Below are 144,179 nucleotides of genomic sequence, written 5' to 3'. Positions count from 1 at the left end.
CATAACATAAGGTGACTTTATTAACACGAAAGCAAAGCGTAAGGCTTTCTAGATTCTAGCCATGCCTTGACACTTCCATATCAAGATGGGTGACCTAATGAGAGGGCATGAGTGCAAAAGAGAAAGGAAGAAGGCGACAGAGAAGATGATTTTACGGCATCCAATTGTCAAATGGGCTCCTGGGGTAATGGTTAAAATCATTTTTTTAACTTTTTATTTTACATTGGAGTATAGTTGATTAACAATGTTGTGTTAGTTTCAGGTGTCCAGGAAAGTGATTCAGTTATACATATACATATATCTATTCTTTTTTAAATTATTTTCTCATTTAGGTTGTTACATAATATTGAGCGGAGTTCCCTGTACTATACAGTAGGTCCTTGCTGGTTATTCATTTTAAGTATAGCAGTGTGAAAGAGAAAAAGAAATACCGTATGCTAACACATATATATGGAATTTTAAGAAGCAGTACTGATGAACCTAGTGGCAGGGCTGAAATAAAGACACAGACGTAGAGAACAGGCTTGAGGGCACAGTGGGGGAAGGGGAAGCTGGGACAAAGTGAGAGAGTAGCATGGACATATATACACTACCAAATGTAAAATGGATAGCTAGTGGGAAGCAGCCGCATAGCACAGGGAGATCAGCTCTGTGCTTTGTGACACCTAGAGGGGTGGGATACGGAGGGTGGGAGGGAGGCTCAAGAGGGAGGGAAGATGGGGATATATGTATACATATGGCTGATTCACTTTGTTGTGCAGCAGAAACTAACACAACATTGTAAACCATTTATACTCCAATAAAGATGTGAAAATAAATAAATAAATAAGTATAGCAGTGTGTACATGTCAATCCCAAACTCCCTAACTATCCCTTTTCCCCGGTAACCATAAGTTCGTTCTCTAAGTCCGTGACCCTGAGTCTGTTTCGGTTTTGTAAATATGTTCATTTGTATCATTTCTTTTTCTCTTTCTCTGTCTGACTTTCTTCACTCAGTATGACAATCTCTAGGTACATCCATGTTGCTGCAAATGGCATTATTTCATTCTTTTTTATGGCTGAGTAATATTCCATTGTATATATGTACCACATCTTCTTTATCCATTCCTCTGTTGATGGACATTTAGATTGCTTCCATGTCCTGGCTATTGTAAACAGTGCTGCAATGAACACTGGGGTGCATGTATCCTTTCGGACCATGTTTTTCTCTAGATATATGCCCAGGAGTGGAATTGCAGGATCATATGGTAGCTCTATTTTTAGTTTTTTAAGGAACTTCCATGCTATCCTCCATAGTGGCTGCACCAATTTACATTTTGAAGAGATTATCCAGCATTTGTTTTGCTGAATTACAAGGAAGGGAGATGGAGAAAGGGCCATGTGGTCAGTTATTACTGGGGAGCTTCCCTTCTGGTTCAGTGAAAGTGGCCTGTTTTAAATGCCATGCTTTTTTCCTCGGCAGGTACCCTTTTGTGTAGAGTAGATAGGGAGTCCCTCACCTACCCACCCCCCCCCCTCCACTGCATGTGTAAAATGAAGGGAAAAGCTGTAAACAAAAATGGTCATTTGAGGTGTTAACTTGTTTGCATTTATAGTGAAAATACAAAAAGTCAGTTGCCACTTAGGGAAAGGTCCAACTGCATGGAGAAAAATGTATCGTGGATATACTTCACAGAGCGGTCACACACGAGTAGATGGCGCCCTCTAGACCAGACTTTTGTCCTAAGTAAAACTGTGAAGTAATTTGCATTCATCCTCTTTGTAGGAGAAGAGCACACAAACTCAGAGGGGGAAGAGTTCCTTTGTAAATGATTAAAATCCCCATTCCAAGAGAGACACGCATTTTAAAAATTTAGCCAATGTGGTGGGCTTCTGGGCATCTCCCCTGCCTTACATTGTCTTGTGTCCCCTTCCTTCTACGTTCCATTTGCCGCCAAACAGGGTAAATCCATAAAGAATGCAGATCTGCTGGGAAGAATACACTCCAGTTCTCTCTCATGTAGCTTTATTGGATCTGTGGACTCCAATGAGAGATGAAATGTATTGTTTTCCATTAGTAAAAGTCATCAAAAATGACTTGAAGATGCACTGGGAATAAATATCTGTGGTAAGAAAAGAGCATGTTGATTAGGTCACTTTCTGACCACAGCTAAGTTTTTTAGGAGAAGGGAAAGCCTGGGAAACTCAGGAAAACAACTAGAGGTGACAGAATCCACTCATTAGAATACACAGCATGTCACTTCAGCACTTTTTGCTGCACTCCACAGTGGTAATGCTTTTCCTTCCACTGAACAGATCCATCTCCGGAGCCCTCTTGGATCTGTCAATATAGTCATTATCAATTATGTAATGCGGGGGGGAGCGAAGATTAATAATTCAGGGCCAAGACATCACCATGATTTATAATCTTGCATGTAACTGTCTACAGCTAGCATTGGGAGCCTGTCATTAACAGGCATTAACTTGAGAAAGTTAGAGTTCTGTATCGATCACCAAACACATATAGTTTATTGTGAAGTGATGCTTTAATTTATATTCCAATCAAGCCTCTAGGTGAATATCATTTGCATACGGAAGGCTGCATCCTGAAGCCATCTGGTCCCACAACATGACAGCAGCTGCGGGTAAGCATCCTCTCTAAATAAGCGTATTAGTTGCAGTAGGAAAAGGTTGAACCCAACCCACTTATGCATATGGCATATTGTTAAGGCACAATTACTAACCAAAGAGATAAAATGTCGATTTGTCTTGAATATGAAGAACTTGGGCTAGTCAATGACCTGATGGATGAACTAAAGGGAATATTACTTCTCCACATTTTCTATCTCTGGATAGGTGAACTGTCTCTCTGCTCGTTTGCTGCCCCTACCTCTCTAGAAATTTGCCTCCCTTAATTCTTCTAATACAAGTAGAAGAATGTTATTAACTTGGTCCAATTCCTGAGTTTCTGCAAGTGAATATGAGAGGATTACGACTCTCTCCCTGGGAGAACTAGATGTGAGTGTGCATTAACTCAGTTAATCAGACTGCCTGCACCAACTTTTGGAGAAAGCATCTGAGAGACCCGAGCTGAATTTCAGAGAAAGCAAAAGACCTTTTTGTTACAAACACTGCCTAATAGTAAGTTAGGCAGAAATCTCACAGCATGGCGGTACCAATGGGTTAACAGTGGTTTTCAAAACTTAGCTGCATATTATAATTATCTGGGGAGATTTTATATAAAATACTGATGTCTGAGCCTCATCTGGAGATTCTAATTTAATTGGTCTGGGATGGAGAATCAGGCAGTGGAAATGTTAGCTTTTGAAGTCCCCTAAGTGACTCCAGTGTGCAACCAATTTTAAGAAGCCCTGGTTGTAGAGTGTTCAAGTATAAATGTGTAAATTGAAGATAGAAAGAATGTAGCACAATGAAATGGCTAAGATCTGGTATAAACATAAATGTATGGGAAAAATTGAGCAGCAGTTAGAAAATTAGTACATAACACAGAAATATGGGTGCAAAATGTTGGATCGCCTGGTTGACAATGTTGTCTTGGCTGGTTGACAGAAGAGTCTTAGAGGGGAAGTAGTGGTATGAGAAAACACCAGCGTGCTTCTTCTATGTATACCATACTTTGACACCCAGCAGCTAAGGTGAGTGGTGGACAGGGGCTGGATTTAGTGGATATTAGACATGCCCTTCCTGGCTATGAAACATAGGGAGCAGTATAGGATAAATTGGATGTTGCCACTTTGAGGTTAGAACTGGAAAATCACTCCTCTAGAAGTTGGTGGATGTCTAATGCATGTTTCACAGGGGCAGTTGAGGAAATGTTCACTGCGTCCTATTCAGCTTTTATCTGTGCACTCAGACCTGGATGTAAACAAAAAGGGGAGGATGATATTAGGAGAGCCTGTAGCCAGGGACAGTGCAATTCGATAAAGGGAGATTCAAAGAGTGTTTTTAAAGGTTTAAAACCTCAAAGATAAGCATCTGACAAAGAGCGTTCAAGGCAAAGAACAATAGATTAGAGAGGTAGCTTTGATAAGTTTTCATGCTGAGAAAACAAGGAGAATAAAGAAATAAAGCATCTAGAAGGAGCCCCAAAACCTCTCTGCTTATGCATTATTAATAACTAAAGAGGAATAAAAAATAACGAATCTTGACAAATAGAATGATGACAGCTTTAATGTTTCTGTGCTAGTCAAGGATGAATGAAGAATATGTATCTTCTATATACAAAGACGCGTAAGTTTAGATAAAATTGTATTATGCAAGGATCTACTCTAGATTTAAATGGAGTCTAGTTTAAATGTTAGTAAACAATTCTAGGTGGATTTCAGGATGCATCTGAGCACTATTTGTGGTTTAGGGGTTAGCATCATACAGAATGTTTCCCAAATATGATTCTTGAGATGGCCAGTCTGATGGAACCTACCAGAACGTTGAATTTTTCACCTTCCAACCCCATGTTCAGTCACAGAGAACTTTCAGCACTTGCTGAGCCATTGGAAGCAAACAGCAAACTTTCCTTCACCTCCTCCTTTTGTCATAGTAGTCGTGTGTTTTTTTAATCCAGAGTCTGTGGAGCCTTCTTATCTGGGGGAAAATGTAATGGAAGAAGAGAAAAGACATGACACCATGACCCCATCAAACAAGCATTGGTCATCATTTCTTGCAATTCAATTAAAGAAATCTCCGGGCACCTCAAAGCAATTTATAGAAAAACACATTCCTATTTACCTGGGGAAAAGTGACTCAGGTTACAACTCCCAGATTCTAGTTTTACTGCCTTAAATTTGATTAATGGGGCATATTGCTTGGTATTAAGCTGCATCAAGCTAGGTGTAATGAGATGTGGTATTGACAAGGGCTTTGCGATGTTGGCTGGACCGTTCAGAGGAGAGCACTTGTCTGAAAGGAAATGTACTTGGTTTAAATTCCCTTCTAATCCCTTCCCCTTGAATCGGCTGTGTATAGTCTTAAGATCCAGTTCCCTTTTGTGAGTACCTTCTTTTGTCTTCATTCTCAAACAACATTCTAAGTGGTCACCAATCCATCAGTCCAAGAAGAGAAGATCTCCATCTGGATTCTGTTACCATTTTGAAAAGCTTCCTTTGAGATCTTAGACTTTGTTTTACACAACACCATCCAAACCTTAGCATTCCCACACCCAACAAAAGTATAGCTAATAGTTATTGGACATATTATGTTATCAGACAAAAATTAAGTTCTTATGTTCATCCTCTTCTTTTATGCTCATGAGACCCCTCAGATAGGGTATGGTAAGTATTTCTATTACACAAATGATAAAATGGAGTCCTGAGAAGTTAAATTATCTTGCCCATGGTCACACAGCTATTGAACAATAGAGAGTGGCTTTCAAGTTTTTTCATTCAACACATATTGCTCAAGACCTACTATGTTCCAAGAAGTACTGTATTAGGAGTAGGAAGTACAGAGGTGAGAAGAAATATGGAGGTATCCTCATGGACATTCTGTTACAGTGGGAGAGAAGGATATAGGGAAAAAGGTAAACACAGAAAAAATATTGACAAAATGTGATGTCATGAGATACAGAATAAGAGGAAAGCTTTCTCCAGAGAAGGTGGTCAGGAAAGGCTTTTCTACAGAGATAACATGTAACCTGAGCCCGGAAGGATAGCCAGCCAGATATGGAATGACGGGGAAGGGGTAGAAGTAGAACTGGAACTGAGGGAGACTGTGCCCTGAGCCTTGTTCTTGTTCACTGTAGTACACCATGTACTCTTTGACCTCCTTCAGAATAACCTGTGGCATTCATTTTTCTCAACTCATTCTAACCAATCTCCCACCCCATCCTACATTTAAATGTTGCTCTGCCTTCTTCTGACCACACTTTATTTCTCCTCAGTCGAAGGGAAAGCGGTGTCACTTGTTACTTTTCAGTTTGTCTTTCCAGGGGGTCCACTTAAGCTCACATCCTGTGACTCCCCCGAGACCTTGCTCCTTTGCCTGCTTTTATCATCTATATCGTCATCCTCTCCTTTTCTCTTGATTCCTTTCTTGCAATGTACAAACATGCACAACTTTCTCATGCCTCAAAGTAGCTCTCAAACATGCATCTTCCGTCTAGCTACTATCCTTGGAATGATCTATAATCCCTTTCTCCCCTTTCCCAGTTCTCATTTATTCCATGGAGTCCTATGAACTAGGTTAGCCTCCTTTACTCCACGGAGCAAAAGAAGCAGTTGAATGACGAGAACAGACTTTGGATTCAAACAGAAATGGATTAGAGACCCATGTCCCAATCTTTAGCTGTGTGACCTTGGGAAAGACACTTAACATCTCTCAACTTGAGTGTATACATCTATAAAATAGGGACAGTGATAAAAATACCTGCTTCTCGGGTTATAGGAAGTATTAAAAGAGACAGTACATACAGAGCACAGCACAGAGCTTCATAAAAGATGGGGGTATTACGACATTACTTTAATCATTACTTAAACTATACTAGCAAAAGGCAATAGTGACCTGCTGATTTTCAAATCCAATGGGATGTTTTCAGACCTGGTCTTATTATAACTTCCTTTTGATGTTTCACATTATTGAACACTCCTCTCATCTTAAAATCCTCCTTAAAATGCCTTGACCTCCATAACACCACTTTATCCTGGTTGTCATTCTCTTTATCTCAGTGTCATTCTCATCCCATCACTATTCCTCCTTGGTACGCTGTGCTGAATCTTCTTCCTCTACTTCCTCTTGTTCCCTTGGGACACTTCTTTATTATTCTAGGCTTCCCGCTGGTCATTCACACGGCCTCAGTTGCCATCTATATGTGAGAGACTCTCAAAACTAACTTCTACTGATGGTTGTTCCATGAGCTCTAGATGCATTGAATACATATTCAACTGTTGACAGGGGTTCTTCGCCTCCATGTGTTATCGAAGCTTCTGTGTCAACGCTGAGACAACTGTTTCTCATCCTTTGGTTCCCTACCTCATCTTACCTTACCAAAATCTGCCTGATTTTTCAAGGAAAAATGTTGGCACTATCTTAGGCTGCTTGCCTGACGAATCAAGGACACATACCGAATCTCTCGCCTTCAAACCCAGTACACTTTGACGCAGTGTGCTGAGATTAGCAGCACACAGCATGTTCTTTAGTCAAGTAAATAATAGGTTAATATTATTCCCCTGTGATAGTTAATCTTATGTGTCAACTTGGCTAGATCACGGTAACCAGTTTTTGGTCAAACGCCAATCTAGATGTTGCTGTGAAGGTATTTTTTAGATGTGATTAACATTTAAATCAGTAGTTTTGAGTCAAATCAATGACCCACCATAGAGTGAGTAGACTCCCTCCAATCAGTTGAAGGCCTTAAGAGAAAACCACTGTGGTTCCCCAAGGGAAAAAGAATTCTGCCTTCAGACTCAAGTTGCAAAAGCCACTCTTCCCTGGATCTCCTGCCTGCCCCGAAGATCTCAAATGCATGAGCTCCCACAACGGCATAAGCCAACCCCTTAAAATAAATCAGCTCCTCTCTTTCCCTCTTTCTCTCATTGGTAATGTTTCTCTGGGGAACCCTGACCAATGCATATACCCTATATGTTTTTCCTCTATCATTAGAAACACATCAGTAGCACTCTGCCACTTTAACTTTCCTTTTGCACATTTGTATTATTTATTTTTGCATAAACAGATGTCTCATATGCAATGGGTAACCTACTCTCTTTAGATAAATGGTGTCAGTAGGCTCTTCAGTCTCGAGAAGAGAAAGCATCTTTCCTCTTTCCTCTCTTCCACTCACGTCTTTTCTTCATCAGCTTCCAACTGCACTAGCCCCGCCCCAATCTCATCCCGCTCATAAACAAATGTCAACCATCTCACCCACCCAAGTGGGTGGCAAGGATTTGCGATCCAAGTATTTTGGGCTTCTTAGGTCAGAAAACAAATTCAATTGCTATCTTGAGATCCAGGTGGTAGGAAAACTTAAAAACTAATAAATCACAGTTCTGTGTCTTTTTTTCCTTCTCGTACTTCGACTTGATTATTGATTAATTGATTAATAAATTGATTAATTTGCCCTCTATCATTGTTCTCAAGTTATAAACTGATGACTGCAAAAGCTTTGCACGTCGCCAGCAATTCAGCTTCTCAGAAACAAAGGACAAAAATCTGATTTGGAGAGAAATCTCTAAGGGATTAATTAACTCAGCAAAGATATTACAGCACTGGGTAAACGGATATTAGACAGAAGGTTGGATTCATTCCTTATGTGCCACTGGCTTAAAAAACGCAGTTAATCTAGTATATTAAGCAAATATTTAGGACGTAAAAAGAAGACAAAAGTGTTTTGTTTGTTCACTTGTTTTGCCAACCAGAAGTTCAGCTTCTGTTTCTTCTTCCCTCTGAAAAAAGGTAATATCTAAGAAGAGCTCTAAAAAGAGTGGGTTCGTGTTCCTGTTAAGTTTCGTGCCTTAACATGATATTCATTGATTCTACTCACACTTACTGCATTGCCAGAACTTTTAACACATACGCTTTTGTCTTTTAGTTTCTGGTTTCTGAGGATTATGGTATAGGTTAGGCTAGGTTAGCCAGCCTTCTGTCTTGGACAAAGCTCTATGGCTATTTACTCAAGTAACCTATCTCTGGAGTGAGATAATGCTTCCCCATATTTCCTGCCATGCTCCTCTGAACGTCTGGATTGTGGAAATTAATATTCAGAAGGGAGTAGAAGAAATTTTCATATAAAAAGGTAAATAATATGATATCACCCATATGTCTAGGGAGAGGAATGAAAATTTGGTCTCAGAGAGGCCATCTCTTCTTTCCATTTTCTCTATTGATGTGTTATTTTTTTTTTTGATGTGTTATTTTTAAAAGAAGGTACCTTTAGTTATCTATCACTTGATAATGGTAAATATTTTCTTTTACCTCCCTATTTCCTTCTTTTAATAATATTTTTTACAGTCTACAAGGTATCAATGTAAAAATATAAAAATAAAATGAAACGTTAACATTTCTGAAAAACCCAATGATTGAGTGGAATGTCCATTTCTGTCGTGCATATATGGGCATGAAGGCTTGTTTTAGACAGAAGGTTCATTTGTTTTTACTTGAGAAGTATTACTGTAACTTGAAAATGTATAATATGCATTATATCTGTGTGAATAATATGCATCATTTAAAGGAAACAGAACAAGTGAACGTGTAGATCTCCTTTAAAAATCTACCTGAGATGATCTAGAAGTGGTTTAGTCTAAAGCCAGAAGAATGGATGAAATAGCCTTTTAATCCACCCTCCTTGTTCTAGAATTGTAAGACAGAAGAAGATATATTCTGATCACAGAAATGGCATTTTCTTGAGTAGAATACTTGCCAAAGGGGAGAAAGACATGTCTTGATGTTGTTGCAATAAAATTACCATGTTTTGCTCTAACTTTAAAATCCTAAAGTATATTTCATTAAAATTATGCTTTAATTATTCATTAGATATAATAAACTTAACATTTCAATAATTAACTGCTCTAGCAGAGGAGAGAAAAATCCAATGTGTTTGTTTATCTCCACCCTTTCAAATATCTAATTGTTACTGTCATCTTCCACCTCTACTTCAGAATGTCCCAGTGAGTAGAAAATATCAGAAATCACTTAAGAACTAATTTCAAGATGAAGATTTCTCCTTTCCTTTAACTTGCCCCTTGAAGGCCAGCAAAAAATTGTATTTCTATTCATTCTCTCTGCCTCTGTGTCTCTCTGTCTCCCTCTCTCCTTCCCTCCCTCTTCCCCTCCATCTCTATCCCTCCCTCTTGCTCTCTCCCCACAGAGTATAAAGGGCTTTGGAAGATTCAAGAAAGATTAAATAGTATGATGGGGAAGGGATAAATTGGGAGATTGGGATTGACATATACACACTACTATATATAAAATAGATAACTAATAAGGGCCTACTGTATAGCACAGGGAACTCTACTCAATACTCTGTAATGACCTATATGGGAAAAGAATCTAAAAAAAGAGTGGATATATGTATATATATAACTGATTCACTTTGCTGTACACCTGAAACTAACACAACATTGTAAATCAACTATACTCCAATAAAAATGAATTTTATAAATAAATAAATAATATAAAACATGGGTATGTTTTCTTAATAGTTTTTTTTTACAGTAGATCCTTGTCGGTTATCTATTTTAAATATAACAGTGTGTACATGTCAATCCCAAACTTCCAGTCCTAACAGTTTGATATACATAAAAACTTGGAAAATTCCTACACATACACACACACGCACACGCACATACACAGTTTATGTTATCAAGTCATGGTAACTCAACACCTAAAAAAAGTTCCCAGAGCCAATAAAAAGCTGTTTTTAATAATATAAGAAGTTTCCTGTGTATTTCTGTAGCTCACCGGCCTTCAAGTGGAGCTCTCCACAGTAAATACGATTCAAAAGCTCAATCATTAATTCTATTTAGGTTTAATGTGTCATAAAGCTAAGGAAAGTAGGGCCATTTTCCTCTCTGCTGAGGCACGAAAAGTGTATTAACTATTCTAGCCAGTACTGTGAATGATTTATTAATTCAATTTTGGAAAGTGAGACTGTCAGATCATATAAGCACATATTATAAACAAACAATCTCTCTGAAGATTCTTATTCCTTCTGTTAGCTAAATGATTGACAATGCACTTCACCGATAAGCTCTCTCTCTCTCTCTCTCTCACTCTAAACTCCCAAACACACACACACACACACACACACACACACGCGTGCGCACACACACACACAACTCAAATAATCTAGGTATGGCCTATAATATCCTTTCATACTTGAGACAGTACAACCAGCTCTAAATATAAATTTAAAGCACCTGGAATGAAATGAAGAAAATTTTCCAAACTCAGACGTGAAAATTCCTGAGCCAACTGTGATGCAGTGAAATGAACAATAGTGGGGACTCCAGTGAGCTGGATTCTACACTAGGATCTTCCAGGAAGCACGAATGACCTTGAGCAAATCACTTCATCTGTGTCCTTATCTACAAAGGGGAGGACTAAGTGAGCCCTACCGTCTCTAACTCTGTATGAATCTCTGTGGTGACATGAGTGGAACACGATGACCTAATGAGAGTCTAGAATCAACCCAGCAGGACGATTCTCTGTGTGATTCTCCTCCATAGGCATTGACATAGTAACTGACAGATCTCAATGCTCAATCCATTCCTTCCGAGTAAATACACCATGGGGAAAATGCATATCATCTAACCTTAGAATCCCAGTACGGGGGCAACATCAGAAAGAGAGAGAGAGAGAGAGAGAGAGAGAGAGAGAGAGAGAGAGAGAGAGAGAGAGTGTGTGTGTGTGTGTGTGTGTGTGTGTGTGTGTGTGTCCTTTAGGTTAAATCCACTAACCTTTGCGGTACGCGGGCCTCACTGCCGCGGCATCCCCCGCTGCGGAGCACAGGCTCCGGACGCGCAGGCCCAGCCTCTCCGCGGCACGTGGGATCCTCCCGGACCGGGGCACGAACCCACATCCCCTGCATCGGCAGGCGGACTCCCAACCACTGCGCCACCAGGGAAGCTCCCAGCATCCATTTTTAACCAAGGCTCTTCAATCATAGAATACCACTAGTGTTGTAGGATTCTGAAACCATTTTTATTACCACTTCCTGTAGTAGGACTTTCAATCCCTTCAATTCCTTTTTTACATACAGAGAAGCTTAGTTTTATTCCCATGGGAACTCTGAGAATTAAAATACAGAGATTATTTTAATCATGTGATAGTGATTCATTTCCTAAGATATTCAATATGTGATAAATATGGGTGAAATCAAGGGATCATTTTCAAGATCAGAGAGCTGTTGGTAACTTTGCCTCACGCAAAGTACACTCACCTGTTTCCTAACCAAATTATGTTCAATAGGAAATGTTTATTCCTTGTTCCTGACCAAAATTTTTTATAGGGAATATGCCCATTTCTGGCTCAGACAAAAACCTCAGGTGTAAAGCATTTAAAGATAAGATCAGGAAGGAGTGGTGAAGGAAGAGGCAGAACCAAACTTGATTTTATAAAAGTAGAAAAAGAACACAAGTCGTTTAATATTAAAAAGTGGCATGGACATATATACACTACCAAACGTAAAATACATAGCTAGTGGGAAGCAGCCACATAGCACAGGGAGATCAGCTCGGTGCTTTGTGACCACCTAGAGGGGTGGGATAGGGAGGGTGGGAGGGAGGGAGACGCAAGAGGGAAGAGATACGGGAACACATGTATATGTATAACTGATTCACTTTGTTATAAAGCAGAAACTAACACACCATTGTAAAGCAATTATACTCCAATAAGATGTAAAAAAAAAAAAAAGTCATCATTTATCCTAACAAAAGCTGTTGCCATGATTCTTTATGTGCAAGAGATATTTCAGTTGTAAAATCATGTTCCACAATATCTATTAACACTTTTCTGCCGGGGGCTCTCTTTATAGACATTGTCCTCAAAAGTACTCACATATTATGTCCCAAAAATTGCAAATGCAAATAAGACAGTTTCGATATGACTATGACGTCCTTTAATTATACCACAAGAGCCACATTAGAATTTAGTTTCTTAAATTTAAATGCAAGATTTTTTACTTTATATTGTCATATACCCAATCTCCCAATTTATCCCTTCCCCATCATACTATTTAATCTTTCTTGAATCTTTGCCCTTTTCAAATTAAGGCTGTATTTAAATTAATTATTATAACCATGCCCTTTATGGGTAAAAGTGCATCTCCCCAAAAATTCATGTGTTGATATTCTGCCAGTACCAATAAATGTGACCTTACTTGGAAATAGAGTCTTTGCAGATGATAAAGTTAAGATGAGGTCATTAGGGTGGGCCCTCATCCTATAGGACTGTGTCCTTGTGAACGGGGAAATGTGGACATAAAGAGAGAAATGCACACAGGGAGGAGGTCGCGGGAAGGCAAAGGCAGAGCTGGGGTGATGTGTCTACAAGCCAAGGAATGCCAAAAATTTCCAGTAAACTACAGCAGCGAGGACAGAAACCTGGGGCAGATTCTCCATCACAACCTTCAGAAGGAAGCGACCCTGCTGACACCTTGATCTTGGACATCTGGCCTCTGGAACGGTGAGATCACAAATTCCTGTTGTTTAAGCCACCCAGTTTGCAGTACTTTGTTTATGGCAGTCCTAGGAAACTAATTCAGTGCCTGTATTTATTATTTGCATGTGTGTTTGTTTTTGATCCCAACGTGAGAAAGCTTCAGATGCTCAAAATGAGGAACATAGCTTGCAGAGACTGGCTCTGCTGATTGGCTGAACTTCAGCTGAAATGGAGGGATGTTCCCTTTGTGGTCCACGTCTTTTGTTGTTGTCTCTGTTGCTTTAAGTTCAGCCCATTGTGCCCATGGACGCTAACCAAAAAATTTGAATTAACTCCCAATTAGAGAATCAATAGATCCCTCCCAACCCATTTTTCCTTCCCTCTTTTTCCCCTCTTCCACGCTCTTTCCCTTTTGCAGTTTATCCCTCAAATTCCTTTCTGCACTAACAAGATTTTGACAATTTGCTTCAGGAAAAATTAGCCCCCATGTCTCCCAGGCAGCTGGTCAGTGTCTCAGACTCGCTGTGACTTTCTTCCAAGCCTACTATGTAGATACAGAATGGGGTGAGCAGACGGGCAGAAGAAGGCTGTGAATCTGAGTCCAACTCTTTATTTAAGCCTTTTAAAATATGGAAGATGGGCTTCCTGAATCCCTTGAATCCCGCTCCAGACTTCCGGTTTCAGAGAGGATAAGATAACAGGCCCCCAGATCACCTACGTTCTGTTCTCTGTCATTTGCTCAGAGACCTGATGGGTGACTCTGTAATAATACCATTGCAGACACTTCTCTATTCCTCAGACAAAAAACAGATAATTAAATGCATGTTTCTATCGTTATTCTCTATTTATGCAGGGCCGTGCATAGTGAATTAATATCTCCAAATATCCCACTTATATTAAAGAAAAACTGGATAAGAATTGATTTGTATCTACTGCTATTGTGCTTACATCGCTATGTTTTTTTTGTTTTGTTTTGTTTTTTGCTGTACGCGGGCCTCTCGCTGCTGTGGCCTCTCCCGCTGCGGAGCACAGGCTCCGGACGCGCAGGCTCAGCGGCCATGGCTCACGGGCCCAGCCGCTCCGCGGCATGTGGGATCTTCGCGGACCGGGGCACGAACCCGTGTCCCCTGCATCGGCAGGCGGACTCTCAACCACTGCGCCACCAGGGAAGCCCCATCGCTATGTTTTTCTATTTGCTTTTTAGCCTCCGTCAGGAGTAGTCTAGGAAAAGCAAATAAAAAGTTGGAAAACCAGAAGGTTGTTTTTCCCCCAAAGTCTTTGCTTCCACAACGTTGATATACCAATGTGAACAGATTTGGATGGGTTTTCAGAGCCTCTTTCGTAATCTGTCTATTCCCCACAGAGAAAGAAAAATCCCACAAACAAATAGTACATTTTGATTCTCATCTAAACCTACAGGGTCAGCAAAACTGAGCTATAAATTTCCCTACCACTGCTCCTCGGGAGATTTCTAGTATTTCTGAATGGGCCAGAAATCAGTGAAAATGGCCTCTCTGTTGCCATAGTTTGGCATTTGGGCTACAAGAAAGAGAAAGAAAGCATAGCTTTATACGGAGATTTTACCACCGTTTTTTCATCAAGCTGCACTGGCCTCAGCAGCTGATTGCATGGGGCTTCTGCGCTTGGCCTTAGTGCCTGTGAACCATCAGTGAGCTTCGGGGGCTGGGCTCCATCTCTCAAGGTTCTCATAGCCATTGTAGGCGCAGAGGATGGCGTTAACCCTCCTCCCAGGAAAGTGAGGCCCATTTAACTCCTCTGGAAATCACTGTAAACTTGACTTCCTAAGGAGAAGATGGGAATGCAAAGGTTATTGTGTCTTCTCTAAGATTTTTGCACCCTTAGGAAACTTGCTGGATTCACTTTCCTGTAAAGAATAAGTGACAAGGCTGAAGTGATCCCCTGGGATTTACTCTCAAAGAAACAGACCACGATGATGGGATAGGAGAGGGGATGTTTTCATAACACATCTTTGGGGTGGAGCCCCCTTTAGGCTACGTGAACAAATGTTTTTTGAGTCACCCCAAATCACTGGGTGAGCATCTTTTTTTTTTTGTCCCAGCCCTATGGCATACAGGATCTTAGTTCCCAGACCAGGGATCGAACCCATACCCCCTGCAATGCAAGAAGCACCGAATCCTAACCGCTGGACCACCAGGGAAGTCCCCGTGTCTACGTTTCTGATGGCCCAATTTCCCAAGAATGAAATCAGGTGACTACAACGAGAATGACGGCTGCCCAAACCATCTTCCAGGAAGTGACGTGTGAGTGGTTGCATGACTTGCAGGGTTTCTCTGGGCATCTGGTTGATGCCCACAGATGGACGGAGGATTGAATAACCCACCTAGAAGGCGTCTGGGCTCATGGTACCTCACCCAGAAGGTACTGCCACCCTGACAGTTGAAGGCATGGCAGGGGCACTTAGAAAATATCAAGGCAAGAGCTGCAAAGAGCTGGAGGGAGTAAGGGGTCCCTGAGCACTGAACAGAATCAGGTCCACTTGCCCACATCAAATAGTGGTACGGCTTCGGGCTAACCTATTAAAGTGATGTGATTTAAATGTGTGATGCCCAAAAGAGAATTTTGCAAATAGTATTTGAATATACGAATCAACATCAGATAATAGTGAAAAAGGGAAAATCACTTTTGTTTGATTAAAATACGTTATCTGAGTGTTATTCAAATATTTAAACAGCCATACTTTTGTACACATCCACATACTGTTTTACCATTTGAGAAAATAACTACTTGCACAAATGACTATATATGATTAGGCTATTTGCAATATGTGCTCCACAAAGTAAAAATGAAATGGCTGAATCGTATCAAATATTTGAACAACATATGTTGATGTGTAAACTGTTGTTGGAAAATAGGCCATTTCTACAGAAGTTCAAAAACGCTGCAACAGTTATTTCTGTTGCTATGGTTTCAAAATTGTTTTGTAATGTTACATGGTAATTTTGGTCTTCACATGAACTTTTTTGCTGGTCCATTTTTAAGGAGAAAGAGCAAATGTAAAGAACTTCCATTTTTAGCACTAAGCAGTGATAAAGGCTGGAAAGTATATGATAAACATCCTTTAAAATACATATTTGAGGAATAAGGGCATAAAGGACATCTCAGGGGCCAAATAAAGAAGATACTGGAAAGTAGGCTGTAAGCAGCAGCCTGATTATTCTGCTAGGCTGTGGGAGGGACAAGAGCAGATTTGGGAACAAAGGAACTTAAGTTTTAGTGCCCAGTAGAGTCAAGAGGCAATTTCTTGAGACTGGGGAAGGCAAAGTGAGAACTGTCACTCTCCTCCCCCAAAGCCAGGACTGAAGGGCTACATTCTCAATTACAAGGTAAACTATAAATAGATGGATAGATAGATAGATACATACATACAGGTACCCACCAGCACAGGCAACTATAAGCAAGATTTCCTGCCTTAACCTGTCATTCCGTGTAAAAACAAAACAAAACAAAAATTCTTCCCAAGGTCTATAACCACAGACCATATAAGGTCTGCCCTTACATGGCTGCACAGTATGAATGATCTTCATTGCTCCTTCCAAACCGTTGCCCCTCTCTCCTCTCTTGAAGCCTCCTGACTTTGACTTTCATGTCATTAGACTCCACCACGTTCACTCATTCCTTCTTCAAGTCATATACACACCCTTGGATGTTCCCATGATTCCTTAAATATTTTAGCTGCTGACTCATTCACTCTCTCCAACATCTTTAATACTGCTCCAGTCACAATCCTTTGTATTTGCGAATAAAACAAAAATAATCTTTCTAACATAATGTCAGTGTAGCAATATAACTCCTTAGTTTCCTCTCCTTTATTAATCTTTTCCCTAGCTTACCTCAACCATGAACTCTTATATTCTTGCTATATACCGTCTCATTGTTGAATGAATAAATGATGAATGCTGTAGAGTGAACACAAAGAATTTTAAATATAAAATGCTGTAGACTGAATGTTCGTGTCCTCCCAAAATTCATATATTGTAACCTAATCCCCAATGTGGTGGTATTTGGATGCAGGACCTTTGGGAGGTGATTAAGTCATGAGGGTAGAGACCTCATGAGTGGGATTAATGCCTTTATAAGAGACCCCAGGGGGTTCTCTCACCCCTTCCACCACGTGAGGATGCAGCAAGAAGATGGCTATCTCTGCAGACCAGGAAGGGGCTCTCACCAGATACCAAATCTGCTAGTTCCTTGATCTTGGACTTCAAAGCCTCCAAAAGTGTGAGAAAAAAAGTATTTGTTTATATGCCACACAGTCTATAGTCTTTTCATTATAGCAGCCCAAATGGACTAAGACAGAAATTGGTGCTGGGAGTGGGATACTATTGTGACAGATACCTAAAAATGGGGAAGCAGCTTTGGAACTGGGTAATGCATAGAGGCTGGAAGAGTTTTCAGGTTCATGCCAAAAAAAAAGTCAGCATTGCCTTGAACAGACTGTTAAGAGTGATTCTGACGACAGCTCAGAAAGAAAAAGGAAAAGGAAAGCTTTAGAGAAACTCTCAATCTTCCTGGAGAATACCTAAGGAATCTTGAAATGAATGTTGATTGGTTGGTAAAACCAATCAACCAAAAACTATGGTTGGTAAAGACCGTTCTGATGAGATCTCAGATGGAAATGAGGCACATGTTTTGGACAATGGAAGAAAACCATCCTTGTTATAACGTGGCAAAGAACTTGGCTGAATTGTGTTTATGTTCTAGTGTTCCTGGAAGGTAGAACTTGCTAGTAATGAAATTATACATTAAACTGAAGCTATTTCTAAGCAAAGTGTTGAAGGTATGGCTTGACTTCCGGCTGCTTATAGTAAGATGTGAGAAAAGAGAAGTGATTTAAAGACAGAATTGTTAATCGAAAAGGAAAGCAGCACTTAAAGATTTGGAGAATTCTCAGCCTATGTATATGAGAAAGCTTCTCAGGAAAGAATGTTAAGGGTGTGACCAGGAGACCAAATGGTCAGGAGATTAGAAGGCAGGAACTATTCTCCAAGACAATGAACGAAGGACCCTAAAGGCAATTTGGAGATCATCAAGCCTGCCTCTTCCATCGCAGGTCCAGAGTGCAAGGCCTGGGAGCAGAGCAGTTTCACAGGAGGGGCCCCTGGTACCTGCAGGACTTTGGACCCTTGCACTCCTTGCACTCCATTGCCATGCTTCTCAGCTGTCCCAGGTGCAGCTCTGGCTACCTCAGTGATGCACAGGCCAGTGGCCACCTCTCCAGAGGACACAAGCAGCAAACTTTAGTGGCTTCCAGGCAGCACTGCCTCTACAGGTTGCCCAAGCCCTGGCTGCCTCCACTTAGATTTCAAAGAACAAGACCAACATCGATGGTGGGACCCAAGCAGAGAGCTGTCACAAGGACTGGCCACCCAGAACAGTGGGGACAGGGCTGCACGAAGCTGTGGGCAGAGATCCTTGGGGGTCCAAGCAGTGCCCGCAAAGCTGCAAAGGCAGGACGGCAGCCCCACTGGGTCCAGGAGGCAAGACCCTTGCCCCAATGTACTGGAAAGCAGGACCTCTGCTCAAGCGCATCCGGAAGGTGAGAAGCCTGCCCCAGTGGGCCTGGAGGACAGAACATTAAGCCAAAGATTATTCTGGAGCCCTAGGCTTTAATGTTGTATGTGCCCTATTGGGCTTTGGACTTGCTCAGGACCTGTCACTCCTTCCTTCTTTCCTATTTCTCCCTCTTGGGTGGAAACGTATATCTTATGCCTGTCCCAGCATTGCATTTTAGAAGCACATAATTTGTTTGATTTCACAGGTTCACAGCTAGAGAGCAATTTGTCTCAGGATGAATTGTATCTTGATTCTCATTCATATCTGATTTAGATGTTATTTAGATGAGACTTTGGATTTAGAATTTAAGTTAATATTGGAATGGGTGAATGCTTTTGAGACTGTTGGGCTGGAATACATGTACTTGCATGCAAAAAGGACATAAATATAGGGGCATCAAGAGCAGAATGCTATCACCTGAATATCTGTGTTCCCCTCCCCACAAATTCATGTGTTGAAACATAACCCCCCCATGTGATGGTATTAGGAGATGAGGCTGTGGGGAGGTGATCAGGTCATGAGGGTGGAGCTCTTGTGAATGAGATTAGCACCCTCATAAAAAAGAGCCCAGAGGGTTCCCTCACCCTTGTGAGGATACAGCAAGAAGACGGCTGTTTATGAAAATCAAGAAGGGTCTCTCACCAGATACCAAATCTGCTGGTTCCTTGATCTTGAACTTCCCAGCTGCCAGAACTGTGAGAAAAAAATTTTTGTTGTTTGTAAGCCCAGCCAGTCTATAGTATTTTTATTGTAGCAACCCAAATGGATGAACTTAGTTCATGGATGCACTGACTCAATGTTATTTAGGTTGGTCTATACATTCAATGCCATTCACAATCGCAATAGGGTTTTTCATGGAAGTTGACCAACTATGAGGCAAGAATAATCATGCATAATAATCCTGGCAATTTGGGAAAAAACAAGCCAGAACAATTTATCTAACAAGATATTAAATTATCATATTAATTTATATATATAAAAATATATATTATATATATTTAATATATAATCCTATTATTATGACAATGTCATATTATTAAGACAATGTAGAATTAGCAGAAGGATATAGAAATAGACCAATGGAAGAGAGAATTCAGAATCCAGACCCATACAGATAAAGAAGTGCATGAAAGAGGTAGCAACACACGTCAGTAGGGAAAGGACAGACTATTCGACAAAATGTACTGAGATAGCTGGTTAACCACATGAAAAAGATGGATTATTTTATAATACCATAAATATATGCAAAATGAAGCCTTAATCATGAAATGCAAAATGTTTAGAAGAAAATATTGGAGCACATCTTTATATGCTCAGGCTAAGGAAGGAAACTGCTTCATTTCCCTTTCCTCTAAAATCCTCCATCTATTGCCAGTAAATGGGTTATCTTCTAACTGCACTGTTCTTACCAACTAAACTTCCTATATTCTTGGTTCTAGACTCCTCTGCCTTCGCCCCTCATTCCTTTCATTTAAAGAAGAGTTTATTTATACACTTTCTCATGTCTGTTTCGCATCCAAAAAATACTCATAGTTTATTTTCCATCCACACATCCATTAAACAGATTGGATGACCAAGAGCCCTCCATAATTTCCTTGCTATCTAAGCAGCATAAAGCTGTAAATAAAATTCCCCATCTGAGATTTGAAAAAAAAAAAAAGCTCTGACCAAAAATAACCAAAAACAGAATAGCAGATTGCTGTAAAGAAACAACTTTATAGTAATAAGACAAAAAACAATTGTACGTTGTCATCATACTCCCGTTTATAAAGCTGTTTCCCATGGGGACATGGGTTAAGGATTCTGTAATCACTATGTGTGTGTACCAAAACTGAACAACTAAGTCAATGGATGGTGGATGGAGGGATCCAGGTTTCTAACTGTTGGAGTTGCGGTTTTCAGATAAGCAAGGGGATGAAGCTTGAATGAACAACATGATAATGGATTAGAGTTTGATACATCAGTATGAACTCATGTTTAGCTTAATATACATAGAGATAGTTACATATAGAAATATTTATAGATTCGTATATATTTATATATGTGTTAGTACATACACGTACATTTCCTCACACTGTCAGCTAGGGAACTAGAAGCATTAACACCCCAGCAGCAGTAAGCACACCTAGCACACAGATCTTGGTTTCTAATTCAGGTCTCCCATAAAAAGAACCAGGTCTCCTTAGAGAAATGGCTAATTTTAAGACTGCAGCAGAAAATTTACAAGATGACCCTGGAGCATCTTATAGTGACAGAAAGTAAGGAAGTGCTCAAAAAAAAAAAAAAAAGAATCCACAATGATGGCAGTATGTCCAAGAGCCAACTGAAAGATCTCCCAATAGCCAAAGCTGAATAAATTTAAGTACCAAAATAAATAAAGTAATAATGTATTATAACTCACATATAAAATAAGTACCCTTGAGTTCATGCCAATATAAACGACTGAGTAAATAAATAAGTGAGGGAAAATAGACAAATTTCCCAAGCAGAATTCTAAATAATTTATGTACATACTCCACCCTCAAGGAGACGAAGCATAAACCCCCTTTCTTTAAGTGCAGGCTGAACATAGTGACTTTCTTCCAAATAATACACTAAAAACAGGGATTGGGGGGGAAAGCAAGTATCCAGTGAGTAAACCTGACAATTACTAACTCAGTCAGGTGATCAGTGTTACATCAACAGTGATAATTCATTGATAACTCATGTTGCTTGTATGTACCCTTGATATGATATAATGAGAATGACACTTTACCTCTGTAGTCCGCTCTTAGAAACACCTAACTCCAGTCCAATCGTGGGAAAAATCATCAGACAAATATTAATTTGAGGGCCAAATACATGACCAGGACTCCACAAAATTGTCAGGGTTACCAAAAACAAGGAAATCTGAGAAACTGTCAAGCCTAGAGACCTCTAAGGAGACAGGACAACAAAATGTAATGTGGTTTCCTGGATGAGATCCTGGAACAGAAGAAAAGGACGTTAGGTAAAAACTAAGAAATAAATTATGACCTTTAGTTAATAATAATGTGTCAAAATTGGCTCATTAATTATGACAAATACACGATTCTAATGCAAGATGTTACCCATAGGAGAAACTGGTGTGATACATATGGAAACTCTGTACTACTTTCTCAATTTTTCTATAAATCTGAAACTATTCTAGAATACAAAATTTATTAAAAAACAAACAAAAGAACCCCACCGCCTTTGTTGAATGCCTTTGACAAAGGATCTGGAGAGAGGTCTCTGAGATCAGATACAGCCCAAATGGCATCATCTCAGTAAGAATTCCCCAACAATTTAACAGTCTCCACAGTTACTTGTTGCCATGGTTCATTTTACTCTATTCTCAGGACTTAGCACCACCTAAATAGTCTTGTTTCTTTATTTGTGTCATATATCCTCTGTCTCCTGAAATAGAATGTAAGCTCATGAGACCAGGCGCCTTGTGTGTTTTGTTTAATCCTGTGCATAGCACAGTGTCTGGGCTTTAGTGGGTCCTCATTAGATATTAACTGGATAAATTATCTTTAAAATCACTTGGAATCATGAACTCATATGGCCACACAAGATGAAAACAAACCACTTAACCATTGCACCTCAGGAGTGCAATACACCAGCAAGCGCTTACCCACCCAGGAATGCTGAATCCACACATTTGTAGTTGTGGAATTTCAAACCTGGACGTGTCCTGAAAGATGATGCAGTGTAAGGTCTACATTTTCTAAATGGGATGAAAACTAAGAAATCATGGGCTTTAATGTCTTTGAGTAACTTTAGGTAAAGAAATGTAATTGTATCAATAATAAGAACTATGTCATTCAAAGTGGCTTCCTAACCATGAAGTCAAAGGAAGAGTAAGTAGTTATTTGCTGTTTATATTTCAGTGTCCATGGCAATGTCCAGTACCATGTAAACAAAAAACAAGGAGGTTCAAGTCTTACAGAATTAAACCATATCAACTTTCTAAGCTCAGTTATAAAATTCTTTCCCTCTATGTCCTAAGAGTGAGAAGTAAGATTTATAACTAAAATAATTTGATCACTTAAATTTGTAAACTATTTTTGTTATTGGAAATTGCGTTTGTTATTGGAAATTGTGTTTTTTCACTTAGGACATAAAACATGTTTTATAAGAATTAAATTTTCTCACTTAAGCTGTGAAATGAATTCCCTAGCTTTGTATTAATTTACCACCTTCTCTATATATTGTGTGGCATCTCTTGCTATCCAAAACCAACAGGCAGACAAATAAATAAACTACCGGGTCTGGTTTTCTCCTTGCAGAATTGCAAACTACCACCAGTTCAAATCCAGACACAATATAACATCTTGGGTTTTTGGTTTTTTCACAAAGGAGGTAAAAACAGTATCTTGAACATTCATTAAAGGCTTACTATGAGACAATCACTCTCATTTTATTCCTACTTTTAATTTAATCATCACAGCAATGCTTTAGAGCAGGTTCAGTAATTATTTCTATGTAAAAGTAAGTAAATTGAGAAACAGAAAATATGAGTAACTTTTCCAAGTCACACATCTAGTAAGTGATAGGCTTCAGAACCAAACATTCTGTCTCTAGAAAATAAGTGCTCAGCCTGTATATGAATAACTTCTCTGGGCCTAATCCAACTGGAGTGATAAGAAAACTACATGGGACAAAAATAAAGAGTGCTGTTGAAATTTAAGTTCATGGTCTTCTTTGCTTTCTCGTCCTCAAGCAAGCACATGTCTCTTATCAGTGCAACTCTGAGTGTGTACTACCTTGATGAAAAAAAGATAGTGGTGCGCATTATAAACATGGAAAAGAATGAGTAATTTTCTATTGACAAACTTCTGATGATTAATTGAGACATTTAAAAATAAATGTCTTCTTCCTCCAGTCGTCGTATGAGGTATTGCCAGATCGATTTTCTTATAGCACAGATTAATCATATCAGCTCACTATTCAAATGCCGTGGCCTCCTCAACTTATTGGACTTTTGAACACAGCATAGCCTTCTGTGTTTAGGTTTCAAAATCTCCATCTTCTGACCCAAATCTACCTCTCCACTAATTACTTACTTATAAGTCATTCTACTGGTAATCCAAACTGGGAGTCACACTCCAAACAAGCTTTCCAATCTCCCATTTCTACTCCATTGCTTGTGACTGACCCTCTACCTAGAAGATCTCCTCCTAATTTCCATTTGGAGAAATACCCCCAAGCCTTCAAGGTCCAGACCAACTTCATGGAGCCTGATTAGGTTTCTGAAAACAGAAGCAATTCCTCCCTCTTCTGAAGTGTCATAGAACTGTGTTCATACTTAGCTTCACTTTACTTGCATATTACACAGATTCAGATGATAGGTAAATATCACCCACCTAGAGATAAGCTCTTTGAAGTAATGAACTTTATATACCTTGTGGCCCCAAGTTCACTACCTTATTCACTGTAATTGCTCTATAGATATCTGTGTAGAAATGAATGAAATACGTGTAGTTGGAGGCACTATCATTGTCATCTCAATTTACTCGATGAATAAATCTATAGTAAGGGCTATGGAGAGAGACTGAAGAATATAGAATAAAATTTAAAAACTGTTTACTGTCTTCATATGCCCTATATATCAGTGATTACCTCTCTTTTGATGAAAACATAAATTTTAAATAAACTATTAATATTACTCATAGTTGTCAATGTCATTAATTCCCAATGTGAAAATAAGGAAATATGTGAATATAAATTGAAGATAAGTAAGGCTTCATATAAATAAAAAATGAAATGCAACTCAAGGGTAATGTATTAGCAAGGGAAAAATAATGTAATTTAAAGTTTCTAGCGGGTCTTACCTTAGGCAGTCTTTCTGCCAGGTATTAATATGAAAGATGTTCATTCAGTGTATAATAAGTACACTAGTTTTATTTAATTAGAGCATATAATACCATCTATTTTTATTGTCATTTTGATTGAAAATTCAGATGGAGTGCTTTGAGTGGTAGATCCCTTAGCAGATTTTGTTTTCATCTTACAAGTTCATGATGAACTGTGAATGAACAAAAAAGTTCAAGGAAAGAAAGGCATTACTGGGTCTACTACACAATGAAAATTTCTGGACACATTTTATTGCATATTCTTACATCACATATGTATTATGTATATCACATATGTAAAAACTAGGATCACGCTACAAATATGGTTTCATAAATTGTTTTTCTCACATAACAAGTGAACATTTTCCTATGTTGGTAAATATAGGTTGATATTATCATTTCGATTGGCTAAATATCTACTTAATCATTTTTTGTACACTTAAAAGACTCACAGTTTTTATCTATTATAAACAACACAGCAATGAACATCCTTTCTATACATCTTTGCATATTTTTCCAAGTACTTCCTTAAGAAAAATAACTTGATGTGGAATTGTTGATTGAATATATATGAACATTTTAATGGTATATTTGAAATATTGTTAGAGCCCTCTGGAAAGACTGCACTAATTTAATATCCACTGACATATAAACTAACACTGCATAGTCACTCTAAATGCAATATGTGCTTATTGAAAGAAGAAAATAATCTCTCACAGCTCTTTTAATTTTGGTCCAGTTGTCTACCCAAGTGAATATCATGAATCTCTCTAATTATGAAGGACAAGACCTGAATCAGACCTTCAGCTCCCAAGTCACAGGAAGTATTGCCAACTGGTATTTTCATACTTCAACCCAGACTTTAATTAACCCTAACAGAAAAGATGCCCAATTTATTTTAATCAAATAAAAACAACAAAACTAAGCCATGCACTGGAGGCTTGCCTCACAGCCAGTCTCATTTCAATGAGACCGGCATGAACTCTTCCTCAGTCTTCCTCTGTTTTCTTACGCCTTTGTGTTTCTGAGACTTCTTGTTTTACACGAGTCTCATCCTTGGAACTTGCTCTGCTGGAGGGAGGGTTATGATTAAAAGAAAACGTGGCCCCTCCATCTTGTTCTCTGTGTTCCTTTCCTGGTGAGGTCTCTCTACCTCCTTTAATGATCTGCTCTTAGCAGGTGGGAGAGGGCATGGATAAGCCATGCCACCATGGAATTCAAGGAATGGGATAGGTCGATATAAATGGTACCCTACCTGTCAGAGGATCTCTCAGGAACTGACAAGTAAGAGACACATAATTACCGGGAACGATTTTCTCCTTGAAAGTAAAATAGAACTTAATAAACATGATGCCCACAGGGTGTACAGACAAAAGCAGCTCTCCCGGTGCCCTTCTGACTATTTCACTGCCGCTTGCCACCCCTTGCATCCTGTAATAAAGTGACCTCTCATACGAGGATGAGTGATTTATTACATTTTTCAAGTTGCTATAAGGTGGAGTTGCCAGCTGCATCTACCGCTGAGCGGTTAACTAAAGTCCAAATTAGGGAGAAGCTAACTGTGCCTTCAGATTTTGTTTCTTTTCCTTGTGCTGCAGACTTTCTTTGGACTCAAACCTACCCCTAAATTTTTTAAAATTATAAAAAGGAAAAACAACAGTGGAAATGTTTTGAGCAAGATAGAAGTGGGCACCAACACATCTTAGCAGTGTCCTTCACGAAAAAAAAAAAAACACAAAAAACACCTTATTGAAACAAGCAAAGAATTGGTAATTAAAATGCAAGCAGGGCCAAATTAATGATATCTAGGTTTCAATTCTTAGCTGTGTGATTCTGGAAAAGTTACTTATCTCTACAATTCAATTTCCTCATTTGTGAAAAGGAATGATAACAGGGAGATAAGGATTAAATAAGAAACTAGATGGGGAAAAATCTCTGAGTAATTTATGACGGTCTACATTCACTTACTGTGAACTTATCTTTATCTTTTTACTCTTTAACATTAATTTTCCATACATTATACATTTACACAGTAAATGAGAAAAGAAACAGCACACAATGAAAATTCTCTCTCCAGTCCTAAACTCCAGACAACCAGTCTCCCTCGTCTGGGTCAACAAATGTTATCACTTTCTTTTGATATCATTCCAAAAGTATTTCATGCATGTATAAGGAATTAATTCTCTACATATACATGTGTAGATACATTTAATCTTTTCCCCATATTATGTAAATATTGGGATACCAATGCACCCACTTGCACCTTGATTTTTTTCACTGTTACTATGTTCTATATCAGGACATAAAAAAAATTCTTCTTGTTTCTTGGTATTGTTGCATTGTATTCCATCGCCTGGTTGCTTTGTAATTTAACAATTCACCATTGACGGATGTTTAGGTTGTTTCTAATATTTTGCTACTTCCAAAAATATTGTCTTGTATAAAGTTAGATATATACAATTTCACATATACAAAGTATATTTTTAGATATACATTCTTAGAGGTAGAATTGTTGGTTCAGAGGGCATTTAGTTATTTTGTATTTGTTATTTTGATAGCCTTTTTCAAACTGCTCCCCCCTAGAGATTATAACAATTTACATTCCAATCCAGAGTAGCTGAGAGTGCCTGTTCCCCCAATCTCTTGTCAACAGTAACATATATGCCAAACTGGTGGTGAAATTGGTATGACAGTATGGTTTTGATTTGTAGTTTTCATATTATGAGTGTGGTTGGGCATCTTTTCATATATTTGAGCCATTTATATTTCTGTTCTGTGAACTGCCTTTTGCTTATTTTTTTCTATTGGGTTATTGGAGTTTGTTATTAGAAAAGCAATATTAGAAAAATCTGTCCTTGCAAGTATATTTTCTTGATTTGTCACATCTTTTGACTTGCTTATTGTGGGTTTTGCACATAGGTGATGGTGATGATGATCTAGCTGAGTTTATCAGTCTTTTCCCTTAGAGACTGGTGTTTTATTTTTCATATATAAATGTTCACATATATAATATTTACATATATATAATTATTCTATGGTATCTTTTAAAATTAAGCTTCAGTTTTTCACATCAAATCTATGATCCATTTGTAACTTTTTGGTATAAGCTGTGAGGTTGAGATCCAACTTCATTTTATTTTTCCAAGTGGCCACTCAACTCTCCTAGTACCATTAACTGAATCCTAGTTGATTTTAAGAGTCATTTCCCATTTAATACCAACACACATAGTATGAATCTGAAAGTGTATATCAAATAGATGAAAAATATACAAAGGTGGAAAAAGGAACCAGCTGAGAATCCTGAGCCCAAGGAGCTAGGCTTGGGTTTTTCTCTGTTCGTTGAATAATCAAGTAGTTTGGTTCCTGCTTTCAGTTATATATATGTATGTGTATGTGTTTAAACACTGCTGCCAGATTGATCTTTCTAAAAGACAAATATGATTATTTTTCTGTCAGTCAATAGTTCCACAACACATACAGGGTAAAGTCTAGATTTTTAATACGGTATTCTCCTTCTTGTACAAATGTTCCAGCCACCTGTTCGGCTACCTCTCTGATATTGCATTTGCAGCTTAAATCTTAGCAAATTTAATTAGGTACCACATCTCTCCATGAAGAATATATCCTCTCTGAGGGGAAAGGCCAAGTCCTCAACCACCACATTTGAATATATGGTAGGTATTGAGAGATACATTATTCAACTAAAGTTGATTTTCTTGTTAACAACTCCCCTAGTTTCTCTCTGTTCAATTCTTTTAGCGAACCTCTCTAAGCATCAGGTTCTATACCTGCAGAAAGGGGTTGGGTGATTATGTCTGCCTTCTACCTACCCTACATGGAAGAATACTGGCTAAAATATGTATTGCCTTGCAGTGCTAAGGCAACTATATGAAATTCCAGAATTTAATCCAGAGATTAACAAGGAAAGACTAGTCCCTTAGATTTCAAATTTTAATATCTCTTGCATACATAGAGAAAAATATTTCTCAGTCTCCCACTGCTGCAGAGCCCTGACAGAAAGAATCACATTTCAGATCAGAAGAATACGCAAATATCTTCACATAGACATTATCAGTAGCCTAACGGGTTGCAGAATAACCACAGAGATGTTATCTACAAATCAGATGTTCTGAACCTAAAATGCATTAACTTTCCACATTGCCGCTTCCAGGCAATCTCAGAAGGATGGTGCCTTGTATTCTGCCCGCAGGTCACCCAGATATCAATCCTTCTTTAGATGAAGAGGTAAGGAATGTTGAAGATTTCCCCCCTTCTGCTTGATCTGTGAGCAGTTTTAACTGACTGACAGGACACCACGGAAACCCGTTGCTGTAGGACAGATGGCCACATGGTCCCTGCCAGCACGGCTGAGAGCACGTGTTATTGCCAACAAACATAGGCTGCAGGGGAAATTCGTGAGCCGTTATTCTAGGGACTTCTGCTCGAAAGGCTGTCACCTTTTCAGTCTATGTCTGGGTTTCCATTCTAGTCACAGCTGCCAGTTAGTGAATTACTCCACAATTCATCAAATTCACTTGATATCCACCACACCCAGTCATATAGAAATTGCTCCAGTGATTGAACTAATGCGCTGTGTTTGTTTCTATAGCCAACTGGCATCAGACTCCACTGACATATGCAGGAAACCCACCAGGCCAGAAGGGCTCCATGCAGGCTTGATTCTTGCCGTAACAAGAGCATCCAGCCAAGCCATGGGGTCACTAGAGGGAAATGAGGAAATGGGAGAAAAGACACAAAAATTATTGTGCCACCTTCTTCATAATTATTGCTGACCCTCAATTTAAAACAGTAGTAAAATAGAAAGTTTAACCCTTTAGTTCTTATGACACTTCCCTGGCGGTCCAGTGGTTAAGACTCCATGCTTCCACTGCAGGGGGCACGGGTTTGATCCTTGGTCATGGAACTAAGATCCCGCCTGCCGTGTGGCACGGCCAAATAAATAAATAAGTAAATAAACAAATAAGCCTTTACTTCTTAGACTTGAACTTTTCATTTTTATCAGATTATATCACTTTCCTAGCTAAACCTCTTCGATGAGGTCCCATTGCAATTAGAATAAAATGCAAAATCCTCATCACGGCTGTATTTCCCTAAATGATTTGCATCATTTTGAACTCTTCTTCTCATTTTCCATACTCCAGCCCCACTGGTTTTCCTTTTGGTTTTTTTTTTTTTTTTTTTTTTTTTTTTGCGGTACGCGGGCCTCTCACTGCCGTGGCCTCTCCCGTTGCGGAGCACAGGCTCCGGACGTGCAGGCTCAGCGGCCATGGCTGACGGGGCCCAGCCGTTCCGCAGCATGTGGGATCTTCCCGGACCGGGGCACGAACCCGCGTCCCCTGCATCAGCAGGCGGACTCTCAACCACCGCGCCACCAGGGAAGCCCTGGTTTTCCTTCTTTTGTTTGAATATTCTAAGAGTATGTACTGCTTCCTCTGCTTCCAAAACCTGTGCCTGTCCTTCCTGTAAATTTTTCTAACAATGCAGGATTCAATTCACATTAGATTTGAGCTTGCTTTGAGTACCCTGTCTAAAAACAGCCTTCTTCATGTCCCCACTTGCTCTCTCTCTCTCTCTCTCATTTTCCATGGTCCTAATCACACTTGTCACACACACAAACACACACACAGAACACCAACAGAGTAGATATTCATTAATATGAAATCAATGAAATCAATGTATCAGTAATATTTTTGATAATCTTCTTAGACAAACATGTATTTCCAAGAAATGAGGAAGCAGAGGGTAATGATATGTTTGAAAAGGAGAGGAGGGCTCCTTGAAAGAGCACAGAGCCTAGTGGTTAGAGCTGAAGTGGCCACTGCATCCTGGACCTAGCATCTCTCTTTCCTTTTCATATTCTTCAGCTTCCTCTATTGAAAAGCCCATAACCAAAAGAAGTTGGTAAGAAACAAAATGCAATAATTAGATTGTTAAACTTTTTCTTACAATATTTGAGTATTTCACAAAGGTCATTGCTCTAAAACACTGTGTATAAAAACAACCTGTAGTTTCAAACAATCCAGACAGTTTTCTAGTCTAATAATGATTTCTATTCTCATAATGTCTTCCCATTGTGAAGCATGCCAAAGCCTAGCCACTATTTTTAGTTCCATGGGGGAAAATAGAGTTCTGCTCTTTCTAATAATGTGTTTGATCACCATTTTTTCAAAAGAAGATTTGTTTTTCAAATTAAATGTAGCAGACCAGTGAGCCTATAAGGCAGTCCTTTAGATGCCAGAAAGGAAATAGAAATGGACATGTTATTAATGGCTGAAAATTAGGTCATTCTGTCTTATCTAGGGAGACTGTTCTCCCAGTTTAAACACTCAAGCCCATATACGTATCAGGGTGATAAATTATAGACTGATCACTGAAAATGCAAGGAAGCGTCAAATCAACCAGCAGTTCACTGAGGAAGAAGGAGCCACAGTGTCCTGCGTGGGGTCCTGATTGCCTTCTCCCTAGAATGCTGATGACTACATTTTATCATAACATTTCGTCTTCCTTCCTCTCACAGGGTGTGTAAGAGAGGACAATTACCCCTTGGTACACACACAAGCAGATAAGGCCGAGTAAATCATCAAAATACTGGCAGATGTGAAATCAAGAGACACAGGTTCAAATCCCGGCTCTACTCACTAGTAGATGAGTGGCCCAAGACAAATGATTTAACTTCAGTCTGTGTCTACAGATACATATCGCAAAGGGTTCTTAAGAGAATGAAATATGACAAAAAATATATGTATAACATACCGTCTAAAAGACAGATTGTCAGTGAAAGATTCCTTTCCTCTTTTCCTCTCTTCTTTCCAATTCTTCTTCAAAACAAAATAGATTCTCTGCAATTAGTATGAAATTGTGGATTTTAAAAAAAAAGTAGAAAATCAATAGAATTTCATAAATTAGTATTGAATATTTGGGACTGCACCTCCTCTAATTGAAAACAACCTGCTCTCATCTAAGTAGAAAATAAATGTTGTACCTTAAAATTAAACTTTTTCCCCTCATTTTTAGCCACATTTGTTACCTCATAGTAGGTTTCCAATGTGTGAAAGTGTAGATTTTTCTAAAACTGTGATAACATTTATTTTTGAATCCAATATTGCTTTTACCATCACATTATTTTGACACGTATTTAAAGAACATGAGTATGTGGCATAAGCTGTATTATAGGCTCTAAATGACAAGGTCTCTACTGGTCTAGTGGTGAAAAGCTATAGAACACTCACAATCGCATTACAATGAGGTAAATATTATAAATAAAGGTATAGAAAGGGTGATGCTGAAGCCCAGAGTGGGAACATGCAATTTTGCTGGACAAGCACAGAGGGGAAGGATTTAGAAAAGTTTCTAAATGGAATGACCTTTGAGACAAGGTTAGCAGATGGAAGTAGAGGCCTAAAGCTCAGAAGAAAGAGAAAAGTTTCAGATAGACATTTAGAGTCCTCCATATTTTAAATTTATTTATTTATTTATTTATGGCTGTGTTGGGTCTTCGTTTCCGTGCGGGGGCTTTCTCTAGTTGTGACAAGTGGGGGCCACTCTTCATCACGGTGCGCGGGCCTCTCACTATCGCGGCCTCTCTTGTTGTGGAGCACAGGCTCCAGACGCGCAGGCTCAGTAATTGTGGCTCACGGGCCCAGTTGCTCCACGGCATGTGGGATTCTCCCAGACCAGGGCTCGAACCCATGTCCCCTGCATTAGCAGGCAGATTCTCAACCACTGCGCCACCAGGGAAGCCCTAGAGTCCTCAATATTTTAGTAGTAAGAGCATGGATAAGATGCCTCAAGGTCAGTGTGTAGAAGAAGAAAAACAGTCTAAGATTAGACTATTGGTTTATTAGTCATCTTTTTTTTTATCATATCAAATAGCCCTAATATAGCAGTACCTTATATCCAAAGGCACTTATCTCTTGCTCACTCAATTTTGTCATTAGGACTGTGGTTGACCTCAGCTCTGCTGGTCATTACCTAGCTGGGCTTGACTGCACGCCATGAGTTTTCTCACCCCAGCACCCAGAGGGAAGGAGAATCCATAACCTTGGAAAGGCTTTTCTCTTGGTGGAGGGTAGCAGAGAAACATAGCCGAGTCACACAAACACAAACCTTCGGCTCAGATGTGACAAATGTCACATCCCATTGGCCAAGGCATGTTGCATGATCATACTCAAAATCTCCGGGGCAGAGGCAGATGACTACAAGTGAACAGGCAAGTCAAACATAATGGGTGGAGGTGCATAATATAATCTTACAGGGAAGAGAACAATTGGGAACAATAATCCTTTTTAAAAAAAAAATGATGATCTGCCTTTTCTTATGCTTCTCTCCATTTCTGAAACTTTTATTCTGGTTTATTAACAATTTTGATGAGCCCTACCAGTCAATGTAGCACTTCAAATATACTTTTTAGGACCACATTCCTAAATACTAAAAGACAACCAAGGATCATCAGATACTGAAATCTAATACATGAAAACACTAACACAAATCAGAAAAAGAAAGGAGTTCAAGGGAAACAGAATGCCAATATTAGGGGACAAAACATATTTTATTTTTTTTACAGGTACAAACTTTCAGTTATAACATAAATAAGTCATGAGGATGTAATGTACAACACAGTGACTATAGTTAATTATACTCTACTGTATATTTGAAAGTTGCTGAGTGTAGATCTTAAGAAAAACTATTAATCTTCTCAAAAATCAGATACTCCATTTACAAAACAGAGGTTATTTTTTTAAAAAAAGGAACACTCTGAAAAGGGAAAATTTCTTTAAAATAGATGGTCTTTAAATACTTCCTTAAATAAAGTGATGGTCAAAGTACACATTGTACTTAAGAATGAATATCACATTTGGGAAAACGTCCCTTCCACATATTGGGAAAAATAAAATAAAAACTCTCTGAGAGGTAGGAATAGAGGGGATCTACCACAACCAGATAGAGAACATCTAAAAAACACCTGCACCTAAAATTGTGCTTAATGGTAAAGACTGAATGATTTTCTCCAAGGTTGTGGAAAAGGCCAGAATGTAAGTTTTCACCACTCTTATTCAAAATAGTACTAGAAGTTGAGACTTTTTTTCACTTGTTTCAAGTGTGTTTGTCATTGTTCACAGATGGAATTTTATGGTGGCTACTTTAAAAACGTTTGTCAGAGAACTTTAACAGTTCTATTATCCTGGTGTTGGAACACTTTGTTGGTGGCAGTGCTGGTGTTTTCATTTAGTTTGACATTTTTCTGTTTCTTGTTTTTTTGTTTTTTGTTTTTTTGCGGTACCTCTCACTGTTGTGGCCTCTCCCGTTGCGGAGCACAGGCTCCGGACGCGCAGGCTCAGCGGCCATGGCTCACGGGCCCAGCCACTCCGCGGCATGTGGGATCTTCCCGGACCGGGGCACGAACCCGTGTCCCCTGCATCGGCAGGCGGACTCTCAACCACTGCGCCACCAGGGAAGCCCTTTTCTGTTTCTTGATAGACAAGTGATTTTTTTAATTGAAACCTGGAGATTTGAGGTATTATAAGACTTTGGATCTTATTTAAACCGTCTATTTATCTGTCTTCCCCTGACATGGCTCCAGCAAGAGAACTGGCAGGTGCTGCTTCATTACTGCCAGGTGGTCCTAGAAGTCGGGGTTCCCCACTCAGCTCTCAGTGACATCTGTGCTGAGGACTCATCATTACTGCTTGATAGGGTAGGAGTTCTGGCTCCCCAGGTGGCCTCCACTGACCCCATGGTGAGGGGAAAGGGCGGCTTTAGTACCTTGGTGATGGTAAAAGACCTGAATCTCCAATAGTATCCACTAGGTATATTCCCAGCACATAGAGGGAGAGACACGTCATCAGCGCTGGGAGTTAGGGTAATCCAGGTTCCCCACGTGGTCTCTGCTGACATCCTGCGGGGAGGGAGCGGCTCGTTACTATCCTGTGGGGATGAAAGTCCCAGTTCAATCTTTGACACTGCCGTGGTGAATGATTGCAGTTCCTTGTTACAGCCTGATGAGGGTGAGAGTCTAGGATACCCACGCAGCCTTTGCAGAAGGGTGAGGGTGTGGACGCTGTTTTAGTGTGGTGTTTGGCTAGGATAGTGTTGTTATTATCTAACGGTCTTCTGTCTTGCTAGACTGCCCCTTTCTTGGTCCTTTGGCTAGAACTTGCAGGCTTTGGTTGGAGCTTTTTTGTCTATAATCATTGACATTTCCACATAGCTGATTTATTCAGCCCTAAGTCTGAATACAGAAGGCAAAAAGAAGTCCTAGGGGATTCACTGATATGTCATTCCTTGGGGCCCTGGGACTCTAACCCATCTGCCTTCTTCCTTCCATCTTTCAGAGCTGTCTGATGGTATAATATTATATGTACCATACACAATGTATTACATATATTAATAATAATATGCATGCAATATACAATATATTATAACATATATCACAACATATATATTATCATAATATATGATATTATGGTATATAATCTTATGATATAATATATTAAAATAAAATTATATTATATTATACATATTATATGTATTTTTTTAGGGTTTTTAGTTGTACTTGAACGAATAAGGAAAGTACATCTGCTCCATCTTTCCAGAAGTGGAAGTCTCCATTGAGTTTTTAAGTTTAGTTATTATATTCTCTTCCAACATTTTACTTTCTCTAATTGTTAATGACTATCCTCTTCTTGTATTTTTTATCTATTTTAAATTTTTGATTTTGCAGCGAGCGGGGGCTACTCTTCGTTGCGGTGCGTGGGCTTCTCATTGCAGTGGCTTCTCTTGCTGTAGAGCACAAGCTCTAGGTGTGCAGACTTTCAGTAGCTGTGGCTCACAGGCTCTAGAGCGCAGGCTCAGTAGTTGTGGTGCACGGGCTTAGTTGCTCCACGGCATGTGGGATCTTCCCAGACCAGGTATCGAATCCATGTCCCCTGCATTGGCAGGCGGATTCTTAACCACTGCGCCACCAGGGAAATTCTTGATTATTTTTTAATTTTTATATTTTCAGTTTATTTTACTATCTCAAGTTCTTAGAATACTAATCCTGCAGTTCATTGTATCTGCTGAATCCCTTCATTATAGTTCATTCCCTCTTGTAGTGTGTAAGTTTTGAATGAGTGTTTATCTTCAGCTCGAATATTTCTTTCCTGAGTGAATCCCTTTCCTCCTATACAGTAGGAGCTCTAAAGAGCAATCTTGGTTTGCTTCTAGTGGACACCTCTGAGAACCCGTCCGGGATTAGTATTGACATGTTGAATTTATCAGCTTAGAACTGTCTGACCGTGGAGTGTGAACTGGTGTTCCATCCTGGGCATGGCGTGAGCTCTGAGTTTCAGTTCTTAATTGGAGATTTGTTGTCGTTACTCTTACCCAAAACATAAAGGAGAAAGATTCCTATGCCATTTCTTGGGACTTACGATGCTTTCTCATTCAGCTAACAAACCAGGCAGCTCTTAGGGGAGCCCGGATTTTTGCTGGTGTCTGTTTTCAGCAATCAGTCTCACATGGGCCCACAGCTACATCTCTTATTCTGTACGGACATTAAGATCCTAGCCACTAGCCACTAAGTCCTATATCTATTCTTATGCCTTTGGACCAGCTTGACATTTCTTATCTGTCTGGGTATGAATATTTCTGTCGCCTTGGGATTGTCTTAATGCGTGCTGACGCCAGCTCACAAAGGCTGACAAGAGTCAACGGTGAGATTTTCTGAAATTTGTAAATGGATCATTATAAACGTGCTGGTTGAAACATGCATTTCTCAGTGTTTATAACGTTAGCGGTTCTGCATTAGGTCAGAATGCCATGATACAGAGATTAGAATTTTGTCATCGATTTTACAGTCAGAAATTCCGTCGAAAATCATTTTACTTTTCATCCAGGGCAATATCCTTCCATCCACCCACCCACCCCACTTCCCACTTCCCACTTAGGAGCAAATGAAGGCTCAGTGAGATTAAATGCCAAGAGTGTGCAAACATTTTCCTCACTCTCTATGACACCACTGCTCTTTCCACGACTTCATCCTGTGGTCTTGCCTGTACTTGCGCAGGTAAAAGGTCATTTCTGCACTTCTCTTTTAAAACAAGCTTCAATAAAATGATGGAGTTGCTGAGCCTCTTGCTTCCACGTTGCAAGGTAATGAATGGAAATCACCATCAAGAGCTGTCCAGGTTCCAGTATCTCCCTTGAGGTGCCTCTGGCTGGACCGGTAAGAAAACCCACCTCTGAGGGACAGGTATCTTCCCACATTTCCCCAGAGGACACTAGAGCTTGGCAAATAGCCTCCTTGTCAGTGACAGTTTCTAGAAGTCAGCTTCACACCACCTTTATAGAGCCAAGCAGAAGTCATTTTGAGCCACTTCTGTTTTTTCTCATTTTCTAATTTACCCTTCCCTCTCCTTTCATCTCTTCTCCTTTGTACCTCTCTTCTTAATTGCATTGTCCCATTATTATTATTACTATTATTATTATTGTCATTATCATTATTATTATTTTGCTAAAGCAGCAATCATTGAAAGGCCTATCCAAACATCTGTTAACACGTCCGTAGGAATACACTGTTTCCCAAGGGCTATATTTCGTAAAGAAATCATAGATTTCTAATTATCAGCAGGACACGTGTTTCTAGGAACTAGAAAAGGAAGTGGTTTAAAACACTTTTGAAGAATTTTCGAGAATCCCCCCTTATCTGTGGGGTATGCATTCTAAGTCTTCCAGTGGATGCCTGAAACCCAGGCATTTTAATTTGTAAATTAGGCACAGTAAGAGATTTACGATAATAACTAGTAAATAAATAATAAACGTGTACAATTATAATAATATACTGTAATAAAAGTTATGTAAATGTGGTCTCTCTCTCTCCCTCTCAAAATATCTTGTAGAAATTTAGTGCCTTTTCTGTCTTAACTAAGCCCTTATCACTCACTGTGGCCGTCATTTTTGCAGTTTGAGGTGCTACCTCAAAACCATCATATATTTCTTTTTCCCTCTTCACAACTTCACGGATGAAAGATTAGTTCTTGCCATAGATCTTAGCAACATACAATTTAAAAATATTTTTCCTAGTAGGTAAAGAACTTTCACCTTTTCACTTAAAGGAAGCACTTTACAGCGTCTCTTTGTCACAACCGAACTGCCAGCATCACCACGCTTGCTCTTTGGGGCCTTTATTCATTAAAATTAGGGTCACTTGAACAAAAACACTGAAATACCAACAGTGGATCTGATAACTGATTTGGGCTAGTAAGTGACTAACGGGACGGATACGCTGGACAAAGGGACGATTTACATCCAGGAGGGACAGAGCCAGTGGTGTGAGATTTCATATAAGTTGTTTATCTCTGGAATTTCCCATCTAATATTGTCAGACCACAGTTAACCATGGGTAACTGAAACCATGAATAAGAGGAGACTGCTCTACAGAAAATAAAAAAAAACAGAAATACCATCCTACTGTTCGTAGTACATTCGTTATCCTTATTATAGATAATCCTTAAATAGCTTTGGATCAACTTACAACTATGATGCTGATGGGACTTGGAGTTTACAATGTTGTAGAACCAGGGATTACTTGGTTTAACTCCCTCACTTGATAAATGAGGAAGCAAAACTAAGAAAGCAGGCACCTGGTTCTACTTTCAAACTCAGGGACTGTATACTTCCTCTGTTCCCTTTTTCAAGCATATAATAATTAATCTCCTCGTAGATTTAATGAGACAAGCCACTTGAATGTCACTTATGAGACAAAATAGTTTAAAAGGACATGGTCTGTGGTCCAGGGAACCGGCACTGACCAAAATGTCATATGTAGGTAGTATTTGACCCTCCTGTTTGCATACGAAAGTAAACCCTCCCGGATTAGCTATCCCAATGTCATCCCTATAAAAAGAAACTTTGTTAACAGTGTAATGTAGGAGGTACAATCACAGGCTCTAGAGCCAGACTGCCTGGGCATGAATATTATTTTAATTATTTCCTAGCTCTGTGACCTTGGGCCCCTCACTTATATTCTCTGTGTTTCAGTTTTCTCATCCATAAAATTTGGATAATGTTAGTAACCACATTTAGGGTTGTTTTGAAGATCGAATGAACCATACATCTAGAACGCTTGGAACACTTTTCGTTGCAAAGTAAACACTACGTGAGGTTGAGTTATTGTAATAGATTATTTTTTAAGAGGCTGCAATTAGTCCCCTCCCTATTCAGATGTTCCTTACCAAGTGACTGTACAGCAACTCCCATTAAAGAATGGACTCTATCTCCCCACGCCCTGGAATTGGGCCTGACCTTGCCACTTGCTTTGGTTAGCGTAGGTGGTGTTGGGACACTTCTGCACATAGGTCTCAAGAGTACTCAGACCTTCCCACCGCTACTATGGGAAGGGGCTAAATGTGGCCAACAGAAAGATCAGAGTCTACACAGACCAGAGTCAACTCAGCCCAAACTGAGGCTCCAGAGACCAGACAGAGCCACCGCACTGAGCACAGATGCATGCGAAAGACCAGAAAAGAGCACAAGAATCTCGCAGCTGAACCCAGTCTAAATTACCAGTTGCAGCATAGTAAGCTAAATGAATGTTTCTTGTTTTAAATTTTGTGGTGGTTTTGCTGTTGCTATATAAGCAACAAACTGATACAGTTATTATATTTATATTGTATCCCGAATCCTTCGATATTCCTCCATTCAAAAAGAGAGGTCTATGTCCCTTTCCCTCGAATCTGGGTAGGTCTGTGACTGCTTTGACCAATACAATGAAAGAGAAGGGATACCGGGCTTCCCTGGTGGTGCAGTGGTTGAGAGTCTGCCTGCCGATGCAGGGGACACGGGTTCGAGCCCTGCTCTGGGAAGATCCCACATGCCGCGGAGCAACTGGGCCCGTGAGCCACAACTACTGAGCCTGCGCATCTGGAGCCTGTGCTCCGCAACAAGAGAGGCCACGACAGTGAGAGGCCCGCGCACCGCGATGAAGAGTGGCCCCCACTTGCCGCAACTGGAGAAAACCCTCGCACAGAAACGAAGACCCAACACAGCCAAAAATAAATAAATAAATAAATAAATAAAAGAGAAGGGATACCACCTGACTTTTGAGGCTAGGTGACAGGAGACCCCATGGTAACCACCTGATTCTCCTGGAACATGAATTCTGGGAAAAGCCAAGGATCAAGTGAGATGTTTGATGATTCTGAGACTGTCTTGCTGTAGACACTACATGTAAGTCCTCTGGTCATCAACCCCGGCTGAGCTCCCAGCCAACAGCCAGCATCCACTGCTACCTACATGACTGAGCCATGTTGTAGGTCTAACCAAGCCAAGACTTCAGATTATGCTGGCCCCAACTGACTTGACTGCAACTGCATGGGGAACCCCAAGTGAAAATTACCCAGTCAAGCCCTTCTCAAATTAGCGACCCACAAAATGGTGAGCAAAATTAAATGATTGTTTCAAGCCGCTAAGTTTTGGACTAAGTAGTTACGCAGCAATAGTATGCAGAACACCATTATATGCGACTGATTCATAGCAGAAAAATCAAGTGGTATTTGTGATGGGATCTGTTATTGCACTAGGGGAAATCAAAATGACCCCTTCAAATATATAGGAACAGATGCAGGGTTATCAACAGTACATGAAGGTGGAGAATTGCCTGACCCCTTACCCACAAGCCCACCATTCTGCAATGGCATCCTCCCTCACGTCTAAGAAAGCTACTTTGAATTGTATATTTACCTTCTTCTTTGGGAGCAAGGCCAATATTTAGAGTTACTTCTCCAAAGTAACTTGCAGCTGAAGACCCAACATTAATGTAGAATCTGGTCTCCTCTGATTTGTGCTTGTCTTTAAAGTTCTGTCTGTTACAGCAACCAAAACAGTTAGGTCCCATGAGCTAAAGTGAAAGTGATTTTTTTTGATTCACTCTCTCAAAGTATTTGACTTGTATTTCCATAAAAACCTGCCTGAGGAGTTCTCTTGGGATACAAGGACACGAGGAGTAAAAACAGAAACACTAAATGTCATGCAGAGATGCACTGGTGTTTGCATTTTAAACTTTACCCAATTGAATGAAATGTTGAGACTTTATACTTTTAGGTCACTTTACCATGACCCAGAACTATTGGGTCAGAGCTTGAGGACAAAGAACTGGGGTCATTTGATATTTCCCCAGCTGCTTTTTCTTGTGGTGCTAAGTTCCCAAATCCCTGACTAGGGAACAAATTTCTAAAAGCACTTCACTAGAATGACATATACAGGCTAAACATTCTTCGTGGCCGGTAATATTTTTGCACATTTTCCCACTAATGGAAGTAACCTTTGAATAGGACATGTTGTCGACATTTGGACCTATTAGTTTTGAAGTAGATGGTGCAGGTCATCTATTCTGAGGTCAGGGAGATCTGGGCTCTAACATTAACTCAATAACAGGATTTTGGACAAATCATCTAATTATTTTATGCCCCAGTTTCCTCAGCTATAAAATATATGAGCAAAAACATTTATCTTAGGGACCCAAATAAGACAGTGTACGTAAGAGCAACTTGTACAGTGTTTGACATAGAGTAATTGTTCACTAAATGCCAGCATCAGAGCTGACATTTAAAACCAATGCAGGGCTTCCCTGGTGGCGCAGTGGTTGGGAGTCCGCCTGCCGATGCAGGGGACGCGGGTTCGTGCCCTGGTCCGGGAAGATCCCACATGCCGCGGAGCAGCTGGGCCCGTGAGCCATGGCCGCTGAGCCTGCGCGTCCGGAGCCTGTGCTCCGCAACGAGAGAGGCCACGACAGTGAGAGGCCCACATAACGCAAAAAAAAAAAAAAAAAACCAATGCAAAGTTTCACATCAGTTTAGTTACCTGTGCAATCCTGGATAAATTATCCCCACCCCCATGCCCATCAGTGTATTCATTGATAAAACAAGATTTTTAAAGGTATTAGAATTCAAATGTAAAATTATGTGAAAGCATTTACAAAATATAAGGTGCCCCACCAGTAGAAAGGGGGATAATGGTGATTATGATCATAAATGTGAAAATTGATGCTAATAATGATATTTATTTCGGAATTATTTGGAAATCTTTTATAGGAGTCTCAGCAAGCTTCTTAAATGTCCTTTTGAAGGAAGCCTTTAGATGTTATTGTTACTAAATAAAAATGTGAAAGCCAGGATCCACCCTGAACAAAAATAAAGAGGTAAAGTTTGTCATTATACTTGTAGGTACCCGGGCTTAACAAACACACTTCCTGTTTTGCTCTATTTACCCTTTCTTCACCATGTCCATGCTGTACCCACACAAGCTCCAAGGTATCCACATTTCACGTCCTGTTCTGAGGCTCTTCTATCTGAGTTACACTTGAGTGGAACTTAATTTGGGAATTTCTAGGTGTGATGTAACTCGAGACATTGTGACGCTTTGATGGAGTGTGAAATTTGTGAGCAGAAGATCCCCAGATACACTGCACTGGTCTGGGAATGAACTGGCGGGAAGGTGGTAGAAACTGGAGATGACATTTTGAGAAGTTTAGATGTGGAGGAGAAGGAAGAAGGTGGAGAGTAACTAAAGAGCTTTCTTTTCCCCACTAATACTTCACGGCTAACAAAGTAACCCAAATGTTCATCCTGCTTTAGGCATCCTATGATCAATGAGGGCGGAATCTTGAACCACTTGCAAGGTTATTTCACCTCTGAGCCTCTGCTTCCTCATCTATAAAATAGGAATAATTACACACAGTGGTGTGGTGATAAATGTTAAACAATCAAGGAAAAAGCCTTGATTTGCAACATTTGTCAATTTTGGCAATGTTGATAGATTCACAATGACCAATTTCCAGCGACCAATGTGACTTGACTGAATGCAGAATTGGGAAGGGACGTGCCATTACTGATGTTATCTAGTATTTCTACTATATGTAAACAATAGATTTAAATAACCTGGAAAGCATAGATAGTAGTAAAACAATTAGGAAGTAAGGAATTTGAGTTTTCATTACCATTGTTTTTAATATAATTTATTTCAAGTGAAGTTTCTATAATTTAATTTTTAGTAATGTCAGTATTTTACAACCTACGCTCAAAATTCCTAAAAATGTAATGACCTGCTCTTTCTTGCTAGCTGGCATGGGCCAGCTCCAGCACACCACTGAGTATATTTGCTTAAAGGGCTTTTTTGAGAATTATCATGCCACATTTTAACTTAAATCTTAAGAAAATCACATTTAAAGCTATTAATTTTATATTTTTCAAATTTAGCAAACCTGAACAACTTTGTCAGTAACTCTGGGTGTTAAAGAAATCAGTGCTACTCAGACGTTAATTGTAGTTAGTATAGTTGAGTCTAGATAGCTGCCGTATTCTCAGAGATAACACCAGGAACTGTAGCAGCTGCAGAGGTGACTGGAAAGTGTGACAGTGACGAAATCAACAGCGACAAAAGAGTCTAGGGGAGGAATAAATCATGGTCCACATCTAACTCCTTTGGCTGACGTATCGTATGCCTTTGGTCCTCATGGGGATCTAGGAAAGGAGGGAGAGGAGCTGGCGGTTCTGGTGATCTGGCTGGTGAAAGAGAGTCATGAGATCATTGTGACTGAATGTTTTCTACTGTGTCTAGAAAGGCTTCTGGAATTCCCTTGCTCAGGCAGTTGGATTGAAGACACTTATTGTCCAATGAAAAAGAGGAAGGTAAGAAATGAATCACAGAAATAATTTGATAACAAGAAAGAACATATAAGAGAGGGAGAGAGGAGAGACAGAAGATTGGAGAAAGCGAAAGACAGATTGATTTAGTTCCTATCCTGAAGCTAAAATCTGGTCAAGTTTATTAAATGGAAGGAATATTTTATAGGAATCAGATTTCCAGGAAAATTCTTCAGAGTTAAATTATATCTTACACAAGCAACACCTTTCTGTCTGAATGAAACAAACAAACAAACAACAAGCAATAACAAAGATCCAAAAGATAGGAAATAGTGAAAGATCTTTAGTAAATTTAAAAGATTCCATTCATCCTTTTACTACGAATACTAATGGAAACAGTCTTTCCTTGGGCGGGCAGAGATAATACTTCAATTTTTATTTTTTATGAAATGGACTGAGCATTTTAAGACAAAAGGCAAACGCTCTGACAAATGTTGTAAGCAAGCACTTAACAAAAAGTATGTGTCAAGTGTTAATGTCAATGTACTCCTTTTTCTTACCATCCACTTTGCCAAGTCTTGAAGAAACATAACCCGTAAGCTGATAGGGTAGAAATATCTCAAACTAAGTTAACACGGCAGAGCTGCTTTACCCAGGCAGCTGGAAAGGCTAAAACTCAGTCAGTGCCCACTTTTATTCCTAGCAGAATATGTGTAGAATCAAGATGCAAATGGAAGATAGGTAAGGCTAGGAAAGAGCAAGATATGGAAAAACTTAAACATGGAGGGAAAAATTATGTTCTAGAAAGAGATCAAGGTGACTTCTCTTAATGTAGTGCGTGTGGATACCCACATGTTTTCTCGTACACACAATCTCAAGATGTAGTGGTTCAAGTCATCCGTTGGGAGAAGATAAATAATATTATTTTCTTTTAGATAATGAGAAGAGAAGACTTTTTTCACTTGTTTAAATAGTGAAAAGAGAAAACATCCCAAGTTGCTCATGTGTCATTAGGATTGAAGGAGAGGAACTCAACACAACTAAAAAATATGGGAAAAAAATGTGGTGGAAGCACAGTTTGCTGTTATCATTAATTATTCTGAGATGTAACTCCAAGAACATCCTTCTGCTTTTAAAAATCGTTTTCTTTTGAAATACTAAGAAAATTCATGCAATAACTATCCCCATATACATGCTGAGAACGATGGCGAAATCTATAACTACAAAAAGAACTACGTTATGAGGGAGAAATGCATAAGATAATGAAAAAAATGAAGACATTATTTGTCAAGTATGTTAACGGTACAGTGTCTCCACATACTGTAAAGTAGGAGGATTCAAACCTCCAATGTCTTAGTGTTTGTCCTTTTACTCTGATCTTAATTTCCCTCCTGTCTCCACACGTATCCTTCAGAGGAAGACATACTTGTTTATGGTGCCAAAGAGGTTATGTGCTTTTCTTCTGCTTGTGAACAGACATCATCAGTGAATCAAGAATGAGGTCACTGTTTCCACGGCCACCCCCAGCCCACCACCAGCTAGTTTATTTTTAAGCAATATTACCCTCTCTCTTCTTCTACATTTTTTCCACTCCTGTTTTCACTTTTCAGAAGCTTGTAATTCAGTCCCAATTTACTACTCTGGCAAACAGCAGAAACTGCTAAGTAAAAAGAATCCTTGCTTTGAGGCCTGATTCTGGGTTTAACATATTATTTCTCCAAAGGAGGGATTGTAAAAACAAATGTCTTTCCTTTAGATCACAAGAAAACCAAACCTAGTAAATAATTTCTCCAAGAAAGAAAATATTTGGTCAACTCTGAGTTGGACTCACTAATTATTGTAGTGTAGTCCCATAATGATCTATCTTGTTAATGCTTACAGTTAGATAAATACTGCAGGGTAAGTCATGTCTCCCAAGATATGAGCTAATGTATCTATTCACTAAAGTCTAGAAGCCTTTTTCCCTTAGTTCTGTCTTTTGCTGAGTACACACAGTGCATTTGCTCCTGTCCAGGCAAGAATAGTATGGTTCCAGCTTTGTGGGAATTTCCCAGGCTCCCAAGGAACAGCCTCACTGGACTTAGAAGCTGAGTACAGAAAAGTACCTCAAGAGCAGATTCTCATCGGACTCCTTCTCCTGAGTCTGATATGCCATCTTCCCTACAGAAATACTGCTCTCCAATACTGCCAGAGGAGAGAAATCTATGCCAATATTCCAATATACCGAAGAAAGCGGAAGGCTCCTTGAGCTAACCCCAAGTGATGCAAGGTATTCTTTGACCATTCCTGTCTCAACGGGCCACACTTTAAAGAAAGAGTCATATCTAAGAGCTTTCTAGTTTGAGCTGGGACGTTGTGAGCATAAGTGCTCTCAGAATATGATTTTGATGAAGCCTGAGCGTTTAAGAGTCAGGAATGTGAAGTTGGCTGACCTTGGTCTGAATCTCAATTCTACCATTTGGATATCCAGTGTATGATCTTGAGCAAATAACTTACTCTTTCTGAATCTCGGTTTTCTCAACTGTAGACTAGGCATGATGTTTCCTACCTCACAGAGTTATTTCAAGGACTGGCTGAGTCAGTGAGATAATTCATAACTTGCGAAACACTTGCCTTATTGTTATCAACAACAACATTTGCAGAAAACTGCTATATAGTCCCTGTCAAAGGTATTCTTATTTAAAGCATTGAGGAGAGCTGACAAATTCCCAGATGGCACAGTAGTCTGCCTAAAAAAGAAGAAAAAAATCAGCTAATCAGGATTTCACGGCTGGTTCTTATACCAGCAGAAAGAATGACTAGTTTTGCCTCCCTTACGTCTTGCTTGGTACCTATAGCTGCAGTATGACTGTTAGCAAGGCTCAAAGCCTAAAGCTAGTACTATCGCCCAGTGGGACTTGCAGATTATTAATCATTTACACTTTAACTCGAGAGGGTTTCAAATCGTGTACCAGAAGGAAGTCTGGCTGACAGAAGCGTAACTGGGTTTTAAGGGCCAGAGCCCCACCTAGGATGCAATGAGAACCAAGTAACCACCAGGCTCCATGAATGTTGTCCTCAGATACCCAAACTCTTATCCCAGAGGGTGATGTGACTACTAAGAGCTGAAGCACATGAGGTCTCGTTCATGGCCATCCCCAAAGTCCTACAAAGGAGGTGGCCCTGCCCCGAAAACAGCTGAGAAGGCTCCTCAAATAATGACCTTAGCACATATGCCCAGGTAGGATGAGATCATTCCTGATTGGCTAGTACCTTTTACAACCAGCTAGGACCCCGGCAGATGAGAAATAGAGGAGGAAAGACTCAATTTATTAAAAGGTTGTCTCAGCAACAGGCTTGGTTAGTACCACCAATCTTTGGGTGCATAAGCTCTCGCTCCAGCTTTGGTCCAGCTGCTACATTATCGTCTCTCCTTCTTCCCTTCGTAAGGAAACGACGTAGAGAGAGAAAGGTCTCTGTCCTCAGAACTATGTTGTCTGGGTCAGTGCCCAGCTGAGCTACATTGAAACCAGAAGCAAAAGAGAACACTGAGCCTGTCTTTATTAAAACTTTTGATAGTTGGTTTACCGTGGATTTTTTTGCATTAGTTTTGCTTTTTAAAACTATTGCCTTAAAATATTATTTGTCCCCATAACTGGATTTTTGGGCAGCCCCTTGTGAACGTCTTGCTCGCCTCACTCTGATCACAACCCTGACTGGGGGGCTCAGTCCTCAGAGGAGAAAATGGGTGACGAAATGCATCTCACTGTGATGGTTAATTTCATGTGTCACCTTGGCTGTACCATGGGGAGCTCAGATCCGGCATCATTTCTGAGTGTGTCTGTGAAGGTGTTTCCAGATGAGATGAGCATTTGAATCGGTGGAATTGGCAAAACACATTGCCCTCCCCAATATGACCACCCTTTCAATCTCTGAATAGAACAAAAACCAGAAGGAGGAATTTGCCCCTTTCTCCTCCTGCCTGCCTGCTGGAGCTGAGGCATCCGTCTTTTCCCGCCCTTGAACTGGGATTTACACCATTGGCTCCCCTGTTTCTCAGGACTTTGGACTTGGACCGGAATTACGCCTCCAGCTTTCCTGGGTCTCCAGCTTGCACACGGCAGACCATGGGACTTCTCAGCCTCCATAATTGTGTTAGCCAATTCCTGATAATAAATCTCCTTTTATATATGTATATGTAATTTTATGTTATATTATCGCATATAGTATTTGTAATTATGTACGTATATATACAAATATATTACATACGAAGTAGTATATATGTGTGTATGTATGTTCATATATATATATATCTATATATATCCTATTAGGTCTGTTTCTCTGGAGAAACCTGACAACTGTAATCATCTCCCAAATTCGAGATGACAGGCGCACCTCCTCAAAGGGCCAAGCCAAGTTGGAACAGGAGATTGTCCCTCTGACAAGGATGGAGACAAGGACGGTGCTCGTGTCTCGGGGAGGGCAACAGATTAAACTCGGGCAGCGTTCCAGCCAGACACATGGCCGGGAAAGAAGCCTCAATTCCTCTCACTCCTGCTGGTCCCTTGTCCCAGCCACGCTTGATATTGGGGGCCCAGTTCTCGGGCTCCCTCTGTGACAGGAATTAGCACACCATGTCACTGTCCCCCTCTGCTAACCACACAGAGGCAGCAAACTGCGAATTAAGAGTATCACCTGGAAGCTACACCTCATTTAAAAAACTGCACATCTTAACAAACTCTAGTCTCTTCTAACCCCTGCCAGGAGAAGGGGCTCTGGTAACACATGCACAGCCACGTCTCTTACTGGGTTAATGTTCTCGTTTCAGAAGCAAAGAGGCAGGCTGAAACAATTCTGCTTTCCTCTAAAGGAGACTCCAAGCCCAATTCAGCTGTCGAGACTGAAATACATATTGTTAATGTATTTAAACTATTTAATTCCTTGTACAGACATCCAAGGAGCGGGGGTTGGAGGGGGAGGAGATGGAAACTTCAATTGTATCTGCTCCTTTGTCCCAGGCCTCTTCTCCTTGACTTTCTCCTCTGCTATTTTTTCCCTATGTTCCCTCTTTTATTCCTCTCTCTCTGCATCTCCGAGAGTCTAATTTGTGGAAAGGCAGAAAGTACACGCTGTACCGGTCTCAGGCACTTGAGCTGCCGGATCTGATTTCCCTGGTAGATGTGGTAGACTGAGGAAAGAGCAACTGTGGCCGAAGATTAGATTTATTTTTCTCTGTGTAATCCAACCCCTGACACGGTACGCAGCTGTCCACGGCTAACCTACCGTCTCCAGCAGAACAGGGGCAATTTTATCGGCTCCCAGAGTGGAGAGACAGAATTTCTCAGAGTCAGATCAGACCCTCCCTGCTGGCTTGTGAGCCCTTCCAGCATCTCTCAAAACAAGTCCTGTACGTCCTTGAAGAAAACACTGGGAAGAAAGCACTGGCTTATCTTTGGGAGGCAGAACGTGCTGGACAGAGCACCTAAGGACCTGGACTAGATGCTACGGTGGTTTTCTCTGATGCTTGACTCCACCGTCATAGATTCTACTGCCCAAAGGGTTTTACAAGTAAATACAACAGGTGTCCTACGCAGCAGCATCATTCCAAAGGTACCATACCTCCTGCCCTCCTTTCCCATCACTTCGCTCTTTAAGAATAATTATGTTTTTGGCGGTCATTAACACCTTAGTGTGCCGTGCCAGGAAAACATCTTTGGGGTTGGAAGAAAAGCAGAATGTGGAACAGAGGAAACAAGGGAGCGTTTTGTGCCAGGTCAGATGAAAAGGAGGAGAGAGAACCAGCTTTGCTACTGCTCATCCTGTCAGGCACTGCACTGGAGGAAAGGGGTAAGCGGTGGCATATGACAAAATAAATTTAAAAAAAAAAAAAAAGGTCCCTCCTCCAGGAGAGACTGAACATCAAGCAGAATTTTTAAAAGAAGAGAAAAGAAATAAAAGGAGCGAAAAAAAGCAAAAACCATGGGAGAGAAAATACACCTGAGATGGTGTCTGCTCTATGGATATAGTGCAGAGTCCCCTTTCATTTGCTTCTGCTCTTGATACAAGTTTTCTTGCTAAAATCATCTCATAGTTTGGCTTGTTTATCCTCGTATCTTGTAACATCTTAGTCTTCTAGTAAATCTGAATTGGACCGAAGAATCATGAACCCTTTTTTCCCTTCCTACATCTCCCTGCTTTTTCCAACGCAGAGCGGGAGGGGTAGCCCGGCCCACAGAACCCCTTCAATGGCCACTCTGGCCTCTGAATTTGGAGTAGTTTTGCCTCCTGCCAAAGCTAAACAGATTTTGGATCCAGAGACTGTATCCAAGAATTATACCTGAATACCAACTCCGTGGTCCACATTTACCTGGTTTGAAACACATCCAAACGCTGAGGACTCTGAAGAAAAGGACACGGTCCAGATTCTTAAATACCAAATGCTGTAGCTTGTAAATGGACAAAATTATATTGGTTTCAGTATCACTTCTTATAGGGTGAACATACTTTCCCAGGAGACACGTCTTTTTATATACTTTTCCACTAGTGTTTTATGTATCAGATTCAAACCTAATTTGAGATGCCCAGATTCTTATTCAGTTTCCATCTTTAAAAATCAAATACCCATTAGAGAGTTCCTCCATCACTCCCAAGAGACTGGAATGGAAACAGATAAATGAACTTTTAAAGATAATTGGCTTCCAAAATGCCCTCCTGTCCCTCTTTCTCTATTTCTTGACAACCCCTCGGGGAACTGCATGGAAAGAACAACTTGGGATTCTTCGGGTACATGACATGTGGCAGGGAACCAGTTCACAGAAACTAATTTCTTAGGCACTGAGGTTTCCTGCCACTTGGCTACTGCATCTTGTAGAAATTTACTAGCTCTTCTCAAATGCCTGCTTCTGACCTTATTCTGCTAGATTCCCCTCATTCATTTTCTACTGCACCCCACTACAGCTGCTCATTCTTGAACACTTCAAAACAGGTATTGAATCCACAAATGAAAAGATTTTCCCATAGTTTATTTATCCTTGGATACATTTTCCCACATGTTCCCATTGAAGGTGATGAAGTGAATCCTTCACAATCTGTTTTCAGGAAATCCTCAGAACGCCTAACAAATTCACTTAACGAATATTTGTTGATTGCTAGTAATTGAGACATTAGTCCAGCTGCTGAGGATAGAGCAGAGTAAACTCAAATAATAATACCTTTGCCATTAAAGAGCTTGTAGTCTAGCAGAGGAAGTCAGAAAATAATCAAGCAAACAAGGAAATAAGCAATTGTTTCAGATGATTCAAAGTGCTGGACCTAAATGAACAGGGCTCCGTGCTAGAAAGTGGTGAAGAGAAGTGTTTGCTCTAAGAGAGAATAACAGAGGGCTCCCATTTTAGGTCTGGTAGTCAAAGAAGCCCCCTCTGGAAAGGTAAAATTTTACCTTAGATGTAAAAAATATAAATCAGTGAGTCAGGCAAAAGGCAGGGGAAGAGGACAAATGTACCAGGCAAGTGGTGCAACAAGTGCAAAGGACAACTGGATTAAGTTAAGAAAGACAGTGTCAGAGCAGAAGGTTGGCTTCTCTGGCTGGAAGCTATAAGGTAGTCAGGGGCTAGATCCCATAGGACTTTGCCATAACAAGGACTTTGAATATTATCCTAATTATAATGAGAAAATCTTTTATCAGGTAGATAACCACCAGCACATTCCCATGGTTAGCTGAAAACAATACCTCAAATCCATGTTCCTATAGCCAGATTCAGGTGAGCCCCCAACATACGGTTCTGACTTCATTTCTACCTGCAGAGTTCCCACTGAAATCAACAAAAGAGGCATAAAAAGGAGAGGAGTTGTCAGATATCTGCATCATTTTCCATTTAGCCTGTTTAATCAGTGTGCCCAATGTGGCCAAACATCTCTAAAACGACATCATTTTTTAGAGCTGAATATCATAGAGCATCTCCTTAACCTTGACCAATTTGGACTGCTTTAAGGTGTGTGTTATTGAATAATTTTGTCCACGATAATTTTTTTTAAGTTGCTGTTTAATCGGGAGGGAAGAAACCAGCGTTTGCAGTGAGATAATAAAGGAATCCAATAAAAGCTCATGGTGACTGTAATAGGAGATGGCAGTCCCCAAGTGCTTCCCATTGTAAGTCCTGCTTTGGGCAGGCTGCCAGGGAACCACTGAGCAAGAGGAGAAGCGCCTCTGCTGGACACCTGGAGGATCGACCAGCTACAAAGGGAGGGAAGTAAAGTTGTAATAAGAATACTTCGAACTTCGGGCTCCCCTGGTGTCGCAGTGGTTGAGAATCCACCTGCCAATGAAGGGGTTCCGGGTTCAAGCCCTGGTCTGGGAAGATCCCACATGCCACAGAGCAAGTAAGCCCGTGTGCCACAACTACTGAGCCTGTGAACCACAACTACTGAGCCCACATGCCACAACTACTGAAGCCTGTGCCTAGAGCCCGTGCTCTGCAACGAGAGAAACCACCGCAATGAGAAGCCCACGCACCACAACAAAGAGTAGCCCCCGCTCCCCCCAACTAGAGAAAACCTGCGCACAGTAACAAGGACCCAATGCAGCCAAAAATAAATAAATTCATTAAAAAAAAAGAATACTTTGAACTTTTATTGTAATTTCTACCAGCAGATACTTCCCAGATGATGAAAGTGAAATACAGAAACTGAGTAGCACAGGAGTTGAGTTTGGGCTTTGGAGTCAGAGGGAACCAGATTTACACCTTCACTCCTCCCTCACTTGTAGCAATGTGAGCTTCTCACCTTAAACTGTTCATCATATCAGCAAAGGCACCTCTATACTTCCAGGAGGTTTTCGTCATCCTCAACTCCTCTCTACATTCCACAAGCAATCTGTCAGTAAATCCTATTAGGTTATACCTTTAAAATATACACAGAAACCAACTACATCCCACCACCTCCACTGCCGCTACCCTGTTCCAAGCCACCAGCATCTCCTGCTGGATTTGTACAACAGTTTCCTAACTGCTCTCCCTCCCAGGCTTTTCTGAGTGCTGCAGCTAGGACAACCTGTTACAAAGGAGCTCAGGGAGGTGTAATTCACCCCCCTCTTTGAGCATAGGCTGGACTTACTGACTCAATTCCAAAGAACAGAGTTGGGAAATGGACAAATCATAACTTCACAGTGGAGAAACCTGGCAGACACTACCTTAATCAAAGGATCAAGGCTCACATCACCAAGTGACAAGTCATGTAAATGTCACCTACCCACTGACATGTTATGATGTGAAGAGCAGTTCACCTCTGTGGCATTCTTCCCCCAAAGTCACAATCCCAGTCAAATCATGAGAAAAATTAGACAATCCCAAGTTGAAGGCCATTCTACAAAAAACGTGACCAGCGCTCTTCAAAACTGTCTCAAGGTCAGGAGAGACAAGATGAGTCTGAGAGGGCTTCCCTGGTGGCACAGTGGTTGAGAGTCCGCCTGCCGATGCAGGGGACATGGGTTCGTGCCCCGGTTCGGGAAGATCCCACATGCCGCGGAGCGGCTGGGCCCGTGAGCCATGGCCGCTGAGCCTGCGCGTCCGGAGCCTGTGCTCTGCAGCAGGAGAGGCCACGGCAGTGAGAGGCCCACTACCGCAAAAAAAAAAAAAATAAAAGTCTGAGAAACTGTCACAGATTGGGGAAGACTAAGAGGACATGATGACTAAATGCAACATGGAAATCTGGAACGAATCCTGGAACAGAAAAAGAACATTTGTGGGGAAACTGGGGGAATCTGATTCAAGTCTGTAATTTAGGGAGTAGTAACGTACCAAGGTTAATGTCTTAGTCTTGACATATGTACCATTGTTATGTAAGATGTTAACATCAGGGGAAACTAGAAGAATGGTACATGGGAACACTGTGCTATCTTTGCAACTTTTCTGTAAATTTTAAGTTATTTTAAAATTTTAAAAAATATTTAGAAGAAAAATCAAAGAGAAGTCAGATCATCATTCCTCTACTCAAAACTTTCTAAAGGCTTCCTATCTTACTTACTCAGTTACCTGGCCCCCCATCGTCTTTCTGACCTCATGACTTCATACTGATCACACAGGACCGTGGACGTTCTTTAAACACTCCTGATATACTCCCAACTTTGGGGCTTTCCATTTGCTTTTCCGCTTCCGGAAATGTTCTTCCCCCAGCATGGTTGGCTGCCTCAGTTTCTTTAGGTTTCTATTCAAAAGTGACTTTGTTAGTTAGGCCTTTCCTGATCACCCACCTAAAATGACAATCTCCCCCTGACACCTTCTAACTTGCATTTCCGCATTATTTTTCTCCTTAACACTTAGTATCATCCTATATGTTTTATTTATTTTGTTTGTCCTTTGTCTCTCCTACTAAAATGAAAGCTCCAAGAGACAGAGATTTCTGACTGCCGTATTCAGGGCTATATACACAATTTCTGGCCAGTATCTTCCTACGTATCATATTATGACACTCCATAAATATTTTTCTAAGAATTAAAATGACCTTGAGTATTTACTTAACTCTGAATCTGTTTTCACATATGTAAAATTAGGATAATAGAATGATAATTCCTGTATAATAGGTTTCTTGTAAAGCTTAAACGTGATAAAGAAGGTAGTGTTTTGTACAATTCTTACTTAGCATGGAAAATATCTAAGAAATTAAATATTATCACTGGTTACATTTCCATTACTATTATTAATTCTATCACTAATTGCTATTTCCATTTTGACTGTCCCCACGTACATTGAATTAGGAGTGTACTTGAAGATTGTAACCTGTTTAACCCCTAAGGCACGCAGGTCCCCTCCTTTGGGAAAAATCCATAGCTCCTTTCTCCCATTAAAATAAATGATTTTCTGTCTACTTCTCTGACAAGAACTCTACTTTTTTTTTTGTGGTACGCGGGCCTCTCACTGCTGTGGCCTCTCCCGTTGCGGAGCGCAGGCTCCGGACGCGCAAGCTCAGCGGCCATGGCTCACGGGCCCAGCCGCTCCGCAGCATGTGGGATCTTCCCGGACTGGGGCACGAACCCGTGTCTCCTGCATCGGCAGGCGGACTCTCAACCACTGCGCCACCAGGGAAGCCCAAGAAGTCTACTTTTTTTGTTTCCTTGCTTGCCTGTTTTATTTTGTTGTTGCTGTTGTTTTAATGTGGATGAAAAACCTGAGAAACACAAGTTTTAAATCAAAACCTTAGGCTTTATTTCTGGGTCTAAAAAGAATTGGAATCATTCTTCACAGGGTCTCCTCCCCTAGGAAATCTCTGAGCTCCTTTTCAAAATGGCAATGATAACACCCACTCTGATTTTTGAAAATGAGCTCAAATTAGTTTGTGTCTTTCCATACCTGTTTCACACATAACAGTACATTAGGCACTCTCTAGCGTGGAGTGGCTCATAATCCAGTTTAGGGCCACATATGGGTGAGAAAGAGAATAAATTTCATGTTATCATACAAACAAGATATGACACAGACTATATGCCTTTGTCCTGAGAAAAGACAAAAGAAGAAAAATATCACCATGAGAGTCAGAAAGGCTTTGTGTCTGTGAATTGCTTTTAGGTCCTCGGAAAACAGTCATGTGTGTGATGATGCATTTGATCTCTCTTCTTATCGCTTGATAATGAGAATAATGATAAAAATGTTTATTAGTGGTATTCTCTTTATTAAAGGCCACGGGTACAGATAAAATGTATCAGTATTGTTATTAGTTATTTGTTATTATTGTTATTTGTTTTTAGTCACAAGATGATGATAGTATTTTTCTTTTACTATTTTTACTATTATTAACAGTACTGTTGTATTATTATTGTCGTTGTTGTTACTTTATTATTAAAAATTCTACACTAGGCCCTGGGCGAAACACATTGCATGCCATGCTCTCATTTAATACTTACAACAAGGTTATAAGACAAGTACTATTGTTATCCTCATTTTTAAGATAAAGAAAGTGAAGTTTAGCGAGGTGAAGTAATGTATCCAAGGGAACTACTAAGAGATGTGAGGGATGGAGCTGGATCCCGGATCTACTAGGCTCCAAAGACTGTACTCCATCCCTTCCCCTGTGTTGGAAGGTCCAAAGTTGAGACCGAGTGCTTGGAGTACAACTATTTATACATGCTAATTGGGATTAGGTTTACATTTATTCTGCTGAGGTCACAAATCTTATTGTCCAGGCACACACGTCAAGTCTGATCAGGAACAACTGGAGCTTGGAATTGAATTTCCTGTGCTCTTTTGCCCTCAACAGCTTGCAGGTTAAAGCTAAACGTATGTGTTATCCATCTCTGCAGCTGGGCTCCAGGAACATTTTTTGGCCGTAAAGTTAAATAGCACAGGAGACATTCTTGTCCAAACCAGACTCTTTTGTCTTCCTTTGTCAGACTCATGGTGACATTCAGGGGAAATGTACGCCAAACAAGGTAATAGTGTCTTTCCAGAGATTGTCTCTGGGAAGGAAGAAAGAGATCTCTAGATAGAAGCGTGATCTTATAACTTTGATAGTCCTCTTCCTTTTCTGGAAGAAGAAACTGCGAAACATGGTGAAATTAATCTGCTGGCAGACAACAGACAAAACCAGTTTTATGTTGCATAAATGAATGTGAGTCCAGAGTTTCCAGCTCTCACCCTGCAGAATGGAAATGTTGGTCCACAGCTCAGAGTGCTAGGTGATTGATAGCACGGGCCGAAAGAGGCCTCCATCAGGGTCAAGGGTGAGTTACGGCGGTAGAGCTCAGAACCAATGATGGTTATAGCCCATAAACCCAGACACTCCAGACCGCACTCGCCCACACATGTTGTGAATATTGATTTCACTCCGGTTGATTTTATCCTTGCAAGTCTAAAGAGAGGACAAGAAGGAAGAAGAAACCATAAGAACAAGAACAACAAGAACCATAAAAACAAGAACAACAAGAACCGTAAGTACCAGGGCATTCAACATACCATTACATGTAGCAAGGATGTCAGAGAGAAGACAGAACTACTCCTAATTGGTTTCTATCTTTTTGATCAAGGTTAATTATTTAAAAACTATGGAGAGTAGGGGAAGAAAACAAGATTGAGAAGGAATTATACCCAAGCTAGAATAATGCCTCATAACATGATATAAGTTGGTCTCCTGTTCCAGAGGAATCTACTAGGGTTTAGATGAGGTCACAGAAATGCTATTGAGTACCTCTGTTCACAGTGAACTCTGACATCAATCCCGTGTTGCATGATTATTACCATAAGTTTTATCCCAATCCTCAGTATGAAAAATAAAGACATGGAAATGTTACTTTATTACTCCATTTCCAGAAATAATGTGACATTTGTGAATGAACAAGTAAAGTGTGAGAACAGAGAATGCCTTTGCTTTTTTTCAGGAATCATCACCCTTTTCCATAAACACAATCTGTCCCAGTCCAGACGTTCCCTTCTGCACGGTTGTGGTGGGGTTATTATAAAATGGGGGGAGGACTGCTGTGTACAGATACAAATATCTTGCTGAGACGATGAGGGACAGAGTCTCTCAAAATGTTTTTGTAGAAAAGAGAGAAAGGCACTTGTGGATGATAACTCACTAAGCTAAATTTATTAGCAGATAAATGTCAGAATGAACTGCCTGATTCTGACCTTTGTCTTATTGGGCTTGATGTGTTTTTTGGGATGTTTTGTTTTGGTGTTCTTTTTTTTTTAAATCAATGGTTTTGAAAAAGGTACCTTTTGTCTAATTTGCAGTTGAGACAAAGTTGAAAGTCAAACAAATATAAAGTACTGAGAAAAAGTTTCAGAAATGTCTGACATGCTTGTAAAATTAATTCATGAATTAAAAAGCAATCATCAAGCTAAGAAAAATGTTTACCAGAAACACAACAGGAAAAAGGGTGATATTCCTAATATGTAAAGTTTTCCTACAAGTTAATAAGAAAAACACTAAAACTCCAATAAACATAAATGTATAATTCACAAAAGAAAAAAATGTAACAAAATTTTTAAACAAATATGTTCAACCACACCAACAAATTAGTGAAAATAGCAACATGATCTATTTACCTATTAAAATAGCAAATCTAAATAAACTAGTGGTTACCAGAGAGGAAGCACTAGTTCCTCTCTGGAACAAAGAGGGGAAAAATAGATGAAGGGGATTAAGAGGCACAAACTACTAGGTATAAAATAAGTAAGTTACAAGGGTGTAATGTACACACAGGGAATATAGTCAATATTTTAGAATAAATTTGTATGGAGTGTAATCTATACAAATATAAAATTACTGCATTGTACACCTGAAACTAATATAATGAGTCAACTATTCTTCAATTAAAAAAATAAAAATTTAAAAAATATATAAAAGAGCAAATCTCAAAGGAATGTTGATGTTTAATTTTAAGGTTAAACTTATTATAAAGAAATTTAGCAATCCCTATCAGTAACCTTGAGGTATTCCACTCTTACCCCTTGACACATTTTCTATGTCTAGGAATCTTTCTTAAGGACATAAAAAAAAATCAAGCCAAGATTTGTGTGCCAAGATGCTCTTCTCAGCATCAAATGTGTAAGCAAGGAGGAGGAGGAGGAGAAAGATGAGGAAGAGGAGGATGAAGGGAATGAGGAGAGCAGATGGAAACAGAGGAAGAGGACACAGAAGGGGAAGAAGAAACAGACAGGAGAGAGGATGAAGGAAAATGAGAATACAACATACTCAAATTTAGGAGAATGGTCAATTAATTATTAGATATTTATTAACTGGAATTTTATATATACCCACAAACCCAATGCCTTGAAATATGTTAAATGACATGAGAAAATGCTATGATAAGGTGTTATTTAAATCCTAGTGCAAATTTTCACATTAATCTGTACTAAACATCAACTGCACTAGTATCAGTTAGAAAAGCTGTGATTTAACCAAGATTCATAGGTAACGCACAAAAAAATTTACTCCCTCTACTAGACTGTGGGCAACTTTCCAAGTAAGTGCCACAACTTTTCAGCACATTATCTGAAATACATGGAAAGCATTCGTAAATGTGTATAGAATAAATGATAACTGAATTAGAATGTGGTTTAGCCCAAGTTCCCTAGAAGACAGAGCTCAAGACAAAGCTTACATGTTGCTATTTTTATGGCACCATTGGCCAGCAAGATTGAAGAAAGTGGGAAGGTGAGGCAGGGAAGGAGAGAAAGCACATAAAATGTTGTGTATATCATGCTGTCCATAGCTTCACAAGAAAACCTAGCTGATTTTTCATTCACACAGAATATCTCTATGAATTTTGGACTGAATCCATAGGAGAAAGGGGGAAATTCTACTGGCTGCCTTCTATCTCCTGTCTGTCATTGGTCAAACTTTGTCCCATGGGATCTTAACACCCTCCTATATCAGTCTGTGCCTCCAGGCCCTTCGAGCAGCCACTGGAGAAGCCAGATCTCATGCCGCCATGGCAATTCATCTGAGTCCAAGGAGGTGAGTTGAACCAGAGTCTCTGTTGCTCCAGTTGGGTTGAGTCTGGGTACTGGAAGGGCTGAGTCTTCTGCTATAGAGGGAACAATGAAGGCCGTGCTGGAGACCAGCCTAAACCGGGAGAGGTAGAGACAGCTAGAAATGTCTTGAGACGAGTCAATTGCATCAAGACTTGGTAGAACAAGTGAGAGGGACCAGGTAGCAGGGAGAGTCAAGCAAAATTGGAAAAGTATATAACTTGAGTGTGGTATAATTTGTGTCATTATTTTGATATCACCAGTCTAATATATTTAACTGCACCAGCAGAAATTCTATGTCCTGGAAAAATCACATAATCATCCCTCTGTGACTCCCTAAAGTCAAACCATAGACGGAGCACTGTGTTCAGTTCCAATTGTCCTAATATAAGTGGAATGATGAACATGAGACGAAGATAAAAAGATAAAGATAGCCATAATGAGTGTCTGGAAAACATACTATTTGAGGAACTGTTGAAGGCACTGTGATTATGTGTGAAGAAGAAGGAGAGGGAGGCAGAGGGGGATGGGAAGGGGGGGAGGGGAGGGAGAACAAGAAGAAGAATTAATGATCTCTAAATTCTTATGAGCTGCTCTATTACAGGGTCATTCAGATATTCAACTGGGAAGTCTGGAACTATGATCTAAAGACTGGCTAATTAAATACCAGTAAGATAACTGAAATTTTGTACCCTTTGACAAACACCCTCGCATTTTCTCCCACCTCCTAGCCCCTGGCAACAACCGTTCTACTCTCTGCTTTTATGAGTTCATCCGCTTCATTGTGGCAATATTTCACAATGTACACATACAGAAAAACATCACATCATACACCTTACCCTTTTTGTCAATTATACCTCAATAAAGCTGGAAAAAATACAAATAATATCAACCAAGTGTGTTTTTTATTCAGAGATGCTAATAACATTTTTACTATTGCTGTTTCTTATTTAGCAAAAGTTACCCCTAAGAGCATATATTGTTATTTCCAGAAAGAAGATACAAACAGTAAAGTAATAAAAATTAAAACACTACTAATAAGAATAACAACAATAATTAAATAATATGAGTGTACTAGAGGTACAAAGAATATTTATATCTTATATTTTTTGGTTTTCACAACAGTCCTGTCTTAAGCAGAAGAGCTGAATCTTGGGATGACGTAAAAATAAGAAGAATGATTCTGGATTATGAGGATAGCAAAAAAGACCACAGCCTCAAGAATGAGAAAAATACAGTAATTACTTGCTTTATGCTGAGTTTAGAGACAGTGATTTCTTTATTCTTGGGTCAGGGTGAGAACCTCAAGTCATCCATTTCCTGTACTGCCCTCAAAGGCTGTCAACTGCATTGCCCCTGTGGAACTCCAACTAGTCATTTCTTATGCTTCTAAGGGCCATCAGTCATTTCTTTTTTTTATTAATTAAGTAATTTTTGGCTGCGTTGGGTCTTTGTTGCTGCATGCGGGCTTTCTCTAGTTGCAGTGAGCGGGGGCTACTCTTCGTTGCGGCGCGCGGGCTTCTCATTGCGGTGGCTTCTCTTTGTTGCAGAGCCCGGGCTCTAGCCACGAGGGCTTCAGTAGTTGTGGCTCGCGGGCTCTAGAGCACAGGCTCTGTAGTCGCAGCATGGGCTTAGTTGCTCCGTGGCATGTGGGATCTTCCCTGACCAGGGCTCGAACCCGTGTCCCTTGCATTGGCAGGTAGATTCTTAACCACTGCACCACCAGGGAAGTCCCCAATCAATCATTTCTGATAGGACAATTTCTACACTTTCATTCAGGTACTGTTCATCCCTCCATCTCAACCATTTTTTTGGCCCCTGTTGAGACTGGATTGCTCCTCTTTCCATGACTGATCTCCAAAGCTTAGCATCTTATTCACCTCTTGTCTAATGCTTTGGGAGAAATTTTTCCAAGTCTGCTTTACCCCAAATTCATGAGGTGCGGTGTTAGCCAGCCTGGTCTCATACTTGAATTATTCAAATTGAGCCAATTACTTTTGCTTTTTTTTTTAACGTGATACATAGTTTTAACGACTGAAGATCATTCAACCCACCATGATTAAAATTCCACAAGACATATCATCTCCATGATACTATGTGCTCCGACTAAACTGAGAATTATCTTTAAAATTCTATTCTCATGCCACTACTCAGACAAAACCTCTTACAGTAAGGACCCCACTTCCTGCAGGATTAACATCCCAAAACCTGGGCCTGGCAGTCCAAGCCTTCCACAATTTGATCCCAGGCTTCCTTACTCCTGCTCTTTTATCTGTAGCTTCCACATTACCCAAACTGAATATGTCCTGGATCATTAGATTAGACCTTCCATCTCTGTGCCTTTATTTGTGCCCTCCCTCTTTCCCAAGATGCTATCTTCTTCCCATGCTTCTAAATTCTATCAATCCTTCAAATATCACTGAGTCAAACTTCCTCCAGGCAGTCTCCCTTGATTCCTTTACCCCACGGTGACTTCCCTCTCTTCAGAGATGTTACAACATTTATTGGGTGGAGGGGAGGGGGGGCATTCATATAATACAATTATCAAGTTCTGCTCTGTTTTGCAAAGTAACTTTTTATGTATATCTATTTCATTTTTGTCCACTGGATTCATTATGTTTCCTTATAATCTTTAGAAACCCTAGCAAATATTTGTTACCTGTTACACAGGGTTAAATTTAGAATTACACAGGTGTTTGCTTACCATTTATTATGCCAAAGTTATGTATATATGTATATATATATTAGGTATACATATATGTATGAATTATATTAAAAAGCAGAGTAATGGTGATGTTGGGGAATGAGAGAGAGAGAAAAAAATTCCTGGCCTGAAAAACTATTTACCAAAGAAGCCAGGTCTTCAAGCCTCAGTTTAACCTCTTCAAGCCTCAGTTTCCCCATCTGTAAACTAAAGATAAGCATCTTTCATTATACAACCAGTATATAATGGGGCAAAGATTTGAACTAATTTCCATTTGAAAAGTCCCTGCTCTTTGCATTATGCCATGCTGCCTCCTATGGGAATTAGGAAACCTAAATTCTAAACCTACCTTTGGCCACCAACCTTCTGGGTAACCTGGGTCAAGTCACTTCACATCCATGACCCTCAGTTCCTGAGTCTTAAAATAAGGAATGCTAGACTACATCAATGGCTTAAAATTTTTTTGAACATGGCCAACAGTAAGAAATAATACTTCAAATTGCAACACTATATATATCTGTACATATACATGCATATGTACAAATACATATTTATACGTACACAATACAAACATTTTTATTAACATTTACTCTGTGAATAGAATCTATTTTCTGTTTTTTAATTCTACTTTATTTCACTTTTTTAAATGCTTATCTACAATCCACTAAACTGGTTTCACAACCAGATCAGACCCCAACCCTAAAACAGAAGACTCTGAAGTCTCTTTTTGCTGTATAGTCTAGACTCTGACTTGCAGCTGAGTGAGAGCTGCAAGGTAGAATCCAAGCCCAAGGACTCAACTTGTCTTCACCTACCTATAAAAGTACAGGTCAGCTAACTGATGAAACCTCGGGCCATGAGCTTTTATGCAAGTTCAACCATCAACATATCCTGTGAACTAGGGCATACTACCTGCATCTAAACCTTTATCCATAAATTGAGAAGAGTGAAAGCTCTCACTGACTTCACAGAATTGCCACAGGGAAAACTCAGAATGTCTGCAGAGCCCTTTGGAAATGCCAGGTGACCTCTTTGGAAGTACCTCTTTCAATGCAGCAAGAAATGTTCTATAGCAGAGACCAACATAAAAGTGATATAGAAAAAAAAAAAAGAAAAAACCATCTGGAGCACATCAATTTCTGACCTCTGGGTCTTTGACAAAATCTGGGTAGATGTTTTTTTCTGGTACATCAGTCTTCAAAAATATATGATTCCTTTATACTAAATGGAAGGGAGAGGTGGAGAAGAGAGGAGAGATGGTCCCTATTTCAGAAAACATGCACAGAATCTCATTAAAAATATACTGTTAAATCTATTATGAATTTTGAAAATCATTCTAATATTTCACAGAAAAACAGGTCAAGTAATTTCTTCAGGTTAATTCAGTTGGTTGGCTCCAGAAGTGGGCTACAATTGAAGGTAGAGTTTCCTATTATGGACAGTGCTTAAGCAAAGGCTGGGTAACCATTTGGTTAAGATGTAGTAAAGAGCATTGAAGCTTACAGTGGTGAGGGACTAGGTATCCTTTAAGGCCACTGATTCATTTGGCAAAAATATATTTAAAATCATCTATCTTGTGCTGATTACAAAGATGGCTCCAATTATTCCCCTTCCCACATTCGTATCCCTCGCCATGTAACTTTTGCATCTATTCCCATCAAAGGGTGAAGGCTTCCCCCTTCCCACCTCCTTGAATCTGGGTGGATTTTGTGACTGACTTTGGCCAATAGAATATAGTAGATGCAACCTTGTGCCACTTCTGAGCCCAGGTTTCAAGAAGTCTTGTCCTCTTGCAACCCTGACCAGCTACCATGAGAAAAAGCCTGGACCAGCCTGAGTGATGTGTGATCATCACCCCCATCACACCAGCTAATCATCATCCAACCACAAGACATGAAGGTGAGACCATTCTAGACCAGTCAGCCGGTCCCCTTCTGACCAGCCAGCTGACCACACACACATGAACACAACTCACTGAGATCAGCAGAACTTTACCTACATCAGCAGAACTAACAAACCCCATAGACTTATGTCCAATGATAAAAATAGTTCACCCTTGAACAACATGGGTTTGAACTTCACGGGTCCACTTATACAGAGAATTTTTTCAATGAATATATTGGAATTATTTTGAGATTTGCAACAGTTTGAAAAAACTTGCAGGTGAACCTCATAGCCTAGAAATATGGGGGAAAATTAAGAAAAAATTAGGTATATAGATACGAATATGTAAATATTCATGTAACATAAAAACTATGTGTTAATCAACTGTTTATGTTATGAGCAAGGCTTCCAGTCAATGGTAGGCTATTAGTAGTTAAGTTTGGGGGGAGTCAAAAGTTATACACAAATTTTCAACTGTGCAAGGGATCAGACCCCCTAACCTCCATGCTGTTCAAGGGTCAATTGTACTTACTGTTTTAAGCCACTGAGTTTTGGGGATTTTGATATACAGCAATAGCTACCCAATCAGACATGGGAATAGACAACATGGAACAAGATGGATGACCCTAAACGTCATTTCCTACCCTAGGAGTAAATGATTCTTTTAAAATTCCAGGACTTATCACCTTTTTTGAGTAAGTACCACCAATATGTGTGTATTTATATCTTTATCTTTTTTTTAATGAACTAAACATTAACTATAGACAGAACACTCATGAATTCTTCCTGCAGATCAATGAGCATGAGCCCATGTTGTAGAGAACGCTGCTCTGGATTGCTTCAGTCCTTCTGTGTTTCTGCAGGTGGCACCATGGTCCCAGCACCTAGGAAAGGCACACTGCCATACTCCTTCCCTTCTCTCCCCAGACTTGCAGGCTGGGTACCAAACAGCTCCTCAGAGCAGCTTTACCATCCTGGATGTTCCTCACACTTCTGATGGTGCTGGATTCTACTGAGCTTTGTCTCCACTTAAAAGGCATTGGTGCATGTCCACGTTGCCCTGAAAGGAGACTGGGGCCTGAGAGATGCACATCAGCTGTGGACAGACACTTGCACTTACATCTCCCTTGAACCCAGGAGGATGTAGACTTGGCTCTGAATGGTATAATTAAGAAGATGGCTTAGAATGTTATGCCTTCTATATCAAACTAGAAATTCCCTCCTTTTTAATTTCAATATTATTCTTCCTATCTTCTGCCCAGCCAAGAACATTAAATTATTCTCCAAAATGGGCTCTGTGCTATGGCAGCTGAGATAGAGCAGTTATGGGGAGATAGAGATGGAGTGGATATCCCCTTGAGCTTTCCCACCCAAACACAGTGAGACAACTCTGGGGCTGCTCAGGCATCCCTTTTTCTTCTTGTTTCCTGGTTCCTGATCTCCTACCTTAGTCTTATCATCCTGGCTCTCTCCAACACTGATTTTTTATGAAATGATGAGGAATTAGATCAATTCTCACTCAGATATGGAAATAATATCTATCAGTGAGTCTCTTTGCTGTGTCTAAATATGAAGAAATACTTCATATTTTCAGGCAGGGAGAAAGGAGGAAGAAATGGACATGATGGACAAATAAACTTTGCCATTTAAGTGAATTCAAATCCACTTGACATTTCTCATATGCTCTGCAAATGACAGAGCTTGTATAATAAACTTGTTACCAGCCACCTTCCTGCCACTGCCTTTCATGAGTTTGGAAATCAGTCCACAATGATATTCTAAGTGTTGGAAGTGCAGTTTCATGCAATATTTTATGAGCTAAGGAGCTCTAAGCTCTTGAATAAAAGAAGTCAAGAACGATTTGTTGACTACAATTTGTTCATTGATTCGACAAATAATTATTAAGCATCAATCACATACAAATGCACTATAAGGGCTGTTCACTACAGAAAATAAAGCTCTAGAAAGTGGAAAAAAAGGACCCACCCACCCTCCATTCTCTACTCTAGGAAGACAACTCTTGGTCAAGGATATTTATGGTACAGATCAGGAAAGGAGCAGGAAATACTTCCTTGGCTTAATAGAATCGGAGTTTTAGTTTAAAAATAAAAATATTAATAATCAGCATAGTAAACATCTATATTCTATAATTATATGATAGGAACTGCTCAACGAAGCTGTATTATTTTTATTAACTAGACATCAGAACTTATTCTAAATGTTTTGGTGGATCACTCGTGTGACCATCACAATGAACGTGTGAGCTTTGAGGCAGAACTTCACATCACACACATATTATATACAGGAAACTAAGGCGTGAAAAGGTTAGTAAATTTCCCTTGCTTACTTTCTTGGTAAATTTATGAATGGAGCCAAGCAGCTTGACCCCAGAGCTTGTACTATACACTCTAATGGCTACAACATGCTGCTCCCATTCTAGATCCACTTGACCTAAAGAGAGTCAAAGATGTGGTAATAGGAGAAATATTATTTTTTCTATACATCATAACAAAGAAGTTTAAGGAGGAAATTAATCCTCTTAATCCTACAAGTAGAGACATGACTGACTTTAAAGGGTCTAGTGAAAAACCAGTAACAGCTTAGAGAAACAGACTCTCTTTGATTCTCCACCCACGACCACTGAGGTTTGTAATGGATGTAATGTTTTGAAAAACTATCGCTTTTTCTGTCCAAGATCCAGCTAGTATGTAGCAGAGCTAGAAGTTCTTGGGAGCTCATAGCACTGCACTATTCTGCTTCTCAAAAGTGAAAATTAAATAAACACCCTTTTCAGCCCAAGAGTTGGGGAGGAACAAGACTCCAGTTTCGAGAAGAGTGCCCTGATTTTCCTACCGGTGACCTGGAACAGGAACAGGACAGTAGATAAGGGAGGAACATGCCAGAACAGAGGAGGACAGGAGGTCTTTCCCCGCTACCTCTTGAAATTTCTTGTTGATCCTCAATTCAAAGTCTCCGCACACACCAAACTGGGAGTGTCTTCATCAGGGTGAAAGATATTGTGTACAACAGAGTTGAGAAAAGAGAAAAGACCTGAATCTAACTCTGCAGAATCTCCCTCAGCCCACATATGGCATCAGTGGAATTCAGAAATTCTTGTGTGTCCTCTGGAATGATTTCGTGTCGAAGGTAATGAGAAAGAGAAAACACAGCTGCTGATGTCCAGAACTGATCCGGCATTCACAACCAGACCTCATTAGTACAAGCTGGTCTGATGCTCAGAGTCAAGACAATTTGTTCTCCTTTTGATACAGATGATCTCCCAGAATATTATATGAAGTGAGATGGCTCTGAGACCATGATAAAGCAAGACAAAACAAAGGTCATTGTGGAATACAAAACACCTGACATCCCCCTCTCCCTACTTGAACAACTGCTATTTCCTTACAATTACAATTAATTCTCACTATCGTCCCTTCCTTATTGATAAGATTTCCTGAAATGCACAATCATAAAATTGCCTTCGTTTTCTGACAACACCCAATCAAGAAGAAGCCTCTGCTTCCTTAGACCCTTCTCCAAACTACCCCCAAAAAAGTCCGGATTCTATAATATGTTCGTTCAAGCACCCTTTTACTGAGGCACTCCATGGTTTCCTCATTATAATGAGAAAGAAATCCAACTTGTTCATCAACAAGTGTGTTCCTGCTGGTGTCTAGCTGAAAGACATTGACGGTAGGCAAGGATGGTTGGCAAGATTTCGAGACAGTTGCCATATTTGAGGGTGAAGTGGTTTATCAGTTAGCTTTTGTTGTATACCAACAACAGCAAAAACTTAAATGGCACAATACAAGTATTTATTGCTCATGAATATGGCAATCAGGTCGGCTGCTGATTTGGGTTGCGCAGACTTCTGGGGTAGCCTGGCTTCTGGCTGACTTAGGCTGGGCTGGGCTCAGACTTCTGGGGTAGCCTGGCTTCTGGCTGACTTAGGCTGGGCTGGGCTGGGCTTAGTAGTCACCTTAGCTCTGTCGCAAGTATGTCTCATCTTCCAGCAGGGTAGCTCGTGCACCATCTCACAGTGATGGCAGAGGCACGGTAGAGCAAGAGGAAATGTGCACAGCCTCTTGTGGGTCTAGGCTCAGAACTGACATACCGTCACTCTGCTTCATTTTGAAATGAAGAAAAGAACCTGCATTTACAACGAGTATCCAACACAAGTCACACAGATCAGATTGTGGCAGAGGTGGGGAGACACGGGGACTAGACTCCACCTCCTCAGTGAGAGCAACTGAAAGATGGATTGCAAAGGGCATAGGCAAAAGGAGAGTTAGGAATTGGAGCTATCATTGCAATCTACCACAGGTGGAGCTGAATATAACTATAACCAGACCTCTAGGGACCTGTAATACCAGGGAAAGTCTTAGAGAATGTACATGCTATGAGGGCAGGAATTTTTTGTTTTATTCATTGCTATACCCAGCATCTATAATTGCTGACTACTAATAAGTACTTAATAAATTATTTTCAAATCTGACTCAGAGTATAAAGTATTAAGCACATTAAATTACTCTTCCCTGCAATGCTCTGCAAGTAACTCCAGCTTTCCAAAGAACTGGATCCCCAAATAAAACAATAGGTTTTAAGGGAAAACATCATTAGGTTACCAATATCTGGAGGCCAGCTCTTCCTTCCAAAGAGCTTACTGCAGGGAAAATAGGTGACTGATAGTAGCCAGCTACCACATCTTTAACCTTGTTGTGGTGTTCACACTGGTCCATGCTTCCCTTGGGTTGTTCCTTGCCAATCACTGAGAATAATAGTAGACTGGAAGTGGACAATTTCTGCCCAATGTGGGGTTCCTCTGATGGGTAAATTTGGCTAAGAGACGCCCTCAGCCTGGGCAAGATTTTCACAGATCTCCACTGCAATACGAGGCTTTCTACTCACTCCTCTGTCTCCTCCCTGTGTTCACAGGTGTCACACCTGTATTGTGGCTGGGGGCACTCCTTAAGTCCTCCTGTTCCCTCATCCTTTATCCTTCAGAGACCTTCCCCAGAAGAAACCATGTACACATCTAATCCCGTTTTCGTGTCGGCTTCTTGGAAGACCTGAACTAACCTACAAAGACACAACAGGTCTGTCCTTGGTGGAAAAGCATCAGTTTCTTCACATGATTATCCTAAACATAAGGCTCATCACATGATTATAGAAGTCAAGATTGCAAAAGTCAGGGACAGAATTGTTTTTATTAGAAAGATAGCAACTAACTAGGGAATTCCTTAATGGTCCAGCTGTTAGGACTCAGTGCTTTCACTGTCGAGGGCCTGGGTTCGATCCCTGGTTGGGGAACTAAGTTACCATGAGCTGTGCAGCCAAAAAAAAAAGATAGCAATTAACTAGAGCTCAAGCCTTCATTTATTTGGGGGACTACTTCCAAATAGGGTATTCTTGCTTACTGAGTTTAACTTAGGACGCAATGTAGTTTTTCTTTCTGTCTGTAGTATATGATGTGATTATCCCTTATCCGATAGGGCAAGGCATCACTTTTGCTTTCTCAGAAGCAAAAGGTATAGATGAAAAGTTCATTGCCCTGGGAATCTGCACACCACTCCCAACTTGCTGTTTACTCAATACTACAGTCTTGCGTAAATCCACTGAACACATCTAGCCCACAAATATCGGCAAAATCCCTGCTGTTAGAGACAGCATATCAAAGGAAACTTCCAGCCTCTGATTCTGCAACTTACTAGGAGGCAATCATAAATTAATCATCTAATACTATCAAGAACTTACCATTTTGTTCAGTATCCTAAAAGGTAAAAATAGAAAACATTTTTAAAGCAAATTGTTGCAGTGGTAATTTCTATATTGTATTCTCCTGATATGTGTCCACGTTTGGGGGCGGGGAGGGGTGGGGGATGGGGAGGCAGGTATTTTTTTCAGTACAGGTTCCTCTCTGATTCCTAGGGATTCTCATGTATACAGAAAACCAAGCAGAAAACCTCTGAATTCAGTTGCCAAGTGTTCTGACCCTTTAACAGCAAATCCTGATATTGTATTGGGCCCAAACTAGCACTCAAGCTGCATTTTCTCTTGAACACCCTCCCAGGACTCAGTACAAGTCTTCAAAACCATTGTACTCAAACCTTTGTTTGAACAAGTTTGTCTTTTTCCCTCATTCAGTCCGCAGTACACCGTCGGAGTGAATCCTGCTGTTAGCAAGACAGGGGTCCCATGAGAGGCCATGTTGGGTTCTGTATGTTTAACTTTTTATCCTTTGTGTCAACCAGTTATGTTTCTAAAATATTTCCAATCCCCTGGCTTTGCAGAAAACAAATAACTCTGCACAGCCCCGCTCTTCCGTCATCTCTCATACATAATCATCAAGGGGGAGGATGGTCATAGAGACAGAGCCTGAATGCTGAAGAGGGTGGTGTGGTCAACTTCAGTTCCACCTCGGAGAATCATCTTGCAACTGGGCGGTGAGACTTTTCCAGTGTGATGGGAACAATGGCATGGCAGCAATACTGCTGCAAGTCAAGATCCTGACTGTGTCATAGGAGGAGCTCAGGGCTTACCATCCTAGCCCAAACTCCATGAAATGTTTCATGTATGATTTAGATGAGCTAAGATAATTACCTCTCTGGACCTCAGCATCTTTGTCTATTATGAAGCATGATGGTGGGGCAGTTAAATACATGGCTTTTCAAACCAAACTGCCTAGTTTTGAATCTGAGTTTTGCCACTTAATAACCATGTAACTTTGGACAAATCACTTCATTTCTGTATTAGGCAACTTATACTTGTTTATGCTGCACAACAAACAACCCCCCAAAATCTCAGCAGCTTGCCAAAATGAAGATCTGTTTCTCACTCACATCACCTTGTCGCTGTGGATCGGCTGTGGTCCTGAGGCTCTGTGGCTCTGTTCCACGTCTTCCTCATCTATGGATACAGGAGGAGATATAGCCTGTGTCTTGGCTTCTTAACAGATTATAAGAAAGTGATGAGATTGGACGTGTTCAGGGTGGTATGGCCACAGATTATGGAGAACAGTATGGAGGTTCCTTAACAAACTAAAAATAGAGCTACCATATGATCCAGCAATCCCACTCCTGGGATCCAGAGAGAATCACAATCCAAAAAGATACATGCACCCCAATGATCATTGCAGCACTATTTACAATAGCCAGGACATGGGAGCAACCTAAATGTCTATCGACAGAAGAATGGATAAAGAAGATGTGATACATATATACAATGGAATATTACTCAGTCATTAAAAAAATGCAATAGTGCCATTTGTAGCAACATGGATGAACCTAGAGATTATCATACTAAGTGAATTAAGGCAGACAGAGAAAGACAAATATCATATGATATCACTCTTATGTGAAATCTAATTTAATAATGATACAAATGAACAGAAACAGACTTACAGATATCAAAAACAAACTTATGGATACCAAAGGGGAAACACAGTGAGGGGAGGAATAAATCAGGAGCTTGGGATGAACATACACACACTGCTGTATATAAGATGGATAACCAACTAGGACCAACTGTATAGCACAGGGAACTCTACTCAATATTCTGTGCTAAGCTATACGAGAAAAGAATCTAAAAAGAATGAATATATGTGTAATTGAATCACTTTATTATACACCTGAAACTAATGCAACATTGTTAAATCAACTATACTCCAATAAAATAAAATAAAATAAAAGCAATGACCAGACATGAAATGGCTTTTAAAGAAAATGGTTGAAATGAGCCTACTGTCTTTTCCACTGACATTTTATTGGCCTAAGTGATGATATCGTATCAATGTGCAAGGAAGTCGATTCCTACCATAGGGAGGATAAGCAAGTCAAGTAGCAAAGGGCAGGTATCCATAATTTTCCTACTTGGAAGGGGGTAAATAATTGTGTACAAAATATAATCTACCTTCTGCATCTCACTTTCTTCATCTGTAAAATAAAACTGATAATAATAATGCTTACCTTATAAGGCTGTTAGAAAGATTAAATGAGTTTTCATATGAAAAAAACATTTAAAATGGTACCTGGGACTTCCCTGCTGGCACAGTGGTTAAGAATCCGCCTGCCAGGGGCACGGGTTCGAGCTCTGGTCCGGGAAGATCCCACATGCCGTGGAGGAATTAACCCGTGAGCCACAACTACTGAGCCTGTGCTCTAGAGCCCACAAGCCACAACTACTGAAGCCTGCATGCCTAGAGCCTGTGCTCCACAACAAGAGAAGCCACCGCAATAAGAAACCCACGCACCGTGACAAAGAGTAGCCCCCGCTCGCCACAACTAGAGAAAGCCCGCGCTCAGCAAGACCCAACGCAGCCAAAAATAAAATAAATAATTTTTTTAAATAAATAAAACTGTACCTGGAATAGGGGAAACCCTCACTAAATGTCTGTTATTATGATCCATCCAATAGGAATAATATAACTCTTCCTACCTCACAGAGATGTTTGCGGACCCTGTTATTAGTGGTTTCTTTATAGATACTATGCAAGATAAGATAAGCATATTAAATAGCATATGAAAGTCAGAAACTTTATTACATCAATTGCAGGCAATAATGCAGATGTGTACCCTCTACTCATCTCCATGGAGACGTTCAGTGAGGAGGTTTCAAAGAGGATTATTAACAGCACAGTATCTCTTGGAGACATCATCACCATCAATAGCAGAGTATATCATTCATGGAGCCTCTATTATGCATGAAGGATGATACTCAGCACAAGAGAAGTAAAGGTAAGATCTAGCCCCCATATGCTTACAGCCCAGCTGGAGAGACCTTCTTTATTTATCTGCCTTAACTAAGTATACCACGTTAGGGCTACCTGGATGGTGATGCAGGTCAGAGATGCTACAGGAGGTCCGAGGGGAAATGATCCTGAAGGCTGCAGCTTGGGACAGACTTTTCAGATCGCAAGATACTTGAACTACTCCTTTAAGAAAAGTAGGATTTGGGTAACCAGACCAGAGAAGGAAAGGAAAAGGAGAAAAGCAAAAAAGAAGGTAAAGACAGTTTCCCCATTTTCAAGAAAAATTTTGTGCAAAAGATGTTGTCAGTTGAAATAGTGAAAAAAAAGGAGAAACTTAACAAAATCAGGTGCCCTGGCTCCTGGTACTGGGTGGGATTTTCCCCTGGACCCATGATTTCTTTAGGAATATTTCATCTTCTGCTCATGTATTTGATTTCTTTCTCTCAAGACCCCATCTTTCTTCCTCCATCTGTCTTTTTGCAAGGTTATGTAACATGTGAAATGCATTTTAATGCAGTTACTTTAATAATATTTATCACTTACCAACATCTATTATGTGTCTTTTAGAGACACATAATAATCCTCATGACACTCAGTGAATTATTTAATATAAACCCCAAAGTCACCTACTATGGGGCCAAGCCAGTATCAGATCCAGGTGTTTTGGCCCCAGAACTTGTGCTCTTTTCCATAACATTATACTCTTTGCCTTTTAAAGTGTGTGTACGTGTATGTGTGTGTTTGTGTGCACACATGTGTGTAGACACATAAGCATGTGCTGGACATGTATACACAGAACTTCACATTCACCTGCTTTGGTGTGGGCACAGGGCCACAGAGAAAGGCCTTCAGTTGATCACATGATCAAATGCTTGGCAAATGCTGGTGTGTCAAACCCTAGTTCTTAACCCTGTTGATTGATTACAAGTTGGTTGCTGACTCTGAAGAATACGGGCAACTGTAAGTGCAATTTCCTTGTTAGTTAATTTTAAAGCAACTGGTGATTGTGCATCATGGTCACATTTTGGAGGATAATGAGCCTACGTGATCTAGGCAAGGGCAGCAGATTGCAGGCAGCCTCCTCGGAAGGTGTAGAGAATCGTTAAGTCTCCAGTGTTTCATCAGAGACAACAGTGAATACCCCAATCATACGTGTGTCAGAGGTTCAATCTCTCTAGTGAGAGCAAAAATCTCTCTAGTAACAGCCTAGTGATTCTTGCTGTCACACAGCTGCCTTGAGCTCATACCTGGCCGTTTAACATGAACCCAAGATCAGATGGGAGAAGACCCGAAAGTCATTTTTAATATGATTTCTTTATTCCCCATCTCCCTCACCAAGTTCTCAGTGCACATGGGAGTGTGCACATACACACACACATACGCAAACACAGTCTTCCATAGATTTCTTCACTGTACCAAGACGTCATAAAGTCATTAAGAGCATGACTCTATATTCACCAGATCTTGTCATACAGCACCTGATTTCTAACTGGAACCTAATAGAAATCTGTGAAGGGGAAAAAGCAAAGAGGGAAAAAAGAACTAGCCAGGCTCTAGAATTTGAGAAAAAATTTTAGACCCCAGTGCATGAGCTATGCTGACATTTTTCATGTAATTTCAAACTTCTCTACTTATGCAATTTTCTCTCCCTCCCCCTTAGACCACTGCAAACCTATCCATTTGTTTTCATTTGGATTATCACCAGAGCAGAGCCTGATGCAAGGATGTTTGTATAGGCAGTTTATCTGGTAGGTAAACCAAGAGAGGTAGAGTGAGAACCTGGAGAGAGTGAAACAGAAAAGTTAATATAAGGGTGCTATATCAAGGTCACTCCTGTGGGCAACGGGAACTTAATTTTGCTGCGACTTTCTGAGAAACATACAATTGTCAGAAATGTCAACTAGAAACACAATGGAGCTCCATTGTCCCATTGGTTAATGATTGTCCCAAAGGATATTAATTCAGAAGGCAAGTCCAGGTTTTCAGAGGTACCAGAAAGGCTGAGTAGGTTCCCTGTAGCATCTGCATGACAGTAGCAGAAAGTCCTAGGGCAGAAAGTAAGAAATCCACAGTGCCATTGAAGCTTAATTAGGCCATATGAGAAGTAAATTTAACAAAGATATCAATCAAAGAAGTCTAACACAGTTTACCCCTTGAACGACATGGCTCCACTCATGCCCTACATAAATTCTTGCCATCATACAGCCTTCAGGATGGTACTAAGTTCAATCTTTACAAAATACTCAATATGAAATGGTTAGTGAAACAAACTACAGTCTTTGCTGCTGCCACTGGTCCCAAACCCATAACTTACATTCATCATCTCCTATCTCCACCATCCATCCCAAATATTCCTTACACTCAGCCAGAACATTAATGGGTATGTGTGTTCTCTGTTAGGGTATCACAAACCTTTATTCCTGAGAAATTTCAGCCTTTGATCACCTTAGACTTGCCAAGTCATGGTTGCTACACTGTTCATTCATCATTCTCACCAAGTATGAAAACACCAAGAGACACCCCAGTAACCACTGAGTTTCATAGCATATCCTCTCTGCCACCCTATATAGTAATGAAGCTAGGTTCTCTTAAGATTTGGGGTCAATTACAACTCACTGGAAAATTTACTCATCCCCTTGTGTAAATGTTTTCTTCTCTGGGAACCAGGACCTCTAAATAAATAATGTCTAAAGATGCATAGATCAAAAGACAAATTTCACAAGTGGGTCACAGGGAACGATTGTGAGAGGGACCAGTTCAACTTTCACCCCATGATTTCTTGACTCAGGTTTCTAATTACTGGGGGCACAACATCAGGTGTCAGTTCTTGGTTCAGTGCATAAACTGAATCCTGGAGGAGAGTACTCCAACCCCACACGGTTTGTCCCCCAGCTGTCAACTTAACTGACCTGTTAATAGGCCATTCCATCCTTCTGGGAAACCATGGTGAGACCAGTGATTTCCATGGTCACGCTCACCTGTCACATTCCTGGGACTGCATAAATGGTTAAAAAGGCACACTGAATCCTAGGAAAATCAAATGTGGTTAGGTTGAGTATAAGAGAAGGCATGAGTTATCCTAAAAATAGATAATAATCAGATGAAACAGATACTATGTCCCTAAAAGTAGAAATTAGATGATAGACTCAGTTAAGGCAAACAACAAAGGTACTTCTGTTTGAGGAATGAAATAAGAGAATAAAAGAGAAATTTTAAATAGGCTTTTCAGAGCACACCTAACACGCACATCTTGGTTTCTAGCTTTACTTGCCAATAAAAAGAACCAGGGCACTTTGGAGCAATGACAAATTTTAAGACTGCAGCAGAAAATTTACAAGATGATCCTGGAGCATCTTGTTATGTAACACACAATGGGATATAACACACAATGATGGAGTTATGTCAAAAGAATCCAGAAAGCAACTGAAAGAACTCCCAATGGCCAGAGAAGAAACTGTACAAGAAAATAAAGTAGTATTGGATTATAACCCAAAGGAGAATAAACATCCTTGAGTCTTTGGTGACATAAATGAATGATTGAACAAAGAAATAAATGAGACAGAATAGACAAATCTCCTGTACAGAAAAAGTCCAAATAATTTATCTAGACGCTCTGTCCTCAAGGAATGAGAGCATAAACTCCCCCTTCCTTCCACATGAGCTGCACATAAGAACTTCCTTCCAAAGAGCAAAGTACGGAAAGTAGGAAAAAGAGTAACTTCGTAGTGGAGAAATCTGATAAGGAAGCCTAAGGTATCATTGACCACTAAACATATGTGGTGCCCTGGATGGGATCCTGAAACTCAAAAAGGACATTAGGGAAAAACTAAGGACATCTGAATAAAGTGTGGACTTCAGTTAATAATAATGTACCATTATTGTTTCATTCATTGTAACAAATGCATGATACTAGCATAAGATGTTAATAATGGGGGAATCTGGCTGTGGGGTATAGGAGAACTCTCTGTACTACTCTCACAATTTTTCTGTAAATCCAAAGCTGTTCTAAAATAATTTATTTAAAGAAAAAGAATTATTTTTTAAAAAGGTTTTTCACCAGAGAGGATAGAAATGAGAGGAAAAGCACCTGCATTTGACAAAGGATAACGAATGAGGACAAAGACAACTTGGCCAGATTTTCCTCTAAAAGTAGAGTGTGAGACCAAGACTTATATGAGGGCAGTTTATTTGGGAGGTGATTCTGTGGTGCAGGAGCTACGGACGGGGGAGAGGGTAAGGCAGATGCGTAGAAAAAGAAATCTCACCATGATTATTGAGAGAACTTCTCTGGGCAATGGAGTCTTGATTCCAGCAAGGACTTAAACACATAAGCTCTCCCCAAAGTGTCTACCTGAGACAGAGAGCAAGGGAGTATTTTCCTTCTAGTTCCCATCTTCTCTTTGTCAAATGTTACCCAATGGAGAGTTAATGTACCCACACTTCCAGGTGTGCACATGCATCGGAATGGCCCAGAGAAGCCCCCGCAGGTGTTAAACATGGTGGTGGCAAAGGATCCCCAGGGTAAAAAGGAAAACGTAGGAAGTACAGCTGAAGCAAAATCCTGGAAGTCTAGATTTGCAGCATTTGGTTCCTGTAGCAATGACCAGAGCAAAGACATGGGCCACAAAGATATAGTCAGAAGATAAAGAATATCCAACTCACCAGCATCAAAGTTCCTGATAAAATATCTCTCTTGGGTAGTTCAGTGTGTGCAGGGAACCAGGACATTTTTGCCAAGCAGTTCATGGCAACTGGGAAGACAGATGGCGCATTTTCTTGGACTGTATCTCCAAGAGAAAGACGAGAAACCAGTAATCATCAGTGGGCCAGTGAGACCCAGCCCTTATTCTATGTTTCTGTTGGAGGGTTAAGCAGAGACTTGTGTGAAAGAGCCTGAGATTACTGCTACCCTCCCAGTCTCTGGCTAACTTGGGTATGAACCCCGGGCACGATTTTAATCCATAGATATGGACAAACCATAAACTCATCCCTGAGAACCTGGGGAAAGCAAAATTAGAAAATAAGGTGGTAGCCAACATTTTTTGTTCACTGAACTCAGACACCAGCCTGTTCTTAAGACTTGTTCTGTTGGAAGTTTGCCTTCTCCACCTTTGGTTCCAATTTTCCATCTAGAGCAAATGTCACTACTGCCTATGCAGCTTTGTTGCAAGATGATGTCTTTCCTTCCACTGTTCTCTTCCTCAAGCCAACACTTTCCAAAGACCAGAGGAAAACTCCGTCTCTTCTTGTTTCAAAGCATGCCATCTTCTTTGCCTGCCCCCTGAGTTCCTATTCCCCAATAGGGATGTCCTTCATGGAACAGAGATAACCGGTAATCAATGATCTCAAAGAAAAATCTAAGGTTTCACCCCAGCTCTGTTTATCACCCACTTCCCAGGCTTTTTTGGTGGAAACTCAGCACTCACAGGCATCTTTCTCCTTCCTTCTGACTGCTAGTTCACGTCAGCAGCATGCTTCCTCACTTTTACAATATTAGAATTACATTTATAAAACTAACAGCCATTCCCAACAAACAGAATAGAAGGTCTTTCTCCCCCAGGACCAAGAGAGAGAGTTGTGGGCAGGGTCCCCAGAGGACCTTGCCTTGGATTGGTCCTCCAAGAATCCTTTAGGTCTTCTTGCTGCAGATTGATGGCCTCTTCAAAATACAGTCTCATTCCAGGAATCACAAACATAATTGGTTTATCTTACTACTTGATGTTTCCAGGCTTGCCAGCTCTGAGAATCTCCATCTTCACTTAACTCACAAATCTTTGGCTTCCTCTACTAGGGTCACGTGACCTCTTCCAGTGGCAGGCCCTCAGCCCAGCAGAGTAACTGCCTTTTGATATCAGCAAGGATCACTTTTGGAGGCTCTCACAAGCTTAACTTTGAAAGTTCACTCTTCTTGTAGTTTCTGTAATCATTGTATCAAAAAGACCAGCTGCTCTTTAGTTTGCAGTCTCGACACCATGAAAGCCAAAGACTTCCCAAGTCTGAGGTATGTCAGTCAGGGGTCACTTAGAAACCCAACTTAACAAGATTGCTTTTCTCACGGCATGAGGTATTTAGTTCTTTTTAGCTCTGTTCTGCTGCTGACTGATTGGCAGACAGAATTGTTTCAAGGTTACCTCTGAGGGACTGTATATACCCACGTGCAGCGTGCTTGCTGGAAACCACATGTGACAGAATTTTGGTTTAGTTCTTTTTTTTTTGCATGTGCTAGACACGAATGTATATTTATTTATTATTTTTAATTTTTTTAATTTATATTGTAGTTGATTTATAATGTTGTGTTAGTTTCAGGTGTACAGCAAAGTGATTTATTTATACATATTCATATATCTATTCTTTGTCAGATTCTTTTCATTTTTACCCAAGCAGATATGAAAAATGTACCATTATATATCTCCATGTTCTTTTTTTTAATTTAGCATCTTATGTTTTATACTTTCCATAATGCTATTAATTATGTACCTCTATTTTTTTCTTTTTTCTCTAGCTGTTTGCACCTTAAATGTTGGAGTTTTGCAAAGTCATATTTCTGTTCTGTTTCCTTTATCCCTTGACATATTTCCTTTCTCTCTTGACATACTTCCTTTCTCCCTGTAAGTTTCCAGATACTCCCAGGACTTTAAGTACCACAGTATCTGATGACTTGAAATCGTGATCTCTCATTAGATCTCTCAGCTGAGCTATACCGTGGTACCTACCTTCTTATCTGGATTCTGTATACTTATTGTGTCTCAGGGGAACCCAATTCACCATGAACAGTGAACTCATCACCTTTGTATGCCCTCCCAACCCTCTGTACACCAACCTTGAACACCTCTCCCATCACTCTTGTCACCATCCCATCTGCCTGCTTCTCCTGTTCCCCCTGTGGTAGTGGGCACCACTCATAGTCACCAGTATCCAGTTCTCTTGTGGTTCCATGTGTGTGGAAGGTCACATGTCCCTACCCATTTAATAAGTATGGCCATGCTACGGAAGTATGAGCAGATTAATGTGTGTCTGTCACTTCCATGAAAACAGATTCAAGTGCTGATGTATAATTCACCACATTCTGTCCCTCTGACTTAGTACCTGCAGGGAAATGTTGAAATAGTGGCATCATAGTAACCTCCCTCAGTCTGGGTCCTAGTGACTACGATGCACAAATCCCCCTGCCAAACTGCCTAACAAGAAACAGACATTTGCTGTTTGAAGCCTCTGTGATGTGGAGCTTTTTGTTAGTGCAGCATGACCCACCTTCTCTGACTGGTACACCTTTTCTGGTTAATGGGACCCACTTAGCTAAGTGATCAAGCATCATTAACACTTTCCTTTCCTGGATTTTCTACATCCAGATAGTTGATAAGCCCTAATAGTTCTCCTCCTAAATATCCCTTAAATCTATTTTGTCCTTTTTATTCTAACTGCCACTGTCCCTTTTGTAATTACTCACATTTTTACAAAACTTCCTAAATGGGTTTACTGTGTCCCCCCTGTCCCTCAATCTACACAAATATCCTTCACATGTCTTCTGGGGTATTTCAAAATAAAAATCTGACTTATTTGCATTTTTTAAAAATTTTCATTGAAGTATAGTTGATTTACAATGTTGTGTTAATTACCGCTGTACAGCAAAGTGACTCAGTTATACATATACATACATTCTTTTTCATATTCTTTTCCATTATGGATATTGATATCTATAGTTCCATTGAGATATATATATCCATAATGATATTGAATATAGTTCCCTGTGCTATACAGAAGGACCTTGTTGTTTATCCCTTCTATACATACCAGTTTGCATGTGCTAATCCCAAATTCCCAATCCATCCTTCTCCCACCCTCCGCCTCCTTGGCAACCACCAGTCTGTTCTCTATGTCCCTGATTCTATTTCTATTTCATAGATAGGTTCATTTGTGTCATATGTTAGATTCCACATATAAGTGATATCATGATATTTGTCTTTCTCTTTCTGACTTGCTTCACTTAGTATGATCATCTCTAGTTGCATCCATGTTGCTACAAATGGCATTATTTTGTTCTTTTTATGGCTGAGTAGTATTCCACTGTATATATGTACCACATCTTCCTTATTACTCACATTTTTTTAATTCCTGGAAAATCTTTATTTAGGGTTCCTTTGAATAGAGTCATCTATTTTAAGGACTAAGTCTTTGAAAACATCAGCTTTATTTTGTGAACAGACATGGCAGTCTTGGCAATCAATGCATCTAAAAGCATATCCACAAGAAAAGAAACCTTATAAGAGAAAAGCAACTTTTCCCAGACCAATACTCTGAGAGGTAGAAATTCCCATCCCTAGTATCCCTTCCATAAAGAGAGAGATGGGGTGGGGCGGACAGGAAAAAAAGGAAGCAGGACAAGAAGATGACGGGACAGAAGGTTTCCTGCCTCCCCAACTCTTTCAGTATCTAGAATTTATAACAATCTTATTTTCCAGAGTAAGTCTAAAAACCAATCCCTAGACCCAACCACGAAGCTTACTCTATTTTTCTCATCATTTTTCCATCCCTGTAGTTAACTACTCACTGTGAAAGCAACAAAGCAATGCTATTATCCTGATTTTTTTTAATTTTTTTTTAATAAAATGAGACAGAGAATGACCATTTAACTAGACCAGTTCTGCACATTTGTAACCCAGCAAGATCACTTCCCTGGGATTCTGGTTAGAGGTTAATTTCTCCATCCACAGGGACGGACTCTTGCTGCTTGCCATTCCTTTTTGGTGTGGCTCTGTGAGTTCAGAGAAAAGCACGGCCAAAAGATAATATTACTAAGCATTATTTTTATTAGTTCTCCTTTTATTCCTAGGAGAGTTTCTCTAGGGAAGCCCATGTTACGTTTGGAAGACAGTAATGTGGAATACGCAAAAAAAGTACGTGAGTAGTGGCTGTACATTCTCCTAGCTGCAAAGCCCCCAGGGGTCTCACCTGGAACTCTATTTAAACTCACATATTTAAGTCTAGAGGATAATTTCTAATGTTGGGTGCCCTATGGGATCTACCGATTATTCTATCACTTTAGATATAAATAACAAAGGGACAGGCAAAAGAAAGGAAATTAGCGCTGATACAGACTTTATAAAAACTAGAAATTGCTGCGATTATATTTTCTTAAGGAAAAATATGATAATAATAAAGTAATATTAACAACTAGTTTATCATGGTTGTAATTCTCCCAAGATTGAAATGCACTTAGGCACCTAAGGATTTCTTTTGCATCCCTTTAATTTAATTGTTGAGTAACAATTGTCCAAAATTGGTAGCCATTGGGATTACATAGATACATTTTTTTCCAAGTGAATATTTTTAAGGGCATAGATTTAAAACATAAGTCCCCACTGAAAATTTCCTTAAGAAAAAAGAAGTTTTTTCCCCTTAGCTCCCTCCCTCTATACCTCTCTACCTTCCCAACATGTCCTCTCGCAGGACACTATATCTTGGTATGGGAGCCGTGATTGGGAAGGTACTGGGGGAGGGAGAGAATTTAAAAGATTAAGAGCAAATCACCCAGGAAAAATATCCTCTGGGAAGTGCTCCTCAGATGGGCCTGGTTGCTCTGGGATACTCAGAGTTAATGAGGTCACCTGGAAGGTTGCTACTAAAACCCCAAGAGATGCTCCTGCCCGGGTCCCAGACTCAGATGCATGGAATCAAAGGGCTCTGGCCAGGGAAACACAACCCTAAGTGCCACCAGTGACACAATGCGCTTGAAAATCCTTTGTCATTTGCTTGTATGACAGATTACTATCTGAGTGATGCATTGGGGACAAGCTGATATTACTGCTAGGAGGAGGAAAAAAAACCTCGTGTCCCTGTCACGTGTCTTCCTCTAGTCCATTTTGTCTTTGAGCACTTGGAAAGCGATCACAGCAGCACTGAGACTGACTTCCCTGTGCTTCAGAAAACACTGCCCTCACATGCTGTACCCGGGGTCCCTTAGCCACCACTAAGAGCTCCTTTCTGAGCATCAAGTACCATCCTACGTGCAGTGTTGGCTCTAGTTACTGGCTCTGGTTGCTACTTTGTTGTCATTCTTTTTTTTTTTTCATCATAGTGTTGTTTCAGCCAAGGTTGTTTTCAGGTGTATAACTTTGGATAAAATATGAAGGAGGAACAGTGGAAGCTGGCAGCCAACAGAAGATAGAGCTATTTGGAAAATCTGGGCATGAGGAATTCAGAAATAATTATGAAGAAAACAGAGCAGAGGTAAGAGGTGAGCTGGAGACAAGAGTGAATACAAGGAACTTGGGAATCCCGCAGGAGGTAAAACCCAAAGGCTGAACACAGTCCTGATGCAACACGACCAACTCCAGCCTCCCCTCTGCTCATCCCTCCTCCTCTTGGTTACTGGATCGGATCACCTCAGCTTTCTCTCACTTTTTTCAAAATATACCAAGTCTGTCTCACCTCAGTGTCTTTGCACCTGTTGTTCTCTGTGCTTGAAATGCCCTTGTCCTTGCCCCTATATTATCTCATTTTCACCCATCTTTCGGGTCTCAGATTAAAAGCCACTTCTTTTAAGAGACCTCCCCTGAACCCCTAGTCGAAACAAGATCCCCTGCTTACATCCTCTAATGCGTCCTGCACATCTTATGCTCATCGCAGCTTAGAGTCTTTCTCCCACAGCCATACAATTACACACAAAGTTTCTACTTCCTCACTCGGCTATCGACATCATCAGGTGTAGGGAGTCTGTCCACTTTGCTAAAGAGTGAGGCTCTGTCAAAGCAGAGTGCTGGGCACATGTTAGGGTGAGTCCTGGTGGTTTTTGAAGAAGGGTGAACACTGAAATGAGGAACTAACAGCCTGGAAAAGCATCAGAGGAGATGATATTAACAAGCAAGAGTTAGCAGACGAAGGTTATTTTGGATGAAAGTAATAATAATCCAAGTTATGCATTTACACCTTCATACTTCTCAACTAGTTTAGCATCCTTTATTTATGAAGACTCCAGTAAGAGGAGAAGCACAGCAAATGGAGGCAGAGAGGAAAGTGGCAGCTTATTGACCCAGCTCTAGAGATGCCTGTTGTGTTTGTGGTAAGGAGTGATTTTTAAGAACAAAACCTTGCATTTTGGTCGCATCTTAGGCTCTCCCACATGCTTTTCTTTGACCTTTTCTGGCATGCTCACACCTGAGACAGTTCCTCTTCTGCTCGCAGTTGGATTTTCAACGTTTCAGCTATAGGTTTTGCAGACTTTTCCAAGATTAATATCCATTCAGCGCCAAAATTTTGTCTGCACGTTAGTTGAATCGACTCAAATCGAGTCGTGTCTCTTCTAGCAATACTCATTTTTCTTAACTTTGAAATGATAGAAACACATGATTTAATTGAAAAGTAAAGGGTGAGCGTGTGCATGCCCTATTACACTGACATTAAACATAGGTTTGGTTCTTCTGTAATTCCCCACCTGCTAAATCTTAGCCTTGGTCCTGGTCCTGCTAAGATCTCATAATTATCCACACCTAATTTCCTCTTTTTATGTTTCTAATATTTCTAGAATCCTCCCCAAATGTCAGTGCACGCCACCACTGCATTTCTTTAAGTCCACTTGGTAATATTTAAGACCTTCTGCTTTAGCTGCTATTGCTCTTACCTTTTAGCTGTTATCGCTCTTATCATTACTCTTTTCCTTTTCATCCATCTCTGTCTCTTTGCACTTGCACCTCCATGCATTGTATTACAGCATTGCAGGGAAGAGCTGTCTTTCCGTCTAACCACCACACTATCTGATGTACTGTGTGCACTTGGCACCTGGCATTTTCCTGTGCTGGGCTCAGTTTTCTGGCCCTGTAGTAACTGCTGAGGGATCCCAACCCATGCTTCCTTCAGAGTGTTCATCGCGGCCTTGAGAAGCAGATGATTCTTTTCAGTCTTGTTGGCCACCATGGCTGACAGGCCAGGGGCTATCATTGTACTGCCTGTCCAGGCTTCGTACTGTCACTCTCTCTGGTCTGCAGAGACTTTTGGATTTCAATGATCACTCCAGTTTGGTTGATCCTTGGTTCCCCAAGATTTTTATGATCTGATTTAGGATAAGAAGGAACAACTCATGGCAAAGGCACATTGGGAAGACTACTGTTTTCTCAGAAAAAACCAAAAACATATGCCTCTTTTTTAGTGTGTGGCTTATATACTTTGGTCAATATGTAAAACTCTGGGGTATGCTCAAATTGCTGCTGTTGTAGGAGAAAAAGTCCTTTTAATTGTTTATTCTTTTCATTTTAACTCTTTCTGGAAATGCTGTATAATTGCATTTCCAACTAGATTAACATATTTGATATTTATATCCATCCTATGTTTCAAGCACAGCCATTACAGATAAGTATACTGAACTCAGGTTATTTAAAATGTCAGCGGTCATACAGCTAGTCAACAGAACTGAGAAAACCTAGCATACAACTTAGTCCTTCTGATTCTGATCTCAGTGTTTTTTTGACAGCATTATGTAATCACAGGTGCTAGAAATAAAATGACTTCCTTTATCAATGCTCTTCTATGCATTTCTTCAGGTACCAGGCACATCTTAGGCTCTGGAAATATGGGTGGGTATACATGAGTGGGAAGAAATTGTCAGGATCCAAGAAGGAACTAGCGGTAAAAAGGTCAAAAAGAAGTGGTGACCATTTAGTAATGGATAGAAACATGGGATCACTAGGTGGTGCACTTGTAACTAATATAGTGTTATAGGTCAATTATACTTCAATTAAAATAAACAAATAAACAATAAATAAATTTTCAAATTAAAAAAAAAAGAGGTAGAGGTAGTGGCTTCTTGCCATCTTGAGAACGGATGAAGCCGGAATGTTCCAATGAGCTAAAAATAGCATACAGCCTTCCAGGGCTCCGGTTCTAACTCTGTCACTAGACACTTCTTCCCCTTCTAAGATTTTCTACTTCTAACAAAAAGAAAGGAAAGATTGTTTTTTCCTCCTCAGGAAATGTAGACATTAACGAGATGTTCTGAGCAAAACTAGCAAGTCTTTAACATCACTGTTAAATCAATGACTTACTACGAAGCCCAACAGCCGTGAAACCATCAAATCATTCAACCCATCTTGTGTTCATCTCAAGGGAACTTATCACATACAATGCCTGTGGTCTTGAAGAGCTTTTCTGTTGAAGTGCCTTGTACTTACTAGCTACTTTTCTCTTTCAAGGCAGTTTCTTGGTAAGAGAAAGGGAATGGCAGTGGGAAAAAGTTGTGTTTGTTTGTTTTACTGTTTTTGAATTATTAGAATGATAGCTGTCACTGAAAAGGTGTGAGAGGGATAGATTGGGGGGTGATAAACTAAATAAAAAACTAACATAAGACTTTAACACTGCAGTCATCTTGGGTAATATGTTTCTCAAGAGAACTCAAGAGGAGAACAGATCAAGTATTAGCAAACATCAAGGATCACCATCACCTTTCCTCTTGGGAAACACTTTAAAAATAGTCCTGAGGGCCTTCCCTGGTGGCGCAGTGGTTGAGAGTCCACCTGCTGATGCAGGGGACACGGGTTCGTGCCCCGGTCCGGGAGGAACCCACATGCCATGGAGCGGCTGGGCCCGTGAGCCATGGCCACTGAGCCTGCGCGTCCGGAGCCTGTGCTCCACAACGGGAGAGGCCACAACGGTGAGAGGCCCGCGTACCACCAAAAATAATAGTAATAATAATAGTCCTGAGTGTGTGTCGCAAAGGTCAGTAAACATAGATCTACAGGTAGAAATGACACCATCAGTGTTTCTGATTCTTCAGATTTGGGATGAAGGACAAGCCTGCAGGTGTCTGTAGGGAGGTGATCAGAGACATCCCTGGAAGAAGCTGCCCTGGACATACGGCTCCTTTCGAGGAGTTTTACTGCACAGTATCTATTGTCTTGTATCGGCCACAGATTTGATGGTGTTATAAGAAACTTGTCAATGTGGTGTGTGACTCTAAGCAAAATAAGGACCAACTGAGATTTATTAATGCTGATTTCCTGTTCGGTGAGTGAGTCAAGAGGAGGTGTCAACCCGCGTTTGTGTCTGTTCCATGACGGGATAAATGTATGTTACCTTCTATTTACAGAAAACGGCAGTTGGCCTGCTCGTGTGGTGCTGAAATGGGTAAGGATGAATGGTGCAGACAGTTCTGTCAACGGCACTTGAAGCTGTCTAAATGGTTTCTACAAATTCCCACCTATGATGGACAAGGTCAAAAGCATCAAGGAGGTGTCACCTCATTAAGACTGAAATGCACCTGGCTCCAAGCCCCATGCAACCGTCCCTGATGCTAAAATTAGTCCTATAGATGCCTGAGTACTTCTTCTCTCCATCTCATATTTGGTCCCATTAAGCACAGAGGACAGTTAATAAAGGAAGAAAAATTAGTCTAACCGAATTAATTGAGCTTGAGTAGAAGGGAGGGCGAACATTGCCATTCAGTCTAGTTCTGAAAGGACAATGGGGCTTTTTTGGCCCATGAGGCTGAGTGCCTGTTTTCTGATTTAATTTTTTCTTAGGCTTGAGGTGCACTATCCCTCCAGGAGAGGAAGTTTAAAAGTATGTCTCTGCTTCAGTTCCTTCAAAGAAAAGAGTGCTACGTATAGCCAAACAAATGAAAACAAACACACACACAAAAAAACAATCACATGACTAGAACCAGGATGACTAATTGTTCGTAAAATGATATCAGTGAACCTTGCATGGTGATTTTCTGTGTAGCGATCTATTAACAGGCCGTTGAATTAATGTTTATGAGCCCCCACCCAAATAGACAGTACTCTCTGAACATATTGTTATTAGAAGAACACGTTTTATCCTCATGCTTAGTTAGGACAAGAATAAACCAACCTTTAGGATTGAAAGAGAAATAGAGACCATTTAGTTCAAATCTTTTTCTGAAAAACCCAGGACCAGTGAGGTTTAAAGACTGTCCAAGTGGCCTGCTGATTCTTGACAGAGCACCGATCAGATTCTAGGTCTTCTGAAAGCTGTGACATTGTTCTTTACGCTGGACCTCACTGGCCATATTAGTAGGAGTTCCGCATCGTTCCTCTTGAATATAAAAATAGGTTCTATAACCCTAGTGTCCGTACTTCAGTAGGCTTAAGAGTCATCCAAGTCTTTCATAAAAATTCAGATTCTAGAGTCTTACCTCCAGATATTCTGATGTAGTAGATGGCGCCCTCCCACCTCACCCCCCAAAAAATCTAGTTTACAAATCTATTTTTAACAAGGCCGTGGATGATTCTAATGCAGTTAGACCATGAAACACACTCTGAGAAACAGAGTTCTACGTGACTGAATATAATCCTGATGAATGGGTTGAGAAACAATAAGATTTTTCTTCCGTTTTTTGAAAGGCAATTAAATAACTTCTCCCTGCTTTTACCTCACTACCTAAATAGAAGTATTTTTTATCTTCTCAGTGAAACTATAATTAGAAAGATTTCAAAGGTCTTGTAATCCTATCCTGTCTGTTTCCTTCCAGATTCTATGCCATCAACTCATGCCTAGTTTTTTTCAAGACCATCTTCTTGTGCTAAAATGAGGTTTAAATTAAAATATAACCAAATATAGCTTCATAAGACACCTGTAGCTCTTATGACACTAAATACTCTTAACTTTGTGATGGGGCAGCAACAGTACAAATGCATGGACATTCAGAGAGGGGAGAGTACTTTCAGCTCAGGGGAACCCTGCAAAGCATATAACAGACACACTGCGCTGAGAACCAGTCAGGAAGGGCAAAGGGGAAGTAACATTTATTGAATGTGTATAATGTATCAGTTATTTTATTTACATAGTAGAAAAAGGGAAATAAAGATGGCAGCAACGTTATACTGGGAAGAAAGAATAGATCTTTGTTTAGCTATACTGTGTAACTGATGGACAATTTAGATACTATGAAAACCATCCATTTGTGTAAGGTCAAGATAAGTCAGGAGTGAGCTGTCAAGAAAAAATGTGAACGACTTTGAAATAGAAAAAAGAAAAAAATCAGGGAGGGGAGTCCTGTCTGGCCTACACTTCCAGGTTACCTTCTTCTTTTATTGTGTTTGAGCTCTTTTAAAACTCTGTCAGTTGCAGAATATTGATAGTAATGAAGTGATTCTTGCCCATAGACATGTAAATTGTGTCCAGAGGAGAGACAGTTTCTTATGAATATTGACATTTTTGCCATTATATACGTGTGATGCTTTCAGCTTTCCTTTGAACCAGCTGTAACACCTTACCAGTCCTCTCATTAAATATCGAGTTAAATAAAATATTTGTCATGTGTTAATTTTTAAATGTATTTATACATTCCTGATTTTACCCTTAAGAAGATAATAATTCTTAACAAAACCAAAAAAAGAAAATTGGTCTGCATTAAGAAAGTAAGCTTTTTTTTCGTTTCTCCAGGTAGACTGAAAAAAAGGGGGGAGGGGACTGGAGAACGGAGTGGTAGGTGCAAGGATCAGTAAATCATGACAAGAGAATAAAGCTTTATGTGAAGGGACCAATGAACTGTTGCAATGGCAGGTGTAACCCAGAGACTTTTAGAATGAGAGCACTAACTCTTGAGCGGCTGTGCTTTTTTCCCCTTCCCCACTCATACTCCGAAACTGTTAATACATTCTCCTGCTCACACAGCATGTGTACTGGTCAGTGCCATTTAATAAGGAACAGAGCAGGTAGATGGAGAAGGCAGAACTGAGGTTGGCAACGCAGCAGCGCCTGAAGCTAAAGCTAGAAGAGCCCGAGTCTAAGACAAGAGAATTCTCCAAAACTTGCCAGATATCTGGAGGGATGCTGGGCTATCTACCCAATGTGTGATAGAGAGGTGATCCAACTAATATTTATTCATGTTGTTTTTTAAATTAATAAGCTTTGTTTTTAAAGCAGTCTTAGGTTCACAGCAAAATTAAGCCAAGAGTACAGAGAGTCCCCAGATACCCACTGCACACGCCCCCACACACACACAACCTCCCTTATGATGGACACCCTACCCCACACTGGTACATTTACTACAGTTCATGAACCTACATTACACATCAGTATCACCCAAAGTCCGTGGTTTACATTAGGGTTCGTTCTTGGTGTTGTACATTCTGTAGGTTTTCACGAAGGTATAATGACACACATCTACCATTGCAATATTTAATGTTAAATTTTAAAGGACACATTAATACCAGTTGAATGACTTAGTCATATCCCATTGCCTGACATCCAGGTACCACATTCCACATCTTTCTTTTTTTTTTTTTTTTTAACATCTTTATTGCAGTATAATTGCTTTACAATGGTGTGTTAGTTTCTGCTTTATAACAAAGTGAATCAGTTATACATACACATATGTTCCCATATCTCTTCCCTCTTGCGTCTCCCTCCCTCCCACCCTCCCTATCCCACCCCTCCAGGTGGTCACAAAGCACTGAGCTGATCTCCCTGTGCTATGCCGCTGCTTCCCACTAGCTATCTACCTTACGTTTGGTAATGTATATACGTCCACATCTTTCTTTAAACAGCCAGACAAAGTAAGTCTTATTAGCTCTCCTTAGTACCAGAGGAAGCTGGGGCTCAGGGAAGTAAATTGACATGTTGGAGCTCAAATAGCAAGTAAGTGATGGAGCTGTCTACACTGCCTGACTCCAATATGCCCACTCTTGACCTTATTGTGTGCTACCTCCTAGAGTATCTGTACTTGTGGAAATAGTACCAGGTGAAATATTTTGTTTTGTTTTATTGAGGTACTAAGCAAGTGAAGCTCCAGCCAAAACATTAGCGAAATCAAGAGGACCAGAGAGAAAACACATCACAAGTAGGTAAATCCTCAGTCAGCAGAGTTGACCCTATAGTGGCACCAAGGGAAGGTACGTGAGCACGTTTTAAGCACTTTTTGGAGACTTTCAAGAAAAAGAAATGGGTTTATGATTGCAGTGCTCAAGCTCTGAACTCCTTGAATGCAAAGGATTAAGTCCTCACACCTTTCAGGATGAATGATAATTTACCAGTAAAGAGAGACATATTAGACTTGTCATAGGCAGATTTTGTAATAATCAGGGCTGCATTTGTAAGAGAATCAAGGTTCCACATTGTCAGTTTCAGCTTTTCTTGTTAAATTAACTTCTTTTCCGACAACACATCCTTCGGGGAGGAAAGGAAGGGTGGGGGAAAGGATACATTCAGATGAAGGAAATCTGCTACTAAATTTATCAGACTTTATTTGTTATGAGTTAGAAAAAAACACTGAGATCAAAATACATCTGCACATATTTGAGAATCCAAGCTCTTCTCTGTGTTTCTTTTGTAAATCACTGCCACTGCTCTCTACCTTTCCAATGCAATGTCACCCTCTTCTGTTCCAAAAGCATTCTCACTCTCCCCTTTATGCTTCTTCCTTTTCCCCCCAGAGTACCTGTTCAAACATCAGGTACCACCTCCTCAAAGAAATCTTCCCTAACCACCTAGCTTAACCTTGACCCTCACTTTTTTCCCTCAGCCACTTCTCTTGAGTTGCTCTCTGACTCCTTCTTTATCCATCTTTATTTTTCTTCCAAGTATTTATCACTAACTGAAATTATTTTACGTCTTGATATGTCTATCCCTTGCCCACCCAGCCACAGAAATGTAAGTACCATGAGGGACGTTTTCTGAATGGTTCATTGATATTTTCCCACCATCTAGCATAGTTTCTGGGGCACAGGTAATGCTCCATAAATATTTGTTGAGTCAATAAATGAATAAAATATGTAAGCAGATGGTTCGGGAAAGAAGGAGTCACATGCAGAAGTGTCTCTAATTCTTCCCTGTTTCCCCAGCTCAGCTATCTCCCTGGCAAAGAAGCCAATCTCAAACCTGCCATCACCACACCAGTCCCTAAAGGGACATATCAAGGTATGTGTTTGTAATGTTGTAATGTCCTATTATGTTGACTGAAGTTTGACAAGACTATTTTGTTCTTTTTACCCTCTGACAACCCACAAGTTACTTCTACATTGGACCAAAGAAATTTGCTTAGAAACCCTAGGCCAACAAAGAAAACACAGTGGTGCCCGAAGGGTTTGTGAAATGGATGGGTTTACAAGCCAGAGAAAGTTTTCTTGGTTACAAGCTTTGTAGACTAGAATTCAGAATTACAAAATTGAATTCAGACAATCAGGATCGTTCTGGCCACAGTCTATCTTATCTAAGCTCTATTTGTGTTTCCAACCCTTCAAGATTCAGAGAATTTTCTCTCTCTCCCCAAACCTGTTTCCAGCTTCCAGTCAGCATGTAGTATCCTGATTAGTCCTGTTCCAGCCCTGGACAGTGTTGCGATACTTTTGTGGGTTATTGCTGTGGTCTTTACACATTTACAGTGTCTCGGCACCTTAAAACGGGAGGGCTGGGGTGGGGTCTCTTTACAGATATTGGTGAAACCACCTTGACCCTTCTAATAGGTTTCTCTTGGCTGAAGTATCCACCATATTATCTTCCTTAATCCAGTTCTTTCAGTCCCATGTCCAATGCATACAAGCAGGTGAGGGAGGCAACGTTGAAAACAATGGAAAGTTCATGAACTTTACCATTACTGTCCAGGAATTAAATCATGACTTTGGAACTTTCTAGATGTGTAGTCGTGAGAAAATTAAATTTTCCAAGTGTAAGGAAGTTAAACACCAACATTGAAGTAATGACAATTATATTACAGGATTATCAAAATGCAATGATTTTGATAACAAATTACACACAGTAGTAACTGAATAAACTTTTTTATAATTGCTTTCCACAGGTGGCTGAAGTTGTATGTGCCCATTTGTGAAACCCACCCCTACCCCCAATATTGTTTCTAAGTGAGCATCTTGGTTTCTTCTTCCCACATGCTTGTCTGTGGTAGGTATCATCTTTCCTGAAGCCAGTGGGTGTAAATGGAATTTCCTCACTCCTCCCCACCACTCTATTCACCCCCAATCGCAGTTTATCTACTATATTGTGCACAAACACTGTGTCATTCATGAATATCGCTGCCTCTCAATGACTTTCCTAAACAGAGATCATTAAAATTTCCTGTAGCAAATGAATGGTCAAGATACATAAATCCCTTGGGCTTCCCTGGTGGCACAGTGGTTGAGAGTCCGCCTGTCGATGCAGGGGACACGGGTTCGTGCACCGGTCCGGGAAGATCCCACATGCCGCGGAGCGGCTGGGCCCGTGAGCCATGGCTGCTGAGCCTGCGCATCCGGAGACTGTGCTCTGCAACGAGAGAGGCCACAACAGTGAGAAGCCCGCGCACCACAAAAAAAATTAAAATTCAAAAAAAAGAGAAGATACATAAATCCCAAATAACCTCACTTTCTTTTTCCTTGACACTTTATATGCATTCTGTCATTTAATGCTCACAACAACCCTGAGATGTAGTTACACTATTATAACAATTGAGAATTTTGGTAGTACAAATCATTTGACCAACTTGACCCGTTAGTAAGTGTCAGAGCTGGCCCCAAAAGAGGTGTGTCTGACACAAAAGCCTGAATTTGAAGCTCTCACTTAGCCTCCTTTGATAACTCATTATTTAATTATTTCCATGAAAGAACAGTCTACATTCTCAAGATACCTTAATAAGTACAGAACATAATATTTTTAAACTTAGGTATTTTGGGGTACTTAGTGTTATATAATGTAAATGAGACTCTCCTAAGACAAACAATCTCATTAGAATCATTGATTTAAGAATTAGAGGTGGGGACTTCCCTGGTGGCGCAGTGGTTAAGAATCCACCTGCTCAATGCAGGGGACACGGATTTGAGCCCTGGTCTGGGAAGATCCCGCATGCCACAGAGCAACTAAGCCCGTGCACCGCAACGAAGAGTAGCCCCCGCTCGCCACAACTAGAGAAAGCCAACACGTAGCAACGAAACACCCAATGCATCCAAAAATAAATTTATTTAAAAAGAAAAAAGAATTAGAAGTGGTCATAAGATACCACACTAAGACTGAGTGTCCTTTCCTGTCATACAAGCATAGTGTGAAAACCCTAATGAAACATCAGTTGCCTCAAGACAAAACAGGGATTTGACTTACTCATGGTCAACTCATCACACGTGGGTATGAAATATCTTGCTGATAATAAAAGTTCTACCTCCCAGGACATAAAACTGGAACACCTGCCTGACCTCGGAAAATACGCTCAATCATACGTAGCATGCTTAAAGGGCCTTCTCGTGCCACTTCTTTTGCAGATGTTCCAAAGCTCTGAAGTACCTCCAGACTTGGTGAATGAACAGGTTAAGGCGCAAGAACACAGCCAAGTATCTCTGCTGGTTTTTTAATCCTTGGTTTTTTTCATAGGCTCAAAGGCTATTCAGAAAAGTCAAAAAGTTGGTATTTAGAAGATACAAGTCACATGGTATGAATTTTTTGGATATTCTCTTGGCTGACCCCAATTTCAGAAGTTAAGTTCTGGGAAAGCTATAACCTATGGGACTTCTATAAACTAACAGGAAAATTTTCCTATTCCTAAACTTCAGAAACTAAAATCTACAAGTCAGACTGCAAACAACTTGCGAGAACTGTAACTTTCACTATAAAATCACTGAGGTCCATTTAAACTCTATCAGAAGAGATTTTGAATAATTATAATCATTATGCTCTTAGCATTACAGCACACTAGCTAAAATAATTCTCGCAGCGTTTCTAAAATAATGTGATAATATGCCATGTATGTGACATAAAAGATAATTAATTTTCAAAATGACAGCTGCAAAAATGTCTTCCTTTTAATTTTGGAGAGTAAAAACATATTTCTCAATTGTGATTCATACTGTTTCCACTCAAATTTCTCCAGAAGTTGTAGAAAGACTAACATTAAGATTTCTAAAAGGTTTTCAAGACAGAGCATGAAACAATGTATTTGGCAATGCTGGTCTTCAACTAGGTAAAGAAGGAATGATAAAATTCAGCAAAAATTTTAGGGTATGAATACTAAACTGTGGAAATGCCTATAGCATCCTATTCCAAGGCTTGATTCTAGTCTGAATGTAGGCTAAAAATAGAGTCACCTGGACCCATAGAATTCTCATACTCCCATCCTGCAGAATGTTGCATGTTTACTAAGGCCCCTCAAGGGTTAATCGTCTCTAATTTCATGAGCTATTCACAGGAATTTGCAGAATATTTGTAGAATGTGAATTATTTCTTTTGTCCTCCTTGGACTGAAGGCTTGTAATAGTCAAAGACTGTCCCTTTTTTTTCACTAAATGTTGGTGGCGATTAACTTTTTTAACTTAGATGTGTTCATAGACTCATAGAGAAGCGAATGTTCCTGTTTCTCCCTCAAGTTTGGAGGGAAGTAATCTTACACGTCACTCAATGAGCTTAAATGCTCCCATCCACATCACAAGGTTTAATCTCTCTCTTGAGCGCCCGAACAAGTTTTCTGTTTTCCGTATGTTTCTAAAACTCTATTCTAATAAAGCTGAACTCTTCATTATCCCTTTCCTGTAAACTGCTTCTCTGCTGAATTTTCTGCCTTGTTTAATAACATTATATCTTAATCACATGTGCAAATGTGGGAGTGATCCCCAACAGCTTTCTCTTCTTCATCCACTGCATACAGGTACTCAATAAATCCTGATGATTCTATTCTCTGTAACACTTCTGCTCTTGACGGTATTCTTGGGTTTTTTGTTTATTTGTTTGCTTTTGTTTCAGCTTAGACTAATTCAATAACTTCCTAATTAGGCTCACAAACTAAACATTTGCCTCCTTTGTTCATCATGTTGTAACCAAGCAGGACCCTATGGGGCCTTCCAGAATCAGACACCCACCACCAAGTCCTCAACCTGCCTCTTGTTTGTAGAAAAGCTGCAGTCTCCCAGGCCTCCTCTAAGTCACAAAAGCCTGGCCCAAGAATAAATGATTGAAAGCATGTGAGCATGTAATGACAAGAATAACAGTTGGGCCAGGAGAGCTAGTAAGAATTCAAACAGTGTATCAGTCATATGGCAGTCACAGAATCTTTAGTTCCTCCCTGAAGTACCTAGATAACAGTGTCCGATGTACATTTCCTGAGTTGCTTTGCAGATGCTAAACCCACCAAATGGAAGAAGTTAACTACCTGAGGACCATGCCCCCAGACCTACTGGAGCTTGAGGATTGATAATGATAATCACATGACACTGGCCTGTTACCTCACCATCAACCAATCAGAGAATTGTGCATAAGCTGATCACACACCCTGCACCTCCCCTCCCTCACCTTCCCCTTAAAAACGCTTCCCTGAAACCCATGGGCGAGTTCCAGTCTTTTGAGCACAAGCCACTCTTTCCCCTCGCATGGCCCTTGCAATAAACCTTTCTCTGCCCCAAACTCCAATGTTTCGGTTTGTTTGGCCTCACTGGGCATCAGGCACACGAACCTGGGTTTGACAATACTCCCATCCTTTATCAAGCAAACATATAAATCTGGTTAGTTCATTCCTCTCTTCAAGAATTGCAAAGGTGGGCTTCCCTGGTGGTGCAGTGGTTGGGAGTCCGCCTGCCGATCCAGGGGACGCGGGTTCGTGCCCCGGTCCGGGAAGATCCCACATGCCGCGGAGCGGCTGGGCCCGTGAGCCACGGCCGCTGAGCCTGGGCGTCCGGAACCTGTGCTCCGCAGCGGGAGGGCCGCAGCGGTGAGAGGCCCGCGTACCGCAAAAAAAAAAAAAAAAAAAAAAAAAAAGTGCAAAGGTTTCCTCACTGCCTCCAAATTCTTATCATGAACTTTAAAATATCTAGTTGCAAATTATCATTCTAGCCTTGTTCCTCTCTGCATAATGCTGTGTGCCCTGTGCTCTAATCAGTTTCAGAACGGGCCCTTAATTTGTGTGTCTTCGTATTTTTGCCCCTGCTGCTCCCTCAGTTCTCAGGTCTTTATTAAAATCCTTCCCATCCTTCAAGACCCAACTCAGTTGCCACTATGCCTCTGGAATATCTAACCCCATGTCAGAAAAACATTGTCTCTTCATTTAGATGCCTCTAGTTCATTTGTACATTTACTTAGCACTTATTTCATCTCCTTCCATGCTATCTCAAAAGGCTACATAAGGGCTTTTACGAGACAGCATGCTAATGACATTAGAAAGACATGGGTTACAATTGCAGCTTAGCCCCTTGCTAGCTGCGTGACCTCGGGCAACAAACTTAGTTTAAACTGTCTCAATCTCTTTTCATCATCTCTAGAATGTGGCTAATGGTAGATATTCCACATAACTATTATGAGGAATAGAGAAATCTATATACTTACAAATATCTGCTATAATTTAAAGAAGAGGTGTCAGAAAGAAATATTTTCTCCAAATAGTTTTTACTAAATAGACTCCTGTGATATTTTCCTTCTCAAGAAACAAAGAGCAGCAACTTCAAAAATCTGAGACAATAACTCAGCAACAACAAAATTGTCTGAATTTTGTAGATGAGTTGGGTTAGTTCCATAGATTGTTTTATCTTTCATCCACCCAGAAGGACATAGGAAATACCCTTCAGGATACAGAGGAGGGCATGAAGCACATCTTCTACTAGAGACTGACATAATCATCACACTAGTTATTTTGGGGGTTTTTTTGTGTTGTTTTTTTTTTCGGTATGTGGGCCTCTCACTGTTGTGGCCTCTCCCGTTGCGGAGCACAGGCTCCGGACGCGCAGGCTCAGCGGCCATGGCTCACGGGCCCAGCCGCTCCACGGCACGTGGGATCTTCCCGGACCAGGGCACGAACCCGTGTCCCCTGCATCGGCAGGCGGACTCTCAACCACTGCACCACCAGGGAAGCCCACACTAGTTGTTTATATTTCTACTTACTCTTCCACGCTCTTTCCCTCTAGATTCTAAACTCCTTGAGGATATGAATCTCACCTTACTCATTCCTGGATAACCTCAGTGCCTAAATGAAGTATTGAAGTTCATAATGTTGAATTGAGTTGAATTTAATTTAACCAAATTGAAGATAATCCAATCTATGCTAACTAAATGAGTGCGTCAAAAAGAGAAAAATACACTATTTGAGAATCATTTCCTTCCTGCTCTGTTCTATCTCCTTCACCTCTTGCTCTTTGTTTATATCAGCACAAGGAGCTTCTCCCAGCCTCCCTTCTCCTTTTCTTCCATTAGTTTCCATCTGTTGCTTCTGCTGTATTACATCCTTCCTGGGAAGGGTTGCTTTCCGTAAGGATTCACTTTGGTATACTCTCCCCCTTCATGATGGACATGTTATTTGTACAATCTGTAGAGTGTTTCATTAGCAGAGATGCATACGCTAGGAAGTGGGCTTGTTTATTATTCATATTTGTCTTCATGCTGGAGCTGTGATCGTTTTTCTCATTTGGGCTCTTCTGTGCCTCTTCAATTTGTCTTTTGTTTGCTCATCTCGCTTCAAAAACAGCCTGACTGCAGTTATAATTGTTTGGATTTGTAACAGATTAGCTGGGCCTTCTGATGTCTGTATAACTTCACAAGAAAGGGAAAATATGCACAAATGTCTCCAAGCCAGCGGACCTTCAGTTGTTTTCCTCTGCTCCCATCACCAGATAACACCAGGCACTTCCCAAAATGAGTCCACAGCGTGTTTGCTGACCTATTAAACCATCTCCTGAAAGCAATCATTGAACTCATCCATCTGTTCTGTCAGTATGCATGCCTCTGCTTCCCCCAGTGAAATTAAGAAGATTGAAACCAAGGGTAATTGTAATCCTATTATCAATAACAGCTCTTTCATAACATATTACAGTCAAAGTATTATTTCTATCAGCTTGAAAGTTGGTGGTTAGTAGCAGGATTTTCAAAATCATTTGTCTTAAAGCAGTGTCTAAGAATCACCTGAAAAGTCTAATAAGCACATAAAATTCTGATCCCCAACCCCCAGAAATTCTGATTCAGTGGATCTGGAATGGGACCAGGAATCTGCATTTTTAATAGATTCTCCAGATGATCCAAGGATAGGTAGTCTGCATACACTATATTGAGTAACACTGGTTAGAAGTGTGATAATTATCCACCAGATGTCAAAACAACCATAATGTTTAGAAAAAAAAAAAAAAATCACCTAAATGATCATTAGGGGTAAGGCAATGGGTAAAATGACTGGGTTTTCAACTGGTTGTTCATTAGATTACGAAAACTAGGTTCAGAATCTAAAGTTAAGATTGTGTAAATGAGTGTCTGAGACAAACCATCATTTCTGCATTTTGATGCTTCAACCACAACCGGTATTAAACAATGGCCCCAGTCTGAGTATCTATTGCCATGTAACAAACTAACCCAAAATTAAGCAACTTAAAATAACAGCGATTATTTCACAGTTTCTGCGGGTCAGGAATTCAGGAAAGATTAGGGTGAAAAACGATTCTAGTTTGCCTGGGACTCAGAGGATTCCTGGGTCATGGGATTTTCACAGAAAAGTTCTATGCAAACCAGGATGATTTGGGCTTAGCTGGGTCGTTCTGGCACAGGGTGTCTCAGGTGGATGTAGTCAGATGTCAGTAGGGTCCGCTGTCATCTGATGGCTTGACTGGGGCTAAAGGATCTACCTCTGAGATGGCACGCTTATGTGGCTATGGGCCAGATGCCTTTGTTCCTTGCCAGCTATCGGCAGGAGACTTCAGTTCCTCGCTTACACGGTCCTCTTCACAATACGGAAGCTGACGTCACCCAGACTCAGCAATGCAAGAAAAGGATCAGGGAGGAAGCCGCATGCCTTTTCATGATGTCGCCCCCAAAGTTGCACATCATTACTTCTGCTTTATTCTATTTGTTAGAGGACAGTCACTAAGTCCAGCCCACTAAAGAGGAAAATCAGGCTTCACCTCTTAAAGGGAGGAATGTCAAAGACCCTGTGGATATATTTTAAGCTACCACTGCTCCAGTGGGAGATGACTTAGTAGCTACTCCTTCCCTCTAACACTGAAAGAACTTCAAGTTAAAATAAAATAATCTCCTCCGGACCTTGGTTTTGGTAGCTGAAAGATAGCTGACATTTCTGGCATTAGGAATTATGTTCTTGTTGCTTTAATAAAAAAGAATAAACTTTAATGCTATTTTACTCAAGTAAAGCTCATATTTCTAAGGTAAATGCCAGTAGGTTTCCTTCATAGCTGAGGTTAAGGTGGAAACTTGGCAAGTTCGTAATTAACCAGATCAATGTGCTCAATCAAACCAGACATTTGCTGTCCCAAATTTACTGTATCTTGTTTCATTTTCGCTTTATTCTTTGTCAAATTAGTAGCTAAGTAGACACTGGAAACCAGATTTTAACAAATTAGCTATGTGGGGACTTCCCAGTGGTTAAGACTTTGCACTGCCACTGCAGGGGACACGGGTTCAATCCCCAGTTGGGGAACTAAGATCCCACATGCTGTGTAGCACGGCCACACACACACACAAAAAATTACGTATGTCACGGTAGGCAAGTACTGTTTCTAGCTACTTTATATATATGTCATATGAGAAAATTTGTCTAAAATTTCCTTAAGATCATTTCTATTTGTAATATTAGAAGATTATCTGAATCACTAGGAAATTTGCTGGACCTTAAGATGGAATGGACTCAGCCTTTTTCCCTTTCACTTGAACTTGGAAGAGTGGGGTATATATCGGTGACCTAGTCAATTCAATTGGCAAGCTGGTATAATACTCCAGTAGCTCCTTTGGGTAATATATCATCAAAACTTGTGGCTCAAAAAAGCAGACCGTCTTTGAAAACAAAAGTTTCCGGAGAAGTGTGACCCATTCACATATGCTAGAAACCTTCCAGGCTATCCAAATCCTGAAGGCTACAGAGAAGCAAGCAATGTGCCGTCTATGTGGTCTATTTCCCATTTTCCATGCCACATGTTACCAGCTGATATGTCATAGAGATCAACTCAGTTCCTTAATCAACTTCCCTCTGTGTGTTCTGAGTCATAATCTTTACTTAACACTGCTCACTAACAACCTTAAACATGACTTACATTTCTTTTTCCATGTTTTCTTCCTTATCCTTTGTGTTTATAAAATGTAAGTAATTTAGTACAGTCTAATACAATTAGCTGGGTTTCTTTTCCCCTTTGAATGATTCCTCTAAAAATGCAGTGACTTGTTTTCTCTAATATAAAAGAGCTTTTTTTGCATGGAGATATCAATAAACAGTTCAAAAGAGTATCCTAAAATTATAAAATAAAAAATCTGATATTTATACTAGGAAATCATTACCTTTTAGCACAAAGCCCTTTCCCTCAGATTGCTTTATTTAAATCCTTACAACAAATCTGAAACTGATGAGTCAAATATATTTATCCCCATTTTACAAATAAAGAAATGGAGGCTCAAAGAATTTCTGACGTCTCCAAGGTCACACTATCTAGAGTTAAGGAAATAGGGACACATATTCTAGACCCACACTTGAATATGCAACCCTTCTATGTCTTCAGTTCCTTTCCAAAATGCTATGTATACCCACAGCATTTATATCTGATACATAAACACAATCCTTCCTAAAAACAGGGGAACATGAATTCTCTCATGTTCCGGAAGTTCAGAGTAGTCTAATGTAAGAACAGTCCAAGTTGTAAAATATCCTTGGACTCTAATCCCTCCCTACTGTGTGACATTCTTGGCAGTGCATGGTGGCCTAACTCTTCTGCCTTAATCACAGGATAACTCAACATCAGTTAACATCAGTTATCTTCAACATACTGCACACGTACAGGTGCCTTATGGCCCAGGTCCAACATGATGCCATTCGCTTATACAAATTCAAAATATGCAAGATCAGATAATATAACATTTTTTAAAATAAACGTGTTTAGAACACATGGTTCTAAACACCGGCCAACTACTTCATCTAGTACGAAAGTCAAAGAAACAGACATTTCTTTCAATGCTGGAGGGCAAAACTGGCTGTGCACTGGATCCGCTAGGACAGTGTAATCTGTATGAAATCAGAGAATGTGTTCTTCATGGGGACCTTGAGGGATTCTTCTAGAGTAATTATGACCACATGCCTACATAAACCATGACTTTGGCACCTAACTACAGAGGGAGAAAACAGGTAATGGGGGAAGGGGCAGAAAGTAGTCAATGACAGTGTCTGTCCTCCTAGTAGCTAAGCTTGACTCTAAGAAACAAATCTAACTTGGCCTTGTAAACAACATAGAAGGAACCCAGTATCTCAGATGGGTAATGGCATCCATAATCCCAGTTGGATGAATTCTCAGAAATATTTGACCCTCGCTAATCAACACACACACACGCACACGCACACGCACACGCACACTGCTTTATCTTTTGACACCAAAGCAGATACAGAACTATAGTCAGCTACCTTTCTCTTTACTGGCTAGAGTATAAGAAAGGAGCATATTGAGTTACACAGGAGGACTCCAAAACACTGCAGAGATCAAGGAGTCATGTTTTCAAAGAGTTTCCCATAAAATAGCTTGCACAGTCTTCTCTTCTCTGCCCCCCTTCTCCTCCATCTTATTCCCTTTTGCTTGCTTGAAAAGACAATCGTTGCATTAAGTGATTAAGTGCTTCTTTTCTTCTGACTCATAGTTCATAAGACCACGATATGAATTTCAATTCGATTTTCTTCCCGTGCGAAAGGGAAAAAAGAAAAATCAGACCTTGGAGAACAGAGTTTTGGGGAAGCCTTTTCAATGTCTACATGCAGTTTTTTTCACGGGGGCAAAACTGCGGTAAGACAATGAACAGACCCAAGATTCAAGTGCTCCTTAAATGAGCAGTTTCTGTACTAATACTCTGTTTGATATCTTCTGTCTAACTGGATAAACATGCCACACGGAAAGATTATTTGTAGTTAGAAACCTTAGTTCCAAGTTCCAGCTACTAACTGTGAAACTGTGGGCAAATCGCAAAGACTTTCTAAAACCCTGTTTCCCCATCTACAAAATAGAAAAATAGTAATACCTGCCTCGCAAGCTGGCTGGAGAGATTAAATGAACTGTATATGTGAAACTGCTTTATACGCCATAAAATACTACATTTGAAAGACAATAGTGCAACGGGAAAGACTGGATTCTAGAGCTGGGTTGCCCGGGTTTGAAATGTCTCTCCACTACTTCCTCGCTGTGTGATTTAGGAATCCTTGACCTCTTGGTGCCTCAGTTTCCCTTCTGTAAAAGGCGGAGGTCATGATACTGTGACAGTTCACTCAATATTTAGACTAGTGTCTGGCTCACTGCAAGTGCAACTTAAATGACAGCTACACTTATCGATGTTTTTGTTGAGTAATAAGAATGACAGCAATGTGAGTAAAGAGAAGAGAGAAGCCATAGAAAATGATGGTGCCACCCAAAGTCAAGTCTCTCTTAACAAAGGAAATAAACAGAGTGTGTAAATAATCCCGCAGACTCGGAATTTAAAAGTAAGGCCCAGTTATTTATAAGAACTGTTTTGCAGGAAGGAAGGAATGTTCTCCAGTTAGTACACAGCCTAGTTCCTTAACACACCAATTGTTCAGCATCCTTTCCTCAGGAATACATCTCAATACCCACTTTGAGAATTGCCTTGTGTCACCAGGGGGCGCCGGACCATAGGACAATCAGGTCGGGTTGATGAGACCACTGAACAATCAGCTAAATGTACCTCATGATACTCGGCAAAGGATGTGAGGACTGGTACTTTATTCCTGAGTCGGCAATCTCCAAGAAACAAAACACTACTTAAGAAGGTGAAGGCAATGGACATAGAGAACAGACTGGGAGTTGCCAAAGGGGAGGGCATTGGGGGAGGGATGGAATGGGAGCCTGGGGTTAGCAGATGTAAACTTTTATATATAGAATGGCTAAACAACAGGCCCTACCGAATAGCACAGAGAACTATATTCAATATCCTATGATAAACCATAATGGAAAAGAATATTAAAAACAGAATATATATGTATATATATGTAACTGAATCACTTTGCTGTACAGCGGATATGAACACAACATTGTAAATCAACGACACTTCAATAAAAAAATTTTTTAATTTTAATTTAAAAATAATAATAGGGCTTCCCTGGTGGCACAGTGGTTGAGAGTTCGCCTGCCGTTGCAAGGGGACACGGGTTCGTGCCCCGGTCTGGGAGGATCCCACATGCCGCGGAGCGGCTGGGCCTGTGAGCCATGGCCGCTGAGCCTGCGCGTCCGGAGCCTGTTGCTCCGCAACGGGAGAGGCCACAGCAGTGAGAGGCCCGCATACCGCAAAAAATAAAAAAATAATAATAATAAAACGGTGAAGATGACATGTATATAAACGCTCTCATAGTATTTGTTCAGTAAATACTTCAGACATAGAAATGAGTCACAGTGTTTGTCTTAGGGGATGATGAGTTCAAATTTTCCCACTACTGAAAATAGTACCAAAGGGATGATTTCCCCAGCGATCCCTCTTCTGTCTTTTGGGATCTTCCACTTAATATTAATCCTAAGCCCAAAGGAAGAAAACAGGTGGTGGGAATCAGGACAACGACAATAACAATAGTTGCAATATTTTCATTTATGGTGCTCCTACGATGCTCCTACACTGTGAGAAGTGTCTTTCTCACACATTATCTCATTTAATCCTCCTAAATATCCCATGGAAATAGGAGTTTAGAAGTAAACTAAGGTTTGTGGAAATAAGCAACTTGTCCAAGGCCATAGAGCTAGAAAATATTGAATCTGGGATCCAAGCCCAGTTCAACCCAAATCCAGAAAAAGTACCTTAAACCCCTGTCTTATATGAAAGACAGGAAAGTCCTATTTCTCACCCAAAAGAGGCTGATGTAGGGGCTGTCCTAGTCAGTGAATCAATAACATCCATTTCATACCCAGTATTGCACAAATTTGTCAAATGAGTGAGTACCTATGGGAATTTGCTTTTGTTGTGATGGTTGGTGTAGTTTTTAAGGGATAATATGGGGGGAAATCATAAATAGGGCCCTTTTCTGAGAGAGCTTAAAATCCAGATACAAAGTGAATATTCAAGGAAGAGAAGTTGCAGGAAAAGAAAAACTAAGGCCCCGCTTGCTGCAGGCAAGAGTAATCCAAAACAGGTGGGCTGATCCCAGCAGCACTGGCGTAAGACACTGGTCCCTTCAGCAGTGGCCGAGGCACAAGCTGTGTGGAGGGCCCTGTGCTGGTGCTCCCTGCTGCAATCCACTCTAAGGCAGGAAGAGAGTGTCATTAATAATCATTAGCGTGAGGCTTACAGGTGCTACAGCAGATGTTGCCTGGCAGGAAAATTGGCAGCATCTGAGAACATAAACCGGGAGGTAATTTTCATCATGGGACAATGCTCGGAAGATGTCCAACCTAATTCAAAATGTGTTCACTCTCCCAGCCTTCACATGTGATGGGATCTTCGCCTCCTCTGACTCTCCCAGGAGTTAGATTCCCCTCCGATGTGCTCCCAATATCCCACGACTTACCTCCATCAAAACTTCTATCCCACTGTAATGTGTTTGTCTATTTATGTACATTCCTTTCTTACTAGATTGTCACTTCTTTGAGGACAGGAGGCATGTTTCATTCATCTTTGTATCTCTAGCACCCAGTGTATGATTATTGCTCAGTTATTGTTGAATGAATGAGTGAGTAAATGAATGAATGGACCAACAGATCGATGGATGGATGGATGGATGGATGGTTGGATGGGTGAAAAGAGTATCCTACAAGTATAATTTTGTCGTCAACTTTCATCCTCAGACCCAAAACCCTCAAAAATGGGTTCCACTTACTTTCATAAGAATATCAAATTACCTTTGGAAACATTTTATTATTTTGCAGTGTGTTTGCACACTCATAACCCAATTTAATCCTCCAAATAGTCTTACAACATAGAGGGAAAATGTGATTTACCCATTTCAAAAATGAGGGAAACAGCTCACAAAGGATAAATGACTTTCTCAACGCCAAGCAGTAAGTACGTGGCAGAGTTGGATTTTAATCCAAGTTTCCTGATGACTACCATGTGGGCTCTTCCCGTCACTATACCACACCCCTACCCAGGCATTCCTTCCCTGCTACCAGAGAAGCAGCTCTCACTCAGGATGGGCCTCTATTCTCTATGACTACCACCCAGGAAGTCAAGCTGAACAGACTTCTGTATATTTACAGCACAAAACAGACTATTTAAGCCATGCTGCCTATTTGTTCTCTGCTCCTGTTAGTGGCATTTCTGTTCTCCCAGAACAGGTAAGTAGAGATGAAAGCTGAGGACAAAGAGTCAAGCAGTGTCCCACATTGTACTGAGATTCCTCAGTGGTGGGGCCAGGCGGTTCCTTGTAAGGGAAAGGAAAGAAGGGTTCCATACTCTCTGGAGCCAAGTGCCCTAGTAAAGAATGACTGCGAGGAGAAGACAATGGTACTTGATAACCATTTGCTCATTTACCATAGACACAGAACTTGTTCTTGTGCTCTTTACCAAGTTAAACATGGGAAACTTCATGGAGGGAGATGTCAGGACATAGAGAAGGAACAAATGTACATCAGTTGTATTCCCACATTTGACACAGCAGGTAGGAGAGGATTTCCTGAGGGTCAAATGGAAAACTAAGAGGATAGCCAGGTTGTTTTTAATATTTATTTATTTTCTTTAGTTTTTGGCTGCATCAGGTCTTAGTTGCGGTACACAGGATCTTTGTTGCAGCACGGACTTCTCTCCAGTTGTAGCACGCGGGTTCCACAGCACGTGGGCTCTGTAGTTTGCGGCGTGGACTCTCTGTTAAGGCGTGCGAGCTCAGTAGTTGTGGTGTGCGCAGGCTTAGTTGCCCGGTGGCATATGGGACCTTAGTTCCCTGAGCAGGGATCAAACCCGCATCCCCTGCATCAGAAGGATGATTCTTTGCCATGGGACCACCAGGGAAGTCCTCAGGATAGCCTGGTTTGAGCCAAGTAGCTGGTACATTGTTCTTAAGGACTCGATATGGGGTAAAAGGACCAGACCACCAGCATTCACTTGGCAGCTCCTCAGAAAGTTAAATGTAGATTTACCATATGATCCGTCAATTCCATTCCAAGGTATATACCCCAAAAAATTGAAAACAGAGACTCAGGCAGATACTTGTGTACCAATGTTCATTATAGAACTATTCACAAAAATCAAAGTGAAAACAACCCAAGTATCCACAAAGAGATGAATGGATTAACAAAATATGGTATATAAATACAATGTAATATTATTCATCCATAAAAAGGAATGGCATTCTGATACACACTATAGCATAAATGACTCTTTTATACACTGTGCTAAGTGAAATAAGGCAGATGCAAAAGGACAAATATTTTATGATTCCACTTACATGAAATACCCAGAATAAGCAAATTAATAGAGACATAAAATACAGTAGAAATACCAGGGGAGAGTTATTGCTTAATGAATACAGAGTTTCTATATGAAAATGTTTTGAAAATAGTGGTAATGGTTTGGGATAGAACCAATGCCATTGAACTATACACTTAAAAATTGTTAAAATGGTGTATTTTGGGTTAAGTATATTTTGCAACAATAAAATAGACCTTTTTTTAAATTAAAGAAAAAAAAGAACTACCACTCTCCTGTGGTCCTGTGCTGGAAAACATAGCAGAGACTTTTGCTCTGCAAGTTAACAGGACCACATCTCAAAATAAGATTCCACTTTCAGAAAAGGGAATGCTCCTACACCACTGGTGGGAATATAAATTGGTGCAGCCACTGTGGAAAACAATATGGAGGTCAGAAGACTAAAAATAGAATTACTGTATGACCCAGCAATCCCACACCTGGGCATACGTACAGACAAAACTATAATTCAAAAAGATACATGCACCCCTATGTTCATATCAGCACTAATCACAATAGCCAAGACATGGAAACAACCTAAATGTCCATCGACAGATGAATGGATAAAGAAGATGTGGTACATATACACAATGGAATACTACTCAGCCATGAAAAACGACAAAACAATGCCATTTGCCGCAACATGGATGCAACTAGAGATGATCATTAGTATGTCAGTAAGTCAGAAAGAGAAAGACAAATACCATATGATATCACTTATATTTGTAATCTAAAATATGGCACAAATGAACCTATCTATGAAACAGAAACAGGATCAGGGACATAGAAAACAGACTGGTGGTTGCCAAGGGGGAGAGGGGTGGGAGAGGGTTGGATTGGGAGTTTGGGATTAGCAGATGGAAACTAGTGTATATAGAATGGATAAACAACAAGGTCCTACTGTATAGCACAGGGAACTATATTCAATATCCTGTGATGAACCATAATGGAAAAGAATATGAAAAATAATGTGTATATATATATATGGATAACTGAGTCACTTTGCTGTAAGCAGTAATTAACACAACATTGTAATTCAACTATACTTCAATAAAAATGAATTTTAAAAAAAGATCCCACTTTTTCTCTTGGCTATAACTAGGGTGAAATCTCAGCATAATCCAGCCAGAATTATACGATCCACCTAAGAAAGGAAAAAGACTGTAGTCCAAAGGAGTTACAGAATTAGCCAGCGTGTATCAGTAAGAATCAGCAGAGTGCTCATAGGAGTGGATTTTGAGGGTGCTTGATCAAAAAAGTTGAAGTATACAACTGGATAATAAGAGTTGATTGACCTGTGGGCACCCTCTTGGGATAAGGGATTTCACACCCTATCAAGGATGCCTGGAGAAAGCAAAGGTTTGTTCTGAGAAAGACTGAAATCACTGAGTTGCTATGATAGACACTGGAGAAAGATATTAAAAGGTTCAGGGAAGTGGGCATGCTGGAGAGGATATACGTTGTATGGTCAAAATGATGATTTTGTTCCTTGGAAAGCCCAGAGGACACACCACTCACCAAAGCCATCAGGAGCATGCTGGTGAGAAGGCATGAGCACCACCACATTCAGTGCTGCTCTCATCTGTGGACCAGAGATGGAGGTAGGAAAGGTTGTCATGGAATATTCCTCTGGAAGCAATAGAAACCAGGTGGCAGCGTTTAACTGCCAGAAGCCAAGCGGGTTGTAATTATTGCAGCAGTCCGCCTGGTCAGAGCAGCTAAAGGTCTTGATCTCAGAGAGTTGTGGAGATGTTCGATAAAGCATCCTACAGGCAAAAGGAGGGGTGGGTAAGCCAACAAGGATACAGCTTGGTACATAAAATAAGAAGAAAGTAAAAATGAATGAGTAGAAGGATGAGGGTGGTCAGCCCAATAAAAAGTCACCATCTCTTGCCCAGATCACATCCCTAAGCCAGTTTTCAAAACTAGAACCTATTGTCCATATACTGGCAACACCATGGCAGGTATATACTCTAATGATTCTCTCAATCCTTTCTCAAAGAGACCTAAGGCCATTTAGTTGGACTGGAGTCAATCTCACTTTGGGTCCTTGACCTTGGAAGTAAAAGCCATTGAGTGTAGAAGGCCAAGTTTGAGCCTCTGAAACTGAGTCCCACCTTCCTGCCTCAGATAGTAAATTATAAACAATATTGCATCCCAGGGGAAATTCAGAGATGAGATACATCCTTATATTTCTAAAAGATGCAGAAATGGCAATCCTTATATCTTTGTTTAATTCACCAGTCAGTCCATGTGGCAACCGGCTGCTGGCTGGGGAATGACTGCACACAGGAGGTTACGTTGTTAATAGAGCAGACGTACATGGAGTCAAATAAACGTGTGCAGCCATTGATTTGGTGAAGGCATTCTTTCTCTCTCAAACAGGAAAGAGGAGTTAAAATTGTTCACATAGAATTCACATGGAACTGAAAACATTATACATTAACAGTTTTGTTCAGGGCTCTACAACTCTTCTACTGGCCTCATAATCTATTACTCTGTCCAAATACCCCTTATCATGTCTCATTGAGCCATTATGTTCATGATGTGGTTCTAATCCAGCAGACTGAGCAAGAGTAGCTGGTATACTGGAGGCTTAGTTAAGACAAATAATCCAGAGGTCTCATGGACCTGTCACTTCCATTAAGATCTTAGGGGTCCAGTGGTCAGGAGTGTGCTGAGACAGACCCTCTAAAGAAAAAGACAAACTGCTGCAGCTTGCATCCCCTACTGCGGGGATCCCAACAGCCCCCCGCACCCATACTGGTCCGTGGCCTGCTAAGAACCGGGCCGCACAGCAAGAGGTGAGTGGCGGGTGAGCGAGAGAAGCTCCATCTGTATTTACAGCCGCTCCCCATCACTCGCATTACCACCTGAGCTCCGCCTCCTGTCAGATAAGCGGTGGCATTAGATTCTCATAGGATCACAAATGCTACCATGAACTGCACACGCAAGGGATCTAGCTTGCGTGCTCCTGATGAGAATCTAATGCCTGATGATCTGAGGAGGATCTGAGGCGGTGATGCTGGTGCTGGGGAGCGGCTGCTAATACAGATTATCATTAGCAGAGAGGTTTGACTGCACAGAGACCATGATACATCAATTGCTTGCAGTTGTGTATCAAAACCCTATCAGTGAGTGGCAAGTGAAAACAAGCGCAGGGCTCCCACTGATTCTGCATTATGATGAGTTGCATAATTACTTCATTATATATTACAATGTAATGATAATAGAAATCAAGTGCACAATAAATGTAATGCGCCTGAATCATCCCGAAACCATCCCCTCCCTGACCCCGGTCCGTGGAAAAGTTGCCTTCCACGAAACCGGTCCCTGGTGCCAAAAGGTTGGGGACCTCTGCCCTACTGTATAGAACGAAGCACAACACCTAGTTAGCCTCTTGTGAGTTTTAGAGGCAACATATCCCACACGTATGAATACCACTCCAGCCCATACACCGGGTGATGGGGAAGACTAACTGCGAGCGGAGCCGGAAGCAGGAAGTGCTCTACGGCAGGTCCAGGCTGCCGTGCAACTAGCCCTATCCCTTGAGGAATGCATTCTGGCAAGCACTATGGCACTTGAGGTGCCAGTGATGGCAAAAGATGTGTGTGGACGGCAAGCTCAGGGGGAGAATCAAAATGCAGAATCTGTGGTTCTGGTATTACTTGACTTCTGCAGTGGAGAATTATATGCCTTTTGGAAAAAAATAAAACACACAAACAAACAAAGCTCTTGTTATGCTCCTGGGCCCTGATGGAGAGGAAATACTTAACCATGAAACACCAAGTAAATGTGTAGCCAGAACTGCCCATCGTAAACTGCGTCTCTGAGCCCCTAAGTAACAAAGTCAAGCTAACACAAAGGCAGTCCAAAGGGACTGAGCACTAGCGGGAACAGAGAGCACCGGCAAGCTGCTTGTGAGCACAGAGTCCCAAGACACCGATCATGGTTCACCACCACATCTCTCAGCTCACACGGAGGCCATATGGGAAGTCTCATAAGACAAGCTGAAGAAGGAAGGAAAAACTCAAGACTGATTTGTGGATGGCTGGGCTGGTAAGGGGGTGCAGGCCAAAAATGGATGAGAGCTGCTTTGCAATCTCACTCAAAGGTAGCCTTGAACTACAGTGGAGAGAAAATGTCTTCCAGTGGGTGGCTGGTTTGGGTAGTACACTGATCGTCTACTTTGAATGAAAGAAAAAGAAGCTTGAGGTTAATTCATCTATCTATCTACCTATCTATCTATTCATCTTCCTGTATCTATTTTGGTCAGATTCCATTATTTCCCAGATAATTTTAGTTATTAAAAGATTATCCATTTTGAACTTGACTCTCCTATCTCATTCAAAGGTTTCCTTGCTATCATTATAGGTCAGGCTTATAACCAGGGTGATAGAAAGTGGGGAAGCAGAACATTACAATACTATATCAAGCCAGCCGGCTGCTTCAGGAAGGTTCAATATGTGATACAACCAGGGAATACCATGGCCACGGGAGCACCCCAGACCTCCTTCATAGTGAAGTGGGTCCTTTGGTTAAATGTTACCTTGTGTGTGATTGTATGACTCTATGATTCTACTGGCCTCTAGATGGTGGTGATAGATATATTATGGGCAATGGCCAATGTCTTGGGTACTGGTCAGGGCCAAGAAAGTCAAAGTTCAGTGAGACAGGAGCTCTGGGGTAGAAGTATGTGGAGGGCAATACAGGCACAAGTGCAGCATTATCCTTTAAGAGCCATCAGAAAGCATCCGCCACAGAAGAGGCAGAAAATTACCAATGAGATCAAGTGAACCAGTCAGTTGATATTAACCAGTGACTGTCAGTTGCCATCCCAAGTGCTGGAAAATGGGCTCCTGAGCAAAGCGGCAGAGGTAGAAACATGCATGGGACCAACAGCAGAGACTCCCACTTCCCAAGGCTGATCTAGCCACTGTCACCTCTGAATGTCTAACCTGTAAGCAACAGAGACCAAAACAGGATTGGCACTATTCCTTGAGGAAACCAACTGGCCACAGGGTGGCAAGTTGGCTACAATGGGTCCCTTTCAATCTCAAAGAGTCCGTGATACATTCTTGCAAAAACGGATACTTATTCTGGATATGGGTTTGCCTTTCCTGCTGGCAGAGCTTCAGCCAGCACCACCACCCAGAGGCCAGTAAAATCTCAGAGTCATGCATAGAATCACACACAAGGTAGCACTTCACCAAAGGACCCACTTCACTGTGAAGGAGGTTCTGGGATGTGCTCATGACCATGGGATTCCCTGGCTGTATCGCATACTGGACCATCCAGAAGCAGTCGTCTTCACATAGTATTGGAATATTCTTCCTCCCCACTTCTCATCTCCCTGGTTGTAAGCCTGACATATAATGATAGCAAGGAAATCTTTGAATGACATATGAGAGTCAAGTTCAAAATGGACAATCTTTTAATAAATGAAAGTAGCTGGGAAATTGTGGAACCTGTCCAAAATGTATTAAGGGATGTACTCCCCAGGGGGAAGGAAGATTTGACATAGAAGAGTTGGGACCAGTAATCATAGAAAAATTCAAACTGTTTCATGTTTGTCCCTTTCTTAATTGAGAGTGCTTAACAAACAGTTTGCATTTGTTGTTTTCCACCCGTTATCAGCAAGGCTCATTCTGGGAAGGCACAGATGTTGCACCCATACTGTACAATTTCGTGTCCATGGACTGACATTCTCCAGAGGTTTCCTTTTCTCTAATGGCTGTTGAATTATTCATATTCCCAGGTGCTTTCTGAGCCTGGATTGTAATTATTAAAAGTCCTTTCTGCAACACCCGTCCTCTCTCCCTCCATAAAAGAACTTTCTTCCCTATTGTCTTCCTCATTTGCAATTCATTCTCCTAATCATCACAGCTTTGTCTGGACTAAAGAGTACCCTGGGCTCTTCCTATATAATTCTCTCTCGCTTCAATTGCGCGACAGAAGCAGCAGCTGACTCACTTCAGAGATTCATCCTTAAAAAAAAAAAAAAAAAACTCATTGTTTCCTGATTGAAAAACACTTTAAATAAAGTGTCCTAAATATACTTAACTGCTCTTTCATTTTAATTTAATACTGGGAGCTCCAAGCTCCAGAAAAAAAAAGAAACAACTAATTGAGCTTTAACAGTATGCCTTTGAAAGTTTGGAAATTTTTAAGTAATTCTATATTGCTAAAGAGTTTGTAAATCTCACTGAAGAATTCATTTGTCCATTGTTGTTTTCCACCTTACAGAGAATATCACTATATATGTATACATATGTATATATATGTATGTATATATGTATATATATTGAATATATTCCAAATGGACAATCTTTGCATTGTATTATATAGGCATATACATGTTTATTTGTAATACGCAAACACACTTCACGGAAACAAATAAACAAATTTTGAGCAAATAATACAAATAGTCTTTGAGCAATCTTTGACCAAGGAATCCTAGAAGAATCAGTACACATATATTTTGTCTTCCCTCCTGTTACTATGAATGAGGTAGAAGGTAGAATGCTTCTATCCTTCCACATTTGCACAGGATCCTATCTCTCCTCTCCTACAAGGACATGCAACCTGTCCCTTACATTGTCCATTTTCACCTCTGTTGTATTTTTCCTATCAGCATAAACACCTTATTGCTTCTCCAGCTTAAGAGATAATGATAATACTAAATATTTTCTTAGTCCCTCTTTCCCCTGTAGCTGCAGTCCCACTTCTCAGCTCCCCTTTACATTAAAACTCCTTGAAAAAATTAGTTCTGGGCTTCCCTGGTGGCACAGTGGTTAAGAATCCGCCTGCCAATGCAGGGGACACGGGTTCGAGCCCTGGTCCGGGAAGATCCCACATGCCACAGAGCAACTAAGCCCGTGTGCCACAACTACTGAGCCCACGTGCCACAACTACTGAAGCCCACGCACCTAGAGCTCGTGTTCCACAACAAGAGAAGCCACCACAGTGAGAAGCCCGCACACCACACTGAAGAGTAGCCCTCGCTCGCCACAATTAGAGAAAGCCCACATGCAGCAATGAAGACCCAATGCAACCAAAAATAAATAAATTAAATAAATAAATAAATTTATTTAAAAAAGAGTTAGTTATATCTTCAATTTCTCTCACTCCACTCTTTCCTAAACTCATTCCACTTAGGCTTTTGCCACCAAAACTCCACTGATACCACTCTTGTCAAGGTCACTGGCGACCTCCATATCATTAGACCCTGGGTCAGTGATTAGTTCTCATCTTAATTGACTTTCCAGTAGCATTTAACCCAGTTATTCATTACTTCCCCCTTCCCCTTTTATTTTTAATTTTCTTACAGGACACCATATAGTTCTGATTTTTCTCCAGACTCTGACCACACTTGGTTAATATTCTTTGTAAATTTCTGTTTTCTTCCCTAACTTTGGGCCGGAAGGGTTGAGTCCTTGCATTCCTTCTCTCTTTGTTTTCCTCCAAACTCTGGGCTTTAAGTTCCATCCAGTTGCTGGTCACTCCCAATTACTTTAAAAAACCTCTAGCTCAGTCATCTCCTCTAAACATCGTATTCCTATATCCAGCGGCCGAATAAATGCGTTCCGGACGACTCAAACTTAACATGCGTAGAATTGAAATCTTGGTCTTCCCCCAAAACTTGCTCCGTTAGCAGTCTTCCCAGCTCAGGTTATGGCAATTCCAACCTTCCATTTTTTGGCATCGGTTTTGACTCCTGCCTTTCAAACTCCATCGACTATTTCTACCTCCCTGGTCCCGGCTACAATCATTACCTGCCTGGATCGTTACCATGGCTTCCTGATTGGTCTTCCTACTTCCAAGCCTTTCCTCGTTAGAGGCTGCACTCAACACAGTGATCCTTTTAAGGTATAAGTCAGATCACAAATGCTCAGCTCCAAACCCTCCAGTGGCTTTTCATTGCATCAGAGTAAGAGCCATAGTCTTTACAAAGCCCTACAAGATGCACATCTCCCGACTCTCTGACTCATCTCCTACCCTCCCACTTGCTTATCCTGCTCCAGCCACAGTGGCCTCCTTGCTCATCCACCTCTGGGCCTTCCCATTGCCCACAACAGTCTTCCCTGCATGACCACACGGCTCACGCCTTTACTCTTTCAAGTCTCTACCCAAATACCAAAGTTTTTGTTTTTGTTTCTTTTAATAGATCTTTATTGGAGTATAATTGCTTCGCAATACTGTGTAAGTTTCTATTGTACAACAAAGTGAATCAACCATATGCATACATATGTCCCCATATCCCCTTCCTCTTGAGCCTGCCTCCCACCCTCCCTATCCCACCATACAACCACTATGGAAAACAGTATAGAGGTTCCTTAAAAAACTAAAAATATAACTACCATATGACCCTGCAATCCCACTCCTGGGCATATACCCTGAGAAAACCACAAATTCAAAAGGAGACTTGTACCAAATACCAGAGTTTTATTGAACCCCCCTCCTCTAATTTTCCTTCTCCTTCATCCTACCTTACTTTCTTGTAGCAATTATCATCTTCTAATATATAAAATAATTTACTCATTAATTACATTCTTTGTCTCTTTCTAATAGAATATGAGGTCTCTGAGAAGAAGAATTTTTTCTGTATTTTTGTTTGTTTTTCTACTATCCTGTCTCCAGTGCCTAGAAAAGAATCTATCACTTAATAAGTGTTTTATGAAAACATGTTGAGTAAATTAAAGATTCAGTTCGACGATCCTTTACTGAGCACTTACTTTGTGCAAAGCACATGCCAGGCACTGATGAGAAAATACTGGGGTGAACAGAACAAGATCTCTGCCCTCAAAGAGCTTCTTGTAGTCAAGTATTAATAGAGTTAGCCATGCAAAGACTGCCCATGAGGCATGACTGTTGGAAAGTTAAAGAGATGTCTTTTTCTCCAACTTACCCCATGTATAAATTCACTGATGCTTGAAATTTCATAATTAAAATCAATCACTCTGAAGCTCTGTGACCTTGAGCAAATTGTTTAAGATTTCTAAGTCTCAGACTTTTCATTTGTAAAGTGGGATAATAGTGCCCATCTCATAGGGTCATTATGAGGACGAAATGAGATAGTCCTTATAAAAAGGCCCGGTATAGTCCCTTTGCAGTAAGCATGAATGGATGTTAGCTATGACATACATTCCCTTGACTCAAAATCCTTATCCTTGTTATAAAGCAAAACTGTCTCATAGAAGTCCTGAAAATCAGTTCTGAAAACCAAATAGAACAATTGCTAAAGCCACGATATGAGTTGTCTTTCAGGCAAGAAAAGGGAGAAATAATCATATGCCTCACGCATATACATCACCATCCAAAAATGGGAGGACTAAGTTTCATGACTAAGTTTCATATCAAAAATTCACCACGGTCTAGAATAGGAACAAGAAAAGGAAAATCAGAGAAAGAAAGGATCCAGCCTCCCTATGTAGAAGCAATGGCAACTTTCGTATATGTCCTCAGTGACTGCTCTTTCCTACCTCTTTCTCTAAAATTAAGATTAAACAGAAGTAAATAAATATGATAGACATGACATTACTTTCCAAAAAAGAAAGATTCTAAAAACATTTTTTGAGCCACTAACATGTGCTAGCTTCTCTCACATCTTTTTTTTTTTTTTTTTTTTTTGGTACACAGGCCTCTCACTGTTGTGGCCTCTTCCGTTGCGGAGCACAGGCTCCGGACGCACAGGCTCAGCGGCCGTGGCTCACGGGCCCAGCTGCTGCGTGGCACATGGGATCTTCCCGGACCGGGGCACGAACCCATGTCCCCTGCAATGGCTGGCGGACTCTCAACCACTGCGCCACCAGGTAAGCCCCTCTCACATCTTTTATACGATTTCATTCTCAGAACACCTCTGAGAGATATATATTATCCTTATTTTTATAGTCAAGGAAACAAAGTCTCAGTGATGTTAAATTGTCCAAAACCATAAAGTTTGTAAGTAATGGGGAGATCCAGGATTCAAAGTAAAGTTTCTCAGACTAACTCTTAATACTACTCTATCTTACTTCCAGGAAAATCAGAGCGCGATAAAGAAAAATGCAGAATCCACACTGGACAGATCCCCTAAAAAGGGCCAGGAATAGCCTCATAGTGGCTCACAGGAGCTGATTAAATGAATCTCTTTCCAAGTCCAAGTTCAGTGCCTTTACGTTGGTAGCTTGAACTCAGCCATCATGGGAACAGTTACAATACTGAACTCATCAAAAGTTACAAATCAGGGCTTTCTTTTCTCAGAGAGCCAGTTTACCAGCACCCATGACAGAACCCTTGGGCACTCATCCTTGGAATCTGAGAATGCCTGATAGCAATGTCTGAGAGCCATTCACAGATTTTAAGTGCCCAGACGGAGCCACACAACCGACGTTCAAGGTGTGCCAGTCTCCTACAGCCCAGGGAAGATTCCTGTCAACATTATCCCACCAAGAGCAAATCCTTCAGATCCTTTCCTGAGATCTGGTCTCAACAGGGAGAGGGTACAGAACTGAGGACACTGGCTTACTGAAAGATGAATGCAGGGAGACCCACCTGGGTGGCAAATAGCCTCTAAGGGCAGACCCTGGGATCAACTTCGCCTGCCTCAGTGCTGCCCAGGGCTGGCTCAGGTTGGACAATGTCAGCATAGGTAGGCGCAGCCTATGTGACTTGAGAGGGAAGACCAGGGCTCACGCCTTACACCCTATTCCTTCATCCACTTATGCCTTCCATCATGCATTTTTGTCTCCTTCTATTTCATCAGTAGAAAAACCAAAGGATGAATAAGCATATTCACCAAGGTCAATTTAAACATACACAGATTGAAAATAGATAACCGACCAGGACCTACTATATAGCACAGGGAACGAGCCTCAATATCTTGCAATAACCTATAATGGAAAAGGATCTGAAAAAGAATATCTATATATACACACACATATATATATATATATATATATATACACATACACATATATATATATATATCTGAATCACTTTGCTGTACACCTGAAACTAACACAACATTGTAAATCAACTATACTTCAATAAAAATTTTAAAAAAATAAACCCACACAAACAGATCAAGATTTAGTCAAAAACTGTGATGTGGTGTTCCCCAAACTTTGAAGTTTCTTGCAAAATGGATCCCCTTTCTCTTCTGATAAATAGAGGAAATGCCTCCCCAACCTAGTCGAAACTTCCTGGCTTTCGTTGGATAAATGAAAACAGAATTTTCCAGAGAGACTATTCAACCCAGCCTGAAGATATAAACCGAACTAAGGGGAAGGAGAGTATCAAAAGAGTTTGGTTGGTTAAAACTGGCTGGGGATGTATTTCTTCCTGACACCTAGTATTATTCAAATGACAGCAGATATGACTGAAAGCATTTATCACACTCCCTGACTCGCTTTAATCTCCGGCAAAGGGAAGCTGAGCTCAGCTCATGGGGCAGGGGACATAATGAGGGAGGAGACCAGGCTGCTGGAGTGCGGCATTGATTTTATGTGCTGAAAATAGAACCTGCTACAGTTTCCAGCCGGCTGCCCTGTGTCTAGAAGTGGATTATCAGCTGAACAGCAAGAGCACGGGGAGATGTTTCCAGGCAATCAGATTGGCTTATACACAGGGCATCCTTTCTCCAGAATTATGCCATGTTGACTAATCAAAATGGCTTTGTCTTTAAATAAAGCCTGTGGTCTCTAAGGCAGCATTCACACTTTCAGAGAGCAATAATGACCTCTGTTTGCAGGGCATGTTCCAGAAATTAGCACCTGGCTCGGGTTAATGGTATAAAACACAGCTTCTCCTAACTGGTCATTAATCCCAAGTAAATACCCAGCAACGCGATTTCTGTGGCTTTAGGATAAACCTGAAATCAAACCGACTAGTCAGACCAAGCAGATTGAGTGCCGGAAAAGCTAATGACCACAACAGCCTCCCGCTCTGGGTACAGTGGGGGAGAAGCTAATCTAAAAAGCATTTTTCCTTTCATGATGTTCAAAATGCTGATTTCCAAGTAAGAGCTTGTCTACCTTACTACATGGAGATAAGTCACCCACCCACAGCCAGTGAGGAATGAGCTGTGAGCTGTTTTTCTAGTTAGTGATGATGGATTTTGAACTGACTCATTCACACTCTCAAATGACATGTGTCTAGAGGGTGATGAGTTCTGCTTAGGCTGCTGTCTGTGGCTAAGCAGTCAGGTTTAGCAGGGGTGGGGTCTGGCTGGGCTCTCACTGTGTTAATAAGGCCGGCACAGCTACCCGCTGAAGTTCAGACAAGCTTGATCTTTAAGGAAGGCGTTCTTTTAAGCTCTATAACTCTGCAGTCATCACACCTGATAATTTTCAAACTGTGTTCTGTGACCTTTAGGGTTTCCGAGAGGTGCATATTGGACTTTGAAAGGGTGTGAGGACAGAGCATCGGTGATCCGACTCCAGGTTTATACTTCAAGGAATCTATGCTTTTGCCTGGTTTATAGATTGAAGGTCTCTGTAAATGTGCATGAATAAAAAGTTCTGCTATTAAAACTACTGTTCCATAACATCTGATTCTAGTCAACTTTCTCATCTTACACTTGAGGAAATGGCTTCCCCACACGCCATAGTTTGGGCAGCGCTCCAAGCATCTTAATTTCAGCCAGACCCCTTCCCCTCAGTTCCCATTATGTTTATTACCTGTTCCACTCCCTTGGAAATTTATAGCACTGCTTTATTTTGCTAATTACCATTTTCTCCAAAAAGCCATATCCTCCTCAAGGGCAGGATAATAATGAACATTTCTTATCCTTTTTAATACCTAGCACAATATTTTATACAGAATCAATGTCAATTTCTCAGGGAAATGATGAATGACAACAGTATTGAAGGTGTTGGTCAAAGAAATATAAGATCTAGCTAACAGTAGCTAGTTTGGTTTCGGTTTTTGTTGGCTTGAGGGTTTGTTTTCATTCATTTTCTTTTCTTTCTTTTTTTTAACATTATCACAAAGTATTGAGAAGCTGCTGGCATTTGTTAAATGATTCAGTGACATCAGAATTCATCTCTACTTAACGATCTCAAGGTGGATACCATTACTCCAGACTTCATCTCCAGGCTTGTGATAGGCAGGAGGGAGGCAGAGAAGTGAGAAGTTGTGCCTGAATCTATTCCTTTTTTTAAGATAATTTTTCCTCCAAAACCTCCTAGCATAACTTCTTGTAAATCTCTGTCAAGAACTGGAAAGGCCTGAGAATTTACCCCTCTTACAAGCTAACACATTAACCTGCCAATGTTCCTGGATGTTGGCAGAAAACATGAAACTCTCAGTTCGGAGATAAAGGACTTCATTAGCCAAGGTAAATCAAGCGGGATGAGTATCAGCATATTTGTGTCAGACCCTGTCGTTCCCAAGTCCCACAGGGATGACATCAGGAGGCCCATATGCCTATACAGGGAGTCGGTTGTATTACAAGAGAGGAATCCAGAGCTTAGGGGACCCCAAACTTTTCTAATGGGCAGTAGACATGCCTGCCATTTGCTCCAGAAGGAGATACTATCTCTACCTTCCAAGGAGAATCACAATACATTCTTGAAAAAACAATCCAGAAAAAAAGGGCAATCAGTATCGCTCTTCCTAAGACATACAGAACCATGAGAAACCCATGAAATATCGTCTCTCAACAAAGTCTCAAAAGCCAAGACCAGGACCTATGGCTATATCTGTCTTTATTTAAACTTGATGATAGAATAATTATCCTTTGATGACACAGGGGCAATGATATTACATCCAAAAAAGAAATAAATACTGAGTTCACTAGGTGGTTTGAAGTAAATATTAATTTGCATAATTATAATTATGTAAATTCTGTTCACTTGTTTTCAACTTTTATGATTAACCCATAGAAAAATCATGGAAGACTTCATTGTGGTTACTGGAAAGACAGTAAGTATCATCAACCAGGATACTTCTGGAATGGTATACTAGGCTGTAGAGATATACATGTACCATTGGTTCAAACAACTTGAGAAATTTTAATAAAATATAACAATTAACATTTTTTAACAAAAATTAACAAACCTGACACCAAGAAAGGAAAACCCTTTGGTGCTAGAAACAAAAGGAGCTGGAAGTCACAATAGTGAGTATGAACTGAAACCAAGACACCTCACAGTATTTTGGAAACTAAAACAGGCTGTAACAACTAGGAAATGGGATACTGTCTGACTCTTACAGAGAGGGGAGTCCAGTCTATAACCTTCAAGAGCACAGGGATTCAGAGCTGTGCTATTTGCATGAAGCTAAGTCACAAAGACAGATCCTATCTGTAAAATAGGGGCTACAAGAACTTGACACTGAAGGACATAACAAGGAAAACTTCCATCCATTCAGGCCCATGTTCAGAAAAAGAGTCTGAATCCAGGCCAATGCCATTTTCAGGACTGGCATTTGAATTCACACACTGAAAGGATACATGAATTCCAAAACAAGAAATTCACATTAAAAACTGATCCAGATTTTATCAGATACCTGTGTAAAACCACGTTGTAAAGATGCTTCTATAGACAAGTTTTACAGTTATCAGTTCCAAGGAAAATGTGGCCATGGCTAAATCTGGGTTCATAACCAAATATTATAAGTAGCATGAAGAAATGAAGTATAATCAGGAGTGATTAGGAATGCAAGTAGATGGAAGAAAGTGCAGCCTAAAAATTAAAAATAGAAAAACAATATGAAAGTAACATTGAAAGTATTATGTTTAAAATGTTTAAAGAGGGAATAGAAACCAAAGGCAAGTATTGGACAGTATGAAAAAAATGGCAGAGTTTTAAGAATCCAAGGGAATTCCATAAACAAACAATACAGTCAGTGAAATTAAAATATCATGGAAGGATTTAACAGTACAGACAAAGGTAAAATTAATGAATTGAAAGAAAATTCTGAGAAAATCATCCATAATTCAGCACATAGAAAGAGAGATACAAAATTATAATGATAGCAAAGAGACTTGTAGGCTAGAGGGGAAAAAAAAGATGCAGTACACATCAAATAAGCATTCCAAATAGGAAAAAAATAGAGATAAAGGGAGGATTTTTATGCAAAGAGCTAGTTAAAAAGAATTTCCAGAATTTAAGAAAGACACATTAGAAGAAGCCCACCAAATCCTCTACAGAATAAATAAAAATATATCTACACCTAGACAAATTATAGTGAAACTTTGAAGAACACAAAGAAAAATTGTAAAAACACTGCATTTATTTTAAAATAGGGTTGGCTTCAAAATAAATAAAGAAAAATGCAATGGCTTTAAAAAGATTGGAATTCATTTTCTTTTCTCATGTAATGGTCTAACGCACCTCTCCCAAAAGAAATAAAATGCAAGCCACATATGTAATTTTAAATATCCTAATAACCACATTTTAAAAAGTAATGAAAGTTACATTAACTTTAATAGTTTGCTTTAGTTGGTGCACTATAGCTAAATATTATTTCGATATGTAATCAAGATAAAATTATAATTAGACATTTCACATTTTTTTACTAAATTGTTGAAATTCTTTTTTGTTTTGTTTTGGGGTTTTTTTTTGTTGTTTTTTGTTTGTTTGTTTAATTTTGTCTGCCTTGGGTCTTCGTTGCTGTGTACAGGCTTTCTCTACTTGCAGCGAGCAGCATCTACTCTTCGTTGCGGTGCACGGGCTTAGTTGCTCTGTGGCATGTGGGATCATCCCGGACCAGGGCTCAAACCCGTGTCCCCTGCATTGGCAGGCGTATTCTTAACCACTGTGCCACCAGAGAAGTCCCTAAATTGTTGAAATTCTATACATGTACAGAAGATCTCAATTTGGACTTTACACTTTCATACTTAACCTGTATTTAGATTTTATAAAATTTGCTGTCGAAAAAGTAGAATCATACACTCAAATTGTTCCAAACATTTTTTAAAAGTTCCAAGTCCTAAATCAAATATCAATGTTTAAATTTGTTACAATTAAACAAAATGTAAAATTCATTTCCTAAGATGCACTGACCACATTTCAAGTACTCATGGTCATATCTCGCTAGTGGATACCATTTTGGACAGTACAGCTATAGGTAAGTGTTTTAGGTCTAGTTGCAAATCTGGTCCTGGAAAACTTCTGTAGTTCTTCACATCCCTGCAAGTGAGAAAGGGAAAGTGGCCAGGGATCTGTGTACACTTCTTCAGAGCCTCTACTGGAAGGAGTTTACTCAAATCCCTATGGCCAGTCCCTAGAAGAGTGTCTGACACATAGTAAGTACAAATATTACTTACTAAAAAGTAATATTTGTTCAGAGAAAGAATATTATATAGACATCATCTCACCCAACACTAAATTACATTCAGATTAAAAAAATTATGTTTTCAAATGTATGGACACCAAGGGGGAGAAGTGGGGAGGTGGGAGGTTGGTGGTGGGATTAAAAAAAAAAAAAAGGAAAAAAAATTCTGTTTTCTCATCTATAAAACTAAGGAATTTACTGGACTGCCTAATACCTAATAGGGTTAAACAATTTCCTTCTCTGTTCAAAACCCATAATGGTTCCCTTAGGCAAACAAAGTATGAATTACTTAATATATCTTTTATTTTTAAATTTTTATATTTTATTGGATTAGAGTTGACTTACAATGTTGTATTAGTTTCGGGTGTATAGCGAAGTGATTCAGTTATACATATACATATATTCATTCTTTTTCAGATTCTTTTCTCATACAGGTTATCACAGAATACTGAGTAGAGTTCCCTGTGCTATATAGTAGGTCCTTGTTGGTTATCTATCTTATGTATAGTAGCGTATGTATGTTCATTTATCCCTCCCCCACTATGTTTCCCCTTTGATAACCATAAGTTTGTTTTTGATATCTTATATCTTTTAAAACCATCAACAATACACCCTGTAACTATTTTCTGTAACAGGAGAGAGCCTGCACTCAGATTTATCCAGATGTTTGGGGAAGGTGTTCATTTAAAGAGGTAGGAAATGCCCTCCTTTAGTAAGAAAAGTCCAAATAGTAGTTTCATAGGTAGACTTTTCATGCTAAATGCTGTTGTCAACAGCAGAAGCATCATGCACTCTAGGAATCAAAATTTCATACAAATAATTCCAAATAGCTCTGTTGGGTATCATGGATTTGATTGTTAGACTGAGACAGCATCACGGACTGTGCCGACTCAAATCCACACATAGTCTGGTTATATACATTGAAGAGCAGTTTTATCTGACTAAAAACAAAATATAAAACAAGCCAAAAGTTTCCACAATTCTTTTCACTTTTCCTCCAGTTTCTCCCTCCTCCACTGGCCACAAACCCTCCTTCTGAAGTTCAGCTTCCAGATATTATTCTAAACAAGTTGCATGCTTTTCCAAGTACATATATACTCTTGCCAACCTATCTGTCTAAAATTTTCTCTCTTGATTGATTGGACCAAATTCTATCTTTTTCTTTTAGTAGTCAGCCCAATTATTTTCTCTTTCCTAAAGTCTTGTTGTGTGGTTTATCAAATCCAAAGTAATTGCTATCTAATCGATGCTGCACAGCACTATTTTATGCATTTTTATTGAGGTATAATTGATATATAACATTATGTTAGCTCCATGTATGCAATATAATAATTCAGTATTTGTATATATTCCAAAATGATCACCACAATATGTCCAGTTAACACCCATCGCCGTACATAGTTACAAAAGATTTTTTTCTTATGCTGAGAACTTTTAAAATCTGTTCTTGGGCTTCCCTGGTGGCGCAGTTGTTGAGAGTCCACCTGCCGATGCAGGGGACACGGGTTCATGCCCCGGTCCGGGAAGATCCCACATGCCGCGGAGCGGCTGGGCCCATGAGCCATGGCCACTGAGCCTGCGCGTCTGGAGCCTGTGCTCCGCAACGGGAGGGGTCACAAGAGTGAGAGGCCTGCATACCGCAAAAAAAAAAAAGATCTATTCTTTTAGAAGCTTTCAAATGTGCACATTTTTAAAACTTGTCTTTTTCTCATAGTTTATCATTTGTATGTCAGCCTTCCTATCTAGATTATAAATTCTAGTAGTGTAAGTAGGACATCTTAACCACCTCTAGGCCTATAAAGTGCAGGCAATAATGTCCATAATATCTATACCCTAGAAAATAATAAGGATCAAGAGGGCATGTAGATTTAAGTATGTTTGATAAACTGCAAAGTGTTCTAAAAATGTGGATCAGATTATTATTAATATAAAATATTATATTAATATTGTGTGCAAGGTATTGCTCCAAGAGGGTCTTTGGCTAGACTTGGTCTGAGCAAAATGGTGGGGGGCAGAAATTGCTAGTTACCCTGGAGAAGTAACTAGCAATTTCTAGTTACTAGAAAGGAGGAGGGAGTGGTTTTGTGTGGTGTCAGAAAGGTGTTTTTCACCTTTCATTTTTCGTTTACTTTTTAAAAAAATCAACTTACATAAATGTACTTTTGTTTATAATGAGAAAAGAGACAAAATGTTGACTTCCTTGGTGAGTATTGAACAGATGGAGCCAGAAGCATCGAGGGGAGAGGAAATAGAGACAAATACGGTTGCCATGGTTTCTTTGAGATGCAGTAAACGAAGGGACCCAAATGGACAAGGGAAGCCCTCGTTGGGGAAACCCACCTGTTGCTCCTTGCACGTTGCTTCATGGGATCTCTCCTTGTGACCCTCTCTCCTTGTACTCAGCCCTCATATTGTCGACAAAATTACTAAACAAATGAAATAGGAAGTGAGATGCTGGGGACAGGGACTGTGGAGTCCAAGGTGATGGAATACTTTGTCCAGATCTGAAAATCAAGGGGATTCCTACAGGACCCTTTGGCTGCCTTAAAGTTGGTTTCAACAGCAGCCATGACGGTAGTGGTACCTGCTAGGAAACCAGCTCAGTTTACATAACAGATTCATATTTTATTAGTCATTCAATTAGAAATATGGAGAAATTCCTGAACAAAGTGGTTTCACTAATGCAGTCCTTTTCCAATCTTCTTAGCTGTGAAGCTCTTTACAAATAAAATCTCTGCTGATCTCCATTATATAAAAAGTTACAAATAATGGACAGCTCCCTCTGAGAGATTAAATCTTTATGGTCTGATGGATATCAATTCATTGTTTGTGAAATAGAATGTTAATACTGAAGTTTCAACAAAAGCATTACTATGAGCATCACTTTTTATGAGGTATGATTGAGACAAGGTTCCATAAATCGTGGGTCCTTCAAAAGGATCAAAGGATATAAGCAGAGTCAGAAAGTAGAGAAAGAAAAAGGATTTGTGACATTTGCTTTAGGGAGAGCTGTTGAACTGCTGAGTCCTTCCCTACAAAGCGGGGAGGAGGGGAGTTGGTGTGAGAGAGATGCTAACATTTAACCCAAGAACTATAAGTAAGATGGAGCTTTAAATGATCTTTCTGTGCAATCATGATAAAGCTAAAGTAACTCTTATGGCAGCAGGAAAAAATGGCTTCATCAGGATCCCTCTACACCATCGTGGTCTTTCAAGAAAAAAGGTAACAGTATGTGTCCTTGAGCCAAATACAGACTGTTCACAAGAAAGAGATCTGGGCCATAACCCTTTAAAATCTCGCCCAAAAGGTCTCAGTGGGAACACAAGACGACAGCAATTGGGGAAAAACACCAGAGAATCAGGTGATAAGGAGTGTGTGGCAGCCTGAGAAATAGAATACATCACCTATGTTTGAGGAGTTGCCAATAACTGCAATCTCACTGAAGAACAAAGAGAGAGGCAACTCTAAATGGTGGCCAGGCACAGAGAGCTTGCTAGAGCCCAGCCACGTAAGTCTTTCCTTATCCTTTCATCTCTGAGTTCCCTAGTCCCACAACCAGGGGTCCAAAATAGTATAAGTTGCTAGATTGTGAAGGAGGTGAGTGAGAGAGAAAAGGAACCACCCCTGAAGGTAGACTGCAACCAACTACACACCCAAGGAAAGGAAAGAAGGGCTTTGAATGGAAGACTGAAGAAGATTGGTTAATATCTCGAATCGGATGCTTTCCAGTTACCAAGAAAAAGCAGCGTTTGTGTTTTTTGACTCATGACCATGTGACTGTGTGCCTTAAGAATGAGCAGAAAAATTATGGGATGTGCCAAATTTTCCATCCAGGGACAAAGAAAAATAACTCGCCCATGGGGAAAAAAAATGTTAATGGGTCAGTGTTGGTAAAAAAATAGAATTGCAGCAAGAGGGAAGAGATACGGGAACATATGTATATGTATAACTGATTCACTTTGTTATAAAGCAGAAACTAACACACCATTGTAAAGCAATTATACCCCAATAAAGATGTTAAAAAAAAATAGAATTGCATTTTGATTACATCCTGGGAGTTCTACATTCACCGTACCAGGTACAATTGCAAAAGCCCTAGGTCCATCTCTTTAAAGCCCATAGAAGTTTAGAATCCAGAATACCAGTGTTTCAATTGAGGCTATCCAATAGTCATCACTGATTCAGTAACTGCTGTCTACTTTGGGCTGAGCATTGTATTAGAAGCTTTCACCTACGTAATGTCTTATCCTCATGGCAGTACACGTTCTCCAGTGACGTAAGAGGTCAAGAGCATTTCACAGGCTCAGTCTCACTTAATCCCTCAAATACACTGTGATGTAGTTAGGGCAGTGTTGTTATGTTCAATTTTCTCCAAGGAAAATAAAGCTAGAGGAGTTAGACAACTTACCAAAGACCATAGCACTAGCGAATGTTGGAGCTGCCCTTCCTCATCAGGGCACGTGACTCTCTCTCCTGGGTTCTGTCCAAAACACTCAACTCTTTTGTCAGCCCCATTGAAACCAAGGAGGACCCTGTGGGGCTTTCTGGGCACGAAGCCTTTTTTGTCCCCGTTTCTTGTCGGCAAGACTCCAGCCTCCATGACCTCCCCTGAGTCCCAAAGGGCAGATTCGAACAGTTGAGAATCAAGGGAGGAGCAGGCAAGAGACCACCTGAGGCGAAATTCAAGGAACCAGAGAAGCTCATCAAGTTTAGGAGACTGACCACCTGAGACCCTGCACACACCCACCCTTGAACCGTTGTTATAAAGCCCTCCTCAAATCCTCCTGGATTGGGACACAGTTTTCGAGGCAGGAGCCCACTGTGTCCCCCTTTGCCTGGCAAAGCAATAAAGCTATCCTTTTCTACTTCACCCAAAACTCCGTCTCTGAGATTCGATTTTGGCACCAATGCAGAGAGGCTGAGCTTTCGGCATCACCTTCACATGCTTTTTGCAAACTGTCTGTGTAATATATATTTATAACTGACCACATTTGTTTTATTCTACTTTGATGAATCTTCATTTATAAACTTCACCCCTCTTTCTCTTTGGGGCCTATTTGATTAACATTAATGCAGAAGTTTTTGCCTTCATCGGAAAAGTAATTTTGATAAAAAGAAGAGTTTGAGGAGACTATATTTTCTCTTCATTTTGTTATAGAAGTGGTTCCTTTTTTTTTTTTTCCTAACCCATATTTGGATATTAACTATTTCAAAGGACTCCTTTAAGAGGAGGCAGGCAGCTAACACAATGCAAATTCTTAGAAAGTAATCATTTCAATTCTAGGATGTGTCAGTCACCTTTGAGCTAGTAAACCACTCCTGCATTTTCCAGTAGATTATCTGAAACAGATAAGGCATTAGCTGCTTGGGTTGCCTTAACATAAAATCATAGACTGGGTGGCTTAAACAGTAGAAATGTATTTTCTCAGAGTTCTGAAGGCTGGAAGTCCAAGGTTAAGGTGTTGCTGTCAAAGTTAGTTTTTGGTGGGGCCTTTCATCCTGGCCTGTAGGTGGCCGCCTTCTTGCTATGTCCTCCCATGGCCTTTCTTCTGTGCACGTGCAGAGAGAGCGTGCAAAGAGAGCGACAAAGGTCAAAAAAGAGACCTCTTTCATGTCTCTGCCTCTTCTATAAAGGTCAATAGTCTTATCTGATAAAGGCCCCACCATTATGACCTTATTTAACCTTTACTACCTCCTTAAGGGCTTTATCTGCGAATGCAGTCACATTGGGAGTTAAGACTTCAATACATGAATTTGACAGGGAAACAATTCAGTCCATAACAGGTAGCAACTGATCTCCAGTGCTGTCCCTAATATATAGTAAAACCAAGCAAATGTCCCTACTCCCCAAGCCGCTACTCAGAAAAGGAGCTCATCAAGGAGAAAAGAGAGATCTCTTGCATCTGTTTTCAGATATGAGAAACAGAGAGAGAAAGAGAAGACCTAAGTCCTTTGGATACAATCTCCCCATAACTCTGTCACACTTCAAATCTCCTCCACCATTGTCACTAAAGCAGAACATCTGGAAAGAGTCTTTCTTCCCTCTGAACCTCTCCAACCCAAATAGTCTCCATTAAAAGACAGTATATAGGGCTTCCCTGGTGACACAGTGGTTGAGAGTCTGCCTGCCGATGCAGGGGACACGGGTTCGTGCCCCGGTCCGGGAAGATCCCACATGCCGGGGAGCAGCTGGGCCCGTGAGCCATGGCCGCTGAGCCTGCGCGTCCGGAGCCTGTGCTCCGCAACGGGAGCGGCCACAACAGTGAGAGGCCCGTGTACTGCAAAAAAATAAAATAAAAAAGACGTATACAACCTCATAGATAAATAGGTAAGCTCTGGATACAGATTTATTATCTTCAAGTTGTAGTGTACCAAGTACTGGCTACGTAATTGAGACAAGTCATGTAACGTCTCTCAGCTCAGCTGTTATTCCAGATCAAGAATGGGTCCTGGTTTTCTGGGGCCTGAAACTTTTATAAATTTGAAGGCCCCCTTTAAGAAAAAGAACAAAAAATTAAGGGACACAAATATATGGGAAAAGAAATCATAACAAATGATAAATTTTTAAAAGCTGGTAAATGCCACAAACATCACAAAAATCCAGAAAATAATATAATATTTTTATTAATTAACCTTGTGACACACATCTATAATATTTCCCCATGGTTTTGACTGCTTACCTTTTGATCACCTCTTCATATAATAAGAACGTGACAAAAATAATTTTCTGGGGCTTCCCTCGTGGCGCAGTGGTTGAGAGTCCGCCTGCCGATGCAGGGGACGCGGGTTCGTGCCCCGGTCCGGGAAGATCCCACATGCCGCGTAGTGGCTGGGTCCGTGAGCCATGGCCGCTGGGCCTGCGCGTCAGGAGCCTGTGCTTCGCAACGGGAGAGGCCACAACAGTGAGAGGCCCGTGTACCGCAAAAAAAAAAAAATAAAAAATAATTTTCTGTAAAGAGAATAGAAAAAAAACTGAATCTTTCATTTAGCTTTGGTTGCACAAAATTTCCTTTGATTATCAATTGTTTAGAAAGGCTTCAGCGTCACAACTCAATATTGGTGACGTCATGCAGAGTTTTAGGATTGCCAAGTGTGGGAAAAACTCTGTAGAGCTTCTTTCACATTGAATTTGTAAGATTTCAGGACATTTAAAATTTTCTTTTGTAGCGGCTAACTTAAATTCTCTTTTAAGTGACAACCCTCTAATTAACCAGCTTGCCCTGTAGGCAGCACAGAAGGTGGGAGTGTTCCTGGAATCCAGGCTGGCAGTAACTTAACTATGTATGGAAGGGACAGATAGTCACATAAATGGAGCTCATTAAAGCCAAACTAAATATGTCCTCAACTCAACTTTCCTTAGAGAGATCCTTAAAACGCCCAAAGGTCATTGGAGTCAGTGGGTCATTGGGAAAATTGGAATGGAAAAATGCCAAGTGCGGTTTAAAATATCTTACTTTTGCAAATTTTACAGAGCATATAACTATGTGAACACATTGCTGGGACCTCTATCAGGGCTTTGTCTTTACTAGCCCCGTGGCATATCTTCCTCAAAGTCAGAATTCAGGGCAATGTTTTTATGAAGACAGAATAATGTGGGTGTGTGTTTCTGTGAGGTCAAGGGACTGAAGGTGGGATAGGGACCTGCTTGCAAGGGAATATCTTTATATTCTTTTAAATATTCAGGTCTACATTTTTTTTTCTCCCTATTCATAATCCCTCCAAACTCTTCCCTGTGGAGTCTTTTAAAATCCTTCCTTACTCTGTTTCACCTTTTCTAAAAATTTTTTTGGCTGTGTTGAGTCTGCGTTGCTGCGCTCGGTGTTTCTCTAGCTGTGGTGAGCGGGAGCTACTCTTTGTTGTGGTGCGCAGGCTTCTCATTGCGGTGGCTTCTCTTGTTGCGGAGCACGGGCTTTAGGTGCGCGGGCTTCAGGAGTTGTGGCACGTGGGCTCAGTAGTTGTGGCTCACCAGCTCTAGAGCGCAGGCTCAGTAGCTGTGGCGCACAGGATTAGTTGCTCCGCGGCATGTGGGATCTTCCCAGACCAGGGATCGAACCCGTGTCCCCTGCATTGGCAGGCGATTCTTAACCACTGCGCCACCAAGGAAGCCCTGTTTTACCTTTATTAGAGGCAAGCAATTAGTTTGGTTTTAAAATGCAGACTGTTGATTTCCAACTGAGTGGGGAAAAAGAAAAGAAAAGGTCAAAGAATCCCTCAGGTGAGTCACAAAGCTTTTTATGTATTTTTTAAACTCCATGTCTAAGAATTGGCAGAAAAGTGACAATTCATAATGGTTGAGTGGGAGGGAATGAAAAAATCGCAATTCCGTGACGACTTGGGCTTCACACCCTGCCTGTTAATGATTTACCTAATTAAATAGCAACATAGAGCATGAGAAATTAGCAAACCCTGGCACTGAAAAAGGCAAGACTGCAGTCGTGACGGGAAGTGACAAACAGGACCAGTGAGGTGGAGGGATTCGCAATTCTAGATCACGATCCCACAAGTAGGGACACTGGATGACCTGCAGGAGGAAAAGGGGAAGAAAAAGGCCAAGTTGGAACCCTCCATGGTGGGAGCCAACTGGAAGGAACTCCTGGCACAAGAACAAGCAAAGACTGCGCCCTCACTTCCACGTGAGAGAGATGCTTCTAATAGGGATAGCATAGGATAGTTATGCAGGTAGTTGTAGAAGTCCCAGTAGGGGATTTACAGATAGAGAGGGAAACCTAGGGAACTCTGGGAGACCACTGTAAGTTAATGATCGCTCGAGAAAGCTATCAGAATGTAGTGGAATGAAGCAGGCTTGCTTAACTATAAAGCCATAAATAAAAGCGTGAGATATGACCCAGGTCATTAAGTGAAAGAAAAAAACGAGGCCTGTATTCCACTGGTCGAGTTCAGCAAGATAATTATCCTTAAGACCAAGGACAGGAATTTAAGGGAAAGGTGACATTCCAAAGTAGGAGACCCTCATTATAAGGAAATGTGAGATGATTCAACATATTTTAGTATATGTAACTACCCTTCTGCTGATTTGAATAAGTGCTATGACGGTCCTAGTTTGACCTCATAAGGTCAGAAACTCACCTGCTTGATATGAAGGAGAAGCTAGTGATGTAAGCCTGACGTCTACTCGAAGAAGACAGTCTTTTCCCGTCTCCCACTTTCCTTCGATTATAAAAATGTAGCCCGCTTAATCCTCGGGGCAGAGCCCCCTCACCTGCCCGCTTGCATCTCTCACAAGCGTCCTATATTAATAAATCGACTTCTTGCCTATCACTTTGCCTCTCTGAATTCCTTCTGTGCTGAGACACAAAGAACCTGAGCCTCAATAAGTCCAGACACCAGGTGAGTGACTCTAATTAAAAGACCATGGGTTCAGGTCCCACCTGAGTTACATGGTTTCCCTTCAGTGGGGAAAAGAGAGGCAGCAAACAAGAGAACAATCTCTTTTCAAGAGTGACTACATTAGCATCCTGGCACAGAACAAGGACCCTTGCCACTAAAAATAGAATAATTAAAATCCAATCTCCATCCTTTCACTGTTACATTCTTCTCAGGCTTGGTAAATAAACTCACCTTCCCCAACCTCTGTTTTAATAAATACTTAATAGCCTTAAGGAGGTCTGAACACATACATGTGGATCTCAGAGATATTGTGGGTTTGGTTCCACAATAAAGCAAATGTTGCAATAAATCGAGTCACGTGAATTTTTTTGGTTACCCGATACATATAAAAGTTGTGTTTACACCCTACTGTAGTCTATTAAGTGTGCAATAGCATTTGTCTAAAAAAAATACTAGGTACATACCTTAATTTAAAAATATTTTATTGTTAAAAAATGCTAAGCATCTTCTGAGCCTTCAGGAAATAGTAATCTTGTTGCTGGTGGAGGGTTTGAAATATTGCAAGAATGACCTGAAGGTGACACGGAGACGCAAAGTAAGCAAATGTTGTTGGAAAAATGGCGCTGAGAGACTTGCTCTGAACAGGGTTATCACCCACTTTCAACTTGTAAAAAACGCAGTATCAGCAAAGCGCAAGGAAACGAGGTCTGCCTGTACTCAGCAGAGGCTCCCCAGAGATATCCAACCTATAATTTAGAAAAGATATTTCAGTAGTTAGAAAGACAAGAAGATTGAAATGTGGTGGTTACAGGTGTATGTTTGTTTTTTTTCCTTTCCTCCAAGCTTTGTTAGAAGTATGAAGATTTACTTTCCAAAGAGAGAATTGTTTCATGGGATAATTTTCAGGGTTGTAACCTGAAAGGTAAATTTACTTAAGGAGCCTGATTTCAGCATAGTTATAACCTGCTAGAGAAGGCAATTCAGGTGTCCCAGTCACCAAATGCCACGCTGACCCAGATTCAGAGTGGAGGAGGCGCCTAAGTGTCACCAGGCAGTTTGAATGCTGATTGAACAGGGATTCTATTTTCATTTTTTTTAAATGCCATTTCTTTAAAAAAAAAAAAAAAAAAAAGCCCCAGGGCATGCAAAAAGTAAAATATACCCATCATTAAAATATTTAAATTCACCAGCAGAAGTGATTAATAAAACATCCAAATGAAACAGTTTACAAAAAGTGGTCTCAACCTGTCTGGTCTGAAATAGAATACTCAACCCAGCCAGCTCATTTTCTCCAATCATCGCCCTCCAAAATTTTCCTGCAATTCAACAGTAACATACGAAGCACCTATTCCAGAAAAGGCACTCTGCAGTTGGAAAGATGATCACATGTCATTCTCACTCTCAGTGTATTTATAATTAATAATCGAGATATTATATTCTGACCTGATTTATTCATCCCCAGAGTCTACGGGGTAAGGTCATAAAGCAGGATCATCAGCTAAACACAGCCTTCAGGCAGAGTTTTGTTTAACCCACTCAGTTTTTCAAAAATATTTGAATTATTTATTTGCCAATATTTTTAAAACCAAGTAATTTCACACACACACACACACGATTGGGCTCATTTTATGCCCAGAACGACTAACGGCTACCTATTAGGTGAAGAGCTCAGGGGCTTGCCACAATTTTCATAGCTCCCATTATTTTATACTCAGAAACCTCCTTTATTTAGGATACTGGGCTGGTTCATGCACATAAGTTTGCAACCTGTGCTATGAAGATGCAGAGTTCAGTGGCAATACACAGAATGGACGGGCAGTTAGCGGGCAGCAGGAAATAGGGGCCATATGGGCAAAGGCATCATAGGCGTCAGATACTGACAGACAGGCAGGATTGTACAGGTGGAAACAGAGGAAAAGGGCATCCTAAAGGGATGAATCACATAGGTAACGTGACAGAGATAAGAAAGGGCAGAGACTGTCCAGTAGTCGGGTATGACTGTATGACCCATATATATGATGGGAAATAAAGAGGCTGAAATGGTAGACATCTGCCAGAGAGAAGAAGGCCTAGGCCACAGTTTGGTAATCTAAGTTTTAAAGTAGAGAAGCTATGAAATCAGAGCTGTGCTTTAGGATAACTTTCCTATTAAACTCTCATAACCTATAAGAATCCCTTGGGCTTCCCTGGTGGCACAGTGGTTGAGAGTCCGCCTGCCGATGCAGGGGACATGGGTTCGTGCCCCGGTCTGGGAAGATCCCACATGCCGCAGAGCGGCTGGGTCCGTGAGCCATGGCCGCTGAGCCTGCGCATCCGGAGCCTGTGCTCCACAGCGGGAGAGGCCACAGCAGTGAGAGGCCTGAGTACCGCAAAAAAAAAAAAAAAAAAAAAGAATCGCTTGAGTTACTGTGACAACTATCCCCAAACAGCAGACTCCTTGTCCTTAACTGTATTCTATGTCCCTTCTGAAGTATGAGCTCATCAATATCACATTCAACCGACAGTTTAGAACGCAAGAACTCACTTTCTTCCAGGGTTTGGATGGAATACAGATGTAGTGGGGAGGATATTGAACTTCCTGTCAAAAACCAGGGCTCTCATCAAAACTCCACCACTTACTCTGTGCTCTTGGGCAAGTGGTCAACATTCCGTGACACTTCCTGTAAAATGTTGATAATAATAACCTTCTTCATAAGGCTGTTGTTAAAATTAAATGTAACACAGAGTATAGTATTTGAAAGCACAATGTAATGCAAATAAGTTATATTATTATTGTAGACACTGGGTTGTTCAGGTTCTAATCTTTTCCTTGTCTTTAACGTTCCCCAAGAAGACTGTCTATCTCTTATGCTTTCTGTCCAAGCCTTGACCCCTTTATTTTATTAATATGGCCTTTGATGGGTCCTACTGAGTTGGTTCTCTTGATGATATCCCAGGGTTTGAACCAACCACTGGTCTCAGTTGATTTCCAGTAACTTAAGCCCATTGTCCTTCTTCCCAATGACCTACATATATATTCAAATTCATTCTTTATAAGCTCTTAGCATAATTTAAAATGCAAAGCTCTCCTGTTCTTGATTCTGGCTTTATCAACATAACTCTTATCATTGTTAATAATACTCCAATTTCTCTAACTTAGTTTCACACACCTAAGATAAAGTGCTGAATAAAAACTATTCCAATAAATAAATAAACAAAAACACCAAAGATCTGAAAAACAGTTTTTGGAAAAGAGGGTAAACAGAGAGATAAGGTGAATGTCAGGTTGCCAGAGCTGCCTTCGTCCGGAGGGAAGTTACTTATGCCACAAACTTTGTGCTTAAGTGAGTAGTGTTGGTCATGGGGGCCTAGAGATGTAGAGCTTGGGGGGCTTTGAGGAGATGCTCCTCACACACAGCTGGGGCCCCAGATTGTACCCTAACCAGTTAAGCGTGAAGTAGACCTAAACAGTTCCTCTCTTCCCCCAACCAATGTCAATCCAGAGAGGACTGCCTTGGGGGTGGGCCTGAAGGGGAGAGGAAAGTAAAAGGCAAAAGAAAAGGAAGACATCCCAATGGCTGCCCAGTGGCCCTTGGGAAGCATACGATGATGCTGGGAGTCATACACATGGGATGGAGATGCAGAGCTGCCCCAACCCTAAACCTGGTCCACAGAAGTTCAATCTGGAGGCTCCTCAGCACCTGGGAGGAACAAAACAAAGCCTCTCTCCTCCCACAAATAACTTTTCAAGAATAAGAAGTAGCAAGCGGTCACATATTATCATTCACACAGGAAAATAAGACCGCACAAGCATGAACAAAACCGCAACAGAAGAAACAGCTCTAACAACGATTCTGTGTATTTGAACTATCAGTCTAGTTGGGGGTGACATGTACAGACATAACTAAAATCCAAAGCAGAGGAACTTTCAAATTGAGAGAAGTACAGAATGTCACTTAGGATGGGAGAACGTTGCCTTCTGTGTAATGAGGCTTTGCATGAAAATCACAGCTCCGCCATCTGCGTTGTTCCAGGACAGAGGATGCTAAGAGGTCAAGTGACAATAGACAGATGATTGAGCCAGGCGGAGCCACGGGGAAGGGTTACACCCTGCTACTTGCTAGTGCTACTAATGCTTCCAAATCTTAGTTTTCTCTTCTATAAAAGGAACAATGACTATTTCAAGGGGGTTTTGAAAACCCCCTTGAGTTGGCTTCAAGTGACATAATTATACTGAAATATAAGTGCTTAATAATACCACCTGCTTTTATTAGAATTTTTCAGGCAAGAGTAAAGGCACATATCTTAGTGCTGTTATATAGGATGCTGTTTTAAAAAGTGGGGTGAAATAAATCTCCTTGCACCAACTATAAAATACTACCCAATTCCTGGAACCCCAAAAAGGACACACTCAAATGGCAACCAAGTTATGCAGAAACACCAAAGCTTACACTTAAGCTTATAAATTCACATCCTAGAAATTATGAATAAAACAATATCCTGCTGGATCGCTCTATTCCCAAAGACAACGCTTGCATTAAGAAAAATCAGAAACAATCTCAGAAAGACCAAAGTCTCTTGTAATTTTAAGTGGCCAGGAAATTACCAGAGCACTGAGAGAAAAGTAAACCAAACCGATCATCCCAGAGGCCTCTTTTGCACTGGAGACCAAGCCTTCATCCCCACTGTAGTAACCAATCAAGGGAGGACAGAGCCATGTGACTGCAGGGCTTCCTCTACCAGTGATGGCCGTCACGGTCTGCAGGAGGAGAAAGGGAGAGCAGCCGTCAAGATAACACAGCCTGAGTCATTTCTAGCTGGTGCCCTTAGAAATAGGCTTCAGTTGTCCAGAATAATTGCTTCCAATAAAGGCCAAACATGCAATTCTCAGGGATGTCCTTATGAGTTTATGCTGCTTGCGCACCTGTCAGAACTGATGCCTCCTTCTATTTCCGTCTTTAGACCAAGCTAACAAGTCAGGTTATTTTTCAGGAAATCATTCCATGTGTTCCACTCAAAGCCCAGTTTGAAAGCTCAACGAGCCCCCACGGAGCAATGGTTTTAATTAAGCTGGGTTCACCTTTTTCTATCAACAAGGTAGGAATTCCGTCTCCTCCAGCCCTCTCTCTCATCCATACCCACCCCTCCTTTTGTATTCCCTATCTTGGTAAAAAGCCACCACTATTTACCTGGTAGAGGTGGAACCTAAGAGTCATCCTCTAATATTCTCTGTTCTGAAACATCTACGAATTAACTGGTTACCTCTCCTGCCAACGCTATCTTCTCAAGATCTTGAATCTGTGACTATATCACCATTTGCATGGTCACTGCCCATTTGGACCCTCAGCACTTCACACCTGGGCTAAATACAAGTCTCCTCACCCCTTTAGAACCGCCTTCCCCAAAGACTGATTATTAGAAAACAGAGATTTGACCAATTCACCGTCTTCCTTAAAATCATTCACTGGATCCCATCACCTCCAAGAAAAGACACAAGATTTTTGGCAATTTACCCAAGACCTTTCACTGCACCACTTCTGCCCACATCGATCCTACAGGTGCTCTGGGTTGTATAGAAATATCTGCAGATCGGTCATGATGCCAGGATCTGTCACCCTCCAAGTCTGTGTGGTTCCTCTCCCTGGAAAGCTTTTCCTCCCTTGCCTTCTCCACCAATCCAGCTGGTTCACTTCTACTCATCCTTCATGACTCAAATTAACCATCAAATCATTCAGAGATCTTTTGCCACTTTCCCTCTACACTCCTGTAGAATTAGTGTGAAAGCTAGATGAGCCTCCAGGGACCTGTGGTTTCAATTAGGCTGACTTCATGTTTTTGTTGTTCCTCAACCTCAGACTGTTGACATTTTGTGCCGGATAAGTCTTTGCCGTGGGGGCCGTCCTGTACATTGTAGAATATTTAGCACCATCTTTGGCCTCTACCCACTAGATACCAGTAGCACCCTCCCCCCAAGGTGTAACAAGCAAAAATATCTCCAGACATTGCCAAATATCCCTTGGGGGCAAAATCATTTCCATTGAGAACCACTGCTATAGTATTATATAAACATCATTCCTCTGCTTTGTTGGAATTGAAGCTTATTTGACCATTCTTCCCACTGAAAACCTTCTTGTTGGCAGAAACTACCTTTTTATCATCTGTTGTAACCCCAGTGCCTTGACATTGTCCATCCCATAATAGGTGCTTGATAAATATCTGCAATGAATGAAAATAAATGAATAAGCAAATATTAAACGATCCTCAGATGGTACTGCCCTACATCCTCAGATATACCTCCAAGATATCCCAAGATAGAAAGCATGCAGTCATGGGCCAAAGAAACTGAGAATTCTGAGCTCTTGGAATCATAGACAGAATGAAAATGGATTTTAGGGGTCAATTAGCTCTATCACCAATTTCTTTGATTTGAGAGAACAGAAGCACAAACAGATTAAAGCTCTGTGTCTGCCACATACAGTATATGCATAAGAAACTCATCTTGAGTGTCCCACTGACCTTAAGCTTCTTGCTTCTCTATTCATACAAACGGGATAACTTGTCATACAAACTTCATCTGGCCAATGTATACAAACAATCCTTTAGCAGGTCTCTTTGAATCCATCCTGACAGCGTAGCTGAGATTTCTTTCTGTGATAATTCTGAGATGTATTTGAAGCCTTGGGTAAAACTTTAGCTGCTTTGGAGCTGATCACTTTGCAGTGGTAACCATATAAACTATTTATGGTATTCCCATTTCTCTTTTTTTTTTTTGCCTGTGTTGGGTCTTCATTGCTGTGTGTGGGCTTTCTCTAGTTGTGGCGAGCTGGGGCTACTCTTCGTTGCAGTGCATGGGCTTCTCATTGAGGTGGCTTCTCTTGTGTGGAGCACGGGCTCTAGGTGTGTGGGCTTCAGTAGTCGTGGCATGCAGGCTCAGTAGTTGTGGCTCATGGGCTCAGTAGTTGTGGCATATGGGCTCAGTAGTTGTGGCGCATGGGCTTAGTTGCTCCGCGGCATGTGGGATCTTACCGGACAAGGGATCGAACCCGTGTCTGCTGCACTGGCAGGTGGATTCTTAACCACTGCCCCACCAGGGAAGCCCCATATGGCATTCCCATTTCAAACCATCTGGTTCTGAGTTCTTCACCCCAACAGCACATCCTAGTTTAAGCACACTACTCCAGGATCCTGAAGGTGAGAGGCAAGCATTGAATATGACGCTTCTCAAGACACGAATGCTCAGGCAAAAGAAAACAAACCAATCTAAACAAAGCCGTAAAATGCCCAGTAGACTGGAGATTTCCACCCTCACATCCATAGCGATGACAGTCTGCCTTGAGCAGTTCACTTATCACTACAAGCTGTGAGAACAGCTCAGTTTCTACCCTTCCAGTACCCAACACTGCAGACCAAAGCCAAACTGCAAGAGTAATATATTTTTAAACTTAAAATGGAGAAGTAGCACCGTTAGGCATTTTCAAAGCCACACAATTCATATTCTGGTAGCTGTGGGGATGAGGTAACCTTAGCATTCATAAAGTGCTGAGAACAGAGTTGCTTAACCCAGAGATCGGTCCACTGAACGGTGACCCCTTTTATTTCATCTCCTCTGGTATAAAAGCTTCCTCCCCTGTGTGCTACCGAAAAAGATAGAGATTTTCTTTCATTTTTGCTTACACAAGCTCCTTGAAATGGGAGGAGAGGGTTTTTGTTACCTAGAGTGCTTGAGTGAGATGTGGAAATATATTTCCTCTTCTTCCTTTGTGGGAGAGAGAGAAAAATAAAAGGTAGACAGTGATGGCTATAGAAACCCAAATGCTAAATCACCCCAAGCAACATGAAAGAACCTCAAAATAATGCTGAGTGAAAAAAGCCAGACCAAACAGAGTACATAGTCTATGATTTCATATGTATGAAAATCTAGAAAATGCAAACCAATTTATAGTGACAGAAAACAGATGAGGGTGGAGAAAGGGCATGGAGACGTGAGAGAGGGGGATTACAAAGGGTCAAAGAAAACTTTTGAGGTTGATGCCTAAGTTCATTTTCTTGATTGTGGTGATGGTTTTATGAGGGTATGTATATGTAAAACTTATCAAATTGTCCACTTTAAATATATACAGTTTATTATATGTCAACTGTACCTCCACAAAGCTGTTTAGAAGTTCCAATTGTTTGTTGTTAGTATATAGAAATGTAATAGATGTTTATATATGGACCCTGCACCCTGCAACTTTGCTAATCTCGGTCGTTCTGATAACGCTTGCTATTGTTACTATTATTGTTGCTGTTGTGATTAAAATCATAAACATTAAAAAAAAAAAAGAAGCCCAAGTGCTTTCTGGAAGAAGAAAACATAAAGAAACGTGGAACTAAAGGAGACTTCCAGACTCTACATGGTTTCGTGATGATGAACATGTGAAGGCAGGATGAGAATACTTACAATCGCTGGGGTTGTGTCCAAGTCCTGCAATGAACTTCATGGCCCAGCTGAGGCAAAGCCATGTAAGTCAGAACTCTAGAAAATGTCTGAGAAGAATTCACTAGTTGCCATTGCAATTACCAGTCAAGAGTAAAATTGATCTCGGAAATGTCCATGGTGTCTGTATTTCTGAAACACCTCCTTTTTCAAACATTTGCCATCCTTCCAATACTAATCCTTGTGGTTCTAAAGCTGCCTCTAGTGGAAAGCAGAGCCCCACCTATGATGATTTAGTACATGATGCATTCTTATATTCTTGAATTTGAAAATCCTTGGAATCACCTGGCGTTAGAGCCAATCTTACCGTGGCAGGAAATTAACACTTTAATTAACATACACCCTAGCAAGAGATAAAGTGAGACATGCCTATCTCCAGATAGGACGATAGATACAGAGTTCTATTAGGAGTTAGTTTTCCTTGTTTGGATTCGACATGCATGTATCATTATATCTTCAGTGCTTTTTTTGGTTTCTTGACTGACCTTCCCTGATGTTCAGTTATGCTTGCTCAAATGAGGACAAATACGTTGAGATGTGTACTTGGTGTGTGATAGATTATATAAGAGCCTTCAGTAGCATGGCTGATGTAAGCTCAGACTTTAGGTAATTACAAAGCTCAGGAAATTACATTTTATGATACCTGGGAGAAAGGAGTTACTAACCTAGTTCTAGGGTTTGAGATCTGAAGAGTAGTGATTATTTATTTGCATGCCTTTATGATTATTTATGTCCCAATATTGTATATATAGTTGTAATTATAATTTTCTTGTTAGCTCCTCGCCTTTCAGAAACCTCTATTTTAGAACATGGCTATCTTTGCTTTAACATAGAATTTAAAATCTTAGCTATAGATGTAGACAGAAAGAGCAAAGTTTTAGATAGGGTAAGATGAGGAGCTCAGTCTAATATATTAAGTGCCTCCTTCTCCACCTTTGCTTTCTTATTCAGTCCTCTTCTCTTTCAACTTCACATATTCTCCAGGACCTCAATTATTCTCTCTATACTGATAAATGCCAAATGTATATTCAAGCTCAGATCTCTTGTTTCTATGTACATGCTTCTCCATCCCACTTGGATAAACAATGGGCACGTCAGAGTCAACATACGTACAAGTAAATTCGTCTCCTCTTTGGCTTCCAAACTCGCTGTGCTCGGTAACTCAATGAATGACATATTCATCCCCTCAGTTATCCAAAGCAGAAAACTAGAAGTCACCTTTGAGTCATCTTTCCCTTGCCCCACACCCAAGTAATCACAGGGCTTGTCAATTCTCCCTTTGATATTTCTCAAATATATCCTATTTCTATTGCCAGTCAGTTCAAATCATCATCATCTCTTGCACTGTCTGCTAATTGTTTTCCCTTCCTTCACACTGACCACCTCCAATTCAATCACAGGGCTTGTCAATTCTCCCTCTTTGATATTTCTCAAATTTATCCTATTTCTATTGCCAGTCAGTTCAAACCATCATCACCTCTTGCACTGCCTGCTAATTGTTTTCCCTTCCTTCACACTGACCACCTCCAATTCAGTCTTCACGGTATAGGCAGGGCAACCTCCCTAAAAAAGACATCTAATTCACCCGCTCTACTTCAAATTCATCTACTCCTTCTCTTGCTCTCTGAATAAAGTCCCTTAACAATTCAGACTGCTCTCCCTCCCTGCCTCAAGCGTCACCACTCTTCACCCTTAACTCTATGTCTTAAACATATTGTACCACGTGTACGTTCTCTTTCCTCAGGGTTAACGACAATTGTTCCCTTTACTTAGAAAACTTTCTCTTTCTACATTTTCCCTTATTTAGGTAATTACAAATCATCCCTTAGGTATCAGCTCAAGCACTATCTCTTAAAAAGGCATTCCTGGGCCACCAATTTTCCCTCACTCCCTCACCCCCAAAGCTGGATTATCTGGCTCTCCTGTGATGCCTATTCCATCATAGTATTTTTCACTCTCTAATGATAACTTATGGACATCTTACTATGGGCCAGACACTGTGCTAAATGCCGACATAGGTTATGTCAGAGGTTTTGAACGAAGGGCTCATGGACCAAATTTAACCTATAGGTATTTTGCTTGACCTGACGGGGTTTAATATGTCATTAGTTAAAAGTGAATATATTTTTAATCAAAATATTTCAAATTTAAAAATCTGGATTTATGGCTTCCTTTGAAAAATTATTAAATCTGACAGTATTGGATCCACATTTCTGAACACGGCAGCAATAAGCCATCCTTAAATTGCAGCTATGCTCCTTAATGGCTGTGTTATTCTGTCAGAGTTGCCATAACTAAGTCCACAGACTGGGTGACTTAGACAACAGAAACCATTTTCTCATGGTTCTGGGGACTAAAGGTCTAAGATCAAGGTCTTGGCAGACTGGTTTCTTCTAAGGCCCCTCCCCTTGGCTTGCAGACAGCCGTCTTCTTACTATTTCCTCACATAGAATTTTCTCTACACACTCACATCCCTGGTGTCTCCCTTGTGTGTCAAGGCAGCTTAGTGTCCAAGACAGCAAGCTCCAGAGCCAGGAAGTTGAAGTCTGAATCCCACTGTGTGACTTTGGACAATTTATTTAATTTCCCAGTATTTCATCTGAAAAATGGGGATAATAATAGTACCTATCATCTAGGGTTATTGAGAGCATTAAATGAGTTAATACATGTAAAGTACTCAAAACACTACCTGACATAAGCAGGTGTCTAATAATAAATATGATTAATGTCATAAAGGCTTTTTATAGTATCTGCATCCATTTATTCAATAAATATTTATTGAGCACATATTATATAACAGGCACTCTACTAAGCATAAAAATCATAAAGAAAAATGAGAGAGAAAGAGACTGAGACAGAGAAAATATTAAAAATGAACTCTGAACTCAGACTCTAATTACACGTTTGAATTCAAAAAGCATTTTGAATATGTGATACTTTCCTAAAAGGTATTTTCCATACATCAGTGGCCTTTAAAATACATTCTATTATTTATTCAACATAACCCCAGCATTTGAAACAAATAAGTAGGAGAGAATTTCACCAAAATGGCAACACGGAAGACTCTTGAGTTTCCCTTCTCCTGTAGGGGCACTAAATACATAGCTACACATGGAGCAATTCCCCCTATGGGAAATCCAGAAACTAGCTGAGTGACCCCTACCCAATGTGAAAATACCCACATTAAAATGGTAGAAGGCTGAGACAGTGTTGCCATAAACCACACCCCTAGCACAGCGCCATGCAGTCAGAAAGGAACCCCAACTCTCAGCTTCTCCCTGAGGAGCAAAGAGTTTGGACCACACATCTAGCACCCCAAATTTAAGAGTGACGCTGAGGGATGGGCTCCCAAGTCACCTAGCTCTGAAAGCCAGCAAAGCTTGCATTCGTGAGTCCCACAGGACTATAGCAAACAAAAAAGCAGTTTTTAAAACGGTCACGGAAGAATTCCCCACAGCTATACACCTGCTCAGAACAGAGAGAGCAAGCAACCTGGGAAGGGGTTTGACTGCATACTTTCCCAACTGCTACCTGAGGGTTCAGCTTCTAATGAGCCTCTAATCTAGGTTCTGACTGCCATCCTCCCTAAAGCCCAAAAAAGTCTGTTGGCATTTTTCTCACATTGTCCCCCCAGCTCAGTCCAACAATAAATCAAGTGAACAGCATCTCCCAGAAAGAGGTTTGTCCAAACAGCTAGTGCCCCAACTTATACAGCTGCTACCCAAGTAATAGTCCCTCAAATCAACTATTTTTAATAGCCCACAGGGCTTGGCATTTATGGGTCGCAAAGGCCATATTAAGCAAATAAAACAAATAAACAAAAAGCAACTTTCAAATAGGTGTGTAAGTACTTCCTGCAGCTATCTTCCCCAGGTTCAACACAGACAGATCAAGGA

The sequence above is a fragment of the Tursiops truncatus genome, chromosome 21, assembly GCF_011762595.2.
Source record: "Tursiops truncatus isolate mTurTru1 chromosome 21, mTurTru1.mat.Y, whole genome shotgun sequence".
Classification (NCBI taxonomy): Eukaryota; Metazoa; Chordata; class Mammalia; order Artiodactyla; family Delphinidae; genus Tursiops; species Tursiops truncatus.
The sequence above is the reverse complement of the archived record's forward strand: the minus strand, read 5'-3'. Positions refer to the sequence as shown.